Genomic DNA, 134,624 nt, shown 5'->3' on the forward strand with positions numbered 1-134,624 from the left:
AATGACATCGACCTAGAAGCAGTGGGGGCAATGCCAGAATAGCCACTAACCCAGGGCTGCAGAGCGTCAGACCAAAACCAGACCAAACCCGGGGCTTGGAGGGGATTTGGCAACTCCAGTAAGTGCACCCTCCCACACTTTTTTAAAACCAACATTTACTGAGTGCTTCTTTGTGGCTGGCCAGGGGCTACTGTGGGAGTCAACAAGGCAGGCAGGTCTTGCCCTGCACTTTAGGGAGGAGACCAAAAACCAACAAGAAAAATATTAGAAGGGATAAGCGCTAAAGAGAGAAACAGGTGCAGGAGGGGACTTTATGGGAGGTCAGGGATCAAAGAAGGCTTTCTGAGGAGGCGACGTTTATTCTGAACTTGGAATGACGTCACTCTGCCTAGGGTATCTGGTCAACAAATAGCACTTGTGGTGTTCACCCACAGGGGCGCGGGGTTCTGTTTCGGCAGATGCCCAGCTGCCCTATGCCCACTTTTTCTCCATTAGGGTCAAGAAGCATTTCTCCCAGGAAGCAGCATTAAGATACTGCGAATCCCACAGGGGCTTAGACAGTTCTGAAAGTTGGTTGAGGGGCATAACCAGTCCCTAGAGACAAATGAGCCTGGGGTCAGATATTCTAGAGGCGGATAACAGCAGTGCTCGCTTTATTGGGTCTTTGTGGGCATTAAATGAATAGATGCACTTAAAGCATCAAAGCGCCCGACACACAGTAAATGCTCAGGAAATGGTAACTACCTCGTTAAATATCAGTAAGTGTCAAAAGTCTCGCTCTGGACTCGTTAAAGGCCAGGCCTCTTTCTGCGCCTGGGTTTCTCCCCCTGTCCTCTGGCCGCAGCACTGGGTGCACTCAGGGTTAGGATCTCCCGAGCCTCTCCACACCCCTGAGGCCTCGGGGCGGTATACAGTCGAGGAATCCGAGGCCGCAGAGACGTGGGTGGTGGAGGCTTGGAACCGATGCCTCCAGGCAGCCCACTACCCGCCCCTCTGTGTCCCGCCCCCGCGATGGCCCCGCCCTCCACATAGAATGGCCCCGCCCCCTCCTAGCCCGAAGCGGGCCCGGCCTGCGAGCTCCTTTAAGGCAGCCTGCGGGAAGAGAAGAGCGTGTTTTGCCCCCTCCGACGCCGCTGAGGTAGAGGCTTCACCTTTAAGGCGGCGCGAGGACTTCTGGGAAGGCCGGCGGGATGGAGGCGGCGGGACCGGCTCACGGCTGCGGGTCCGGGTGAAGCGGGGCGGGAGCCGGAACCTGAGCAGGACCCGGGCCGGAGCCTCTGGGAGGCGTAGGTCCGCGCGGGCCGATACGGCCAGGAGAGGGGCCCCTGGGTCGGCCTAGGGGACGGTCATCATGGGCGCTGCGTGCGGGAGAACAAGGCCGGCCTGCTGGGAGGGGGCGCGGTCCTGGGTTGCCGGGGGCGGGAGCTCGGCCTTTTTAGGGGAGGGGTCCGCGGGGCGTCGCGTCGACCTATGGGGAGGGGTCATTGTGGGCGCGGCCTGGTGGGGGGGAGGATGAAGAAGCCGATTTCAAGGCTTCTCTAGGGGGAGGGTCTCCAAATGGTCGGCCTTCCCTAGAGGAGGGGCTCTGTGACTCGGCCTAGGGGAAGGGGCTGCCCGAAGGCTTGGGGCTGGATCTCCTAGAAGGGCTGGGGTCTCCCCAATGCGAGTAAGCCTCCATGATCCCCGTAGGACCGCCCTCTAGCGCTCCCCGTCCTAAGGGAGTCCCCGGGGAAGTCCCGAGGCTGCCGCCTAAGCCGGCCTGAGCGGGTGGTCTGGGCCCAATTCGAGTCCAGCCTCACCGGCCTCACCGCATTGCGTCTCCCCGGCCGCGGCGAGCTGGGCGCGCCCCCTGCAGGCCGAGCGCCGGCACGGCACGGGTTGCCGGCTTGGGGACCCAGGCACCCTGGGGACCCAGGCGTCCGGGGACCCGAGGTGTTTACCTAATCCGGGGCGGACGGCGGTGTGGCCCCAGGCCCGGCACCCGCCTGCCCGCCCCCTCGCCCTCACAGGCGGCACGCCATGGCTACGATGGTGCTTCCGCGGGAGGAGAAGCTGAGCCAGGATGAGATCGTGCTGGGCACCAAGGCCGTCATCCAAGGCCTGGAGACCCTGCGCGGGGAGCATCGTGCCCTTCTCGCTCCCTTGGTAGCTCATGAAGCTGGTGAGGCGGAGCCCGGCTCACAGGAGCGGTGTGTCCTCCTGCGTCGCTCCCTGGAAGCCATCGAGCTGGGTCTGGGGGAGGCCCAGGTAGGCTGGTCTGGGATGCTGAGGTGGGAGGTAACGGGAGGGATGGAGCCTTCCAGAGGAATCCAGGCAGAGTAGGAACAGAATCTGAGCAGGGAACCTGCGGCCTCTGGAGCCCATGGTAAGACCCCAGATCTGATGAAAAATGAATGAACTTTGGAAACCCCAGCTGAGTGCCTTGCCTCAAGAGAGCCTGATCATCCTTTAGCCCCCACACAAAACCCTGTTCCTGGCTTCTCTGATGAGTAGCAGAGACTGAATGGCATAGGAAAACAAAAAGGAAATCCTTAAGAACCGCTCCTCCCCACCCCATTCATTCTCTTATTCATTCCTTCACAGGTAAGTTATCAAGTGCCTACTATGTGCCAGACAGTCTGTTATGTGCTAGAGACACAGGTCCAACAAGAGTGTCAAGATCTCTGCCCTGGTCCACTGGGGAGAGAGTAAAAAACACACATATGTTACATGTTGTGGTAAATTGTACAAAGAGAAGAATAAGATCTTGTGATAGCTTATAGCAGGAGGTCTTATTTATTGCTCAGGCAAGAATTCTGAGGAAGTGACATTTAAACCAAGACCTGAAGGAGGGAATGAACCGGTCTCCAGAAAAGGGAGAGAAGCAAGAGGTTATATGTGCAAAGGTCCTGAGATAGGAAAGATCTTCTTGTGGTAGGAGAAATGAGAGAAGACCTAACTAGAGCTTCCTGGGGGGAGGAGAGGGACAGAAGGGGCCTTTGGAAAGGCAGGGGCCAAATCATGCTGTACCTTAGTAGTTTGGCTTGTATTCTCAGAAAAGCAGGAGGCCTTTGAAGGGTTTCAGTAGTTAAGAAACACAGTAAGCCTTAGGTTTTATTTTATTTTTTTAAAGATTTTATTTATTTATTCATGACAGACAGACACAGAGAGAGAGGCAGAGACACGGGCAAAGGGAGAAGCAGGCTCCATGAAGGGAGCCTGATGTGGGACTCGATCCTGGGTCTCCAGCATTAGGTCCTGGGCTGAAGGCGGCGCTAAACTACTGAGCCACCTGGGCTGCCCAAGCCTTAGATTTTAAAAGCTCTGTCTGGGGGCGTGTGAATGACGCAGTAGAACATGTGATTCTTGATCTCAGAGTTGTTCAAGCCCCGTGTTGGGTATAGAGATTACTTTTTGTTTTAAGTCTTAAAAAATAATAAATAAATAAGTACTCCCTTTGGCTGAGGTGTGGAGAATGAACCAGAGTCAAGGGTGGAAGGAGGTAGCAGGTGGTTAGCAAGTCACTGCTGGAATTCAAATGGGAAATGGTAGCTTGGACTACAGAGGTGGCCAGGAGGGAGGAGAGAAGGGGCCCAGTTCCAGATATGTCTGGAGGTGGGTCCAGCAGGACCTGGAGATGGAGTAGGGGGGAGAGAGGAGGGCAAAGTAACTCCCAGATGTGTGGTTTAAACAAGTGAAGGGGACAACAGAGCCTGGATGATCAGGGGTTCTGTTTTGGACCTCTACGTTGGGGCTGGGAGGATGGTGTGCAGATGGAGATATTCAGAAGGCACTGGGGTGTATAAGGAGTACACACTTTCTCCGTGGGAGAGCCTTGGCCCCTTCGAATCTTGGCTGAGATGCTGCCTGGCTCCATGAATCCTGGACAGTTGGTATCATCTTGGTTTCCTTGTCTTTAAAATAGGGATCATGCCATCTGCTGTGTATATTTCCAGGCTGTTTAGGGAATTTTTTAAAAAGCTAGTGGTTGTGAAAACACCTGTCACTTACACATTTGCTAATCAACTAGAAAGTGTAGGGTCCCAGACAGCCTGGCCCTCTGGAGGGCAATGTGCTGGTCATTCCATCCTGGGCTAGTTGGCTGCCAGGTACAGAGATAAAAACAGGGGTTCCCCTCCTAGTGTGCAGAGGCACCAACACAGATGGGCAAGAGGATGGCATGGAGGCAAAGTGCCCTTCTTTCCTAGGACTGCAGAAATGACCCCAGCTGTGAAGGATGGAGAAAAAGTAGAGGGAGTTGAGCCTATGCAAGGCTCCAAGGCAGGAAGAGCCTAAAAGCTCAGGAGAAGAGTCCTAGAGGTTGGAAAAAGGGGTAGGGGCTGAAGCTGAGGCCTCTTGGTCCCTTTTCCCTGTGATTCCCAGACCATCTGGGGCCTGGGACATGTATACCTCTCATTTCTGGGAGCTGTATAAGGCCAGAGGCCTACCTGGGCAGAAATCAGGATGGGGTCTTTTGGTGGCCCTTCAGCCATTTATCAGGGTTCTTAGGAAATTGCTAGCCCTGGGAAAGGGAGCAATGGAATAGCGGCTGTGGCAGCAGAGCTGGAGTACAACTCCCAGGAGAGACAAAAGAAGAGAATGGCTAGCTCAGGGAAAGTGCAACACCCCAACTAGCCCTCTTTGTGATAAACTCAGTGAGGTGGGAATTGGTTTTGGGTTTTTTTTTTTTTTTCTTAAGATTTTATTTATTTATTCATGAGAGACACACAGAAAGAGGCAGAGACATAGGCACAGGGAGAAGCAGGCTTCCTGCGGAGAACCCAATGCAGGACTTGATTCCAGGACCCTGGGATCACGACCTGAGCCAAAGGCAGATGCTCAACCACTGAGCCACCCAGGTGTCCTTGAATTGGGGTTTTTAATGCAGAAGACTAGCTAGAGGCCCAGGAAAGGGGATGGACTTTCTCAGAGTCCACCAGGGTCAGCCTGGGAACCCAGGGCTCCTGACTCCAGAAGAAAGGAGCCAGGGGTCCCAAACCTCCTAGATTCAGGTCTTGGGACTAGGGTCTAGTTGGGGTCTTGGGGGATAATTCCCTTGATGACAGGAAAACTTGAGGACAGGAGAACTCAGTCCTGCAGCTCTTCATAGGCACAGCCAGGCCCCAACACCCCAGGAGGCCCAGGCCAGGGGTGGACAGTGTTCTAACCCTCATCTTGGCTGGCTGGTACCATAGGTGATCCTGGCACTGTCGAGTCACCTGGGGGCTGTGGAGTCAGAAAAGCAGAAACTGCGAGCTCAGGTGCGACGCCTGGTACAGGAGAACCAGTGGCTGCGAGAGGAGCTGGCTGGAACACAGCAGAAGCTACAGCGCAGTGAGCAGGCTGTAGCCCAGCTCGAGGAGGAGAAGCAGCATTTGCTGTTCATGAGCCAGATCCGCAAGCTGGATGAGGACACATCCCCCAGCGTGAGCCCCTACCATGGCCACTGCAAGGCCATGGCGGGGTGGGGGGAGGCCTGGAAGTCGGGATGGACATGGGGAAGACTTGGCTCTGCCCAGCCACTGACACTTGGGCTACCACACCCTCCTTCCCTGATGCTCTTTCTGTCCTCCCCAGGAGGAGAAGGGGGATGTCCCCAAAGACTCTCTGGATGACCTGTTCCCCAACGAGGAGGAGCAGAGCCCAGGTGCAGAGGGGCAGCTGGTTCTGGGGGTGGGGGAAGCTGTGTCAACTCCTTGTCCTTGGGACCCAGAAGTCGCTAGAAACAGCGACTGAAAGGCTGCCATGTTCTTTCCTGCGTCATTTCTGGTCACATCCCAGTATGTTAGAGTTTAAAAGGCAGGTTTCACATGTTGCTTCTCTCTCCCTAAGCTCTGAGAAATGGGTATCACAGTTTAGAGCTTTGGAGCAGCCTCGCCTGGGTTCCAGTCCCACTCTGCCACTAGTCTTTCTGGGACCACTGTTTTCTTTGCCTCTTTGAGCCTCCTCTGAGGGTTCAAGAGGATGCACGCACAGTACTGAGTCCTAGGTCAATGCTTGCCTTGCGAGTAGTGTCGAGCACTCATATCAGAGTCTCCCTTCTGTAGATGGAAGGCTGTGTCTTGGCGGTTAGGTGGCTTGCTCTAGAACACACAGCTTGAGATATTTGGGCTGGGATTCTACCCACTCTACAGGTGGGGGAAACTGGGGCAGCATAGCTAGTGACTTGCCTAGGGCTACATGTCAGGTAGGTCAAAGGCATGGCTGGTGTGTGCCAGCCCAGCCCAGGAGGCAGTTGGCACATCTGATCTGCCCTTGGCCTTGCAGCCCCCAGCCCTGGAGGAGGGGATGTGGCTGCCCAGCATGGGGGCTATGAAATCCCAGCACGGCTCCGCACCCTGCACAACCTGGTGATTCAGTACGCCTCACAGGGCCGCTACGAGGTGGCCGTGCCACTCTGCAAGCAGGCACTTGAGGACCTGGAGAAGACCTCAGGCCATGACCACCCTGACGTCGCCACCATGCTGAACATCCTGGCTTTGGTTTATCGGTGAGGGCTTCTCTGGCCACAACCATCCATGGGAGTGCCTGTAAACTTCCTGAAGGCTCCAGCCCTGGGTCACAAACCCTCAGAGCCTGCTATAAGCTAGGACTTAGAGCTCAGCAGCTGGGCTCTATCAGGCAGTTGGGTAGCATAGAAAAGATTATGGTCAGAGAGGGCTGAGACCACAGGGTGCCTAGGCTTCTCTGAACCTGGGCTACAAATGTGAAAAAGGCTTAGTCTATTGGAAGAGAAAGTCTTGGCCATAACTAGGGATGAGGACAGTAGATAAGGACTCAAGGACACCAGGGAGGCAGCACAGTTTCTCTGGGCATCAAGTTTAAGAAAGGTCTCTGGTGAAAGATGAGTTGGCCCAGAACATGAAAGGACTGGAAAAGTTTTCTTTGGCAGAAAAACAGTATGAGCAAAGGCCCTGGGGAATAGACAACATGGTACACTGGGCATAAGGAAGTAGGGGTAAAATCCTGGGGAGTCTGCCTCAAACCCCAGAACTCAGTGCCCTGGTGAGTTATGAGTGAACTGTCCTAAGTACCCCCAAGCTCCTAGAGGGCAGGGGCTGAACAGGTCTCCCCAAACTCTGGGTCATAATCCTGTCCACTCATCAGTAAATACCACTCTGAGAGTGACCAAGGGGATCTGGGACCACTATGGGAGGGTCTCAGGCTGGAGGGCAACCCTCACCATGCTTCTGCCTATATCCAGGGACCAGAACAAGTACAAAGAGGCTGCCCACCTGCTCAATGATGCCCTGGCCATCCGTGAAAAGACACTGGGCAAGGATCATCCGGCTGTGAGTAGAGTGGGTAGGAGGTGGGAGCTGCCCCGGCCCTGAGCAAGGCCCTGGGTCATTGAGCCTCCATTCCCCCACCCCTCAGGTGGCTGCAACATTAAACAACCTGGCAGTTCTGTATGGGAAGCGGGGCAAGTACAAAGAGGCCGAGCCATTGTGCAAGCGGGCACTGGAAATCCGGGAGAAGGTAGGAGCAGGCAGGGCTGGGCAGGCCGGGTGGGCCCAGCAGCCAGGGGCCTGGGCCAGCACTGAGCCCAGCCACTGGCTCCCACTCCTATCCCAGGTCCTGGGCAAGTTTCATCCGGATGTGGCCAAGCAGCTGAGCAATCTGGCCCTGCTGTGCCAGAATCAGGGCAAAGCTGAGGAGGTGGAATACTACTACCGGAGGGCACTGGAGATCTATGCCACACGTCTTGGGCCTGATGACCCCAACGTGGCCAAGACCAAGAACAACCTGGTACTCTGGGCCAGGAGTGGGGAGAGAGAAGAGGATGTGGGAGGAAGGAAGGAAGGAAGGAAGGAAGGAAGGAAGGAAGGAAGGAAGGAAGGAAGGAAGGAAGGAAGGAAAAGGCTCTGCTCCCTGCATCCTGCTCACTCTGGCTGCCTTCCTCCAGGCCTCCTGCTACCTGAAGCAGGGTAAATACCAGGATGCAGAGACGCTGTACAAGGAAATCCTCACCCGTGCTCATGAGAAGGAGTTCGGCTCTGTCAATGGTGAGTCTGATCATCATGTGCCCCCAGCTCACACAGCACAGGCATACTCAGCCATCGGTATCCAGGGCAAATACTTGAGCTGGACGGGCCCTTGTGGGGTCTGGCTGGTCCCCAACCACTTGTGCACACATGTGAACACACTCAACTGACACAGCCTCCTGGGTCCTGCTGGTGCTATATACACCGTTTGCATAGCCCATGCCCTGGGCCCAGAGTCTTTTCCCCTTCCTCTGCTGAGCAGTTCCTTCTCACCATGAAGGCTCTCCCCCTCTGGGAAGCCACCTTCCAGCCTCCAGTGATCAGTCATTTCCTGCTCTGAAATGGGCAGGATTATGGGGCTGGGACTATGGGATTACGGGATTGTGGGGATAGCTGGGCTATCATTCAGAACTAGCATGTGTCTCAGGCTGTGGGTTTAAGGATCTGCTCCCCTCAGCCCTCAATCACAAGCCCCTCGAGCACAAGCCTGTGCCATGTCATCTCCATGTTCCAGAAGAGGGTCAATAATGTTTTGAGTCTGTTTTTTGTTCACATGTTCGTTCATTCATTCATTCATACATTCAACAAAACCCAACCCTGATCCTCCCTGGGTACTCCTGACCTCCTCCCCAGACCCTAGTCCTCCTATGTTTCAACCAGGAGAAGCCTATACAGGAGGCTGGTGACAGCCCCCTTTCTCCCCCCAGGGGACAACAAACCCATCTGGATGCATGCAGAAGAACGGGAGGAGAGCAAGGTAGCTCTATGGGCAGGGCTAGGGTGGTCTGGAGAGGGAGGGTGAGGCTAGGGATGTGTAGAGGGGAGGGACTTCTGTCACCTTCCTGACCATTCCTTCCCCCAGGACAAGCGCCGGGACAGCACCCCCTACGGGGAATATGGCAGCTGGTACAAAGCCTGTAAAGTAGACAGGTGAGGACAGCAGGGCAGGGCTGGAAGTAGAGCAGGTGGCAGGGAAACAACATCCTGGTGGGATCCAAGTCCAAGCTCTACACTCCATAATGTTCATCCCCAGAACACACACCTTTGTCAACTTGTTTTACAAGACCTGGGTCACAGGCCACCTGTCGCAAAAATGCTTTCTGCACTGGGACAGCCTGATTATCTTGCTCTTGGGCTCCCAGCTTTGAGTCCTGGTGGCAACATCCCACTCAGAGCTTGGAGGCCAGGTCCCCAACCCTAGGAACTAGAGATGATTCCAAGACAAAGACAGGAGAGTCTAGGTAGGCCTAACACAGGACTTGACACAGGAGGGGAAAAGATTCTGGTTGGCTGGAGGTTCCTCGGGGCCCAATGGGGTGGATGCTAGGATGGGCCTAGTTCCTGGGGAACACTGACTTTGAAACTACCCTGCTGTCCCGTCCACAGCCCCACAGTCAACACTACCCTGCGCAGCTTGGGAGCCCTATACCGGCGCCAGGGGAAACTAGAAGCTGCACATACCCTGGAGGACTGTGCCAGCCGCAGCCGCAAGCAGGTGGGCCAATGGGCCTGAGGGGTGCAGGCAGGCACCTGTGTGGCCCTATGTGTTCCAGTCAGGATTCATGGCTCCACCTGATGTGCCCTGCCACCCCTTCAGGGCCTGGATCCTGCAAGCCAGACCAAGGTAGTGGAACTGCTGAAAGATGGCAGCAGTGGGAGGGGAGATCGCCGTGGCAGCCGAGACATTACTGGGGGTGCTGGGGCTCGGCCTGAGTCTGACCTTGAGGAGGCAGGGCCTGCAGCTGAATGGAGCGGGGTGAGTCTCGGGGCTGGGGTGGGCCAGGAGGCTGTGTTGTCAGTGTGGCAGAGAGACAGCCTCGTCCACCCCACAGGACGGCAGTGGTTCCTTGCGGCGCAGTGGCTCCTTTGGAAAACTCCGAGATGCCCTGAGGCGTAGCAGTGAAATGCTGGTGAAGAAGTTGCAGGGTGGTGGCCCCCAGGAGCCTCCTAACCCCAGGTGAGCCTCTGCCGCTGATGGGCCCTCCACCCAGGTGAACCTCTCAAGAATCCACCCAGTAACCTACCAACCCCAGATGAGCTCCGGATCCAGGTGAACTCCCTCATCTCTCTCCAGCTCTACCCACCCACCAGATCTACTCCCCTCCCATCAGCCTCCATCTCCAGCTCCAACCAGACCCCTTCCCATGTCCTCCCTCAGCTCCCCCTGGGCAAATCCAGGCATTCCTTTCTCCTCAGGATGAAGCGGGCCAGTTCTCTGAACTTCCTCAACAAGAGTGTGGAAGAGCCAGTCCAGGTAGGGCTGGGTGGGTTTTGGAGCACTGGGCAGTGAAGCCCAGGCCCCAGGGCCCAAAGACTGCATGTCCTGTGTACTTGCCAAGCTTGTCAATCGTCTATTTAATCTAGAAACATTTAAAGCTCTGTGCCAGGCCTGGCTTTGGGGTGGACACAGGGAGACAAATGAGGGAAACCCAGTTCCTGCCTGGGGTGGACATGCAAGTGACCTGTGCCAACACAGTAACTGTGGAGGTACCAGAGCACCAGGACATGGTCAGGGGCCCCAGCTCAGGGACTCTGGCTGCTCAGGCCCCTCTGACCAGGGAAGTAGAGACTGGCAACAGCATGAAGCTGAGCCGCCCGCTCCCTCTGCCCACAGCCTGGAGGCACAGGCTTCTCTGACAGCCGCACCCTCAGCTCCAGCTCCATGGACCTCTCCCGACGAAGCTCCCTCGTGGGCTAATCCTGAAGGGGCAGCCAGTTGCCAGAGCCTCCACGCGGCACTGCCCCCATCCCCAGCCCTTCGCATGGGCCTGCTGCTTGCCCCACCTGTCTCTCCCAAGGACCCCTGTCTTTTCTGTTCAATCTCAGGGTAACCTCCTCCCTTGTCATCTCAGCCTAAGCCCTGGAGGCTGGGCCTGCCCGCTCCAGCTCCACCCCAGCTCCACCCCTTATTTATTCCATCCAGCAGGGCCCCCTCTTCTGTAGGGTCAGGGCCAGGTGAGAGGCTGGCCAGAGTCTCCAACGTAGAGACTCAGCGGCCCGCCCTCCCCAAGCCCCCGAGCCGAGAACACTAAACACCTCCCATCCCTTCAGCACTCCTGTCCTCCTGCCCCCTCCCCCCCGTCCCCGGCCGTTGCTTCTGTATATAGAGAAATAAGTTATTGGCCGCGTCCCTCCCATCAGTCCACGGTACTGCCCGGTTCTCCCCTCACCCCGCCCTTCTCTAGTGGTACCGCCCAGGCCTTAATCATCCCCATTCAGCGCGGTGGTATCTTCCAGGCTCTACATCTCTGGGGCGGCGCCTCCCCAAAGGGTTCCCTGGGCTTTCACGCGCTCCTCCTGGCCTCTGAGGGACGCGTTGAGCCCCACCATCGACCCGCGCACCCCAGGACGGAGTGCCCCCCCCTTGCCCGTCCTCTCACCGCCGGGCCCTGCCCAGCATCCCGGCCTTATGCACTGCCCCTTCCTCCAGGCCCCGCCCGGCCCAGGCACGGCCTGACCCCGCCCCGGGCACCGCCTGTCGAGCCATCCTGCCACGCCTCCCATGCCTGCAGCTTCTCGCGAGGGGCAGTGACGGCCCCTGTGGCAGGAGGGGCTGCCCCAGTTGGGGGGTGAGGCTGTCGCTCTCTATTTTCAAATGTTGCTGTAGAAATAAAGACCGTTTGAATCTGAGTCGGTCTTGTTTTGGGGCGGAGGCCGGGGGCTCCTCGCGTCTCTAGGTTGGGGGTGAGGTCGGGAGAGCCTGCGAGCGAGCGTGCGTGTGTCGCTCAGGTCCTGTCCCGCGCTGCTGGAGCCCAGATATTTGGCTCCTATCCCGGATTTGTTTGGGGGCCTCAGAGATCCAGTTTTTTCTAGCAACCTTCATCTCTGAGATTCTAGAGACCGCGGGCTTGGAATTCTGCCCCTTACCAAGTAAGCCATTTCACCTTGAGCGAGTTACTGAGACTTTTCCATCTATACAATGTGGGTGACGACACCCTCCGGGGGCACTGTCTGAATTAGAAGTGCCAGCACAAGACCCCCCAAATAAATGAACTAATGCTAACAACTCCGGGAACTGCGAGGGTAGGGATGACTACCTCAGCCAGACGTGAAGCGCGTCAACCCTAGCCCTAAATTGACCTCATCGTCGGGTAGCCATCAGGTCTCCGGGACCTGTTCTCAAGTCCAGGTACATCCATACGGAGCGAACTACAAGCCCCAGAAGACAATGCGCGACGATGATGGGGCGTGGGCTAGGAGACGCGGCCTCAGTTTACGCCTGCGCAACCGGGAGAGAGTTGGGCAAAGTAAGGAGACTACAAGTTCCAAGAAGCAATGCGGCAAGGCCCCAGTCGGGAATGTTTGCGCCTGCGTGTCGCGGGCGGGGCCTCTGGGGCGGAGCGGCCACCATCTTGAAACGGGAGGCGGAGCAGAGCTGACTGGGAGCGACCGAGCGGGCCACCGCCGCCGCCATGAACCCCGAATAGTGAGTGAGCCCCGCCCGCGCCGTCCGGCGCAGCCTCGATCCTGAGTACGGGGCTGTACGCTTACCGGGGTTGTCCGGCCTGGGTCAGGACTCAGCGGCGCCCCCACATCCGGGTCCCTCTTCCGCTGACCCCCCCCCTCACATCCGGGTCCTGCCCCTCCCCCTGGGGGCCCCAGGACCCCGGCTCGGTACCCCGAGTTCTTGCACCCGGGACCCAGACACTGCGACCCCAAGGGGCACTACTTGGAGCCCGAAGCACCGGTCCCTAACAGGCCTTATTGGTCAGGTGAACCCGCAGCCTCGGTCTCTCCAGGCCTCAGTTTCCCCACCTGCTGCTTGCACTGGCAGTCTGGGTGCTGACGAAGGTCCCGGCGTTTTGGAGCCCGTCCAGCCTCGGGCCTTTTAGGTCTGACAGTAAATCTTTCTATTTTTCCCGTTCTCCTGGAATCCGGTTCCTGGGGCTGGTCGGACGCGGCAGGCCCCGAGGCGCCGCTCCGGGTCGCTCTCCCGTGGGTCCTCCTCTCCGGGGCTACAGCTTCGCCCCTTGCCTCCGTCTAGCCGTCCTGCCGCTCCTGGAAACCAGTCCCTTCCCGCCCTCTCCTCACCTTTGCGCAGGCCCCCAGCGCCACCGTCACACCCCTTACCTTCGCCGTCACGCTGTTGATGAAGTTTAGATGAATATGGCATTTGTTTCTCCCATTCCAGTGGGATTCTCTGTACCTCAGACTCTCCTCACTTCTTGGTCACTCCCCCTGCGGATAGGTGGCCCATATCTCTGCCCCAGACTTCTCATTGACAGTTTTCCCCAAGTGTCAGTTGTCTTCTTCCTCTTCTATCACTTCCTTTTTCTCCTCCAGATCCAGGCCTCAGATTTCCTTAGGTAAGGGTGAAGCTCAGAGCTGGATTATAAGGGACACAGAAGGGAACTAACAGGCTCTCACAGAGACTTTGGGAGTCTGAACCTGGTTTCCAGTCTTAAAGTTAACAGCTGTGTAACTTAGAGCAAGTCACTTCCCTCTTCTGACCTCTGGTTTCCTCATTAGTTAGAAGGAACACCATCCATTTCATAGGGCTGATGTGAGGCATAAGTGAGATGATGCATTTGCAGTGGTTAGCACTGGACCAGGCACAGAGTAGGAACTCAGTACTTACTTTAACTGCCGTCATTGCTACTCGTTGACTACCTCTTCTTAGAGGCTTCATACCAGGCTCTTCACATAGATATTCACTTAACGAGTTCTAGGCTGGACCCTTACTACCCTCTACTGGCCCAGAGACCACGGAGCCTGTCAAGTGTCAGGGTAGGACATTCAGCTTTTTCTCCTAAGGATTGTGATCCTTGGCAAGTCGTATCCCTCTCTCTGCCTCAGCTTTCTTGTCTATAAAGTGGAAATTCAGACTCAGCCCTTTGGGCCAGCTGTAATATGGGGAGAGGTGTCAGCCTTCCCCTTCCCAGGACTTGTGAGAGGATCTTGTGAGTGCTTTAATACTCTAAATCAAGGCAAGTCTCACAGCATGAGAGAAGACCATAGTTGTAATGGCAGATGACATGGCTGGTGGGCTCCCTGCCTTCCTTCATATCTTCCCATCCTTTCTCTCTAGTGACTACCTGTTTAAGCTGCTTTTGATTGGTGATTCGGGCGTGGGCAAGTCATGCCTGCTTCTGCGGTTTGCTGTGAGTAAGGAGCCTCCCATACCATCCACCTGGGGTCCTGGCTGGTGGCAGGAGGGAGAGGGGGCAACACAGAGCACAGTACCAAGGATGAAGTTACAGAACCTCCCATAGCATCTCTGAGCAAAGACACAGGGCTGACAGGTTGGGGTGCTGAGAATGAGGGCTTAGCAGTTACAAACTTGGCTGGGGCAGGGTCCTGGAGGGAGATTTTCCAAATGGGTTTTGGGCTTGTTCACCTAGGCCATTTCATTGCTCCCTGCTTTTCCAGGATGACACATACACAGAGAGCTACATCAGCACCATTGGGGTGGACTTCAAGATCCGAACCATTGAGCTGGATGGCAAAACCATCAAACTTCAGATCGTGAGTGTCGCTCTTCCCAGTCCCTGGTGCAGAGGTAGCCACCTTGGGAAGGGAAGGGCTCTGGGCAAGTAGCTCAGAGCTGACCTGCCCTTCTTTCTTATTGTCTTATAGTGGGACACAGCTGGTCAGGAGCGGTTCCGGACCATCACTTCCAGCTACTACCGGGGGGCTCATGGCATCATTGTGGTGTACGATGTCACCGACCAGGTACTCCTGGGGTCACATCTCCAGCTTTGCCTTCTCAGCTTTGGGTCTTTGGTTCGTTTTTGTTTTGTTTTTTTTCCTTAGGATTTTATTTTTTTAAGTAATCTGCTTACCCAACATAGGGGTTGAACTCACAACCTGAGATCAAGAATCACATGCTCTACTGACTGAGCCAGCCAGGCACCCCAGGTCTCTGGTTCTTATTTCTTTTTACTCTTCCCATCCTGTCTTCTGGGTGCTGCCTGGAAGGAAGACTGTAGTTGGACTCATTTCACGAGGGAAACAGCTACAGAAGTGCATCCTCCTGAGGCCCTGCTCCCAGCCATTGGCAGAAGCAGGCCTTACGCCTCCTGGCTAAACTTGCCACCTTATTCTAGACTTTATAGGCACCTACATTTTGTAAGGGTTTAGTCAGCTAATCGGTTGCTGTGCTGGGCTTATGGCTTCCTGGGTGAAGACACTATGGAGAAGCAATAGGAGGGCTTTAGACAAAAGAGGTAAGGCAGCTCTGCATTCTGGGTGCATTGCGAGCAGACGTAGGAGCCCTGTGTTTGCTGTGGCAGCATTAGTCATGTGTCACTGGCAGCAGTGGAGGTATTAACAGGGTGAAATAGTCCCACTGTACCTTAAGGTTTATAGAACTTGTCATGGTCTTTTTTTTTTTTTTTTTTTTGGTCATGGTCTCTTAACACTCTAAAGAAGTCTGCAGTAGCTTCCCATTTTACAGATGAAGAAATGGATCAGAGTGATAAGGAGACTTGCTTGGGGCAGTGCAGCTAGTTAAGTGGCAGAGACAGAAAATCTAAGTCTGCTGATTGTACCTGCTTTGTTCTTTCTACTAAACCTTGTGGCTTTGTGGGGGCCAGGCCCTGGAGACATGGAAGTGCTTACATCAGCCCTGGGCCTGGAGGAGTTCCTGCTCTGAGGGGCATCTGGGCTCTTGGGCTCACCAGGAACTTAGGGTGCCTTCTGGACAGCAAGCTGTGGGTGGACCGTGCTCTACTCGGAGGTCACCAAGGACCTCTAGCTGCCAAGTTCTATGACCTCATTTCAGATCTTCCCCTGATTGACCTCTCATGACTTTTACCTCCATTCTCCTCCCTCTCCTTGGAAAATTTACTATATCCAGCTCTCCTACCTCTTGCTACATTAGCTTTTCTTTTCAGTGACTTTTTACTGGTTTGCTCTATACTACCACCATCTCACACACACACATACACACACACACACACACACACACACACATGCCCTGCCCTACCCCCATCTTGTGCTTCCTGACTCCCCCTGCATGGGTCTGGCCACTTTATGGTTTGGCTTCTGTCTTACATTCTGTGATTCCTGTTTAAACAGCTATCTCTGTGTTCTACCTTGCTGGCACTTTGGGAATTCTAACCTGCATGGTATCACCCAGTGAACTGTGCTGGGGTCCCTGTTTTCCAGATGAAATATGCTTAGGTAGGTGTTAGGTAACTTGCCCACGGTCTCATAGCTTGGAGAGGCAAAGCCAGTGTTTGAACCCAGGGTTCTTGGCTTCCTAACTTACCCTTCCCTGGCCCTTGCCAACCCCTCCTGAGCTTCAGATCATCATCAGAGCTCAGCATGTCCAGCCCTGGCCTCACCCACTTTCCCTAAACTGGCTTCTGCATCCCCATCTTTGTAACAGAGTTTCTGTTGGCCTAACCAGAAAACTCTTCCCTCCTCCATCCCTCTTCTCTGTTCTCCCCCCATCTTCTCTCTCAGGTCCATTCCCTTGTAACAATAGCAGTGATGAGTATGACACCTCTCTTGCTAATTAAGCACCTGTTATAAGACAGGCCTGCGTTCATTATCTCATGTGAATAACAGCCCCCCTGGGAGCTACTGTTTTATCAAAATGAGGAAGCTAAAGCTCAGAGAAGTTAAGTGACAAATCTAGGGTCACACAGTACATGGCAGAGGTGGGGCTTACCCGGAATGCTTTGACTCTAAATCCTGTGCTTTTCCTTGCTTCACTCTCTGGCTTGGTGCACATCTCTTCCCTAGATTATTCCAGCCACCTCCCAGTTGGTCACCATTCTTGCCAGTCTGATCTGGCCTCTACACTCCTGTCCAAACTGTCTTCCCAGGACACAGGTGTGCTTATGCAGCTCCCTTGAGAAAGCTTCATTGGCTCCTGGTTGTCCAGATTAGCCAGGCTAGGACCTTCCATCATCTAGTGTGCCTCTTTTCCCCCTCCTCCTGCTCGGGGCCTGTGTCCTAGCAGCCTTAAGCTTCTCCCTGCTCCCCAGAGGCAGCACCATCCTGATCCTTGACCTGGTATATGTCATCTCTTTTTGTACATTTCTCATCCCTCCACTTCCACACAAGGCCAGTTTGTCCCTTTGACGTAGGTAAGCCATAGTCTCCCCAGACAGAGATGGTCTTGGAGCTCTGGCAACTCCTGACATCTACCCTTGCAGCACTCATCACCTTGTCTTGCCATGTATGTGTGTCTTGGTCTAGTCCTCCACTGTCCCCTGAGTGCCTCAAGGCAGGACCTAAGCATTTTTCCCTTCTTTATGCACAGGGCCCAGCTTGGAGCATGGCGGGAGGTGTACATTTGAACCCAGTTGGATATCACTAACCTCTGACTCCTGAGATGGGAAAGTGTGGCTCTAGCTCAATTGTGTTCCTAAAAGTTCTGTTTTTATCTACAAGCCAAGGGTAGGAGTTAGGGAATGGCCAGCTTTTGGGAGAGCTGGTCTGAGCGAGCAGACTATTGGTGCCAGAAGCAGGACAAATGTCTCTGTTCCTAGGATACATGTCTCCCTCATAGGGCAGGGTCTTCTCTGTAAAGATCCTACACACTTACTATTGGGCTGCAAGACTTCAGACCTTACAGGGGTTTTAAGGCCACTGTGGGAGTGTTGTGATTCTTGCTAACCTGTTCCCCTCCATTTCTGTCTTCTCTCTGGCCTCTATCCTGTTGTCATTTGCTCCCCACTTGTTTTCAGCCTTTTCTGTGTCTCAGGGGGAGACTAGCTGCAGGAAGCAGAGTTGGCTGGCCCTTAGGCCTAGGCTGTTTAGCTGTTGGGGCTGTTGGCAGACAGCTGGTGCCATGCCAGGTTTGGCTTTGGGGGTCTCAGATGGAGTGGGCCAGAGAGGAGATCTAAGCCTGGAGGAGAGAGAGATCTTCCTCTGGGTCCCTGAGCTCAGGGCTCTTGTCTCTCTCGGGAGCCCAGGCAAACCCCCTTCAGAACCCCCTGTTCTCCTGGCCTTGAATAGGGGTGGGAGTTGGGAGCAAAATAACTTGTGATTCTGGCTTCTCTAGGAATCCTATGCCAACGTGAAGCAGTGGCTACAGGAGATTGACCGCTATGCCAGTGAGAACGTTAATAAACTCCTGGTAGGCAATAAGAGCGACCTTACCACCAAGAAGGTAGTGGACAACACCACAGCCAAGGTGAGTGGGGCCTGGGTCAGGCCCCCCATGGCAGGCTGGGATCTGCTGCCCTTCACCCCTCCTTTCCCACATTTCCCTCTTTTCTCTTTTTCCCTCATCAGGAGTTCGCAGATTCTCTGGGCATCCCCTTCCTGGAGACAAGTGCCAAGAATGCTACCAATGTTGAGCAGGCATTCATGACCATGGCTGCTGAGATCAAGAAGCGGATGGGGCCTGGGGCAGCCTCAGGGGGTGAGCGGCCCAACCTCAAGATCGACAGCACCCCTGTGAAGCCGGCTGGTGGTGGCTGTTGCTAGGAGGGGCACCTGGGGTGGGACAGGAGGGGGCACCCTCTCCAGATGATGCTCCTGGAGGGGACAGGAGGTGCCTCCCTCTCCTGGGGCATTTGAGTCTGTGGCTTTGGGGTGTCCTGGGCTCCCCATCTCCCTCTGGCCCATCTGCCTGCTGCCCTGAGCCCTGGTTTTGTCAAGGTCCCCAAGGGAGGACACCCAGGACCTTTGGCTGGGGTGGGGAGGTGGGCTTGCTCTGCTGCTGCCTCTAGGTAACTTTAAAAGATACCCCACCACATACCTTTCTTTGGGATGAGGGCTCCTCTTTCCCTCCCTTGCCCCCCATGTATGCTGCAGTGGGTTTCTCTCATCCTTTTCCTTCTCCACCCCACCCCTTCCCCAAGAGCTGGGAGCCTCCCTGGCCTCTATAGTCCCTGGCTGCAGTCAGCATCGGGGGCCAGGAATGGGACCAGGGGATCCAGGACCCAGGATCCAGGGCCCTGGGCTGGACCTCAGGAAGGGCATGGGGGCCATAGGGGCCCAGCAGCCCACCCTTTCCTCTCCTCCCTGCCTCTCCTCCCTGCTCCTTCCATACTCACAGCTCCAGCCGTCCAGCTGCGGTGGGGTCTGAGCACATCTAGAGCAGGTGGGCGGGCAGCCATGCTGGGCCTGTGTCTTGAGCCCAGAGGGAGCCTGCTCCTGCCACCCCCTGCCCTGCCAGAGCCAGGCCCATGTGCTGCCTGCCCACCGTGCCCCTTTGTCCCCAAGGCAGGCAGAGGCGGAAGGCCCACTGTGCCAGAGGCCGGGCATCAGCCTTAACCCTCACTCTGCCAGCACCTCTTCCCTTTCCCTGAGTCAGCACATCTGGCTTATTCTCTTCCTTCTGTTTGGAGCCTATGAGGGCAGGTCCTCATGCCCTGTCACTACTTCTCTTCTGGGGAATGTGGGTGCAAATCCAGGGTTGGGGGCCTCTCCCCTCACCCCCTCCCACCCAGGATCCTAGCCCCATGCCCTCTGGCATAGCTTCTTCCTGCAGAAAAACAAACCTTTGGTCTCTACCTGAGAAGCCATGTCCCTTGTGCTGTCTCTCGACTGTCCCACCTGTGCCCTGCCCTCCAGCTTGTATTTAAGTCCCTGGGGTGCCCCTCACTCCCAGGTTCCCCTCTGGTGTCATGTCAGGCATTTTGCAAGGAAAAGCCACTTGGGGAAAGACAAAGGACAAAAAATAAATTTCCACTGGCCCTCGGGTGAGCCGAGGGTTTTTGCAAGGAAGTTGTGGTGGTTGAGTGTGGTCTGTGGTGGGAGCTGCCTTGGGTTGGGGGAATGGAACTGGGGCCCTGGGATTGGTGGCTGTACAGGGGTCCTGGCTTGGACTGTGTGTCCTAGGGTTGCTGTTGAAAGTCCTTGACCCACTTCCTAAAGCCAAGAGTGCTGCCTTCTTTTGCTTCTGTGGTGTGTCCCCACGGGCCCAGCACGGTTTTGGCAGAAAGGGAGGCGGGTGGCCATCAGCTGCGGGTACCTGGTGAGGCTCTGTCAACACCCACACGGGCCCACATCTGTCCAGACTGTGGGCTTAGGCTGCAGACATGCACCATCAGACCAGGCCCTCATTCCCTTCAGCCCTCTCCCAGCTTTGCCCTGGGTTCAAGCCAAGTGTCTCTCTCTGCCCCCTTGGACAGTGCCAAGTTCCTCCCACTTAGGACCTCAGCCTGGCCTCCCAGGTCGGTGTGCACAATACAGTATGTTAGGGTAGGGGGGTGTGTGTGCTCTTCCGAGTGGACCGAACTCGTGTGACGCGGGGGGCGGGGGCGGGCACATGTTCAGGATGTAAGTCCATGCCTACGTGTCCCTGAGGTTGGGGCGGGGGTGGCGCTCGGCCCGGCGGTGCCAGCGAAGGGGCGCACAGAAACCCAGCCCCGCCTGAGGCGGTTCGCACGGCGGCCCCGCCCCCGGCTCCGCCCCGCCGGCTTCGCGGGCTGGAGAGCGAGGGAGCCGCGGGCGAGGGATCGCAGGATGAGCAATCGCGGCCCGGGCAGCCGGCAGCGGACGCGCCCCCCGAGCCCACCGGCCCGCGCCCCGTGCGCCCCACGGCCCCGCGGCCCCGGTCCCGGCCGCGCCGCCCGCGTCCCCCGAGGCCTGCGGGCCATGCCCGGCCGGCCCTAAACGCGAACCGGGGGGCGTCCCCTTGCGCCCGGGCCACGCGCTGGCGCCCCCCGGGCCGCCGCCCGGCACGGGGGCCATGGCGTTCACCTTCGCCGCGTTCTGCTACATGCTCACCCTGGTGCTGTGCGCCTCCCTCATCTTCTTTGTCATCTGGCACGTAAGGCCGGGCTGGGGCTGGGGCTGGGGGCGGGGTGGGGGACCGCGGGCACACAGAGCGGGAGGGGGCCGGGCAGATGGGCTCAGGGCCCCGGGGAAACTTGGAGCCTCCTCTCCGCAATCCCCCTTCGGTCAGCTTCTGCTCGCCCCCATGAACACCCTCTCCTGTCGTCGGCTTCCTTCCCGGGGCCCCTTTCCTCCGCCGCCCCCGCCTATCTGTGGATATGTCAGTTGGTCCCTGACCCCCTGCCCCTGCCCCATGCCGCCTTGGGGTGTGGGGCAGAATTCTGGGGCTCTTGCTGCTTTCTTTCCTCCTACCCACCCCCCAATCCAGTCGCCCCCGTTTGTCTGTCGGGCAGTTTGTCTGTCTGCTTGCCCCCCCTTTGTGGGTTTTTCCAGCCTGAGTGATGGAGCCAGTTGCCATGGCAACTGCATCTGTTTACAGGACCTACGGATCGCAGAGCCCATTAACCCTTTCCGTTTCGCTCACCTCCCTGACCCAGCAGCGACTGGCTCTAAGCACACCAGAGACCTAGTCCCCACCATCAGCTCACCTTGGGCTTCCCTACCCCCTCCTTCCTGGGCTTCCCACCATCAGGTTTCCTACCCACTTCCCATTCTTCCTCCTCTTCCTTCCTACTTTTTCCTTTGTCTTGTGTCCCCTTTGGTCTGTCTCTCACTCTGGCCTGGCTCCACACCTGGTCTTTCAGTGTCCATTTCCTATCCTTTATCCTAATCACCTCTCCTTAGAGAGAGTCCCTCTCTCTCATTTTCTCTGAGGTCTTCTTCTCGGTGGCCCCCTCTGCCTGGTTCCCTTCCTCTCACCAAGAACTGTATCACTTAGCTGCCAGCTCATTGTTTGGCCCTTGACACCCACCCCACACTGCCCTCCCTCAGCCTCCTCCCCCTGAGGTTCTGGCCCCCACCGGATCCCCTCTGTGAGGACTGCCCATCTCTGTTGGCCCTGGTCCATCCATTTCTGCATCCTCTACTTCTGCCTCCAGGACACACCTTCCTGATCTTCATCCCCTCTGGGTGGGGGGGGGGGGCAGGGGGGTGTTTCCTTACCCCTCTCCTGTCTCTCCCTGTAACCTGTACTTTCCTTCCTCTCGCTTCCTTCTCATTACCTCACCTGCTTATTTCCTGGTCTCCCCACTTCCTCTCTTCCTGGGACCCACTGTCTGCCCCATGATCCTCCTTGTCTTTTGACCAATCTCTCCCTTCACCATCCCCCTAGCCCCACTGCTGCCTATCTCCTTGACATCTGGGTTCCCTGGACTCTGACTGCACCCCTTCTGTGTGAGAGATGAGTCCCTACAGGCACCTTTCAGCACATTCCCCTCTCCCCATCTCCAGCCCTCTCCCTGGCTTTGCCCCCCTTCTGCCCCCATGGGTCTCTTAATTGATTTTCCTTTTCTCCTCCTTTATCTTTTTCTCTTTCTCTGCCCCCATATCTGGGGCCCTTATCCATCTTGATATCTGTGAGCCTCCTATCTCACTCCAGGGTAGTGGACAGTCCTGTGGGCTGGAGGCAGGAGAGCTGGGGTCCCGGAGATTGGAAGAAATTGAGGGTCACAGGCTGGGAACACTGAGCTAACCAGCTCCTGGGAGAAAGTTTCCTGGAATTCAAGAAGCCCCTTTCCAGGCCTCTCCCCATCCAGAGACCTTGCACAGTGCCTCTGGGGGTCCCTGTCCTTAGGAGCTACTCAGAGCTGTCCTCTAACACCGGTGTCGGTGCTTCCCAAGAACTGAGCTCTGGGCAGCTGTTGAAGAGTCAAGGATGAATAAGACTCAGGCTTTGCCCTTGTGGGGCTCCTAGGCAGGTGGGAAGGGCCCAACGAATATTTACTGAGCACCTATTATGTGTCAAGCATGGTGTTCACTCTTGTATTTAGTTGGGTGATCTTAGCAAGTCATTCATCTTGAGTATGTTTCCTTGTGGGTAAAGTGGGTTTGTTTTATATACATCAGAGTGCCCAGAGCACGGCCTCCTAAAGGGGAGTGGGGGTGGGCATAGGCATAGGACATGTGGTCCTCAATCCAAATTAGTAAGAACCAAATCTTCCAAGGTAGGACCTCAGTTCCCACCCCAGACCCTGAGCCCAGTCCCACTGGTCGCTAGGCAACCTAGTGGTGAGTGACGTCTGTCAGCTGTCATCGTGGGGGATTGTTTGTTCCAGGGGGCTGAGTCAGCGCCAGGCAGCCCGGGGGGTGGGAGGCACGACACCCGCTGCCTGCTAGTGGTGCCAGCTCTGGGGCAGACAGACGGCACCCTTCCGCTCCCTGCTGGACCCTGTTGCTGTGCCTGGCAGGCAGGTGGCTGCCCAAAGTCCATGGGGAGGGGTTGCTGCTCCAGATGGCCCTGGCTCCCTCAAGAAGCCCATGTTCTCTCCCTCTAAGCCGTCTGGGGTCTGGGAAGCTTGAAGGTGGGGGGCTCTGTGCCTTATCCTCATGCTAGTGCTGAAGAGAGGGGACCTCAGAAGGCTTTTCTTCCAGACCACCTTCCATGCCAGCTCCCACCAGCCCCCACCCAGATCTCTCTCATTATCTCTCAAACACCTGCTCCTCCCAAGAGTTCCCCATCCCAGTGAGGACACTGCTACCTATCAGATGCCCAACACACATAGGCAACTTGGGCCCCTCTGCCTCCACTCTACGGCCATTCAAGCCCATTGGAGTCTGGCTTCTAAATAGCTCTGGAATCCCTCCACACCTCTCCACTCTCACCGCCACTCTCCTCATGCAGATCACCATCAACATTGCCGCCCTCCGCCCAGTTTCCTCACTGGCCTGGCCTGCCCATGATCAAGAGGTTAAGATTTTTAACGCCAGAGTCTAAGGGGTTAGAATCCTGTCTTACCACTGACTAGCTGTGTGGTCTTGGACAAGTAACTTAGCTTGTCTTTCAGTTTCCTTATTGCAAAACGGATATGATAATACCAGTCCCTACGTCATCAGGTTATTGCAAGCATTAAATGAATTAGTAAACATAAAACCTGCTAGAATAGAATAAGCATCATGTATGCCTTGGCTGGGACTGTTACCTGATGTATACTTCCTGCTCCATCCATCATAAAACATTAGCCTGATCATCCCACTCTGCTGCCTTATAGCCCTCAGTGGCTCTGCATTACTTTTGGGTTAAAGTCCAAACATCTGGTCCAGGCTCACAGTATCTCCAGCCCATCTTTCACATTCCCTCACATTTCACATTCACCTCACACTTTAACTCTGGCCTCATGGAACCTGCAGCTTCCTGAATATTCCTTGTTCCTTAAACCTTCTGCCTTTGTACCTGCTGCTTGGACTGCCCTTCCCCCATCTGTTCACCAAACACCCACTCAGAGTCCAGCCCGAACTCTGCTCCCCATCACCTCGGATGCTGGATCAGGCCTCCCATAGCCCTGATCACCCTGGAATATAGTTCACAGTTCTCCCAAGCAAGGGAACCCTCCTAAGCAAGGGCTGTATCCCAGGCCTCTGGGATCTCAGTGGTCAACACAGGGCAGAAAGACACCATCTCTTGGGATGTTTTGGATGGAGGCATTGTGAACATGCCTTGACTTGGGCATAAGCACACTAGGATTCCGTTGCAGACTGTTGTGTGACCTTGGGCTAGGCCCCGCACCTCCCTCAACCTCAGTTTCTCAACCTTTGCAGTAAGCTCCAACTGGTCCAGTACCCCTGTAGGAATTCCTATCCCATAGAAGCTTGGGTGGGGGGCCGTAAGCTGCTGCCTCAACCTTGAAGCACACGCCCCTCCCCCAGATCATAGCCTTTGACGAGCTGCGGACCGACTTCAAGAACCCCATCGACCAGGGGAACCCAGCGCGGGCAGTAAGTGATACATGTGCTGTGCCGAGGTGTGTCCGTCCGTCTGTCTTTCCATCTGTCGCAGGCCAAGCGGAGTGGGGGACGCGGAGAAGTGGGGAATGTGGTGAGATCGGGCAGTGCCCCTTCCTGTCTGTCCCCGCCCCCAGCAAAACACCTGGCGCGGGCTCAGGGCTCGGGTTCCTCCTGGCGGGGCGGCCGTTGCCAGGCTCTGGGCCGTTGCCATGGAGACGCGGGTGAAGGTCCCTCCACGGTGACGGTTGCCATGGCGACGGCGCGGCTGCTTCCTTGCCGCAGAGACTGCTCTGGCGCCCCCTGGCGGCCACGCTCGGGTCGGCGGGGGACACAGGGAGGGCAGAGGGGCGCCTTCAATGCCCGCTCCACTGCTCCCCCATGGCGGCCTTTTCTTCCCTCTACAGCGCGAGCGTTTAAAAAACATCGAACGCATCTGCTGCCTCCTGAGGAAGGTCAGTGTCAGCGCTGGTAGCGGGAGGCTCGTGACCCAGCTCAGCCCTACTCGCTGTGACCCGGAGTAAAGCCAGTCAGCCACCGGGAGGGAGTGGGAGGCTAAAGATCCCTTGAGGGGTCACGGGGAGCACCTCCCAAATCCCAGCTCCCCTCTGTACCCTTGCCACTGGGGTCTGTCCTAGCACCAGGCAGCTGACCTCTCACCCTCCCTCCCCAGCTGGTGGTCCCAGAATACTCCATCCACGGCCTCTTCTGTCTGATGTTTCTGTGTGCAGCAGAGTGGGTGACCCTGGGCCTCAACATCCCCCTCCTCTTCTACCACCTCTGGAGGTGAGAGACTCCACATCTCCCCTCTTCTACCACTTCTGGCAGCGGGGAGTGAGATGAAAGAGCAGGGGCAGGATGGGGGTGGAGCTCTGATGTGGGCACTCAAGCCCCTCCCTCCCTCCTCCCCCCACCCCACCAGGTACTTCCATCGCCCTGCGGATGGCTCTGAGGTCATGTATGATGCGGTCTCCATCATGAATGCTGACATCCTCAACTACTGCCAGAAGGAGTCCTGGTGCAAACTCGCCTTCTACCTGCTCTCCTTCTTCTATTACCTGTACAGGTGAGGCCCTGCCCATGGCAGTCAGAAGTCAGGGAAGGGATGCTCTGGGTACCATGCCTCCAATCCCAGGAGTGGTTGGGTCCCAGGTTCTTGCCTTTTTCCCTTAAGGACTGAGGGCAACCCGGGGTATAACAGGGTGGGTGGCCGGTAGCTGGGCCTACTAAGGACTTGGCTCACTGCCTCATCTTCCCACAGTATGGTTTATACGTTGGTGAGTTTCTAAGGGGGAAGCCGGCCAGGGAGCAAGCCCAGAATGGACCGGACGCCTGTGCACCCCCAGCCCTGCCCCTCGGCCACAGAGGCCTCAGCCCTGGGGAGGGAGGGGGCACTGGTGCCCCCGGCCTCCTCTCCACCCCTCCAAACTGCTGCTGCGGGACCTCCCGCCTTCAGAGCCCCCTCCCCTTGGACTAGGGCTGGGCAGAGCTCTAAATAGGGGTAGGGGCTCCTCTGTCAGCCTGCAGGCATGGCAGTCAGTCTTGGAAGGGGCAGAACCTCCAGCCTTGTCCACTTTGGGTGGGGGGACAGACATGGACCCTGCCAAAGCGGCAGGGCTTGACCCTGGAAGTTCTGGGCCGCCCCCCCCTGCACCCTCACCCTGAGGCACCCCCTGCAGGTGGGGGGGTACCCGCACCGGGAATGAGCAGGCTCAGCAGGGGGGGCAGCCCACCCCTAGTCTGCCCTCTCCCCTCCCCCAGGCTGTCTCTCTAGACCTCTCCCTTCCCCATCCCCACTTGCCCCACCCCAGCCTGTCCTGTCTCTTGGACCTATTTTCTATGTTGCCTGGAGGAGTCCGGCACCCCTTCCCCGGCCATTTGTGACAAAATATGAATAAACTACTGCAAACACGTGGGCCCCAGTTCTGCTCCTGAAAGGCTTGAAGAGCACATGGGGGCAGAGGGTCTCTATAGGGGCAGCCCTCACCTGAATCCCCAGTCCAGCTAGGCTCAAAACACTGGCCCACGGAACCTTCTAGGGAACCCCTCAGATGGATCAAAGAGGCCTCTGAGGTCTCCTTGGCATGCTGCTCCCTTCTATCCTCACTCTCCCGGCCACGGCTAAACAGCTATTCCTGCTAAAACCCTTCCATCTGCCTTTCAAAGCAGTATCAAAGCCACACACTCCAGGAAGCCCTCGCCTGGGTCCCCTGAGCCTGGTAAACCCTGGGCAATGGAGAGCCCCCCCCGCCCCAGGCCCCAGGAACAAGGGTCAGATACAATCAAGGAAATCAAATCTTCAATGTATGGAAAAATCAGTGCCAGTGGGGGCCAGGGGTCACCGGACCAAGTGGAAGGTCAGCCAGTATATGATGAGGGGCTGGAAGGCTGCAGCTCCCAGAGTCAGATAGAGCTGGAGACGCTGCCGGGGAGCTGGGCCCCCATTGTTGTCAGGACCCAGGGCTGCTGTTCGCAAAGAGCGCACCTGGAAGAAAGGAGAGAGCTGAAGCTGGGCCAGGGAGGCTTGTCCCCAGCTCCAACCCCAGGGGGACAGGCAGGAGGCACAGTCCCAAACTCACAATGAAGTACATGAGTGAAGACGAAGTCCAGGCCAGTGCCACATAGTAGCCATCACTGCCAAACAGCAGCCCTGTGAGCACGCTGAGGATCATTCTGCAGGGGGTGGGGTGCAGATGGGAGTAAGGGGAGAGGAGGAAGAGATGGCTGGAGATCTCCTAAGGAATCGGGGCCTGAGATTGGCCCTACCATCCAGCCTTAGATCTCACCCACCACCACTGAGCCCTTTATCTCCAATCTGTCCCCAGAGTCCTAGACTCAAAAATGAATCTGGAAGGCCTAGGACTTAGCCCTAGGACCTGGATCTAAGACACCCTCCACTACTCCAGCACAAGGCCCTTGTCTCCTGTGTTCCCAGGGTGACTCTCCAAACATTCCTGACCTGAACAACAGGACACGGCTCCTGAGGAGAATGCTAAAAACAGCTGGTTCCTCTATTAGAGAAAAGCTAGGGCCCAGAAAGGTGCCCAGGGTCATAATTTAAGGCTACAGCTACACCAGCTAGAAACTCAAGGCAGCAGGCCACTCTCCCAGGCCTGCCTCTGGCCTGACCCATAGCTACTCACCCTACATATTTGTAGCCGCTATAGGCTAGCAGGTGGAAAGTGCTCAGGTCACTGCGCACGGTGGCCAGATAGACACCCAGGAGCAGGGCTAGCACCTCCATCACGATCCATACCAGTGCTGTGCTTGCACACAGGCCCAGCACCTCTGGGGAGAACCTGTGGCCATGTGGGAGAAGGGGGGTAGTATTCAGAAACCAGCCATCCTGTGGTAGGTGTGAGACTGAGGACATGGGGTGAGCATGGGACCTGCCAAAGGTCCCCTAGAGAGGTGAGGGGAGCAGTCAGGATGGGGAGCTGGTAGGAATGGGTGAGGGCATTGGTACTGACCTTTTCTGAATCCCCAGTGCCATCCCTGCCAACAGCACATAGGTGATGAAGGCCATTGCTGCCAAGAGCCAGAAAAATGCCATCAGCCTGGTTTCCTCAGAATCCCCTGGCTAGGTATTTGGGGCCATTTACACCTCTCCATACTTCCTCCCCTGCATATCCCCGCATGCGAACTTCCATAGTCAGCTCCTAATACCCTGCCTGGAATTCCTTTCTCTGCTCAGCCCTCTCTCCCGGCCTAAATGCTACCTGACTCTTCTCTCCGCACCACCAAGCCACTTCTTTCCCTGTCTCTGTGCTAGGAAACTCACCAAACTTTCCTGCTCTGGCTCAAACCGTATCACGGGCCAAGGCTATTGCTAATCCTAGACCAAACAGCAGGAGCCAACCTCCCACAACACTATAGTACTAAAATACAGGCTTGAAGACAACCCAGGCTCTCCCCAAAATCTGGCCCATGGGGATGACTTCACCTCAGCCAGTCTGGCCACTGGTGCTGGCCTTAGCTCTGGCCCACCCACCAACACAGAGGGCGCAGGTTTACCTCTGCTGTTTACACAAAAGCTCAGAGCCTGTGGGATCTGGGCTTTCACAGCAAGTGTAGCTCCTCAGCCCTGTTCTCTGCCCCTCCTTGAAGAACCAAACTGATGTGCCCACCAGAGAGCACAGGGTCTGAAGTCAGGAAACTAGCTCTACCACCTATAAACTATATGGCTTCAAAGATACTCAAATCTCTCTGAGCCTTGGCTTCAAATGGGGATAGCAATTCCTGCTTTATGAGGTGGCTCTGAGTGGAAATAGAGGAAGGAAGACAAGAAGAACCTGTGGCCCTCCCGGAGCAACTGGGCTGACTGGCTGCCCTGGCAAGCCCTCTGAGGGCTGGCAGAGCACACTTACCCCTCCTCCAGCATGTCCACCATGGGCTTCACCTCAGGACAAGCCCCAGGACAGAGGAATCAGATGCACAGTCTGCCAGCCACTGTCCAACATGGGCAGCCTGACCTCATGCCACGTAGGGGGGCAGTTATGGGAACCCAGAAGGGAGTGACCACTTCCTCAGAGAAGGGACTTGGGGGACAAGTAATAACTATGATAATGACTATTATTTACGGTGTGCTTCCTGATGAAAGCAGGTCACCTCACATCACCTCACTGAATTTCCACAACAATTCTTTGTGGTGGAGACTGTTGTTATTCCTGGTTTACTTAAGAGTAAAAGTAGCCAGCCTGAGGTCCCATTACCAGAAGTTGCAGGACCAGGTCTAAAGCCAGGGCTCCAGTTAAGAGGCAAGAAAATCTCAAAAGGGAATACCATGAGGGCACTGAGGGCACCCAGGAAGCTCCTTACTGGTCCCCTTGCTCTGTCAACCTGGTGTCTAGCAACGACCACACATGGAAAGCACCAAGAGCAGACGCTGAATAAATGCATGAGCCCCTCTCTTCTCGTTGGTGCCTTAAGGCACAAGTCGCCCCACATCCCTCAGCCCAAGTTGAAGAAAGACTCACTGGGGATATAGAGGTCAGGGGCATTGAGATCTTGCCGCGGTGGCAGAGGCACATCACGACTGTACTGCACTTCCCAGTTCTGGTGGTGGCAGCAGCAGCAGCCAGGTCAGAAGAAAAAGATAAGAAAAGAAAGAAGGCAGTTGAGGTCTGGGGGCCAAACTCTGGGACAGGACAAGGAAAGCACAGGGCCCTGCCAGCTCACCTGGTGTGTGTAGGGGAAGACCAGGAGCCCCAGCTTCTTGGCCACATAGGCTGTGTCCACAGCAAAAAAATACTTGAGTTTGTTCACAGACACAAAACGGTGCAGCTGGGAGAGGAGAGAGGAGGCTGTGGGTAAGCTGTACCCCAAACCTCAGGGTGCTCCTCTGTATGCTCCTTCCCTGAGGGCTGCTGTTGAGAATTAGGTGGGATCCCACAATGCCCCATCCCTGGACAGAAATCTTGCCACCCTTGCCCTGGGGACAGGCCACACCTCCTTGTGCACCATATCCTTCCCATGGGATGCGATGGAGCTGCCATAGGCCATAGCCACATTGGCCATTGGGTCCCCAAGCAAGTGGTTGACACTGAAGGCCACGTCGGCTCCTGGGGCTGGGTATCCTCCTGGCTGGCTGGAGTAAGCACCGCTTGTGTCATCGAAGAGGGGAGGGGGATCTGGAGCTGCCCGGGCCCTGTGCTTGGAGCCTGTGGGTTTGTAGGTACTAGAGTAGGTGACAGGAATATCAAACATGAGCCCAAACCACCACCCCATTCCTCAGGTTGGGCCAGCCCTGTATGGGTCCTGGGGTCACCAAACAATCAGTTAGTGAAACCTGGCCTGGATGAGGGGTAGGTAACCCAGAAAGAATTTTGATGAAGGATCTTTTTCCAGAGGTGCCAAATGTAGGCAAAGAAAGAGCTGAAGCAGCGCCTGGAAGTGGTTGCCCACCTGGGGGTTTCTGGGGTCCTTCTCCAGGGAAGTGATCCCTTAACAGCCTTGGGAGAGTGAGTAGAAGTTTGCTAGGTGGAGAAGATAACTGGGAGGGCATCCCGCATTAACAAGGGTGGAAAAGGCGACAGCCGAGTACCCAAAGGCCCTGGGCGGTGGTGAGGGTCCCTACCAGGGTCATGACAAGTTTAGAAAGTTCTGGAGGCAGACCCCGTTCGTGCCCGAGTATGGCATGGGAATCCCAGCTGTGCTGTCACCGCCTGATCTCAGGATTGGGCCGAGAGGGCGAAGTCCGGGACGCGTTGCGGACTCGCGCAGGGCGGAAACCCGAAAGACACCCGCCGCCCTGGGGAACGGTCACGGCTGCCCCTCTCCCTCAGGGTGAGCGGGCCGCGCCGCCGACCCTCCTCCGGCCGATCCGGCCGCGTCCCGCCCGCCCCGCTCCCCACGCACCGTGGGCTCCATAGCCCGAGTGATAAGCCATGGCCGCGATGCTGGCGCTCCCAAAGGGCCCGCTGCGCCGCCTCGTGGGTACGAATACTAATAGGGCAGCTGCTCCGCTTCCTGGGCACCGATCGGGGTTACGAAGCAGCCCGACACGTCCGCCAGCTCTTCGACCGCAGCCGCCATGTCCTCAGCGTTATCCTCCGTCGCCTACCATTGGCTCCCCGGCGGCGCTAGGTCGCCTCTCCCCTCTCTCAATTGGCTGTTGGCGCGGCCTCGCGGAATTGGATTCGGCAGTAGTCAACTTCCGGAGGGGCATAGGCGGAGCATCCCTAGGCGCTCTCGGATTGGATGGTGTGTATGCTAATTAGTGGCCAGAGCAGCCAATACCCAATAAGCCTTTGGATTAAGGTGGGGGGTGGGGTTGAGAATTATTTCCGCGCCTGCGCAGAGGGGCACTTGACGCTCGCCCTGCCACGACTACATCAGGTGGAGACCTGGCAGAGGCGGGAGTCTGGGAAAGAAGTTTAGCTCGGGGGACGTAACCCAGGAGGGAATGGGTCCGTGGTGCTCTGCCAAATCCCGCCCGTCTCCTGCCCCACCCTCTCAATGCTAGTTTTCTTCTCCCATCATCCATCCTCCCCTCGCCCCTCCTCTAGTCGTGGCACGGAGCCCGGTCAGCCAGTGAGGTGTTAGCAGGAGGCCCGCGAGGGGCAGTGACGGCGCGGCCCAGCGAGCCCCGGAAGCTGACTCCTCCTCCCCGCCTCCCGTCCCTCCTTCCCGCGCGGGTGCTGTCCGTTGTCCGGTGCTGAAATGCCCTACAGCCACTGCCGCTATCCTGCAGATTCTGGCGCCCAGCTGCTGGGAGGGTCTGGGCTCTTGAGACAGAAAGACAGACAGAGAGACACACACACACAGTACACACAAATACATTACACATATCGAAAACTCCAGAAGATCTGAAATCCCAGAGACTGGGTAGTATAGGATCCTGCACCATGCCTGACCCATCATCTCTCCCGTGGTCCAGCTGATGTGAGGGTGGAGGTATGCTGATCCACCTCCTGAAGGTGCATTTGAAACTCCTGAGTCATTGCTGGCCCTACGGTCATCTTAAAGTGAGACACTATCAGCCCCCAGGCCTCACTCCTGAGGTCGAGGGTTCCTTTCTCTCCACCTAGTTTGTGACCACTCTCACCCTCCTCAGTGATAGTCTTCAGGGGCTTCCCTTCTCACACAACTTCAGCCACCACTTTCTGGAGAGCAAAATCGGGTCCTCTGCAACCTGCCTCTAGCTACCCAATGTCCAGTTACGCTAGGTGACTTTCCTACTTTCTGAACACAGCCCACGTGGTCTGATCGTAGTGCCTTTGCTCAGAAGTCCCCTCCACCCAGGATGCCCTTCCCCCTCATATCCATTTGTCCAAAGCCTAGTTATTCTTTAAGCATTTTAGCTTGTGCTTCTCAGAGAGACAAAGGGAATAGAGGACTGACATGGCTGGGGGTTGAGGCCAGATGCTGGGTTCCAGGATACCTCTGCATACACCAGTTTGCCCTGGATATAAATTCCATTAGGACAAGGCCTGTATCATTCTCCACTCCTACCCGTGTCTTCACAGTGCCAAATACAATATTTGGGTATAGAAGATACCCAATAAAAATCTGTGTCCAATAAATAAATAATAAATAAATAGATGAAGCCTTGGTTCACTCCTTTACTCCTTCTACCATTTCAATCACCTCAGCTTTAAATGGGTATGGTTATTGAACTGAATGAATGGTCTTTGAGTTGCCCTTTGGGAGGAAAAAATAGCAAAGCAACCCAAAACACCTAGCATTGCAGCTCCCTATGTCCCACCAATGAATTGTCTACCTTGCGGGTAGGCCCAGAACTAGGGGCAAGTGTGAAGGTCTGAGGCCCCTAGGGCCAGGGAGCAGCACTGGGGCCACCGGTACCTAGGAGGGCATTATCCCATGAAGGACAGATCCCACTCCCCGGTACCTCATGATAATGCCTGTGCACCTTTATATTCCCATTTCTCAGGTGAGAAGACTGAGGCTGGGGTGGAGAGTGCAGGCCCAAGGTCATGAAGCCTAGGGCCCTGGGTGCCCTGGCCCCAACCTGCCAGCTCTTAAGTGGAGCCCAGGACCTCTGTCCAGGGAATGAGGTGTATCACACCTTTCTGGGTTATAACTGCTTTCTCCCCTACAAGCAAGGCTTCCAGGGTGGGATCTGGGTGGGCTTAGCCCTGGGCCTGCTCCTCAGAGACACGTCGCCGGGGGAATTTCCCACCTTTGAGATCCCCCTCCACCTTTTCACGGCCGGGGAAATAGGCCCCAAGAGCAAGGACTCGGCCAAGGTCGCAAGCGCAAGCGCGGCAGGAGGGAACCCAAGCTTGGGTCGGCCAGCCCGGGGGTTCTCGGGGGCGGGGGCAGCGCCCGCTGTACCAGGCGATGCCGGCGGCGCCGCGGGTGCCGCGGGGGCGGGGTCAGCGGAGGGCGGGGCGCCGGGCACCGCGGCCGCCGACGCCGCCGCCGCCGCCGCCACCGCCGCCGCCACCGCCACCGCCACCACCACCGCCGCGCTCGGGCTCGAGCTCGGCGCACTCCCTGCGCGGCCGACGAGCCGAGCGGACGCCCTCGGGGCCGCGCCGCAGCCCTCCGCGCTCCCCCCTATCATGCCCCGGGCCCGGGCCCGGGCCGCCCCAGCAGCCAGGACACGATGCCCGAGGGCGGCGGAGGCGACAGCGGGGACGTGCCTGCGTTCATCCCGGACGGCGAACCGCTGCGGGAGGAGGTACCGGCGCCGCGTGTTGGGGGGCCGGAGCGGGGGCTGGAGCGGGGCGAGGGGGACAACGGAAGGGGCAAACCCTGGACGGGGGCTGAGGTGGGAAGTCTCCAAACCCCAGCTTCCAATGACGTCATTAGGGGAGCCGACGTCTGGCGTGCCGGGGGGCTCGCGTGGGGGTCGGGGTGGGGGCGCTGGGAAGGCAGGACGGGGCGACTCCTGCCCCGGGCGCCCCTTCGTCCCTCCTCGCCCTCCTGTGACGTCAGCGCCTGGCCCCCGCGCGCCCTCATTCCGCAGCGCAGCCCCTCGGCCCCAAGGCCCCGGGGTCGGGCCCCCCGCCCCCCCAGCCCAGCGGCTCACGAGGTGCCCGGGCGGCGTCTGCAATGCAGCAGCAGTAGCCAGGGCTTGAGGAAGGCAGCGGAGGGAGGAGGGGAAAGAGGAGAGGAGGCGGCCTCTGGTACCCCTTCTCCCTTCCCCCCCGCCCCCCGCGGTGAGGCCCCGGGCGGTGGGGGCGGCCTTCCTGCTGGCTGGGACCCCCAGAGTGGCCTCTGCTCAACCCTGGCCAAGAAGAGGATCTGCAGGAATGTGGGGCCCTGTGTGGAGTGCAGGGGTGATAGGTGGTGAGAGGGTCTGTGGATGTGCTTGGATGGATGTAGTGCACTTGTGGGTGTGTGAATGCTAGTCCATGCTCCCGGCATCTGGGGTGAGCCAGTCAGGTGGTGGTCTGGTGGGTCCTTGGCTTGGGTGATGTGGTCATGCGTGAACATGTTCTGCTGTGGGTGGGTCTCTCCCCTAGAGTCTAGTGTGTGTCAGGTTGCAGTAGGGGTGGGGTTAGGGGATGTGCACTGTGGTCAGGTGAGGGTCTGATGTGTACCTGGGCTTCAGGGAATGTGCAACCCATGTATGCCTGTGTGTGTCCTGTGGTGGGTGGGTCTGTGTGGGGTGTGTGTGTGTGCGGGGTGGTGAAAGCATGCACTTGTGCACCGTGTTATGGTTATGAGGGATTGTGCCCTGGGCATTGGTGACCGTCTGGTGTCTGGGATGGGCAGGCAGCCTGCACATCTGTGTGAGGTGGGCCTGTGATAAACATGGTGGAGGATGTGGATGTGTGGCCCGCCCTGCAGGTCAGTGGTGATGACGAGTACCTGTGGTGGGTGATGGAGTGGAGGGGGGAGGTGGGGTGCCCTGGGCTGGGCTGGGGGCATTTCTTCTCCTCTTGGGTCTCTCGAGAGACTGCCCAGCAGCTGTGCTCTACCCCCTCCCTCACAGCACAGATGGGCAGTGGAGGACGACACTCCATCTGCTCCCCCCAGACTCACACCTCCCCCGTTCCCAGCTCTTCCTCTTTCTCACTTACTTAAAAGCTTCTCCCAAGTCTCTAAGTGAAGCCAAGGGACCAGAGGGAGTCTCAGGATAACAGTAATAATATTTATTCCTGGGGCCAGACTCTGCTGCAATTGCCACATGTAAGGTCTTCTTGAATCCTCACAAAAGCCTCAGTCTCCAGATGAGGAGACTGAGGTCCAGAGGGCATGAGGGACCTGGCCAAGTCATACAGTAAGTGGTGGAGCCAGCAGTGAATCCCAGACAGTGGGGTTCCAAAGCCCATGCTCTTCACCCTTAAGACCCCTGCCACCCTGGCCTCCTGTACCAACAGGTCCAGGAATTAAGGCCTGGAGAGGACAGGAATGTGGCCAAGACCACACAGAAAATGAGGGGGAGAACTGGAACCAGAGTTCAGTTTTCCCAATGGCCAGTCAGGAGGTCCTTCCTTCTCTTGGCAGAGATGTGTCTGCTTTTCCCTGGGTGCCCTTGACTGAGGGATGATGGGGCACAGTAGAGGACAGCTTGGGGGCAGACAGGCCCCAGTTTGAATCATGTAGCTCTACTGTGAGGGCTGGAGGGGTGAGGTCTGGAGCAAGATGCTCTGTCCCTTCGGGCCTCAGTTTCCTCCTCTGTAGAGTGGAAAGCAGAGCCCCAGCTCCTTCATGGGGCTTAAGCAGAGGGGCAGGAGCAGCCAATGGCCCATCCTGATGCCCACCTCTCCTCTCTCTGCCTACCCCGCAGCAGCGGCCCCTGAAACAATCCCTGGGAAGCTCTCTGTGCCGAGAGTCGCACTGGAAGTGCCTGCTCCTCACACTGCTCATCCATGCCTGCGGCGCCGTGGTGGCCTGGTGTCGCCTGGCCACAGTGCCACGGCTGGTCCTGGGGCCTGAGGCAGCCCTGGCCCGCGGGGCTGGGGGCCCCCCGCCCACCTACCCCGCCAGCCCTTGCTCAGATGGCTACCTGTACATCCCGCTGGCCTTTGTCTCCCTTCTCTACCTCCTCTACCTGGCTGAGTGCTGGCACTGCCACGTGCGCTCGTGCCAGGCGCCGCGCACTGACGCCAACACCGTGCTTGCCCTGATCCACCGGCTGCAGCAGGCGCCGCCCTGTGTCTGGTGGAAGGCCACCAGCTACCACTATGTGCGGCGCACCCGCCAGATCACCCGCTACCGCAACGGCGATGCCTACACCACCACGCAGGTCTACCACGAGAGGGCTGACAGTCGCACGGCTCGCGGCGAGTTTGACTACTCGGCCCACGGCGTTCGCGATGTCTCCAAGGAGCTTGTGGGCCTGGCTGACCACGCGGCCACGAGGCTGCGCTTCACCAAGTGCTTCAGCTTCGGCAGCGCCGAGGCCGAGGCCTCGTACCTCACCCAGCGGGCCCGCTTCTTCAGCGCCAATGAGGGCCTGGACGACTACCTGGAGGCCCGCGAGGGCATGCACCTGAAGGACGTGGACTTCCGCGAGTCTCTCATGGTCTTCGCGGACCCGCGCAGCCCGCCCTGGTATGCCCGCGCCTGGGTCTTCTGGCTTGTGTCGGCGGCCACGCTGTCCTGGCCGCTGCGTGTCGTGGCAGCCTATGGCACAGCCCACGTGCACTACCAGGTGGAGAAGCTGTTCGGTGCCGGCTCGCCCCCCCCTGGGGCGGTGCCCAGCGGGCCCCCGCTGTCCCGGGTGGCCACGGTGGACTTCACCGAGCTGGAGTGGCACATCTGCTCCAACCGGCAGCTGGTACCCAGCTACTCGGAGGCCGTGGTCATGGGTGCCGGCTCCGGTGCCTACCTCCGTGGCTGCCAGCGCTGCCGTCGCTCCCTCAGCAGCAATTCGCTGCCCCCTGCCCGGCCCGGTGGGCCCCGCCTGCCTTTCAGCCGCAGCCGCCTGTCTCTGGGAGCTGGGGGCCGGGCCACACCAGGGGTCTTCCGAAGCCTGAGCGGGGGGCCACTGGGGCGCCGCGGAGAGGACACAGAGCCCCTGGAAAGCCCACCGTGCTACGAGGACGCCCTATACTTCCCGGTGCTCATTGTCCATGGTGACAGCGGCTGCCAGGGGGACGGGCAGGGTACACTCTGAGACCCATGGGGTCCCCAGGTGGCCTCCTCCCCACCACCCCGCCATGGGCTTTGATGCCTGAGCGGCTGTTGTCCGAGATAGGAGGGAAAGCAGACCAGCACACGAGGGGTGGGGGAGGGGTAGAGTCCTTAATCAGACTGAAGCGCAGCAACCCAGGGTGATTTGGGGGGTGAATGGACACCACTGAAGTTGAGTCTGTGAACATCCCAGCATGGCTCCCCACCACCACCGTGTTCCACCCCCTGCGATGGCTGGTGATCTAGCCTAGAGACCTGTCAGGTTGGGCAAGGGGGATGTTTCCAGAAAGCCTGGGATGGGGAAGGAGTCCTGGGGACAGCTATTACATGCAGCAGAGGGCTGCTTACCTGCTCTTCCCTGCATGGCTGAGGCCACATTGGGAGCCCTCGAGCAACCCAGAAGCACAAATTGGTGGTTTGGGGCTATGCCCAGTTGGGCTGGCTTCCAAGAAATTGAAGAGCTGGCTGTGACAACACCACAGCCTGGCCCCACTACAGCCCCAAGTCCCCATCCTCCTCCCCTGACAATCCCTCCCTGCCTACCCTCTGGTCTCTGCTCAGGGCCAATCCCTGATCAGACTGTGGCACAGCCCCTGTACTGGGAGCCTAGTTCTTGGAGCACAGCCTTGTCCCCCTTGGCCCCCTGTTTTTCCCTGGTGTACCCTCCCCTCACATCCAGCTCCCCTATGACCTGGCGTTCCTTCTTAGGACCCTGCCTTGATCCCACATCTTCTGGTCTCTGCTCCTGTCCCCCCAAAGTCCACATCCACCTCTATCAGCCATGCACACTCTCCCCCCGAGGCTTTGTCCTCTCATTGCTCCCCCAGACTTCTCTGCTCTTCACCTTCCTGATGACCCACGGGGCCCAGGGCCACAGGGCATCCGAGGGACCTCGGCCTTGGCCACAGCCTCTTGGACGATGCACCTGCTCTGCCATGGAGGCCCCTGCTTCTCCCATCAGTGGGGCCCAGGCCCATGGGACACTGTTCCTCCTCCAGGGAGGAGAGAGTAGTTCCCTTCTTTCCAACTGGGGTTTCCACCACCTCTAGGGGGCCAGTGGATGAGGGAGGAGGCAGAGAAGACACAGATAAAATAAAAGATATGAAATGCAAGGTCTCACGTGCATTCCTAAGTGGTGGGTCTAAGACCATTACAAGTGCAATGGGCCACCCTGGGTTAGCGTTTCGATGCTCGGTTCTGGAAGGGGGGGCCAGGTTGGGCTCCAGTGTTCCCAGGAACAGGGTAAGCTGAGAGGGAAGCTCTTTGCCCAGCCTAGGGCCTGAGACTCAGGTTTAAGTTGCTCTGAGCAGCTCACCCCAACTGACTGGCATCTGGGTCACTTCTAAGGCATTTTCCAAGTGGTCCATCTTCCAGCCCAGTGGGGGTTTTCGTTCTACCGCTGGACATACTGAGGTCTAAGGGCCTGGTGACTGGTTCCCAGAGTGGAAGAAAATTGCTGTGGTCTGTGGCGTAAGTTCAGTTCCCTCAATGGCCACTGGTGTTCGGGGGAGTGGGCGCTGAGCATGTCGGAGGACACAGGTGGGAAATAGCCAGCCCTGAATCAGCACATGGGATCTGAAGATCAAGAACAAGGGCAAATGAAGGGCCTCACTCACTCCTGGAGGTGGCATCTTCACATGGATGGCTGTGCAGGGAGTTCACTGTGCCAGGGCACCGGGCTAGAGGGCAGATGTGGGTACAAGGCAGCCTGTGGCCCACTCCTCCAGCCCCAGCACGGAGCTGCACCCACCTGCATGAAGGCACCCTTTTCTAATCTGTGCAAAGACCGTAGAAGGACTGGTGGTGGCCCTGGAAGGGTGCTGAGAATGGGTGGGATTCACCCGGGGCAGAGACAGGGCAGGGTGTTCGGGACTGTGGGATCTGCCTGCGCAAATGCCTGGGTGCAGAACATGAAGCAAGGTGTGAGAAGGAGATGGAAGCCAAGAGCCATGAAACAGTTGGCTGAAGTCTTCACCACCAAACCCCAGAATTTGTCCGTAAGCTGGGGCAAACAGGAACCACAGGCATGGTTGAGCAGGTAAGTGACAAGTTCAGAGCCACTTGTTAGAATTTTAGGCCAAGTCCAGCTGCCTACTGGCCACGTGGGGAAAGTGGTGTTAAGAGACCAAAGCTTTCCTTGGGCATCACTGCCTCACTTCTTTGGGAGTGAAGTCAGTTCTTTGTTCAGAAGCAACTTGAAAAAAAACTCTGGTACCCAAGCATTTAAGGAAGCTGCATGGACAGTGTGTGTGTGTGTGTGTGTGTGTGTGTGTGGCGGGAGTGGGGGGGGTGGTTATTGGCTCCATCTCCAGTGGAAAAGATTTCCTTCTTCCATTTTCCTGCTCTAGCACCACAGTCACCAACTACCTGCTAGCCATGATCCACTATCCTCTCCTCCTCAACAACAGAACCCCAGTTTTACTTCAGATGGCAATGAGCCCAGTGAAAAAGTAACATTTCTAGCCTCCCTTGCATATAAATGACTGTGTGACTTAATTTTAGGATATGAGATATAAGCAGGTGTTGGAACATTTTTAAGAAATGTTCTTTGAAACAGAAATATCGGTGAAGGCTAGTTCTATCCTCTTGATTCATCCTGCATTCAGCCCAGAATGCAGATGTGATGGTTGGAACTCCAGCAGCAATGCTGGGTCAGGAGGTGACCTTGAGAATTGTACTTATGCTGAGGAAAGCAGAACAACAAAATAGAAGACTGGGCTTCTGATGACACCATAGGAGTTTCCATATCATTCTTGGGTTGCCTACTTCTAGATTCTCAATAAGAAGGAGAAATAAACTTCTAGTTTATTTAAGCTACTGGTTTTTTTCTTTCTTGTTTCTATTACTGGCAACCTATGCTAATTATCTACTATGACATAACAAATTACCCCAAAACTTAGTGGCTTAAAAACATCAATAATCATTATTATCTTCTCTCCTGGTTTCTGTGGGTCAAGAATTCCGACAGAGCAAACAGGGATGGTTTATCTCTGCTCTGGGACATCTAGGGCCTCTGCTAGAAGATTCTAAAGCCAGGGGCAGAATCATCTAAAGGCTCATTAATTCATTACTGCTCATTAGGGCAGTAGGTGCTGGGCCTAACTAGGTCTATTGACTGGGACATCCAAAGAGGGCCTCTCCATGTGGCTTGGGTTCCCTCATAACATGATGGCAGGTTCCAAGGACAAATCTATCAAGAGGGTGAGAGCTCTATTGCCCCACCTAGTCTTATGACCTAGTCTTAGAATTCACAAATACCACTTCTACCCCTTTCTATTGGTCAAGGTTATTAAGAAGATCCACTCAGTTTCTAGGGGAGGAAATATAAGACCCCACCTCTCAATGGAAGCTTGTCAACATCGCATTGTAAGATTGGCATGCAGGATAGGAAATATCCAGGGTGCCTGGGTGACTCAGTGATTGAGCGTCATGCCTCAGGGCATGATCCCAGAGTCCCAGGATCGAGTCCTACATTGGGCTCCCTGCGTGGAGCCTGCTTCTCCCTCTGCCTGTGTTTCTCCCTCTGTGTGTGTGTCTCTCATGAATAAATAAATAAAATCTTATAAAAAAAAAAAAGGATAGGTGATATTCTAGTGACCATCTTCAACCAGCCACTGAGCCAAATGCCATACCTACTGTACAGAGTGGTCTGCAAAATGAACACCAATCTTTTCATGATGCTGGTCTGAGGGAAGAAGGTGGTGATATGACAGATTTGGGCTAACTGGAGGCAGAATGATCTCAGGGCATGTATTAGGACCTTCTGACCCTTGATAGATTAAATATGGCCATGAATTCTTCATAGCTTCCCTCTCAAGAGGTAGAACCTATTTCCCCACTCTTTAAATCTGGGCTGGCTTTGTGACTTGCTTTGACCAATAGAATGTGGTGGAAGTGATGTTTGCACCTGGGGAGACTGAACCTTGAGAGGCCTTGCAACTTCTACCTTATGGTGTCTTGGAGCCCTGAGACCACCATACTGTGAAGACATCCAGCCTCGCCTCCTGATAGATAACAGGTGGTGTATAGGAGAATAAAGGTCCCCAGTCAAGAGCTAGCATCAGCTTCTGGATATGGAAGCAGGGCCATCTTGGATACAGCAGACCAAATCAAATCGCAGATGACCATAGCCACAGGGATGACCCCAGGTGGAACTAGCAGGAGAATCACCAAACTTCTCCTAGCTCAAATTGCTGACCTACAGATTGGTGAGAAATAAGAAATCCTCATTGTTTTATGACACTGTTTCGAGGTGATTTGTCGGGTGTGATGGATAGTTGATACAAGGCCCTGGACCCATTTCTACTTCATGATGGACAACCAGGTAGAGAAGAAGACCAGAAAGCCCAATGTCTTCTGGACAGCTCCCATCTCCTGGTCTCCCAGTGTCTCTTGTTCATGTGTTCAGTCTCTGTTAGAGCCAACATCGAGCCAGGAGGATTCTTAAAAGGAGAGTAATGTCTGCGGAAGGGGACAGAGCCTTGTTCCAAAATCCCAGAGGCCTCTGCCTTTACTCTCTGAAGCCTGACACAGCATGGCCAAAGCAGAGCACCTGATTTCCAGCCTGCACTCCAACTCCGCTCCTCTATGTGTTTTCCGTCTCACTAAGTTGTGCCCCCATTCACCCAGTTGCTTAAGCCAGACACTTGTATGGCAATCCCCTCCTTCTCCTTCTTCTTTGTAACTTTTTATCGTGTAAAATTTCAGACACGACAAAAGTAGAGAGATTGGTGCCAGTAGGCCCTTTGTACTCAGTGCCCAGCTCTACAGCCATCACCCACCATGACCACTCACGTCATCCACATACCCACACTTCTCCCTGCTCCAAATGGGTTATCTTGAAGAAGATCTACAAGCTGTAGCATTTCATACACAAATACCTCCCTCACCCCGCACGTGAGATTTACACTCAGGTTCCACCTGCAACAGCTCTCTAAGCAGCCCCCAGGTCCTCTCCATCCCAAACCACCCCCTTGTTTCAGGCGCCCAGGGCTCCTCCTCCAATGACCACTGCAGACTCCAACAAGCCTCCCATTTCCGCTCATCCCCTTCAGCTCATAGAGCATCATCTTCAAATGTTAATCAAATCACATGTCCACCTCATCCAGGATACACTGATGCCTCTTACTAAGCATCAAATATAACCCAGGCTCCTGCCCCAGCCAGCCCTCAGATCCCTGTGGGCTCTGGCAGATGTCCCCAGGCTCAACTGGGGCTTGATCCCCTTTCCTTACAAAGCCCCAACCACAGTGGCCTTGTGCCTGATCCTAGACCAAGCCAAGCTCCTTTCTGCTTCGAGGTCTTGGCGTCCAGTGTTCAACCTCCTGGAGCTCTTTTCCTTCCCCTAGCTCTTCCCATGTTCCCCACAACACTCAGGGCTTGCCTTGTGTCTTGATTGTCTACATCCATCCCCCACCAACCCCCCTGTTACCCTTTACCTCAGCTCCTTCTGAGTTACAATAATTTCTATTTAAGTGTGTACAAGTTTATTATTTGTTTCTTCTGTTATAACTAAAGCTATGGGAGGCAAATGGTCATAGACGCAGATCTTTGAGTTGGACAAAGCCCCAATTCTGCCGCTGTGACCTGAGTGGCCCAGGGCAAGTCACTTACCCTCTCTCTGTCTCAGTCTTCTCAGCTCAAATGGGGGATAATAATACAATTTACTGACTTCAGCCTGGACATCTGTTTTGAACTCTGGATTTGGGCATCCAGGGGCCTTCCTTGAGCAGTCCACTCAGGTGACCTTCCAAACTCTAGAGATGCAAGCCTGACTGTATCATTCATCTTTCCCAAGCCAACCAGGAGATCGATTCTATGTCCGTCCTTGTCTCAGTGAATGGCACCATCTGGGAGCCAAAACCCCTCAGCTGTCACTCCTCACCTTCATAGTCAGCCAGTTGCTGGGTCCTGTTCATGTCTTCTCTGGCAACCACCTCCCGTTTTGGCCTCTCCTCCCATCTGAGCTCTGCCTCTGCCTAGGCTCACGTCCCCAATCCCCGCTGCCAGGGCAGAGCCCTCAGTTGTCCTCCACGTGTATTCTTGCTCTCGTAGGTGGCTGCTTTTGTATCCCTGATCCCTTGTGGAGTCTCTGATGCATAGAAGGGTGGGTCTTAGTAGATATTGGATAAAAGAGTGAATGACTTATTATTGTAGTGGGCAGGGGGTTCTAGCAGCATCCACTTGACACTTCCTCTGTAACATCTCTTGTTCCCATGGGAGTGTGGGGCTTTGTGTGTGTCCAATGTGTCCCCAGTTACACACACAGGAACCAGGAAAACAACCCGAGGTGAGTATTCTGTGAGCTTATCCCACAATGGAGCAGCTACTAAGGCAGAAAATAAAAATCTGGGGTTTTTTTGGTATTATTATTTGCTTATTATTGAGAGAAACTGCCACTTAAAAATTGTCTGTCACTTTCAACCTAGCTGGAGGTGGGGGGTCTATAATCCGTAGCGTTCCCCTCCTGCTGCAACCAACAGAATTGCAGGCACAGGACCCAAGGGATGCTCCTTCCTCTAATGTGAATTTTTGGCAATCTCAAAGATGCTGAGAACGGCAGTGGCCTGGTTGAGCTGCTCCAAAGCCCCTGCTCCAGGTTCCCCAAATCCCCCAGCTTCTGCTCAGTTCCAGGTCTGACTACCAGCCCATGTTAGTGCTGTAGCTCCTAAGACCCTCCCTCCTTTTTTATTTTGCTTGTCATCAAAGATCCTTGATGGAGTGGGGATAGGAGGGAGGGCATTCGAGAACTCCTCTTCTTTGGGGGTTTAAAGTGTTTAAATTGGGGGTGCCTGGGTGGCTCAGTAGTTGAACGTCTGCCTTTGGCTCAGGTCATGATCCCGGGATCCTGGGATAGAGTCCCACATTGGGTTCCCCACAGGGAGCCTGCTTCTCTTTTTGCCTGTGTCTCTGCCTCTCTCTGTGTGTCTTTCATGAATAAATAAATAAAATCTTAAAAAAAAAAAAGTAAAGTGTTTAAATTGCCCCCAGATGGCTGGAGAAAGATCTGAATTAAGATCAGATAGCAGGAAAGAACTTCAAAGGCCCGCAAGAGAGGGGTGGCCACAGCAGCAAGGGGTGGGTGGTCTAGAAGATTCCTGAATGAAGGCCAAAGCTGGAAATGTCTCCTGATGCAGCCCCCCACCCCCCACTCCAGTGGCTGTGACAGGCAGCGCAATGTCCCCCTCTGGCCACACAGCCACATGACCGGGAATAACTGCTGTGGGATCATCCGCAGCAAAGGCACCTCCCAGTGGAGGCCCTCCCAGCTGTCTGGACTGCAGTGTAAAGTGGCAGTTTTGCTCACTCATAAACAAGGCACAAAGCAGATTTTTCTCTTCTGTTCTTCTCACCAGATGCTCCACTGCAGGACCTGCTCCCCATGGCTGGTGGGATCTCACATCAATCTAGAACTATTTACCCGGTCCCTAAGTGTGATAAACAGAATGATGGCCCCAAATGGGTCCACTCTCTAGTCCCCGGCACCTGTCAACAAGTTACCTTACCTGGAAAAGGGGACTTTGCAAATGTAATCAGAGTTAAGGATCTTGAAGTGGAGAGATTACTCTCACATATCGGGGGGAGAACCATTTCAAACAGCCCTTCGAGGACTTCTTTGATCAGCCTCTTTTCAGTGGCCACAGAGAGGGGGCCCTGGAGAAGCAGCAGTCTTCGGATTGCGCAGCTAATGGGTGGGGCAGAATGACTTTACCATTCCTTTCTCCCAAAGGTTTGTAATCCGCCCTCTGTCTAGTCTGAAGGAAGCGTGAGCCAATGGTAGGTCCAAGTTGGAGTGAACCCTCTGGAAAAAGTTGCCACCAGATACATGTGTTACAGCAAAGAAACCCACCTTCCCCTAAGCAGCCCCCAAGACAATCCATGTGTCAAGACCTGAATAGTTACTTCCTGCTGCCTGGTAGTGCACTCTCAAATTCCAGTTTTGCGTGTTCTTCACCGGCTTCCACCATCCATCCTGGTTGTGACATCGTCTCCCCAATCTGACTTTGCAGGGGACCCACAGGCCCATTTTGGTTTCCATTTCCACCCTATCATCAGCCACCACGGGGCAAACCTGGTGGTGGAGGAGAGAAAGCGGGGAGGGGAAGCGATATAGGCATCCCCAATCCTGCACCTTCCTCCCAGCTCTCCAAATGTCCTCCATCAGGATCCAGCTAACAAGATCCGTCCTCCGAATTAGGGCCTGCCACACTGCAGCAAACTCTCAGGAAGCCACAAAGTATTATAAAACTTTGAAACAGAGAAATATAAGACATCTGTCAGACAACTGGCAAACTGCTAGCTGGAGGCAGTTGACAGTTTCAACATTGAATTGCACTACGTTCCTTTTGATGATATAATATCTTCGTGAATCTGGGGTTTTGGCAGCTGCCGCGATCAAAAGCAAGTACTATTGGGAAAGTCAATGTGTGATAGGAAATGAGAGTGGCAATGTCCAGTTTGATTCCAAGTTGTGAGTAGTTGTGCAGTGCCCAACAGGCACACATATCCCACTTGCAAGTGACTCTCATTACTTAAGAATCAAAATATTCTTATATCTTTCAGGGTAGGTATATTATTCTTTCACTTGACAACTGAGGTATTAAAATACAAGTACCGGGCAGCCTGGGTGGCTCAGCAGTTTAGCGCCGCCTTCAGCCCAGGTCGTGATCCTGGAGACCCGGGATCGAGTCTCATGTCGGGCTCCCTGCATGGAGCCTGCTTCTCCCTCTGCCTGTGTCTCTGCCCCTCTCTCTCTGTGTGTGTCTCACGAATAAATAAATAAATCTTTAAAATTTTCTAATAAACATAATCATTTTTTAAAAATAAAATACAAGTACCTCTAGGGGTGCCTGCGTGGCTCAGTTGGTTAAGCATCGGACTCTTGATTTTGGCTCAATCTCAGTCCTGATCTCAGGGTCATGAGTGGGAGTTCTTGTAGGGCTCCATATTAAGCTCCTCCTCCTACTTCCTCCCTCCCTCTCCCCCTCTCTCTCTCAAATAAATAAATTAAATCTTTAAAAAAATACAAGTACTTCTCATATTTATTCAACGGAACTGTTAGGCATGATTTTGGCCCAGGGGCTCCATGAAAAACCCACTGAGGTACACAGGATATGGAGGATACCACAAACCGAGGGAGTCTGAAAACCTCTGCCACAGGGATTTGGTGGGTTTGAGACTTCAGTTTTTGCCCATTGGGCTCCCCCACCATCAGTTTCTGGACTCTGTCCTTAGGGCTCTCTGGTGCCCGCTAAAGCAGACAGCAGGTTTGTGCAGCCACCTTGAAATACCTCACTGGCTTCCAGCAGGAACCCTTGACTTTCCTCACAAGTCCCTTCTTCTCTCCGACAGATTATGGTGTCTATGGTAGGTATTATAGCATGCTCATTTTTCATACAAGGAGACAAATGTAGAGCACTTAGAGGGCCTGCCTAAAGTTCCCCAGCCCTCAAGCTGTGGAGCTGGAATCAGAGCACGGCTGTGTAGCTCACAGTGTCTGCTCTAAGCCACTCCTAGTTGTCTCCCAGGGAGAAATCCCTGAACTGGAGAAAACCATGCTAAAGCATGGCCACTGCCAGATGCCCTAAAACTGCACCTCAACCGGACCCCTTGTCTGGATCCCACAAGGTCACAGGTAAATCCTCATTTACCAGCATCATCTGCCAAAATCACAACTGACTCTTTCTGGGTGAGGAAGACTTCACACAGTCCCCACCTCCACCCCCTGCCTGGAAAGCAAAGCATTATCAGCCTGGGAGTGTACATCTCGCAGCCTCCTTGCTAAAAGTTCCCTCTACCCAGTGGGGCTTTTTCTATAGACCTACATCGCGGGAAATGCCTTCTAGAGTATATGTGCAATTTCCTTTATTCACAGAACTTTGTGTTAGATCTGTGGGAAAGACCTCCAGGACATCTATCTGCTAAAACTGTGTGAAAGACCGAACAGTCAAATATTTTATCTTATTTTTTAAAATATTTACTTATTTGAGAGAGAGAGAGAGAATGCGTGCACGAGTAGGGGGAGGGGCAGAGGGAGAGAATCTTCAAGCAGACTCCGAGAGGAGCTCAGAGCTGGCACAGGCAGGAAAGGGGGGGTGGGGGGTGTTCCCTGTGGGGCTCAATGTCATGGCTCATGAGGCTATGATCCTGAGCTGGAATTAAGAGCCCAGCTTTTCACTGACAGCCATCCAGGCACCCTGCAGTCAAATATTTTAAATCTTAGGTATTGGCGTATCCTAACAATCTGTACAATTTTAGGGTGTGGTTGTTCAGGGGTGAATGTGATTTGAATTTATCCATGTTTAGAGGGTGTCTGAAATTGAGAACCAGAAAGATCCATCGACTCTGACCCTAAATGTGGCTCTAGAGCAATTACAGGGGGGAGTTTCTGACGTATGTCCATATTCAAGTGGCCATCAAAGAAGCCCACCATTGGGCAGCCCGGGTGGCTCAGCGGTTTAGTGCCACCTTCCACCCAGGGTGTGATCCTGGAGACCCCGGGCTCCCTGCATGGAGCCTACTTCTCCCTCTGCCTGTGTCTCTGCCTCTCTCTGTGTCTCTCATGAATGAATAAATAAAATCTTTTAAAAAAAGAAAGAAGCCCACCATGACGAATTGTGGACTGACAGTGACAACTGTGGATTCAACAAAAGTTCTTTTTAAAAGGGCTATTTTGGGGGAAATCCCTGGGTGGCTCAGTGGTTTAACACCTGTCTTCCACCCAGGGTATTATCCTGAGTCTTGGGATCGAGTCCCACATCAGGCTCCCTGCATGGAGCCTGCTTCTCCCTTACCTGTCTTTGCCTCTCTCTCTGTGTGTCTTTCATGAATAAATAAAAAATTTTAAATGGCTATTTTGAAAAAATAAATAAAAGGGCTATTTTGAAGATTATGTTTCTGACTTTGGGGGAACTAAGTGGAAGGAGTCAGGTAAAATTCCTTAAATAAAAGTATATTGACTTAAAAAAAAAAAAAAAGCAAGTTCCCAGGGAGGTGGGCATTTTCTAATCAGAGACATGGCTATCATTATGGACTGGCTCTGTCATAGAAGTGAAGATCACAGAATCTATCTGGGTTCAAACCTCCACTCCCTAACTTGGTCAAATAGGGTGGATGGCTTGACGCAAGGCACCTGGGCAAGTGACTTCAGCTTCCTTATCTGCAAATCATGATAAGAGGGGCACTCACTGCGTGGGGATTTTTATGGACCTCAAGTGGGTAAAGACATGTAAAGCCCTTAGGATAAGATGAGGCGTACAATCGCCACCGCAAGCATTCACTAGTATTTTCATTATGATTTGGCACCAAACCCTACTCCCATTCATAGTGGCCGGGCACCAGAACAGGAATCTCATCTGGAAAGCATCTTATTCCTTGGGCTTTGAGCTGCTTGGGAGGTGACTCTACTAAATGCCTAATGCAGGAAGTGAAAGGTGGCCAGATGGGTGCTGGTGCCTACTGAAACTCAGTAGGTGTTGTTTCTGCCCCTCTTCAACCTTAGCCCCAGTCTGTACCAATAATGTTTGAAAAACATTACACTGAGCCCCTGGCGCTGAACTCCAGAATGTCCTGGACTCCTGGAGCCCCAGACTAGTGTGGGAGCGAGCAGGTGAACATTTTCAAATGCAGTGATGAGCACTGATATAGAGATCTACCCTGAGATCAATCCTGCTCCCAAAACTGCGACCCTCAGCTTCTGCCTGAGGGCCTCTGAGCCCAAACCCAGTCCCTCCTGCCAAATTCACACCTCTAAGGAAGGTGTCCACACTTTGGAGCACAAGTTGGGAAAGTAGGACCCAGCCCTAACAATTCAGGTGACAGCCTGTGCTTCTGCCTCTGGGAAACAGCCTTCATGGGTAAGATACAGCAAAAGTCTCACCAGCCCCTGCAAAGACTGGCAGGGCCTGCTTCAGCTCACAGAGGACCCCTGGGGTCTTCCAAATAGGACAGAGGACACATGCCAGGGATCTGCTGTCTTTCCGTGGGGGGCAAATATTTGCCGAGGTGGCCAATACCGGAATAACACAAACATTTAATAAATTTTTAAAAACATTTTATTTATTCATGAGAGGGACAGACATAGGTAGAGAAAGAAGCAGGTTCAGGCGAGAAATCCCATGTGGGACTCGATCCCAGGACCCCGGGATCGCGCCCTGGACCCAAGGCAGGCGCTCAACCGCTGAGCCACCCGGGCGTCTCTACATTTAACAAATTAAGCAAGTTATTTATTGACCTCTAATGAGCTTTGGGAGAGAAGCCAGGCTTCGCGGTGGCTGCAAGCCCGGGAGCCGACGTTAGGTGGCGCCAAAGGCCGATTCATCCACGCCTCCGCCCAGGCTCTCGACCTCCTCTCAGAGCTCCCTCCGAAGAACCTGCCATCTAGACGACCGGAAACCGCGAGGAGGGAGGGAGACAGGGTGCCAGAGCCGGGTTCAGGAGCATCCTGGTCAGGGACAAGGAGTGCGGATCCACACTAGTCTGAGCAAATTCAGAAGGCGCTGAGCGACTTTGGGAGTCCCGGGTCCCGGAATCCCGAGTAGGTGGAACCTAGAGATGGGCGCGCCCATGCATTCACAGTAGGTGGAGCCTGAGGGGAGAGGGTAGGTTGCGCTCTCAGCGTGGGCGCTCTGGGTAGGTGGGACTTAAGGGATCTCCAGGGGTGGGGCTTGTGGGCATTCGTGGTGGGGGGACCCGAGGACTCCGTAGGTGGGCCGTGACTCCAGCGAGAGGGGAAAGTGTCAGCTGCACGTGGGCGGAGCTCTTTTTCCGAGCGAGGCGGGCCTGGGCCCCGCCCCTGCGATTCGACCCGCTCAGTGGGCGGGACTTGTAACTAGGGGCGGAGCCTACAGAGGCCCTTAAGGGGAACCCGTAACCTCCTGGAAGGCGGAATTGCAGCTCTCCCGGACACAGAGGGAGTCTCTGCGGGATTCCCTGTACTCGTGAACCGGGGCTCCGCCTCCGAGGGGGGTGGAGTTTGTGTTTCTGTTCGGCGGGGCACGCAACGCGGCGTGAGAAGAAAGTGCAAACTTCGGGCGGAGTTTATACCTCCTAGAAGCGGGACGAATTGCCCGTCTGCCCTGCCAGTCTGCCCTAATTGCGAGCCGCCCTGAGGAGGCGGGGCTTGTGGCCTGGTGGGCGGGGCCACGGTTACTGCCTCGGCCGGGGCGGAGCTGATAGAGCAGAGGGGCGGGGCAGTGGGTCAGCGAGAATCTCTGAGCTGGCAGGGGGCGAGGCTTGTAGCCTTGGTGGGCGGGGCCTCCGGAGAGCTCCCGAGGGGGCACTTTGACAGCAGTGGTGGGCGTGGCTCACAGTTAGGCGGGACCAGCCTGACCGCGACGGCCGCGGGAGGCGGGCGGGGTCCGCGCCTGGAGGAGCAGGGCTCCGAGAGTCAGTAGGCGGAGCTAAGGCAGCTCCGGGTCTGGGCGGAGCCCCGGCTGGGCGCAGGCGGGGGTTCTGCCCTGGGAGGCAAGTCTGTTTAGGCCCGCACGCAGCTCCGCATCTGTTGCTCATTACAGAATGACAAAGAGCCGGCTCTGGGCCCCCTTCCCCACTCCCTTTCCCTCCCTCCGACAGCAGTGCATTTAACTCTTTCCTGCCCTTAGGACGCTCGGGATCCCCGGCCCAGCGTCACAGGAGGGAGCTCCAGTCTGTCCCATCCTGGCAGGCTTTGTCACCCCCAGGCTGCGTCCACACCTCCTTCTCAGACCTAGGCCTCTGGGCCACCCCGCGACCCTACTCTCATGCTTTGAATCTCTGCAGCAGCATCTCCGAGGTTAAAAAAACTTGGGCAGGATCTGGCGGGGCGTCTGGTTTGAGTTAGGGGAACAGGAGAGCAAGGACCGGGGGCGGTGCATAGCTTTCCCTCCACCCCCTCATCGGCCCCGGTTCGTCCCCAGTTCTGGCCCCTCCTCTACCGGTTCTCCGGTGTCCTGCCCAGGCCCAGGCCCCGGGGCCAGAGGGTGGCATAAGGCACTCGGTAGGGAAGGGGTCTCTAGGCCACCCCTCCTCTCCTGCCTGGGTGGTCATGGTGGTTCTGCTCCGTTCTAATTAGAGGCCCCTTAGAGACTGCAACTGAAAAATTACAGAGGCAATGGGAACCGAAGCCTCCGGGCCCAGGTCCCGCCTCTCCTGGTCCCCAAGGCAGTGAACCCAGGATGAAGAAGTTTGCCAGGTTCCCCCAGGCTGTGATCTTTGACGATCCCCTTTCAGGATTCATAGGACACCTCAACATTGAGCAACTTGCTCAAGCTCTGGTCTCCTAGGTCTCTCTGTCCCAGCACCACCCACACAGAGAAGGGCAAAATGTGGCCCAGGCCTGGCTCAGAATCCTGCCAAAGGAGTTGGATATGGGATATCTCTCCCAGGTTCCATGGTCTCCCCATTTTAGCCTGCTAGGCAGTGACTCCCACTTCCTTCCCAGAGCACGGAGGAAGGGCACCTTCGGAGCACCTCCAAACCAGAGGAGTGGCAGCACCTTTAAGTGCTGGGCCCCAGCTGCCAATATACAGGCAGCCTGTGGGGATAGGATGGCAAGTACCAGAGGACAGTCATAAGCTCACCCACTAGACACCCTTCACTCCCCAGAATCACCAGATCCAGAGCTTAATTTTGACTCCTAAATCCCAGTTTGGCTCCGGTTCAGCAGAAGCCCTCATTCTAGAATCCTCCCCCATATTCAGCCCCACTTTCTTGGAGTTTTGGTAAAAAGAGGAACAAATATGAAACTCCCCATGCCAAACCTCCCACTCCTGGGCTTGCTGTGTGACCTGGGGCAAAGCTCTGCCCTCTCTGGCCTCCTGTTTACTCAAGAATCTGAAGCATACCTCCCTTAAAAGGGTCTTACCTTATTTCCTTGGAGCCCAGACAAGCTGAAGGAAGATCCCCTCTTTTTTGCTGAGTCCTCCCAGACCCTCCCCTCAGACATCAATGGGGGTCAGGAGCTTTGGGTGAGGTTGGCACCCCATTTATTGGAGAAGACCCCAGCACCCACCCCCTGAGGTCCTGGGGGCCTCGGCGTCTCCTCTGTTGTGAGTGCTGGGCCGGGGAGCAGAGTTCCCAAGAGTGAAGTCTGGTAGTTGACTGAGAGAGGAGCCTGGCTAGGCCCGGGGGAGCAGGAAGCCCTCTGTCCAGCTGGGCAACCCCCATGTGTCCCTGGTGCAGCCTGGGCCATGTGTCCAACGCATGCCCCTTCCCCCCACCCCGCAGAGGAGGGGCTGCGCCCCATCACACGCTGGTTCTGCAGGTCTGCACCCCTGTGAGGCTGCCCCGGTGGGGCATTGATTCTGTTGGGCCCTTGTTCCCAGCCTGGGTGACCCAGCGATAGCAGTCGGTAACTCGCTTGTTGGGTGCGTGGGGGCCACAGCGGGTGCAGTACACGATGCCCAGTGCGAGTAGGACCACCAAGAAGACACATGTTGGCACCAGGAGTGCCACCAGCAGCCACCGGTCATCCCTCCGGCTGTGGCCTGCCATACTGGCCTCCCCCAGGGCTGTGGGGGCTGCTGAGGGCAGCCATGGGGCCACCTTGGAATCATGGGCACCCTCCCTTGGGACTTGTGAGGGTTTGGAATGGGGGTGTGTAGGACTGGTTAGTGAGGTATGGTTAGTGGGGCTCCCAGGGGGCTCTGAGGTGAGGGTAGTGTGGAGGCCTGGGGGCTGGGTGGCAGCAGGCACAGGGACTTGGTGGGCAGGGAGCTCAGGAGGTCTGGGAGTAGTGGTCAGAGGGGGCTGGACAGTTGAGGTAAGGGGAAGGTGGGTGGCCTGGCCTTTGAGGTCCAGGACATCTGGGGTTACAAGGGATTGATGGGAATTGGGAGTGGTAACCAGAGGAGTGTGGTTAGCAGGGATTTGAGGCAGATGAGTGGTGGTCTGGGTATCAGTGACCTGGGTGTCTGGAAACACAGGGGACTGATGGCCAGGGGACAATTGAGGGTGTTTGGCAGAGATAACTGGGGGCTGGTGGGCAGGGGGCCATGCTGGGTGAGTGGCAGAGATAATGGGGGGTTGGTAGGCAGAGGACAGATCCGGATGGTTGGCTGAGATCATGGGGAACTGGTGGTCAGGAGGCAAAGCTGGATGCTTGTCAGGGATCATGGGGGGCTCAGGGGCAGGGGCCAGGGGTGGGTGTGTGGCAGAGATGATAGAGGGTCGGTGGGCAGAAGGCAATGTGGGGCGTGTGGCAGAGACCACCACGGGTTGGGTGACAGAGAGCACTGAGGAGTGGTAGGGGACCCTGGGAGCACTAAGTGGGGGTGGCCAGGTGGGGTCCAGGTAGGGCATCTGATGCTCTCTGTCCTCTGGGAAACTGGGTCTATAGGCCAGGCCAAAGTCGGGCGGCTGCGTGGCCTCCATCCATGGGATCCCAGGCACCTCCGTCCAGCTACCATCAAAGGTCTCCCAGGCCTCATGTTCATCCTCTTCATCATCCCCGTCATCCAGCAACTCATCCCCAAGGTCCTGGGAAGCCCGAGCACCCATGGCCCCCACGGGGCTGCAGCTGATGCCGTCAGCCTCAAGCTCGTGGCCCTCCCTGCAGTAGCACTCAAAGCCACCGACATAGTTGACACACATCTGCTGGCACACGCCGGCGATCTGGCACTCATCTGTGTCCACGCAGCGGTGCGGCTCATCCTCGGCTGGCCGGAAACCCAGGCGACAGTGGCAGCTGTAGCCCTGTGGCCCACCAGGCTCACACTGTTGCTCACACGGGGCATGGGCACAGGGGTCCTCGCAGCTGTGCCCGTCCGCTGCCAGCCGGAAGCCCTCGGTGCAGCGACAGGAAACACGACCGTCCACCTCCTCCACACACTCGTGTTCGCAGCCCCCGTTGTCCGGGCCACAGCCGGTACCTGGGCACAAGGGCCCGGCCCGAGACCAGCCCACGCCCCCCTCAGGCTGCTTCACACAGAGCAGGGAGGCTTCTCTGCCAGCCTGGCACGGCACAGCAGCCACGGAGCCGAAGGGCAGCCACTCAAACTCGGTGGAGACCAGGTGGAAGGGCGTGGTGTAGACCGCCGGGCCCGCCTGGCCCGCCTCATCGAGCAACGCTGGGCAGGAGCCCTCGAAGCCGAACTGGCACAGGTAGCCGTCGACGGCCAGCGTGCACGAGCCCTCGAGCCAGCGATGCTCACCGCTCGCCTCAAGGGCTGCGCAGCGCTGGGCCGGGCAGGGCCCCCCCGTGGCCGGCTGGGCCCAGTTGGTGAAGGCCGTGTCCTGGTCTCCTGTGGTCCACGTGAAGCCGCGCAGCGGGCGCTGTGGTTGGCATTGCCGGGCCTGCCGCTGCAGGCCGATCCACAGCAGCCGGCTGGCGGGGCCGGGGCCCACCAGGCTGTCCACACGTTGGGCTTCCTCGGGGGTCCGCGGCGTGGCCAGGTCGCCCCCCAACTCGCGGCAGGCCCGCCAGGCTTCCAGGAAGGTGCGGCGCCGAGGGAAGAGCGCGTAGCAGCTGCCCGGGCCACAGATGGCCCGGGGCTCGGCCGCCCAGGGGGCCTGGCCCAGTGTGGGCACCGCGGCCGCCCAGGCCAGCAGCAGGCGCAGCAGCATCGCGATGCCCCCCAACTGGCCCGGGGCCGGCTCGCGGCCGCTCTTGACAGGGGGAGGGACCGGGGCCTCCAGCAGGCGGGCCGGGGGCGGGCCAGGGCTGGGCTCAGGCCTTGTAAGGAGTGGGCTGGGGCCGCTGCCAGCTCCCTGCTCCCGCTCCCCCGGGGCCGCCAGAGCAGGAAGCAGTCGGGCGGGGGGCAGAGGTGGGGGATGCTGGAGGGTAGGGGTTGGGGGAGGCGCAGCTCGCTCACTGGGAGTCAAGAAGAGGGGGAAACGCCTGTCCCGGATGCTGGAAGACCCTCAGAATATCCCGGCAGTCCGGGGCTCTTGGCAGTGGGGTGAGGTCCCCTCCCAGAGACTCGCCCGAGATCCAGTCGGGACACACCAACCTCATCACACTTGTGAACTGTCGCGGGGCCCAACTGCTCATCATATATGTAGAAACATGCTCTGTCTCATGCCCCTCACAGCACACACATGTACGTGTGCTCCTCTCCCCACTGGAGAGCACCCTCACAACACTGTCCCATCATCCCAGATTTGTACATACTCTGGCATGTTAGCCCTCTTAGCTACACATACATAGGTGGTGAGGCATCTACGTGCCCTAACACAAGACACCCCTCACGTTCACGTGCAGGTCCTGAATGGGAACCACCTTGATCACACAGGCACCAGGCATGGGCATCATCAAACCCTCGTTTATAAACTAAACTCCTGCCTCAACCTCCTCCCACCCCCAAGCTTCCTGGCTCCAGCTGGACCAAGTGTGTGGGGGGAAGGAGGAGGAGCAGGGGGCTGCCCTCCCTTCACCTCTGCTCAGCCTGGGGCCCTGGGAACCTGGGCTTAGAGGGGGAGGAGGCAGCCCCCAAACAGGAAATGCTTCTCTGGGCTCCTGCAGCAGAAGGGCAGGGTGCATGGGGGAGGGGAGGGGATGGGGGACTCGGCTGCACTCAGGGTGAGCAGGGCTGACTGGGAGGGAACTGACTGGTGAGAGGCCATGTATGGGCATGAAGCTCACAATGACACATACATGTGTATGTGACACAGGCGTCACATGTGTGGAGCCTTCCCTGCCTCCAGAGTCTGCTGCATGGGCCTGGCCAGGGTCCTCTTCCCGCCCCTCTTGGAGGCCTCTGGAGGCCTGTGCACTGAGCCCATCATCCAGGATGGTCCCTGGGGAGCTGGCTGTCAGATTAACCCGTGAACACCCACTGTACTCTTAGCAGAAGTTTGAGCCAGGGATGGGCACATGGAAGAGAGGTTCTGCCCCTCAGTGCTCTGCCACTGATGTGCTGTGTGACTGCTGGGAAGTCACTGACCCTCTCTGAGTCTCTGTTTTTCTTATCTACAAAATGGGGTAATATGTCAGGGCCTTTAGGCTCAGCAGGGCTATCGAATCACAGCATTCAGTGTTTGCAAATGTGCTTTGTCAGCTACAAAGCATGAGGCAAATGTTCCTTAATCTTCTGAGCGAATCTTCTGGGTCGGGGGTGGGGACCGGGCAGCTTTACTAATCACCTTACAGTGCCAGGGCTAGCCCTGCAGATATGGCCAGCTCCCCTGAAAACCAGGGCTTTTGAAGCACTTACTATATGCCTAGAAGGTTGTTCTTGAAAGGTCTACATCTCTGAAACGTATAGAATTATCCCCCTTCTCATGAGAGGAAAGTCAATCCTCATGAGAGGAAGGCAGGTCATCCTTCCCTTGGCTCAGGCCCAAAGCCTTGAGATCATCTTTGACTTCTCTTTCTCCCACACCCCACATCCAATCTCTCAGGAAATCCTGTTGGCTTCACCTTCGGAGTAGATCCACAATCTGACTGTTTCTCACCTTCTTTGCCACCCACCTCTGGCCTATGCCACTGGCCCCATCCATTTGGATCCTTGCAACAGCCTCTCCTCTGGTCGTTGTCTTGCCTTCTCCATCCTGCCAGAGGGATCCCTTTAAAGCCCAAGACAGATCTGGTTACTCCCCTGCTCAGAACCCTCTGGGCCCCCAACGCACTCAGAAGACAGGCCAACGTCTTGGCTGTGACTTCCAGGCTGCTGTGGTCTGCCCCCAGACTTCTTACCCCACTCCCACTCACTCCTGCTCCAACTCCTCTGGCCTTGTGGCTGTATGTGAAACTCACCAGGTCCACGTCTAGATCTTACAGGGACTGCGTTGTATGTTGTAAGATGTTCAGCAGTATCCCTGCCTTCTACCTCGATGCCAGTAGCATCCCTCCAGTTGGGACGATCAAAAATGTCTCCAGACATTGCCTAATGTTATGTCCACCTCCACCCCACCCCCGCCCCGGGGACTACATCACCCCCAGTGGAGAACTCTTGCTCTAGCAGCTTGTGAGCTCCATGAGGGCAGCGTCATTGTCTTGTTCCCTACTGTATCCCCAGAGCCTGGAAAGAGCCCTGCCCAGAGATGCTGCTCAGTAGGGTTTGTCTAATGAATGAATGAGACTCAGGTAAGTGAAGAACCTGGCCCAGGGCCATGCTGGGGGAATCTGGGATACCCACCTACTCCCCACACCTGCCCAGCCTTCCCCAGAAGTCACGTCATTTCAGAACAGGGAGATCCCTGGAAATCAGGAAACCTTTTTGCAGGTAGGGACACTGAGGCCCAGGGAATCTCAGAACTGGTCTGTGGCACGGCTGGAACTAGAGTGAAAGCTGCCTGCCTCTTGTTCCAGTTCTCTTTTTGCCATGGTGTCCCCAAGGAGCCATCAGGCAGGGTCTGAGAGTTCGGCATGGCATCAAGACTTGAGGATGGGGGAGGCGGGACAGGAAGAAGGCAGAGCCTAGACAAAGTGCTGAGGTGGGGGAGCTCCAAGATGTGTCTGGAGACTACAAAGGACTCCACTGGGTCTGGAGTGAGGGACATCTAGAGAGAAAGTAAGTGAAGAGAGAATGTCAGAAAGGGGGTAGAAGCTTGGCTTGGAAGGCAGTAAGCTACCCCTAGAAGACTGGCCTCCATCGTGGGGACCACGGGAAAGAGGTATGATGGGAGTTCCCTGTGGCTGGTGTGTGGTGGGTGGAGGGGGGACAGGAGGCCAGGGACCAGTTAGGAGGTTGTTGCAATAGTCTGGGAGAGGGGAGGGAGCTGGCTGGAGAGCCGGGCAGCAGGGCGGGCCGGGCTGGGGGAGGCAGCCTCTGGAGGCTCCTTACGGGCTGGCCAGAGCCTGATCCAAGGGTGTGGCGGGCCCAGTCATGATTCGGGCAATGGCCTGTGCTGGGGCGTCTGAGGGGAGGCTGTAAGCCGTCTGGCGAGTAGGCAGGTCAGAGCAGAGGTCAGGACTCCAGCCTCAGTTAGGGTGAGGGGTTGGGTGGCAGGCAAGAGAAGCAGGAGGAAGAGGCTCAAAGGCCAAATTCCAGATGATCTGGCTGGGCTGACGTGCAAGTAGAGGGACTGCCGGGTCAGGAGGGGGCGGGGATAGAGATTGAGTGGGGCACCTCTGACCCCAACAAAACTAAGGGTTTTGTGGGTGGAAAATGAGGCTTGGAGCCACACCTGGATGCCTGGCATTCCCCTGCTCCCATGAGTTGGGAGAGTGGAGTTGAGGCGGCCTAAGAACTTCCTACCCTAGTCAGGACAGTGACACAGTGCGCAGTGTCAGGGAGACAGAGAGGGACTGGTTGTGGTCTTACTGTTTCTGCCAGTCGCATTCGGTCTGGCTCATTTGCTTCCCCCATAGTGCAGAGAAGATGCTAACTGGTGCAGTAAATGCTTGGAGGATGGTGGGTGGATAGATAGATGGATGCCTGCATGGGTGAGTGCATGAATGCATGCATGGGTGAGAGGGTGGTGAGAGGTAGGAGAGTGGGGGGACCCGTGGGTAGGTGGACCAACGGATAAGGGGTGGATGGATGTAAGGAGTAAGTGGGTGGGTGGATAGATGGCTAAGTGTATGGGTGTGTGGATGAGAAGGTGTTTAGAGGCATTTGGATACCGGAATTCAGGCAGAAGTGCTAATTCACAGTGAGCCACGCTGCGATGGGTAGTGTGCAGAATGCGACTCTGTAGATCTGTGGGGTGCAGTCCAGTGGGGGGAGGCAGGACCGCCAAGAGGACCGCTGGCAGGGATCACATGTGATGCTTCCTCGTTACCACAATCTGTTTTCTCTGTTGGGGCCTGAGGCCACAGTGTCTTCCTAGCAGGGGTGGAGACAGCTCCGGACACCAAGCTCTCCCGGCAGTGTGGGTGAGGAGGCTGGAGTCCTCTGCTCTGATCATGGCCTTTATGGGGAGAGCTCACCTCAAAACGGGCTTGAAAACAGAAGCCCACTTCCCCAGAAGGAGCCTTGTGTTCCAGCTACTGGGACAAGCCAGACAGTGGTTTTGGATGCAATGTGTGGGCCCGTGGGGGTGGGGTGGGGGTGAAGGCGGCCTGCTGAGGGGTTGGCCCGAAGAGAGCCCCATGGAACAGCCAGGATGGGGGGGTTGAGTACGATTAGGGGGCGCCCCCTGGGCAGGCGTCCTAGAACCTTGGCACAGTTTGCTGCTGAGCCAGCACATTGCTTTGTGTGCAAATCACCTCCTTTCCTCCTTTTTCTTTTGTCCCCATCCCCCTACCTCCCTCCATTTCTAAATTCTTCCCAAACCACCCAGCCTGCAGGCTGTCAGGGAGGAAAGGCCAACTAGTGGGCAGGAGGCGCCTGGTCTTGGGTGGGAGCTGCAGGAGGGGAGGTGGGAGGGGTCCCAGGGCAGGAGTGGGAAGGGAGGGCAGTGTGGGGGGAGGGCAGTGATTCTGGCCTCCTTCTCCTCCCCACGTGCTGGGGCCGCACCCTCTGTGCTTCTGGATGGGAGAGACCGCAGGAAGGGGGGTGGTGCTGGGGACCGGAGACGGGTGGGAGAGACACTTGGGGAAGGTGGGGTCCAGGAAGAAGGGATCCAGGGCCCTCGGGGGAGTAAGGGATTCCGACAGCTGGAGGGTGCTGGGAGGTGGACGTCACCTTGGAGAGAGACTGGGTATGCTGGTGGGTGTACCTGGGTGTCGTACATGAACGCGTGCCCATGAGTGTGTATGCTCGCGTGGGGCTGGCATGGCTGAGGGTGTCCACAGCTGTGTGTGTCCCCATGGGCCCATAGCTGTGAGGGGAGACCCTGGATGGCCCAGCCTGGGCACAGCTGGAGCCCCCATCCCTCTCCTGGCAGATGCCTGACCTGAACATCTGGCCACATCTGCCCACAAGGATGGGAGTCCTGGAGCCCACCTCGGAGCTAGAAGGGCCCAGCTGTTCTGCTCGGTGTGCTCACAGCTCAGAGAGGGACAGGGCTTGCCCCAGGTCACAAGGGAGGCAGAGCAGGAGCTACGGGAGTTTGGGGTTCCCAGGAGGGGCTGGCTTCCTGGCCTTCCTCTGCTGCTCCCTGGCTGTGAGGCTTCGTGGAGAGCCTGTGAGGCTGCCCTGACCTGGCTGCAGCTGCCTCATCTGTGGGAGAGGCCTGTGTACTCCCGAGGCATCTGGGAGAAGCCTGGTACCTAGGGTGACCGACCTGCCCCAGTTTGCTGAGGACTCTGCCTGTGTCAGCACTGGAAGTCCCAGATGCTGGGAACCATCCTGGCCCCCGAGCAAACAAGGATGGTTTTGCTGTGTCACCAGGAATGTTTCTTTCTTTTTCTTTTTCTTTTTTTTTTAAGATTTTATTTATCCATGAGAGACACAGAGAGAGGCGGAGACACAGGCAGAGGGAGAAGCAGGCTCCCTGCAGGGGAGCTCGATGTGGGACCTGATGTGGGACCCGATGTGGGACCCGATGTGGGACCCGATCCCAGGTCTCCAGGATTACACCCTGGGCCGAAGGCAGGCGCTAAACCACTGAGCCACCTGGGGATCCCCATGGAATGTTTCTTTTTCCACCGTGTCCTTCCCACTGCTACCCCAGTGGCAGCATCCCGCACCTGGAACTTGCCCTCTTCTTCCTGTCCTCTCGCCGTCCCAGGGACCTCTGGAGTCTCACTGTCCTTCACACTGTTTCCGGTGCCGTTCCCTCTCTGTTCCCTCTCTGTCACAGGCATCTCCAGTGCGGCAGTCACTCTCTGGGGTCTCTCTGTCTCCTCTCCGTCCCTAGGATTATCACCTTATTGGTTTCTCCAGTCTGTCTCTCTGTTCTCTGCCCACTTCTGGATCATCCCTCTCTGCCTCTGGCGTCTGCCTCCCTGTCTCCCCATTCCTGTTCCAGTGTCTCTGGCTCCCCACCTTCCCTGGGTGGTCCAGGCCTCCCTCCTCTCTCCCAGCACGCACCCCCAGGGCTGGCTAGGGTGGGAGCCAGGTCTGGGGGCTGTGACCAGGCCGGGAAGGGGAACCCAAACAGACATGATATTTATGTTAGGACTTCAAAGTGGAGCAGAGCCTGAGGCAGGCTTGGTGGAGGCCAGTGTGGGTAGGAGAGGGGAGGAGGGTGGTAGCAAAAGCTCAGGCCCCTCACTGGTGAGGGTCTCCTTGTGGACACTTATCTCCCCCATGGGACACAGACCTAGAGTGGGGACAGAACAGGCTATTTTGGTGCAGAGTTCCAAGAAAGGCACTTCCTGTGCATGCGTGCACGCACGCGTGCGCACACAGACACACACACCCTCCTGCCTCCAGCCCCATCCTTTCTTCCTGTCACCCTGCAGGAGCAGCTGGATCCTCTGAGCATCAGCCCAGCCAGGGAGGCAGGGGGCTCAGGAGGTGGCAGGAGCAGAGAGCTCCATCTCAGCAGGAAAACAGCCCTGGCGCTGGGACAGCTGTGTGTTCTCCGCTTTCTGGCAGAGGCCTCGCCTGGCAGGGCAGTGAGGGTCTGTAACCCTGTCAGCCCCGACTGGGCCAGCCCCATCCAGCCCTTCAGGGCCTCTGGGGTCCACCCCAGCTGCCTGCTTGAGGGCCTAAGGAGCCGTGAAGGTCACCCCACCCTTGCCCCCCACCCTTGGCCTAACCCCTGCTAAAGACACCCAGCTGCTGGGGCTGGGAAGGCTTGGGGTCAGGGGCCCAGGCCCTAGTGGGGAGGGCGGGAGGGGCTGATTGTCTCACCCTGCAGCTCAGCTCTTCGTGAGTCCTAAGCTCCTCCCAGGAGCCAGACCAAGCAGACACCCCTCATGCTGGGCCATCCCTCAGGAAGCCCACTCCCATACTAGAGGCCTGCTCTGGACTCAAGATGCTTTCTAGTGTGAAGCCCACCCAGGCCCCCCAAAGCCCCAGCCCCTAGGTCATTACCCTCACCCACCCAGATCCTCCCCAGGCGCTTCCCGTGAATCACTCAGGCTGGAATCTGATGAGCTCAGGCCTCCCCGCCCAGTACTGCCGGCCTCTGCCTCCTTCCTGGCCAGTGGGCTTGCCACACCCCCCACAGGGGTCTTCTCAGCAACTCACAGCCCCCACCAGGGTCCACCATGGACTGGAATGGCTGAGTGTGGCAGGGATAGGCCAGGGCTGGAGTGAGATTAGTCAGAATAAGGGCTTGGACCTCGGGCAGCCCAGGTGGCTCAGCGGTTTAGCGCCGCCTACAGCCCAGGGTGATCCTGGAGACCCAGGATCAAGTTCCACGTCAGGCTCCCTGCATGGAGCCTGCTTCTCCCATATTATTAAATAAATAAAACCTTAAAAAAAAAAAAAAAGGGCTTGGACCTCTTCTGCATGATCAGAAGTATCAAAGTCTGCATGCGTGTGTGTGTGTGTGTGTGTGTGTGTGTGTACGTACACTTCCTATGCCCGTGCAGAGTGAGAAGGAAGCCCACTTGCCGTGTCTGAGTGGGGGACTTGGCTGTGGCAGTGGCAGTGCTACAAGGGTAGGTGTGTGTTATGGAATCCCTGTGTGGCAGTCATCACATGTCTCTGTATCAGCCTGTTCCCATGTATGTGTGTCACGGAGTCACATTCTGAACCATGGTGGCAGGGAGGGTGTTGAGGGAATGTCTCTGAGTTTGCAGATCTAAGGGTGTCTGTAGGGTGGGGCTCAGAGGAGCGGCCTATGTGTGTGTCACTGTGTCCCATCCCGCAGGCCATGAATGGCTAACAGTCTCCTGGTGTTCCTGACGTTCTGAGTGTTCCTGTTAAGGCTGGGGGTGCCTAGGTGTTCGGTACATGACCGTGGCATGCAGGGTGCCACAAATTCTGCGCACAAACATGAGTCAGGATGTTTCTGTATTCAATCGGGGAGGGGGTTGGTGAACATGGATCACAAGACCATAGCTGGGTGTTAAATGCTCTGTGTTGAAGGCAAGTGATGGTGGTGGGTGGGTGTCAATGACTACCTTTCTCCCCAGCCTCCCAGGGCCCCTCTCAGGCCACCCAGCTCTCCTTCCCAACCTCTGTTGGCAGGACTCCTTTCAGAAGACAGGCCTAGGACCCTACTGTGGGGGATGGCCCCCTGCGCCCCCGCCCCTCTCCCCCGGCCTGGCACCAGGCTGAGAGCCTGGGGGTCCCCGGCGGCCTCCTGCCTGAAGGAGGCCGGCAATGCGCCTGGGAACGGGTGTGCTCGCCCCCTGGCGGCAGCAATGGAGGATGCGCCGCCGCCTCCCCAGGAATTCGGAGGAACTGTTTAGGCTGCGTCTTCCTCAATCAATCATTACACGTACATCTACTGAGTGCCAGTTCCGGGCCAGGCATTGTTCTAGGCGCCCGAGATTTGGAGGCGAACAAGGCTGACTTGGCTCTGACCTAGTGGGGAAGACAGACCGGGAGCTGTGGTGACTCTAGGGGTGATGAGAGCAACATTTCCAAGCCAGGAAAGGACTTGGCTGCTGCTTGAGAGCGAAACTCTGCCTTCCAGCCCTGCTCTGCAGCAGTGGGTGCTGGGCAAGGTGCGGCACCTCTCGGTGACTTCCTCTTCCAAAAGGCCAAAGGTGGGAGGCAGCGTCAGGAAGGGGCAGTCCTGAATCCCAATGCACACACAGGGCATGCTGTTCTTGCCAGATCACACTCATTTCCCTCTGCCTGGGGCTGAGGGTGCTTGGTGCTTGGTCCATTAGGACGCAGGAGAGTATTGCCGAGAGGATGAGTAAACGAGTGCTTCTCTGTTGGAGGATTGCAGAATCTGAAGCTCCACAGAACTTGGCAACCCAGCTCTTTGCCCTTTACTAAACTACTTGCCCTGAGCAAGCCTGTTTCCTCATCTGTAAAATGGGGATAGGTCAGTCTTATATTGGCCTACCATTGCCTGCCCTGCTCAGAGTCCCAGCCCCTGTATGGTGACCCTTGATCTTGTTGAGTTATTCGGCCTCGGCTCCTGACCAAGCAGAATGTCTTGAGAAGATAAACTAAAAGGCTCAGTAGCAAGTAGGGCCTGGTAGTGCTCTGATGAGCCACTGTGAGGAGTGTGCTGAATTCCCAGAGCCAGAAATTGGGACTGAGCACAGCTAGGGGAGCCCTTAGGAAGGGGCTTGCAGAGGCCCCTAAGGAAGGGGCTCAGAAGCCTCTGCCAGCCCCAGTTCCCATGACATGAGCTCCACATCTGGCCCTGGGGTTCTACGTCTTCCTCTGGAACTGAACTTGAGGCATCCTGTGTTTGGCTCCCAGAACCCAGGCCTCCCTTAACCTCCCAGCTCCCCACCTCACTGCCCTTCACTCTTATTTATCAAACTCAAATCAGGGGACAACATTTATTGAGTGTCTCCGTAGTGCCCAGTGCTGTGCAAGGCACTGAGGTGTGGGCATGGGATGGGGAGGGAGGACATACAAAAGGGGAGACTCCCTATCAGCAAAAAGCGTGGAGTGGTGGGTGAATATGGGGTGGGAAGAGCTGCTGGTGGCCCAGTGAAAAATTTGGGAGCCCTGCACCCAAATCTGTATCTGGACTGTCTGAAATCCCAACATCCAGGATTTCTCTCTTCCGGTTGTCATTGTCTGTCTGACATGCGGGCTGATGTCCTTTTGTGCTCAGCACTGAGGGAGACTGGCTGGGGTCTTCCTTCCACCAGGGCCAGGTGTATAGTGATCCCCATGGAGTTAGCGTCCCCCATATCCCCGATTCCAAGGGAGCTGAGGGCCCACAGCACCGGCCTCTGCCCCGACCCCTGGTTGCCTGGTGGCTGCCAGAGTACAGAGCCTATGACCACCTAACTCTGTGGGGCCCTGGAGCCGCCCTCGCCCCTCTGAATTACCCACTCTGCCACTTCCTGGGCTACACGCACCCTCTTGTGGTCGTTACTGGCATCTTCTTTGCTCTGATTTGCTCCCAGCTCTGCCCCTCCCCCCCACTTTGGGGCTGTAGGGCATTAGGATTAATTTATTGGTGACTTAGACTAGAGGGTGTCTTTGGAACCTGACACCTGGTTTGGGTGGGGAACCCTTAATGGCTGACTGTGCAATCAATATCTCTGGAGTCACTTCCCCAAACCTCAGTGTGTAATAAACTGTGCCCAGCCTCCCGTGGAGCTCTTGTGAGGCCCAGAAGAGTCAAATAGTTTCCAAGCACCCTTCCATTTGAGAAGCCTGTCTCCCCTGTTCAAGTCCCCTGGGCTGCCAGAGTGTCTGGCAGAGTGTCCCATCTTGAGGATGGACTGGGGTCTGGGTGATCCTCCGGCTGGGATCTCAAGGATCTCCTCTAGAATCACAGACAAGTGATTGCATACAACAGACCCTTCAGTGAATGCATACAACAGACCCTCAGAGGGGGTGTTGCTAATAGCACACCCCCACCCTCTCCTTCCCTCTAGTCTGAGCTCTGCTTTGCATCAGAACCATCCATTTGACCCCTGGAGGACTTCTGGGAGAAGGCTGACAGCAACAGCACCCCCTCTTTCTAGGTGAGGACACTGGAAGACTGGCATTGCTAGTTTTCCAGGTGGGCTAAGGCCAGACTGGGCTCTGAGCCCTTGTGGGGTCCCTGAATCCTCCTGACACCCAAAAGCAGGTGAAGCCTTCTGGGGCCTTGAAGCCCCAAGCCAGGAGGGGCTGCCAGCACAGCGCCTCTGCCCCACTGCTGCCACTGCCAGAGGCTGGGCCCCTGTTGGGTTTGTCCCTTGCCGGCACTCTGGCTACTAAAGGCTGGTTGGCCTCCAGCTGGGAGGGAAGGGCAAGAGGCAAAGAGCCTTAACCCTTGGTGTGGGGTCCCTCAGATCCCCTCAGCTTTATTCCAGTGTTCCATTATAGCCAGTCCAGGCACCACTCCTGCAGGTGTGATCACAGAGATGAGTATCAGACAGAGGGTGGCACGCCCAGGAGTGGCCTGGGGTGGGGAAGCCTGAGAGGGGTGGGCCTGAGAGACATTCCCAGCAGGCTGAGTTTTACATCCCAAATGACCGGTCTGGCCCCTTCCAGCTACTCCTCTGCTGCCTCAGCCTCTGGCCCCCCTGGCTGAGCAGGGCCCTCCCTGGCCTGGCCCATACCTCCCTCGGCCTTTTCAGTAATTGTCTCAGACTCTCCTCTGCTGTCCTCAGGACTGGCTTTGACCTTGAGGGCCCCATCTCCCTGGCGCCCTCCCACCTCCTCCCTGCCCCCTGCCTCTGGCTGCCCACTGCGGACTTCTGGCGTAGCCCTAGGTGTGGCCTTCTGGGCCTCAGGCTGCTCTGCCCTGCGATAGACCAGGTAGCTGGTTGTGGGAAGCCTGTGGGCCAGGGCTCCAGGGGGCAGGCAGTGGTAGCCCTGCTCCTTGTATAGGAAGAGGCGAAATGTGTCAGGCTGGGTCACTCGGAACTTGGTGGCACAGAGCTGGCTCAGGGTGGCAATCGAGGCCCCTGGGGGCACTGCCAGGGTCTTGGAGGTACAGCCGCTGCTGGGGTCCTGATAGGCTACTCGGAGGAGGTGCTGTGTAGAAGGAAAGCAAGAGTTCGATCCTGCCTGGCATATATCTGGCTGCAAAGCCTGAGGTCCCAGGGTAGGCTCTTTGGGGCAGGGTGGGGTGGTATAAATCCAGTGGTAGAGCCAAGAGACAAAAGCTGTTTGGACAAGGTGAGTTTCAAGCTGGGCTCAGAGGAAAGGAGAGATCTGCCTTGGCTAGCGGCTGGAAGGGTGGCCCCAGCAGGTCTCTAGAGCCCAACAACCAGACTCAGAGCCTACCTAAGGCTAAGCCTGGGCCCTAAGCGCATATACTGTGTCAACTTGTTTAATCCGCACATTGACCCCAGGAGGCAAGTACTGTAACCTCATTTTATAGATGAGGAAGCCAAGGCACAAAGAGGTTACATAACTTGCCCAAGCTCCTGCAAACAGAAAGTAGCAGAGCCAGGATTTGAACCTGGCATCTGGCTATGGGGTGTGAACTCTTAACAAAGTCTAGGAAGGGTCCCTTGACTGGATGGAGAGGAGGGTAGGGGGAGCATGGGCTGGGAGCCTCACTCCATGGGAGGGAAGAGCCCTAGGCGGAGGCCAGAAGTCAGGATGTGGGGCTTGAGCTTGCCACCATGTCATACCTCAGTTTCCTCAGTCTGTAAGATGGGCATATACTAATGGTCCCAATTTGGAGTTTCTATGAAGCTGCAGGGCTGAGCCCCTAGAGTCACAGAGCACGGTGTTGGCACACAGAATGCACCCTCTCGAGAAAGGTTAGGGTTTGAGGTTTGGTCCCCATAGGGTGCCATGTCTATGACAGGGTGATATAGGACTAGCCTCTCTCTTGTTGGGTCTCACTAGGGGAAGGGGGAGACTGTGCAGGGTGATGCCAAACCCCCCCCTCTGCCCTGTGCTGGGGCTGGGCAGCTCAGCAGATGGGGTGGATGCCCAATTACCTGGAAGCTGTGGGTGGCGGGCAGGCGGCGCTGCTCCCAGAGGCTGAGGGAGCGCTGTAGCTCCTGTGAGGGGCTCAGGGGGACGGTGTGGGCCTGGTCCAGGCCACTCAGCAGGGCCAGGCTGGCTGATAGGCTGGTCAGGTAGTAACCGCCTAGGACACAAGGGGAAGAATGCAGCTCAGGCTAGGCGTAGGTGACACTTCGCCACCCCCCACCACTTAATGGGGACCGTGCAGCCCCTGAGGCAGCCTGGTCCCACACAGGCAGGTGGAGGAGCTTCCTCACCCTCTCCGGTAAGCAGGGTGGGCTCCAGCAGTTCTGACATGTACTCAGCCTCCAGCAGCAGCTCAGGAAGGTCGCACTGGGCCAGGACGAGGCTTAGCAGTGGGAGGAACTCATCTGCCCCCGCGCCCTCCCCTGTGGGGTGACAGGGGAGGAAGCTTCAGACTCCTCTGGGGCCCCAGGGTCAGAGTCCACTCCTTGTCTCAGAGAGGGACCCTTCCCTCCACCTGCTGGGCCTTGGGTGAAGTGGTCTCCATGGCAACCACAGACAGAGGCTGAGGAGAGGGTGCTCTACTCTCTGGGCCTCAGCTGTACCATCTGTGAGATGGGAGTGTTGGGCTCACTTTTCCCCCTGCTGTGCCATTCTGGAGTCTCAGTGGGAGGCTGCCTCTGCCGCAGCAGGGGGCTGGCTGGTAGTGGGAGGAGGGGGCATACCCGCCTGGGTCCTCAGGGCTGTGTAGAGCAGCTGGCAAGCCTGCAGGAGCCGCTTGACCTGGGCACTGGGTGAGTAGGCACGGAGCAGCTGCAGCAGCTTCTGGTGCACCTGCTCCATTTCTACCGGGGAGGGCAGGCTCACATGGGACCCAAAGGCTCCAGGGCCCTGGGCACGGGCCAGGCGGAGGCCTTCAGCCAGGCGGCCCAGGGAGCCATTGGCAGAAAGCCGGTGGCGCAGGCGGGAGGCCAGGATGGGCCGGAGAGGTTTGAGCACGGAGCGGTGCAGCGACTTCTCCAAGATGTGCTCTGAGGAGGAGAGGCAGGCAGGGTCAAGGGGAGTAGGGCGCAAGTGGGGGGCCAGAGTCCCCAGGAGGAGGGTGCAGCCAGAGGGGGAGAGAGATGAAAAGGAGGAGGAATCTCTGGGTGAGACGGGAGAATAGTGGGAGAGAGGTGGGGAACGCGAAGAGCTGGAATTACAGACTCTGGGGCTGAGCCCGTGGAGCCCGGGGCCAGGGTCTCACCCAGTCTCTCGGGCGGCAGCAGCTTCTCAGGGCCCAGCTCTGCACTCAGCATGGCCCGAGCCCGGCTCAGCGCCTCTCGGACATCCTGCAGCTCCCGGGGCTCAGGGCCAGCCCGCACCTGGGTCAGGAGGTCCTGCACCAGCTGGCCCACAGCCGTCTGTCGGTCCTGCATCAGAGCTGTGGCCACCCGGCCCACCTGCCGCTCAGGCGCCAGCAGGGAGCAGAAGGCTGCGCTCATGGACCGCAGCAGGGGCCTCCGGTGGCCCAGGCGGGGTGAGGTTGCTGGGCTTCCGTGAGCCCTGGGCGCCCCCTCCTCTTCCGAGCTGCTGGGGGAGCCGCAGTCTACCTCCCGGAGGGAGGGTAGGGGTGGGAGGCTGGGGCTGGCGCCCCCTGGCACACAGTACCCCACTGAGCTCTCCCTTCGCAGAAGCTGGCGAGGGGGTAACCTGTCTGTCTGGCTGGGGGCTGCACCTGGCAGAATGGGGACCGGGGGAGGTGGCACAGCGGGTGGAGACAGAGGGCTGGAGGTCTCCGTGGACACACGCACTTTGAAGCTCCTCTTGAATTTCTCCCGCTTGGTGGGGCCCAGGTCCCCTGGGAACAGGGGATTGAAGAAGCACAGGGCGGCTCCCGTACCCTGGTCCAGCTCTTGTGGGGGCCGGGGCTTCAGCCGGGGCAGCAGCTGGTCTTCAGATGGGCCCTGCTGAGCCCTGGTGTTGAGGGAGGAGCTCCAGAACTCTAGGGAAGAGACACCAATTGGGGCCTCGGGGAGGTTTGGGGAGTTGTGCCCAAATGAGGGAAAGGCACTGACTCAGGCCTTGCGTCCACGTGCCTTCCTTTCCTTCTTGGCCTCAGCTTGTCCATCTGTGCAATGGGTAGCAGAAGAGCCCTTACCAATGCCCAGATGGGAGATGGCTTCCAGTTCCTTGTGGGTGGCTGCCTGGCAGATGGCTCTGGGGAGCTGCAGTGGGAGGAGGAGGATGTCTCTGAGGCCAGAGAGAGAAACAGAAAGCCAGGGGTGAGGGATGCTCAGGGCACTGGGGGCTGACAGGACCTGCAGAGGTTGGGAGGACAGGATGTCCCAGGGACCTGGGACCAACGGACACCAGGCACCCTGCAGCCAGGCTTACCGGGTATGGCAGTAGGCGCAGATGAGCTGGACCAGGTCTGGGAACATGAGTTCTGAGCCCTCCAAGGAGACGCCTGAGGGATGGGAAGTGCGGTTGTTCTCCAGAAAACACCCCTGTGCCCGGCCCTGACTGCTTCCAGCCCCTTCCCCCCAGGCCAGTCCTGCTCACCCCCAGGGCTCTCCTGGATGTAGTGGCTAGAGACAAAGGAGGGGCCACTGGCCTCGGGCAGCCGCACGCACAGGGCCTGGCACCCGCGAGTGTTAGATTTCCGCACAAGGAACATCTGCAAGGGACAGGGGTTGGAGGCTCGGGACCTCCATGTCCAGCCTTTCCCCCCCACCCCCGCCGGCCAGTCCCAGGGTCAGGGGCCAGACTCACCCCCGGGGGCTCGGTCCTCAGCACATGCAGTGCAGCCGCCGCGTTGGCCCGCAGCTGCAGCCACACGGGCCGCGTGAGCAGCAAGCGCTCCCGCAGGCTCACGGTGCGCCCGGGCCGCTGGGGCCCAACTGTCTGCCACCCGCTGGCCCCGGGCACATCATACAGTGGGTCCTGGGCTGGCCTAAAGGGTGGGCACCAGATCTGAGCAGGGGCCCAGGGGGTGGGACCCTTGCCCAACCCTTTCCCCCCACCTCTGCCCTGGGATAGACCCTGCTCTGCCATCCCTCCCTGTCCCACGGGGCTGCCCTTCCAACTTCACTAACTTTTCTCTCTCCCGGTGCCCAGGTGTGAAGTTGGAGAGGCTGGGGGCTCCAAGAGGTCCAGCCCCTGGCTCCCTAGGGGTTTCCATGGCTGGGAGCTCCTTTGGTTTCTCCGGGTTTCTCCCAGGACTCAGGAAGAGAATCCAGCCCCCAAGGCAAGAGCGCTCACATTCCAAGCAGTGAGTAACACTTCCTGAGGGCGGTTCGCCCTGTCACGCCCCGCCAGTTAACTCTTGTGTGTCCCCTTAGCCCGGGCAGTGCCTGCTTCCTCTGTGTTCAGGCCCAGCCTCAGGGAGCAAGGGTCCTCTCCGTGCAGTGCCACTCCACGAGCCCCGGCTGTGGGGCTGCCACCTCCACACAGTGCATCCTGAAGCCTCACCAGCCTCCTCGAGGCACACGAGCAGGCAGGAAGGGGTTAAGCTGGGCCCATCTGGGTCCCACAGGCCCAAGTTTGCCCATGGGGCACCTTTAATTTTGTGGTCCACTGCTCATTTGTGTGCCCCCCCCCCCCCCCCCCCCGTCAGCCCAGTGGGAGGGCACCCCCTACTGGTCACAGATGACTCATTCTCAAGCCTAACTTGGGTTTTGGATTTTCAGGTTGCCATGGAGAAAGGATGCTGTGTCTCCTTGGAAACTAACCCCTTTGCTTAACTGAGGTTCTGGGGGTGGTTCTAACACTTGGCGCTAAATGGGAGGGGGGTGGGGGAGTTTGGTTGTGAGGTCGTCAGCACATGGTGCTGCTGCCAGCTGCCTCCTACACTCCCAGGCCCCGCCAGCCTGCCTTACCAATCTGCCAAGTGACTGGGGCAGGTGCAGACATGACCCAGGCTCCAAGCACAGAGCACACAACCCTCCCCACCCCCGACACATGATCGGCCTGTGCCACATGTTGCTTTGCTCACTCCCCCACCTCTGGGAGGTGTTCTGGGAGGGCCCCCCCTCCATACCCCAACTCAGAGTAGGTAGGCTCCTGCCAGGTAGAGAGAAGAGGTACCAGGGACTCCAGGAGAGCCCACCTGACTCAGGCACTCCCCAGGGTAGCCCTGATTCCCTCGCAAAGTAAATCAGACACACACAGGTCATGCTAGGGTCCCAGGGAAGGTTTTAATTCCAGTCCCTGAAATCTGGGAGACATCAAGAACCTCCTTGAGAAGACCTGGGGAGCCTGCCTTCTCACCTCCAACAACGGCCAGGAGAGACAGGTCCCCCAAAATATAAGTTCTGGTTCAAAGTTCCCAGGAAGTGGGACCCAGCTCACTAGCTCAGTGACTAGTCCAAGGTCAGCAGGAAGAATGTTGCTTTGGCTTAAGAGGAGCCACATCTTCTTTGTCTGGGACAGTGAGGAGAAGGCTGATCTGGGGGGGGAGGGGGGGGCTCAATGGGGACAGGGAAGATAGTCTTGTCTGGTTAAGGCAGCTCTGGGCCACACAGTGTGCAGGCCCCGAGGAGGGCAGAGGAGTCCAGACCAGTGATAGCTGGAGGGGAAGGCCATGCAGCAGCACTGGGAAGCTGGCCGGACAGACCCCGAGGGGCTTGTCAATCTGCCTTCCTACAGCAGGAAAATGCAAATCCTGGGTTTGTTGCCAGCTGCTCCAAGGGGGCCCTTGGCTCTGAAGAGCAGGGTCATGGTCCTAGAGGGACACCAGAAGGGGAAAAAGCACCGCAAGTAAGAAGCTGAACCAAGAGGGGAACACCAGTGTCTATGGGGTGCTGAGAGGAACAGCCTTGGTCTGGCCCAGGGCAGCTCTACAGCCCTCACCCCTGGGCTCACCAGGGCCACCCCACTGCTGGGGCCTAGCATTCCAGCCCTCCCTGACTAGTCCTGGTTGCAGGGAGCTTCATCCCCTAGCCCCACCCCAGCTCCGTTTCCCCAAGCCCCCAAAGTGCCCTCAAACCCAAACCATTCTAACTGGGGCCACAGAGCTGACATAACCACTGCCTCTTTCTGGGTTTCCTTCCAGGAGGCTGGGCTGGGGGAGGTGGTGGCAGGAGGCAGAACTCCTGTGGTTCTTACCATCTGCTTTTCTCTTCTGAGGGGACACAGCTGCCCTAGCCTGGGGGGGTAAGAAGAAAAGCCCCCCTTGAGAGCCCACCTCCAACTTGGCAAGCAGCCTCCTCCACATCAGCTTCTCTGGGGTGGGGGCGCTGCTGGGTCAGTGCAGCATCAAGCTGCGTGGGGAGCATAAGCCCCTTTCTGGGCAAAGCTCTGATGTGGTCTCCTGACAGATGCCAAGCCAGGCCAGGGCAGCCCAGCCGCCTTCCCTCTCACCCTCCCTCCCTCCCGTCCCATCAAAACCTGCCCTGGAAGGAGGAAGGGAATGACACAGATTAAAAGGTCCCTCCTGCAGGGAAGCCTCAGGCAAAAGGGGACTTGTGTGGGGGTGCACCTGGGTGGTTCAGTCGGTTAGGTGTCTGACTTTTGATTTCATTTCAGCTCAGGTCATGATCTCAGGGTCGTGAGATCAAGCCCCACATCAGGCTCTGTGCTCAGCACGGCACCTGCTCGGGATTCTCTCTCCCCCTGTCCCTCTGCCCTCCCACCCCTGTGCCACTTGCATGCACATGTGCACTTTCTCTCCCTCTCTCTAAAAACAAATGGGTGTGTGTGGGGGAGCTTGTGAGCTGACAGCAAAGCCAAGGAACCTGGGCAGAAAGCAGGAGGTGCTGAGGGCTGAGCAGAGCTCCCAGGCCCTCAGGAAGCCCATGTGTGGTGAGGCCACAGGGACCAAAGTTCCAAAGCTTTCAGGGATGGGGACCTGTCCCAGGGAAGCAGGTGGCACTGGCCCCACCTTTTTTTTTTTTTTTTTTTTTTAAATGATAGTCACAGAGAGAGAGAGAGAGAGAGAGAGAGGCAGAGACACAGGCAGAGGGAGAAGCAGGCTCCATGCACCGGGAGCCCGACGTGGGATTCAATCCCAGGTCTCCAGGATCGCGCCCTGGGCCAAAGGCAGGCACTAAACCGCTGCGCCACCCAGGGATCCCTGGCCCCACCTTTTTGATGGCTGTCCAGTCCTCTAGGATGTCGATCTCCTGCAGCATATACACGATGTAAGGACCTGCAATGGGGGTCAAGGAAGCAGGAAGCCCAGTGGAGGGGGCAGGTGACAGGTCTCCCGCTTGGGAGCTCAAAAACTTGGGGGAGGCAGTGTGGGGAGGCCAGGAGGCTGAGGACCATGGTTAGAGCTCAGGTTCTGCCTCCTGCCTCTTGGATCCCAGGTTCTTGGGGCAGGGCCTACGGCCTCATGAGTCCGTGAAGCGTACTGAGCCTCACCCCCTACCTCCCCTTAGTTCCTCCTCACTCCTCCCTCCAGTTTAAAGGTCAGTAGGCCAAAACCCAGGTCCCCCACTCGGGGACCTTGATCCCTCTATTCCCTGTCCCTTTAGTATCCCTTCATCTGGCCCCTTCTACACACAGACTTCACAGTCTCTTCCATCCTAGAGACGACCCTCCTTTGGTCTCCCACTCCCTTCCAGAGTGGGAGGGTCTGCTCTGTCCTCTTGGGCTCTGTACCTGATGCCTCCACACCCTCACCTCCTGTCAACCCACAAGTCCTCAAGGCCCAGACTCCTCCCTCCCTGCCTGCCCTGACTGCCATCACTGGGCGGTCAGTGTCCTGGGAGCCTGAAGGCTGCAGGAGTACCCAGGGGTGCAGGTGGAGGGCATGTGGATCCTGTTCCCGTCTGTGGTGGGCTCTGCCAGGGAGGATGAGGACTCAGCAAGCCCTGGGCTGAAGTGGCTCATGCCTAATGTGAGTCTGGGCAACTACTGTGTGGGATGTGGGTACCCCCAGTTTAGGCCACAGGGTTGCAGAGGACAGAGAAGCCATAGCTATTGGGGGGAAACCAGGAGAGGCTTCACAGAGGAGATAACAGGCACAGAGAGGCAGCAAGGCATTCCAAGAAGAAGGTGGGAAGTGAGAGAAGGTGGGGTGACGTGGTGGTGGTAGTAGGAAAATCTAGGACCTGTTGGGAATATTGTGGGAAAGCCAGAAGAACCTCAAAGGAGACTTCCCTCAGGAAGTTATGGGGAGTCACTAAATGGATACTTCTGTTTCTCTATCCAGCCCAGGAGAGACCCAGGGCCTCACAGGAAATTCCTGACAGTTGGATTTGCCTGGACATGGCCACATGATGCCAAATGACCATAAACTGCCATAAATGACTGCCTTCCATGTCCCCCCCACCCCCTCCCTTGGTTTGGAGCTAACCCTGCTGTCCTGCCCAGGTCAGGCCGCCGTGGGTGGAAGGATACCAGAAACGAGAGGTGCCTTCTTCCTCTTGCTGGGTGGCAGGGAGTCCCAGGTCTTTGCGCTGCTTCTGGCGTGCAGTTTGTCATCCCACCACTCTGTGCCCCCAGACCCAGAGTCAGGATCAAAGAGCTGGCCATCCCTGGACACCCCACCCTTGTAGCTGTGTCCATCACGTGAGCCAGACCAGCCCCTACCCCTCCTCTCCCTCCCAGGCCAGTGGAGAGCACCCTGGGCCAGGGGCTTGGAAGCTGAGGCCAAGGCTAGATGGCAGAGCCATGCAAGCCTGGAGAAGAGGTCACTGTACTTCTGTGAACCTGGTTTCTTCATCTGTTTAGTGGGCAGTGTGACAATGACAATTCTGGCCTCCCTGGGATACCATGTGAACACAGGCGCTGTGGACACGGAGGGAACTGTGGCTATTGTATGTGTGGGTGTGTCAGAATGACACCTCCTGTTCTGGAAAGAGAGCAGGGGCCAAGGAGGGCAGGGGGACCGTTCTTTCTGAGCCTCTCTGTGCACCAGGCACTGGGCTGTGTCCTTTCTGTGCCTGGTTCCATTTAGGCCTCAGAGTGACACCAAGAAGCAGGCTCTCCTACATGCTCCCTGTGCAAGCAGAGCAGCAGGTGGTGTGGGAGGGCGGGATGGGGGGTGGGTGGGAGGGGTGGGGGCATGGCTACAACAGTGCCTAGTGCAGCCTCACCAGAGCTGATGTCCAGGCTCTGGCGGTCCTCTTCCAGCCTCTGGATCCGCTCTTGCAGCTCCCCCTGTAGTGTGTCATAGAGCAGCAGCTTCTCGCTCTGGAAAGGGTGAAGGTGCTCAGCAGGGTAGCAGGGACAAGCCACCTTCCATTCACCTCCCCGAGCCCAGCCCGCAGTCACATTCACCTCCAGGTGCTGTTTGGCTCCCTGCAGCTCACATTCATACTTATTCCGGATCACGTCCAGACAGAAGCCCTTGTAGATCCCTGCAGAGGGAGGGAGATGGGAAGCCCTGCTTGGCCAGGGTCTTGTGTGTCCAAAAGGGGGAGCCAGGAGCAGAGCTGGGCAGGAATGAGGAAAGAAGGGAACAGACAGCCATGGGCTCTGGCAGAGGAAGATGCGAGGAGGCCTGGGGTCACCCCAGAGCACAGGACAGCCCACAGACCTGCCACCTGAATGCGGATCTTGAGGCTCCGCTGCAGTCCCCCCAGAGGCTCTGTGTATTCAGGTGCTCTCTCAGCCCCCACTTCCTCCAGCCGCACCCTCAGCTGACTCAGCCGTTCCCTGAACAACCTGGGAGGGAAAAGGCAGCACATGTTTGTTCATCAGACACGTGGCTAAGCGCCTGCTCCATGGCAGGTCCCATGCGTCAGGCCCTTGGCCACCCCTGCCCAGCACCAGGCCCGCTGCCTCCTCACCCCAGGGTGCCTAAAGACCCAGCCCTAGACGCCCCGCGCTCACTTCTCCTTGAGCTCCGAGAACTGTTTCTCCAGGTCCAGCATCTCATTGACGCACTCGCTGCGACGCCGCTCATAGTCCTCGTCGTCCATCTCTGGGACAAGAGGCCAGTCAGCTCTGGCTGAGGAAAAGTGGGCAGACGCTTGTGTGCACATGTTGGGGGCTCACCTGAGCTCTCTTCCTCCGATTCAGTTTGGCTGCCGCTCCGCTCCTCCTCGCTCTCTTCCTCCTCCCCATTCATCTCAGTGGCCGAATCACCCTCTGCTTCCATCTCTTCTGTGTCTTTGCTTGGAGGCTGGATGGGCATCTGGACTCTGGGAGGAGGGGAGCCATCACTTATCATCACCCTCAGTTCTGAGTGAGAAAGTGACCATGTGGGGAGTCAAACCAATCCCTGCCCAAATATCTCCCAGAAGCCTGGGAGCCACAGAAACGCTCACAATCTTGGACATTGTTGGTGATCCCAATCTGGGGAATGCTGGCCAAGGTGATGATTCCAGAAGCTGGCAAACACCAAGGATGGATTCCCCACTGCCTCTGGGACTGGGCCCGCACTCATGGCTGGGGTGTTTAAGGACCTGCACAGACTGGACTTGAAGTACTGAGCCAGCTCCTTTACCCCACCATCCTTAAGTGCGCCATGCCTTCATACTCCCCACCCCGTCCATTGATCCTTTCAGCTGGAATGCCATCCACTTCTCATCCTGAGAACTCTCTGCAATCCTCATTTTCTCGCTGTGTTCTGGATCAACGCCTATGTCCTTCTGCTTTCTCTGGAGCCTCATATTACCAGTACCCCCATCTCCACTGTTTCTCCGATCCTTCCTCTTGACAGCTTCTACCCATGAAATTTTAGATGTGTTCGGGTATTGTCTCCCATTTAGAAATAGCAGAACACAAAACCTCGCCCTATTCCACTTAACCACTCCTCATTTCCCACCTCACAGCTACCTTTCCCAAGGCTCTGGCTGTTCCTACTCTTTCACCAACCAGAGGTTCCATTCCATATCTCTATGACTGCCCTCAGCTGAAGTGAATTCTGTGGCATCAACCGATGTCCACCTTGTGTCCAATGCCAGTATTTTTTAGTGCTTATCTTTGTTGACTTCTCAGGAACAATGAACACTATTAATCATTCTTTATTTACTCATCTAAGATTTATTGAAGATCTAATATATGCCAGGTACTGTCAGATGCTATGGTCAGATGCTGGGCACGATGGAGCAGACAGACACAGTCTCTGATCTCAAGGAGTCTGTAGGTTCCTGGGAGACAGGCAATAAGCAGACCGTACTGTGGTATGAGAACGGTTAAGACTGGAGGGCATATGGGGGAGGCATCTCACTGGAACCTGGAGCTTGCTCCAACAGTGAGGGCTTGCAGAGGAAGATCCTTGCTGCAGCAATAGGGAGGACTTGCAGACAGATGAGCTGAGATGGCTGGAGAGGGAACATTCCAAGCAGAGTGAATAGCATGGGCAAAGACTCTAGAATGAGAGAAGGGGCAGGGGTGGGGGTACATGAGTCTAAGCCTCAGAGAGAAATCTGGGGTGCAGAGATCTGGTCATCGGCATATAGTGAGTGCTTCAGGCCTTGGGAGAAGGCACAACCAGCAAGGCAAAATGTGTGGAGTGAGAAGAGGTCCAAGATAGAACTCCCAGGGCCACCAAAGGGGCAGGTGATGAAAGCCCTGCAAAGGAGAAGGAAATTAGCAAGAAACAGGAAGAGAAGCACAGTCATGGGGAGAAAGAATTTCAGAAGGAAGGACGATCATAGTGCCAAATGCAGCCAAGAGATCAATTATGAGGAAGACTAAACAGTCCACCCAACAGCTAATCTCTACCTACTGAAGGCTTCGATTTCACTGTGATGTTCTTTCAACTTCTCTGGGCACGGTACTGTAGTCCTTTAGATGGATATAGACACCACTCCCTCCAGGAAGCTCTACTTGTTTACATCTCCTCTCTATTTGCCCGTTTTCATGTCTGTCTATCCAATCAGGCTGTAAGCCTTACCAGGATGGGGATGCACATGCACCTCATTCACCCAGCACAGTACTTACTTCACTTCACAACTGGTGGATATGCAAATACAAATTAAACAAAGCACACTTTTTTCAGGGCAGCTTTTACTTCTTGATTGCCCCAGGACCCTGTAGTGGTAGCAAACCCAAAGTATTCTGTTAACTTTCCTTGACACACTGGGACGCCTGGGTGGCTCAGGAGTTGAGTCTGCCTTTGGCTCTAGGCGTGGTCATGGGATCCGGGAGTCCCACATAAATTTTCCCTGCGGGGAGCCTGCTTCTCCCTCTGCCTGTGTCTCTGCATCTCTCATGAATAAATAAATAAATCTTAAAAAAAAAAAAAGCAAAAACCTTTCCTTGACACAATTTGAGTTGTGTATAATTAACTGGCTCACGGCTCGGCTTAGTCGCATTCTTCAATGATTTCACAAGTGATGTGAACCTGAGCCGAAAACCTCAGTTCTCCAGACCAACCTCATCTTTCCCATTCTTAAGCAGGAACTGAGTTCCTGCAGTTCCCAAACTTCGCAATTCCTCTTCATTGTAAAATTAGATATATTTCCTTTGTCTCCAGCTGTCTCTGATTCTACTGAGGGAGCAACATTAAATCACAACCTCCCCTCCTTACCCCAGGTGCAAAAAGAGGCTAACCAAAAGAGGATAACCATTGCTACTCTTAGCGTTCTAAAGATTGCAAGGCGTAGGGGATGGAAAAGGAAATTATAAGGCGCTGTACACACACAATTTATATTTTTAGAAAGTGAGCATTTCGGGGCGGACCTCCACGGAAGGCCGATTCTTGTCCTTGGAGGAACCCACCCAGACCCCTGCGCGGCGCGGGGCGCCAGGACCCTCCCGCTCCGTTCCATTCCCGTCTGCGCCGGCGCCGCGGGCGGGGGAGTCACTGCCTCTTCGGCGGCCAACAGCGGCCCCGCGGCGCCGCACGCGTCCGGCCGGTTAGGTCTCCGCTTCGGCCCTGATTGGCCCAGCCCCGACCGACTGGCTAGAGAGGCCGAACCAGGTGCTCTGAGGAGCGTTACGCACCGTGGGGAAGGGGCCTCCAGGTTGACTTCTGAAACTCCCAGAGAGGTGCCCGCGGCTGCCGGGCTCCCGGAAACGACGCGCTAGTCCCTCTACTCCGGGAGGCGGGGCCCGCTGCACTTCCGCATACGTCATCAGGAGGCGCCGGTCGCGAAATTCACAATTAGACAGCTAGCGGCGAAGCATGCTGGGATACCGCGGGGCCGGTCTCCATAGCAACCGGCCGACATTCGCGCAGGGTTTTGGCCGGCTGGCGGAAAAGACCCTCGTGGTTTCCTTGCTGTGCACTCGGCGCCTCTTGGGCCGCAGCAACCTCCTCCCCACCCCTGTGCCCCCCCCCCCCCCCCCCCCGGGGAAGGGAAGAAGCTGCGACCCCACCCTCTGCCCGCCAGGTTCAGGAGAGTCATGGAGCCAGCTGTAGGTGTGAACACTCATTTATTTACACATGGTCGTTGGTAGGCAAATAACCCAGTCTGTTCGACGGCACAGATTTGGCACGGAACCTGCAGACCCTTCCTTTCCCCAGAGCTCCCGAGGGTGGAGGCCTGGAAGAACCAGGAAGTTGAGTTTTCTGCCCCAAAGCTAAGAACTAAATTCAGCGCCTTTATCTGATTTCTTCCAAAAAGTCCATTTTGTTAAGTACTCAGACTTCTCAGTTCTGCCCCATTCATACTCTTTGCTCTCCGACTGCTCACCCACCCCAGATTGTTAATAATAATAACAATAATACTGTAATAATAATAATACTTCACATTTGTACGAAGCTTACAGAATGTTTTCACATATAGCATCTCATCTGAGCCTCCCAACAGTTCTGTGAGGTAGGTATTTTCACCTCCCTTTTTACAGATGGGATAACTGAGGCTCAGAGAGGAAATGGGATTTGCTCAAGGCCACACAGCTAGTTAGTGGTAAAGCTAGGACTTGATCCCAGCACCCCATATTCAAGTCCAGTGTTCGAACACCACAGCTACCACGGTAAAGTGGAGTGACATTGATTATCCCTGTCAGGCCTGAGGGACGGCCTAAGGAGGGAAAAGGCTGAGACTTCTCTGACTAGGGGAGGGAGGGCCTCAGCAGTGACGAGGGGAGTCAGGGTACTTGGCCTTCAACTCCTGTTTGAACTGGCGGTAAAGGATCTTATTGTGCTGATTTTCTGCCTCCTTTTGGGGATGGAACTTCAAAGCTTCCTTAAAGCCCTTATGAACCAGGAAACCTTCGTTCAGCACCTCGAAATCAAATCCTGCCACGTGCAGCTCACAGGCCTGTTGGAGGAGAGACAGGTCAGTGAAGTTGGATGACATTTCTAGGGCTGAGACTGGCATCCCTGAAGCCTCTCTCCAGCATCCCTACTCCTTTGGAGGCATCTACACCATCCAACCACTTCCTCAACTATGACTATCCTGCCACATTGCCTCCTTTCCATCCAGGACCACTCATAGCTCCCAGCACCCCCCACTCCTCCTCCCCCATTGCCCCTGCCCTTTCCCTTATGGGCACCTGGCTGATGCGATTGAAGCCGTACTGGCGAAAGCGCTCGTCGAAGGTGGGCACCTTGCCTCCAGCCACGTAGAATGGTTCCCAGGGGTCCTGCCAGGGCACCACGTAGGCAGGCCTCAGCAAGCTCTCTTCTGGCAGGTTGACCCAGCGGGAGTAGTTGGTGGGTGCCTGACAGGGCGTGCACAGCCCATAATAGAAGGGCCTCACCTCGCCCACTTGGTAGAGCTGCAACAGCTCATTCTTGTTCGTAGGCATGCGGCGGGCTCGGCGGATCTCAAAGGCAGGTACCACCAGTGCTGTGCCCGCCCACTGCTTGCTCTGATCCAGCATTTCCCGAAGACCCCTCCACAGCCCCTCACTGGGAACCATGTCCACGTCGATTACCAGGGCATAGTTGGCCCCCTCACGAGCCAGATTCCTCAGCAGGTTATTGGGGTAGGAGACGTTGGTGCCCAGTGCATAATTGATCCCTGGCTGGGCCACCCTGGCTAGCTTGTCAAAGACCTCCTGGCAGGACCGCAGCAAGGCAAACTCCCCAGGCTCCCGGGGATCAGGCACAGCGGCCTCGTAGCGCGAGGGGCACACAAGGTGCATGGCAACCCTGGCGCGCATATCGGGGCAGTGGCTGCTCAGCGCGTAGGTCAGCACCGTGGCTAGCTGCGCTTCCTCCTTGGTGGCCGCGAACACCGCCACGGATAGCGGGCCCTCCCAGCGCTCCAACAGGCCCGACAGGTGCAGCAGGTTGTCCACGCTGGCGTGAGTGGCCAGGATCACATCATTGGGGTCCATGGTGGTCTTCAGTAGGCCCCTGTAGACGCGGTAGTCGCCACTGGCGTCCAGGACGCCTCCAGAGGCCAGAGCGGTGCGGAGTTGCGCCTTGACCTGGTCCACGGACCGCGGGGACGGGGGAAAGAACTCGAAATACTGGTCTTGCTCCTCCTGCCCGTGGAGCCCGGACAGCAGCGACAGGTAGAGCAGCTGCAGCATCGCCACCAGCATTAGCGCGGCCAGAAGCAGCTGGTAAAAGGCGCACCGGATGGCGTAGGACATCTGCATGGCTCTCGGGGCTCCGAGCGCGCAGCAGGGACCACCGGGCCGCAGCCTTTGCCAGCCGCAGCAAGCCCGGATTTACCGCAGCCTGCCGAGCACAGCCGAAGCGAGCCGAGGCGAGCCGAGCCCCGCGCAGCTTCCCCGTCGGAGCGGGCCTTGGGGCGCGCCAGCTCGCCCCCTGCGCGTGAGGAGGAGCTACTGCATTCGCCGCCGCGCCGCGCAGCGCTTTGCAAACCCTGAAAAGTGCCCGCGGCAGCGCCTGCGGGGTTCTTAGGGATCTGCAGCCCTCCCTCCCGATCAGTGTGCGACCCGCCCCCGGACCCAGCGCGTTCTGAAACAACGGCGCGCTCCCCCCGCCTTAGGAAAGGGAAGCCGCGGCGAGCTCTGGGTGCAGCTGGGGGAAGGATGATGCGGGTTCGCGGCCGCGGCGGGCGGGATGGAACACACAAAAAAGCCCTTTCTCTTTCCGCCGTCTCTCCCTCCGCCAGGTTCTGTGAAACGCACACTGAAGCAGGGGTGCGGAGAGGCTCGGAAGGTGCGGAGGAGATGAGAGATAAGTGCATGTAGAAAGGGCTGCTCTACGTGGGACGAGGTGGCCGAGTGGTTAAGGCGATGGACTGCTAATCCATTGTGCTTTGCACGCGTGGGTTCGAATCCCATCCTCGTCGATCGTGTTTTACACGAGGTGAGGGGGTGTACTTTTCTACCTTCCTGGGAAGAGGGCCCAGGCCCCAGTGGCCCGTAAAAGATCCGAACTGGAACTCTGGCTGATGCCAAATTGGGAGCCAATCTATTATCTGCGGCAATTAGAGAAACCCCTCTGGAGGTGCCGCCTTATTCTCTAAAGTGGTGGAATTTGGTAGTAGTGCGGTGTTCAGGCCACTGACAGCAATTCTCCTAGGGGGAGACCTTCCGCCATCCCCACTCCCACCCCTACCCCCGCAACACACACACACACACACACACACACACACGTTTAAGCAGGAGGCCTAGAATACCTAAAACACCGGCCAACATATACAGAAACCCCTTAAAAAGCATTTGTGAAATAATTAATCCATGGGCTCTAGACAAGGAGAGGCTGTGGGGAAAGGCAGGTACTTTCACAGCTCAATCAATTATATATGATAACTATATGAGCTCTGTGAATCTTGGGAAGGTGCAGACCGGGAAGGGCTTCCAATTTTCAGGACAGGGCTTCCAATTCCTCCCTATAGGCAATGGGAAACTAAGGTTGGTTTTGTATTTTAAAAAGCAAGTTTAAAATTTTTCTCTTTTATTTAAGAGACGCAGCAAGAGCACAAGCAAGGGGGAGGGACAAAGGGAGAAGCTGATTCCCCACTGAGCAGGGAGCCCAAGGTGGGGCTGGATCCCAGCACCCTGGGATCATGACCTGAACCAAAAGTGGATGTTTGACCAACTGAGTCACCCAGGAGCCCCAGGAAGCCAAGGTTGATGAATTGAAGAGTAACCAGGCACCTATATTTTGCAGCCCCAGCAAATAACACCTACTGAGCACCCACTCGGTGCCAGGGGCTGTTAGGCACCCTGGATGAAGCCTTGCAGGGGACTTGACAGGTACTATCTTTGAAGATTTGCACTGGTGACCTGTGGTAGGAAAGCGGACAAAAGTATATGCAGACCTGTTTGGCACAGGTCTTGCAAACTGGAAGCTCGAGTGTCAGGTTTGGTGCTGTTAGGGTCTTTGACCTGCTCAGTGTTGAAAATTACAATTTGAATCACATTAGTTGTTGGCTTTGGTGAATCAGGAGATTTCACATAAAATCCACATTTCCAACTTTTGTTTTAAATTCTGAAAGATCTGGCAATGCCAGGCCTGCATTTCCACAGGGTGACAATTGGCCAGAACTAAGAGTAGCTCACCCTTTGCAAATAGTTTTCTCTCTGCCAAGGTCTCAACCCTGCCCCTTCACTATTCACCCTGGCCCCTGAGCATCTGAGTCTCACCTGCAGCACTCACATGATACCTCCCTCTGTCTGCCCAGGCACCTGCTCACAGTGTCTTCCACCTGCCACACACTATAATGCTAGCCACATAGCCAGCATCAGAATGTTATTTGTTGAATGAGTGAATAAGAAGCTTCTGAAGTGTCCTCAGTGGCCTTAGCTTGAGGGGAGTCTGAAAAGTAGCAACTGAATCTCACTGAGGTGGCAAGATCAGGGAAAGCTATATGGAAGGCCCAGAGAAAGGCCTACTGCCTGATATCGGGGCAGAAAGGCCTGGCTGGAGAGAGACACGGGCTGTGATAGAGTGGAGCATGAGAGATTCAAAGACCAGAGTTGATGGGATGCCTGGGTGGCTCTGCCTTTGACTCTGGATGTGATCCCGGGGTCCCAGGATCAAGTCCCACATTGGGCTTCCTGCATGGGGCCTGCTTCTCCCCTGCATATGTCTCTGCCTCTCTGTGTGTCTCTCATGAATAAATAAACAAAATCTTAAAAAAAAAAGACCAGAGTTGAAAACCATTAATAAGGGATCTGCTTTCCACATACCTTACATTCTGCATCTCTTTCATCTGGCCATTCCTGATGTACATCGTTTTATATGAAACCTGTAATCCAGCGAATAAAACAGTTCTGAGTGCTGTGATAATGCTGTCAAATTAATTGAGTCTGGTGTGTGTGTGTGTGTGTGTGTGTGTGTGTACTGCTGGAACCTCTGACTTAGAGCCAGTCAGAAGCACAGGTAACCACTGGGACGTGTTCTGGGCATCTGAAGTGGGGCTGGTCTTGTGGGACCGAGCTGTGAGATCTGATGCTGTCTTCAGGTAGATGGTGTCAGAATTGAATTGTATTGGAGGACACTCAGGCGATGTCAGAGAGTCGCTTGGTGTGTGTGAGGAAACCCACATGTCAGAATTGGCGTCAGAGGGGATCCCTGGGTGGCGCAGCGGTTTAGTGCCTGCCTATGGCCCAGGGCGCGATCCTGGAGACCCCGGATCGAATCCCATGTCGGGCTCCTGGTGCATGGAGCCTGCTTCTCCCTCTGCCTATGTCTCTGCCTCTCTCTCACTGTGTACCTATCATAAAAAAAAAAAAAAAATTGGTGTCAGAATTGTGTGTATAGAACAACTAGGGATGCCTGGGTGTCTCGGTGGTTGAGCATCTGTCTTTGGCTCAGGGTGTGATCCCGGGGTTCTGGAATTGAATTCTGCATTGGGCTCCCTGTAAGGAGCCTGCTTCTCCCTCCACCTGTGTCTCTGCCTCTCTCTGTCTTTCATGAATAAATAAATAAAATATTTAAAAAAAGGAAATACAACTGAATTTTGTGTGTTGATCTTGAATCCTCCAATTTTGCTGAATTTGCTTATTATCTCTAAGCGTGTGTGTGTGTTCTTTTTTTCTGTGAATGTATGTATGATATCATCTGTGAATATGGATGGTTTTACTTCTTTCTTTCCAATTTGGATACCTTTTATTTTTCTTTCTTGCAAAAGTGCTGTAGTTAGGACTTCCAGTACAAAGTTGAGCAGATGAAATGGTAAAAGTGGGCCCTTTCCTGATCTTAGGAAGAGGCTTTCAGTCTTTTATCATCGAATATGACATTAGTTGTGGATTTTTCATAAATGTGCATCATCAGCTTGAGGAAGTTCCCATATATTCCTTGTTTGTTGAGTGTTTTTTTTTTTTAAGATTTTATTTATTTATTCGTGAGAGACACAGAGAGAGGCAGAGACACAGGCAGAGGGAGAAGCAGGCTCCATGCAGGGAGCCCGATGTGGGACTCGATCCCAGGTCTCCAGGATCACGCCCTGGACTGAAGGCGGCGCTTAAGCCGCTGAGCCACCGGGGCTGCCCTGTTGAGTGTTTTTATCTTGAAATGGTGTTGGGTTTTGTCAGACGTTTTTTCCACATCATGTGGAAAAAGAGATGACCATGTGGTTTTACCCCTTCATTCTATTCATGTGGCATATTCCATTAATTGTTTTTTGTATGTTAAACTACCTTGTATTCTGTAGTAGATCCTGTTTGGTCATGGTATACAATCCCTTTGGAGCTGCTTGGTTCCATTTTGTTGAAATTTTTACATCTATATTCATAAGAAATATTGTTTATTACATTTTCTTGTGATGTCTTTATCTGGCTTTGGCCTCAGGTTGATCTCACAGAATGAATTAGGAAGTGTTCCCTGCTCTTGTATTTTTTGGAAGAGTTTGAGAGGATTGGTGCTCATTCTTTAAATGATTGGTAAAACTAGCCTGTGAAATTACCCAGTCCTGGGATTTTCCTTTTTGGGACGTTTCTGATTATTGATTCAATCTTGTTATTTGTTACAAGTATATTCAGGCCTCCTATTTCTTCTTGAATCAGTTTTGGTAGTTTGTGTTTCTAGGATTTGTTAATTTCATCTAGGTTTCTCATTTGTTGGTGTACCACTGCTCATAGTATTCTCTTATAATACTCTATTTCTGTATAATCAGTAATAATGGCTTCACCTTCATTTCTAACCTTAATCATTTTAAGGTCCTCTCTCTCTTTTTCTTAGTCAGTCTAGTCAGAAATTTGTCAGTTTTGTTGATTGTTTCAAATAACCAACTTTTAGTTTCACTGATTTTCTGTTGTTTTTCCATCCTCCACGGTGTTTCACTCCACCTTAATATTTATCATTAACTTCCTTCTGCTAACTATGGGCTTAATTTGCTCTTCTTTTTCCTAATTATTAAAGGTGTAAAGTTAGGTTAGTGATTTGAGATCCTTCTTGTCCCCCCCCCCCCTTTTAAAGTAATCTCTACCCAGTGGGGCTCAAACTCAGGACCTTGAGATCAAGAGCCACAGGCTCCACCGACTGAGCCAGCCAGGATCCCCCCTTCTTCCTCTTAATGTAGGCATTTACACCTATAGATTTCCTCTCAGCACTGCTCTGGCTGCATCCCATAAATTTCAGCGTGTTGTGTTTTCATTTTCTTTTATCTCAGAGCATTTTCCAATTTCTCTTTCAATTTCTTTTTTTTTTTTTTTGAGGGAGGATTTTAAAGGTAGTTCCTTTATTTATTTTTATAGCAGTCATTGCAAATTACTCATAGAACTTAGTATACATTGTATAGATTTTTTTTAAGTGTTGAGGTAAAAAAATAAAGTATTGAGGTATTGTTGACATACAATGTTATACTAGTTTCAGGTGGACAACATCCTGATTCCACAGTAATTCCAGTCACCTGTCACCACACAATGTTATAACAATATTATTCACTACATTCCCTATGCTGTACTTTTCATCTCCATGACTTGTTTTATTTATTAAAAAGATTTTATTTATTTATTCATGAGAGACACAGAGGCAGAAGAAGTAAGCTCCCCACAGGGAGCCTGATGTGGGACTCAATCCCAGGACCCTGGGATCACAACATGATCCAAAGGCAGTCATTTCAACCACTGAGCCACCCAAGAGCCTTGACTGATTTCTTTTAAAATTGGAAGTTTGTACCTCTTCATCTTCTTTGCCTATTTATTTTCTTTCTTTTAAGATTTTATTTACTTATTTGAGAGAGAAAGTGCATGAGAGAGAGAAAGAGCACAAGTTGGGGGAGGGCAGACTCCTCACTGAGCAGGGAGCCCAATGCAGGGCTCGATCCCAAGACCCCAGGATCATAACCTAAGCCAAAGGCAGATGCTTAACCAACTAAGCCACCCAGGCACTCCCCATTCCCTTCTCCTCTTGCATCCACCAGTTTGTTCTCTATATTTATGGGTCTGTTTCTGCTTTTTGCTTGTTTTATTGTTCAGATTCCACATAGGAGTGAAATCATATGATCTTTGTCTTTCTCTGACTTATTTCACTTAGCATAATACGCTCTAAGTTTTTTCTGTGTTGTTGCAAATGGTAAGATCTCATTCTTTTTTATGGCTGAGTAATATTCCAGCATGTGTATATGTGTGCGTATGTATCTTTTTATTTTTTTAAAGATTTTATTTATCTGAGAGAGACAGAGATGGTGAGAGAGAGCACGAGCGGGGAGGAGAGGGAGAAGCAGGCCCCCTGCCCTGAGGAGAGAGCTCGACAAGGGGCTTGACAAGGGGCTCGCCCTGGGATCATGACCTGTGTCTAAGACAGACACTTAACCAACTAAGCCACCCAGGTGCCCCACATCTTTTTTATCCATTCATCCATCAATGGATACTTGGGCTGCTTCCTTATCTTTGGACTCTTTTTTAACCCATTAATTCAGAATGCATTGTTTAATTGGTACTTATTTGTGAAGTGTCTACTTTTTGTTACAGATTTCTACTTTCATTCCATAGTGATTGGAAAAGAAACTCTGCAGGATTTCAGTCTTTTAAAATGTATTGTAGTTTTGTTTGGTGGCCTAATTTCTGATCTCTCCTAGGAGGTGTTCCTTGTGCAGTAGAGAAAGAGGTACATTCTGCTGTTTGTAGGTGAGTGTTCATGTGTGTCTGCTTGGTCCAACTGGTGTATGATGCACCAGCTCCTCTGTGTCCTTGTCAATCTTCTGTCTGGTTGTTCTGTCCTTCATTGAAAGTAGGGTATTGATGTGTCCAACCATTCTTGTAGAAATGTGTAATTCCTCCTTCAGATTTGTCCATTTTTGCTTCATATCTTTTTTTAGGATTTTGTTGTTAGGTGTGCATGTTTATAATTATTACACCCTTTAATGGATATATAACAGCCTCCTTCATCTCTTAAATAATTCTTGACTTGAAGTCTATTTGGTCTGATATTAGTATATTCACCCCAACTGTCTTTTGTTTACTATTGGCATGGAATACCATGCTCATTCTTGCCCATTCTTTCATTTTATTTTTATTTTTTATTTTTAAAAAAGATTTTGTTTATTTATTCATGAGACACACACACACACAGAGAGAGAGAGAGAGAGAGAGAGAGAGAGGCAGACACACAGGCAGAGGGAAAAACAGGCTCCATGCAGGGAGCCCAACGTGGGACTCGATCTCAGGTCTCCAGGATCAGGCCCTGGGCCAAAGGCGGCACTAAACTGCTGAGCCACCTGGGCTGCCCTCATTTTATTTCATTAATTCATGAGAGACAGAGAGAGAGAGAGAGAGAGAGAGAGAGAGAGAGAGAGAGGCAGGGACACAGTCAGGAGAAGCAGGCTCCATGCAAGGAACCCGACGTGGGACTCGATCCCAGGACTCCAGGATCATGCCCTGGGCCAAAGGCAGGTGCCAAACTGCTGAGCCACCCAAGGATCCACCCATTCTTTCATTTTCAACCTATTTGTGTTTTTTGCTCTAAAGGGAGTTTCTGGTAGATAGCATACAGTTGCATCATTTTTAATCCATCTGACAACCTTTGCCTTTTATTTTATTTTTTTTTATGATTTTATTTATTTATTCATGAGAGAGAGAGAGAGAGAGGCAGACACACAGGCAGAGGGAGAAGCAGGCTTCATACAGGGAGCCCGACATGGTCTCCAGGATCCCAGGTCTCCAGGACCAGGCCCTGGGCTGAAGGCGGCGCCAAATTACTGAGCCATCCGGGGGGCTGCCAAACCTCTGCCTTTTAATTGGAAAGTTGAATCAATCCACAAACCAGGAGGCCTCCTCTTCATGGGAGGGTGAGAAATTCAAGGCCAAACATTGGCCTTCAAATATCTGTGTCTCTCCACCAGGCCTATCTCAGTTCTTGCCACATAGAGCCCTCTACAGGTGTTTGCTGATGGCCCCTGGGAACTTCCGAGGGAACTGGGGCCTTCCGGCAGAGCTGCATCAGGCTGGGGAGGAGGCAGTGGCCAGGGGACTGGGTATCAGGAGAGGAGTGAGCAGGTGCATCCTTCTGCCCCAGTATTTGTTTCTGTCATTGAAAGCTGACTATATACTGATTTAATGGGGGAGGCAGGGGGCTGGGTCTACTGGGAAGGAGGTTGGGAAGATGGAATTCCAGGTTGTGATATCATAAGGATGTCTGAGGGGTAAGTGTCCTCTTTTGGGGCCCATCCTCCACTGCTCAGCCCAACGTGGGCTTGCTCCAGATTACTGTGGACCAGCCCCCGTGGGTTCCCTGGCACTTTTGCCTGGCCAGTAGGATGGCTCTGGCAGGTCTAAGGAGCTTTGGGTTCAACAAACAATCTGTGAAGGTGAGGAAGGAGAAGGGACCCAGGAAGCATGGGGTCCTGTCCTCACCATTCCCGGTCAAAGGGAATGGCCAGGCCTCATGGTCTACACAAGATACCTCTAGGACTACAATCACTGTTTAGTAGATGCCAGTCTGTACTCCAGCCCCGACCTCTCCCTAGGACTCCACACATGGGCAAGTCTCAATCTCCAGTGCTCGTAAATGAACGGGCCTAGCTTTGAACCCATAATGCTGGACCAGCTCACATGCACTTAACCACTAGTTAAACGGCCTTTGAAGAGGTCACCGACCTCTTCTCTCCTGAATCTCTCCTCCTCTGTCTAACCTGCTATCTACTCTTCATCACTAAAGCCTTCATCACTTGTCCCCAACCCACTGTTCCAGCCTCATCCTCTCACCACTCCCTCTCTCACATCCTAGGCGCTCCACACCCCTCCCCCACCCAGCCCAGGGAACTAGTTTTTGTTCTCTTGAGGCCCAGCTGGGGGGGGAACCTCCCCTGATATGCTACCCTGACTTCCCAGAGGGATCTGCGACATCCTTTTTTGGAATCTTACATTCCATACTTCTGCAGGGCCCTCACAAACCCCATCCCATGTTACTTTCTACTTCCCATGGCCTTGGGACAGGGACCTGTCTCCTTTGCTTCAGGCTCATCAGACCAGCCATTGTCTGGTACAGTGAATAATGGTGAAAGGAATGAGTCCTCACTTGGGGTCTGCCCTGTGGCTTTATTTCAGCTACCAAGGTTGTACCTTACCTCTGAGCCAGGACCCTATGCTTACTTGGTGCCTGGTAATGTAATAGCTGCTCGGTGAATGTTCATGGAAGGCAGGAGGGGATGTGGGCAGAAAGGCCAGTGCTTCTAATGCAAAAAACAAAACAACAACAACAACAAAACAACCCTTTGCTTTTCTCTGGGCTGCACAGGGTGTGTGGTGAAGCAGGACTTTTTCTCCATCTCTCCAGAAAATTTGCTGTTTCCTTGAGGCTCCATTTTTGAGAAGGGGGAGGAGGGGGCCGGCCTGGGGAGGCAGAGGACACCAGTGGAAGAGCAATAGTTGTTCATGCAGCCAGGTGCTCTGTCCAGGAGCACAGGTCACCCTGTGGTCAAGAGGGCCCAGCATAGTGATGCCCACGAATCTCTGCCCTTCTTAGAACCTCAGTTGTCTCATCTGTCAAATGGGTAGTCATCCTTACCCCACCCAGGTCATCAAAGCCGTTGGAGCTGACAGCACTTTGGAAATAAAGACTCAGTGAATTGATTATACAAATGAAGAAGGTTATTATTAGACCCAGGAGCAGGGTTGGAAGGAAAAATATCCAAAATGTGGAATAAGTGCTTAGGATTCCTGCCTTGAGCCTCTTGAGGAAAAGAGAAGCAGGTAGTGGGCAGGAAGAACAGCACCTACAGGGAGGAGGGAGGTGGGAGCTGGGTCCTGGCTCTGCCACAGACCAGTTACTTCCCCCTGAGACTCAGTTTCCTCACCTGTATAAAGGGAGAGCACAATCCCTGCCTGGCTCCCCCCAAGGGTCTCAATGCAACTTTAGTGAAAGAGTGGGGACGGAAGAGCTTTGCAAACTGTAAAGTGCAAAACACGCAAGTAGGCTAACTGCAGCTCCGGGACCTAGGCCCAGCCGGGCTCTGGGGAGTGCAGACAAGTAAGCGTTGGCAATGAAACACTGTTTGAGGCCCACAGGGTCCTGTGAGTACCCTCAGATCCCTAATGCCTGTTCCTTCTTGCTCCCCTCAGCTTCCCCGGCATCCTCTGCCCTGGGGTCTGAGAAAGTGGATTGTGGGGTTATGGAGGCCGGGGGAGAAGAGGAGCCACACCAACCACACCCTTGGCAAGACCCCACTGGTGGCCTCCGATCCCCACAGACGAGCAAGTGCATTTCTTGAGATTGACGAATGTACTCTTGAGGTGAGGAAGGGTCATGGCCCTTGGCCCTCTCTTCCCTGATCAGCGCCCTTGGGATGAGGTCTTGTGTGCCTCTAGGTAGTCTGTCTGTGTCAGCTCCATTCCTGGGTGAGGGTTAGAATGATGCTGGTGAATCTTCCTCGTAGCCCCCAGATGGATACCAGTCCAGGAAGGAGAGTGGCACCCACTTCCTCCTGGCACCCCCAGACCATGGGGCCCCAGCCCAGCAGAGGCTTAAGCCTGGCTCGCCATCCCCACTGTGGTGGGTCTCAGGTTCAAAGGGGCAGCGAGAAGAGAGCTGTGGGTGAGCCCTGGACAGAGCACTTCAGAGCAGCGCCTTGAAGAGGAAGGAGAAAGCAGCTCCACAGGAGAGCCCCAGGGCCAAGAAGAAGGTCATGAGGGTGCCAGCCACCTCCCTCTCATGTGGCAGCACTTGCCTAGAACACACAGGAGTAGGAGCTCTTAGGAAAGACCAGGCCAAACCTGGACCCCGCCCCAGTGCCCTCTGCCCCTCTTGTAACAGGATGCTTGTATCCTCGTCTGGGCTGCCCCAACCTCTGAGTTACCATAATTCGGCCCTCTCCCAATTTCATTTTCCTGATCTATAAAATAAGGCTACTGCCAAGGACACCTCTCAGGCCTCACAGGCCCAGTAGAATGGGATTCTAGATTCCACTGCCTTCCCCCGCAACAAAATGTCCCCAGCCTGGTCCTCCCTGTCACCTCTTCTGTCTCTGGATTCTCAACTCCATTGTCCCTGGAGTAAATAGCCCATGAACCCCCACTTTCGATCAAGACCTTAGCTACCCCCCAAAACAACCACCACCACCACCACCACCACCACCACCACCACCACCACAACAACAACAACAAAAGACCTTAGCTACCCTTCAACTGAGGATTCTGGGTGTAGCTGGGCCCTAAGGAATGATAGCTCAACCCATCGATTTCACAGCTGGGGAAACACACCCAGAGAGGAGGCCCTAGAAGCAGTGCCTGGACTACTTCGTTGGCAGGAACTCCCCCCAGCTCCTGCCCTGGGGCCAGCTCAGGTTAGAGCCTGATCTGACAGTGACGCCTAGAGACAGCTAGTGCTGGGCTGGCCAGAAGCAGAAGGGTCCCCCTCTTATAGGCTGTCCACCTCAAAGAGCAAGCCCACCTCCCCACTCCCAGGCCCTCCCTCTTGACCCCCAGACCTGGGCGCCAGGCACATGGTAAGGGACATCAGGTAGCCGTTGGAAACAGCGAAAAGCAGCATGAAAGTGATGAAGTAGGCATCCTGTGGGAAGAGGATGGGCAGCCGGGACCTCTCGGGCACGTGGCACAGCATGAAGAGCGGCACGAACAGGACACGCAGGCAGACAAGCAGCGGCAGTAGCCGGCTGTCCTCATCTGGCTATGGCAGACACCCGGGTGAGGGCAGTCCCTGGGAGCCCTGGGAGCCCACCCCAGATAGACTCTGTCACTTCCCCTGACTTCCTACTCTACATGAGCCAGTGAGGGCCCAGGGCTTGCTTAGGCCTCCAGTGAGGGGCTGGGAAGGCCCTTCAGCAATCAAGGACTGGTCTGGGGCTAGCCTCTGCCCCTTCTCATCTCCAGCTTAGGCTCTCTCCATGGCTGAACTGGAAGAGACCTTAGATAGCATCTCTGGTTTTCAAGCAGGGTTCCTCCAAGTACCCCTGGGGGTTCCACAGACCCCTTTGGGGCAGATGGTGTTGCTGAATGGAGTTGGAAGCTGAGGATCCAGGGCCCCATGCCAGCCTGGATCAGAGCAGCTCCTCTTTGATCTACTTTGTTATATCTCCTTGGAAGATTTAATTTAAAGAAGCAGCACCCATGAGTAAAATCAAACACTAGGAATCTTGTCCAACCTCTCACATGTTATAGAAATCTCCATGCAACAGTCTAGGCTGAGTACCGAGGCCCGGGTCCTGGGCTGGAAGCTGGGGACGTAGGTCATGACTTCTGCTTTCAAGGAGCTCACAGTCCAAGCCCTGGCTTGTATACCTCCAGGGCCAGGTGCTCACTATCACTAGGCCAGCTGTTATATTGCCAGACCTAAAATGGTCAGACTTTTGGGAAATCACTTTTCTGTGCTCTTTCACATCCTCTGATCCCCAACTTCTTCCTGAAATCATCAGATACTCCCAGCCCAGAGGTATGCTCACCCACAGGAAGTAGGAGGTCAGGCTCCGTCCCACCCAGTCCATGATGTTGAAGAGAAGGAAGCAGCAGATGGGGTTGAAGAACCGACCTGGGAGAGAAACAGGGCTCATCCTGGTCCCTCCTTCCGTCTCCTTCTTCCCTCTTCCTCCCTCCTCCCTCCCTTTCCCTTGCCCTCTTCTGCTTCCCAGCACTCACTCCACTTCCCAGGACTGGTGGAGCTGGTCACCATGGCCGTGATTGCAGGAAACACGGACAGAGTGACTGTGAAGACCAGCACGAGGCACAGCGCCGTCAGCCAGATCTGGGAGCCAGAGGCAGGGATGTAAGCAGGTGGGGCAGACTCTGGCCCAACACACAGCCCCAGCCCCCAAGTGCTTGCTGGGGGTGGGCAGGACACCCGGAGCCTGGCCTAGCTGTGTTCCTAACCCACTATGACCCTGGCACCTTGAAGTGGACCAGGTGAGCACTAAGGCTCCATTCCATTCTAAGGGTCTTCAGAGAGGGCTGGAGAGAGGCAGCTCTCTCTTCCCCAGGAGTGGTGGTTGGGGATCATATACAAGTCAAACCTTTTGGAAGACAATGAAAACTGAAGGTTTTTCTGGCTTCTGGGGCTCCTGTGGCTCCAGCTCTGGGTCCTTCTCAGCATCAAGATCCAGAGTCAGGGCTACCTTCTGGGGGCTGTTGGGAATACCATTCTTCTCATCTGGGGTGGAGAGGGGAGGACAGGGTCATGCCTGTGACAGCCAGGCTCCATGGAGGGCGATTCCCAGCAGTTAAAACAAATGACTTTCCACCAGCCCAGGACGTAGGCAAAGAGAATTAACCATGTAAATATGCTAAGCTACTACTTATGAAGCACATATATGTGCCAGGCAGAGATAAGCACCTTACATGGATTTTTTAAATAAAAAAAATCTTTATTCATAAGAGACACAGAGAGAGAGGCAGAGACATAGGAAGGGGGAGAAGAAGCAGGTTCCATGCAGGAAGACCGATGTAGCGCTTGATCCTGGGCCTCCAACATCATGCCCTGAGCCAAAGGCAGGTGCTCAACCGCTGAGACACCCAGGCATCCCAGCACCTTATATGGATTATGTCATTGCTACTGCTTTCCAAATAAAGAAACAGGCTCAGAGAGGTTAAGGGACTTGCCTAAGGTCATCCAGCTTGGATGTTGCAAGGCCAGGATTCAAACAAATGCATTTGGATTGGGAACTAGCAAATTGGAGCTCTACTGTCTCCCCATTTTATGGAATGGAAAACTGAAGCCCTAGGCCAGCAAGAGTAACTTTACTTCCACTGAATTCCCTTCCTGACCTCTGTGTCTGCTCACACAAGGGGTGAGGACTCTAGACGGGGAGGTACCACAGAGGGAAAATGCTTTCCTGTAGAGGTAGCTTTAGCCTCCCCTGGGTCTTCCACCTCCCCAGCAGGGGCCCAAGCTCACCAGACTGGAGGAGCTCAGCTTTGGTCTCCAGCTCCTGACCTTGTGCCTGCGATGGTTTCTTGGCTAGGTAGTAGCGGGCAAACTCCTGCAGAAGGAAAGTGTTGGCCCTGCCTGGCTTGGCTGAGGTGTCTGGATCCCTCTCCACCCTGTCGTCTCAGAGGCTGGAGTCCCCAGTAGCTGACTCCTTTGGGGATCAGGTCTCCTCCCCCTCCCCTGGCCTCTCTCAGGGCCTCAGACTCAGAGCTGTATCTGAGATGCTCTGCAGTGGGGCCTTGAGCCCAATACCAGGCTCACCAGGTGGGGCAGGCTCAGGTAACACACGATGGACACGAAGATGCCCACGCAGGGTGTGATGAAGTACCCCAGGGCGGAGGTCTGGGCATCCACGCCACCTGTGCAGAAACTTTAGCTGCAGAGTGGAGGGGGTGCTGGTCCGACTGGCTCCCTGTGGGGGGGGGGCTAATGACTCTTGTCCCACTTCCCATCATGTACTTCTCAGATTTCACTTCCTGGCCTCTGCCGCTATGCTCTCTGACAAACTCAGGAACCTCTGGAGGACCCTAGCCCAGGCATTTGTTTCTCTCACTCTTCCCTACTTGTCATTTTGTTGAGCACTTCTCATTTTTGTTACCATCTCAGGACAGAGCTATAAGAGGCATTTCAGTGGGGAACCTGACACAGGTGAAGTGCCCTGTCCAGTCCCCCTGGCTGGGAAGCAGTACAACTAGGATTCTAACCCAGTTTATCTGAATCTTAAACTAGTCCCCTGCTTTCCTGAAACCCAGGCTGCTGCCAGATACCAGTGTCAGCCTTGGGAATCCTGCCCCTGGGCCCAAGTTAATCCAATCCTCACCTGATCATCCTCTCACTGTAGAACCCAAGAGCCCCACTCCTTACTCCCAAGCCCAACCCCCAGCTCCCCATCATCTCTACCCAGAACCCAAGGCATATCACTCCTAGAACACTTTCTGCTCCCCAGTATCCCAGAGGCCACTCTACCCCTCCAGCCATGCAAGTCCACTCACTGGCCATGGACATGAGCATGGCAAGAGCAGCGAAGATCCCAGCCAGGCCCTGGCCACTGAGGAAGAGGGTACTGTAGGTGGAAGGCATGGTGCCCAGCTGCCCAAAGAGACTGCCCTGCAGAACTGCACAGAAGGCTGTGGAGGGAGAAGAGTGGGGGATGCCGCTCAACTAGGCAGGCCTTAGAGGCTCCCTTGAGGAGGTGTTGGCAGGGTGCATGGGAAACTCAACTAGGTTGGGCAGGCATGAGACTCTGGGCACCCTAGTGTAACACCCCCCACCCCATTCTTTCTTCTCAGGTATAGCCATAGGTTTGGGGGGCTAGGGGTCAGGAGGCCTGATCTTAGGTCACTGTGGGTTTGGGACAAGTGACTTTTCTCCTCAGTTTCTCATCAGGGATGGGAGTGCTGCTGCTGCTGTGGTCTTTCCTTCTTGAATATGTTGGGCCCTTCCAGTTACAGAGAAGAGACTGGGCTGAAGCCCTGGGTGGACTGAGTGGGGAGGGGGAGGGGCAGCAGTGCTCACAGTTGATGAACCAGACAGAGGCCATGGTGATGGAGAAGAAAGGCCCAGGGCTCATATCCACCTTGACCAACGCCGCCGTCAGGGCAAAGAGCAGCAGGATGACCAGCAGGCTGCCCAGAATCCGCACCATCTCAGGGATGCTGCTCACAAGTAGGAGCAGAGTGGGCATCGGCTGGGCCCCGGCCAGGCAGGGGGAGGTAGGCAAGAGATTGAGCCCAGGGTTGGACACTGGGAGTTGTGGGGGGACATGCAGGAAGATTGGAGGAAGGATGGGAGGTCTTTCCTGGGCCCAGATGGAGCTTCCTTAGCAAAGGGGGATGGAGGGACCACAGAGGGCTGGTGGAGGGACCACAGGGTAAAGGGACCACAGAGGGATGGCCTGCGGGGAGCCCGAGGGCCAGGGTCTCTCACCACTGGTACAGTAAGGAGTTGAGGAGTGTGAAGAGCAGCAGAGGCAGCTGGGACAGTAGTGTCACCCAGTTGTTGAAGTTGAAGGTATCTGCGAGGCCTGTGTGGTTGGTGTCCAGGGCCCCGGTGGTGGTATTGGCCCCTGCCAGCCGCCCCTGAAAGTACTGCCAGGATGCCAGGGGAGGGGGTATGGGGTCACCCTCCAACCTACCCTGAGGAACCCCATAGCCTTTCCTCTCTGTCTCCTCCCATGCTTGGGATTGCTCAGTTAAAGTCTGCAGGAACTGTCTCTCCGTCCTGGTACTGATCCCAGTACCTGGCACAGTCAGAGCTCAATGAATGTTCCCTGAATTGAACAGCTGACGTCTGGGACAGAGCCCAAGCCCTAAGAACCCCCAACTTGGGCCTTGCTCCATCTTTCGATCACCCTTCTTCTGCAGTGCCCTGGTTCCAGTCTCTACCTCTACTCCTGCAGCAGCTTCCAGATTCCTGAGGATTTATTGAGTGCCTAACTGTAAGCCAGGCCCTGGCCCAGGTGCTAATTAACTGCATTCTCTCTGGAACACACGTTTGGTAAGCCCCTGCTTAACTTCCTTCTCCCTCCTGCCCATAGTTCCCTGTTGCCTGCAGGGTAAAGTCCCAAGATTTTGGAACAGCACTGAGGGCCCCTCAGAACCTCCCTTTTGTGTTGCATCTCCTGCTCCATCCCGGTAAGCTCTAGGTACCCCAGGCTCTGGTCCTGTCTCTGAACAGGCTGGTGTTCCCATGCCTTTGCACGGCAGTCCTCTCCACCTGGAATGCCTTTCCCCTTTCCTCCCAGTCCCCCCTAGCTCCCAAACACCAGTGCTTTACCTATCCTTCTCCCAAGTTACAAATCACCTCTTCTATAAAGCAGAAGGAACTGCTCCCTCCCCTGGGGACCTAGGAGGACTTTGCTCCAAGCCTGGGGTGGCAGGTTCCTTCTTAAATTATTAATAGCTCTTTGGCACCCAGCTCCCTCTCAAGACCAGGGTCTGATTCATATTTGGGTCTCTAGGGTCCAGCAGAGAGCCAGACACTAAAGAGGTATCTGGAAGGTTGGAGCATTGAATATATATGGATAATCAGTCCTAGAGAGAACACAAACCCCATATTTCTGCCTTCCCTTGAGGGAGTATCTCCATGAGGATGGAGGCTTCCTCTGTTATGTTTCCTCCTGTAGCCCCAGTGCCAAGAACAGGGCCTGGCTCACAGTAGATGCACCTTATTAACTGTTTCTTGGTTGAATGAATGCAACTCATGCTATTTCAGTGAAAACCAAACCATAATCCACTTTTGGAGTGGATTAGGCCAGGAATGACTAGCCAGGGAATAATGACAAACAGGGGCGGTGGGTGGGTAGCTCTTCACTAGTTCCACAGGCTCGCCCCTGAGCTGGTGGCCTTGCCCCTGTAGGATCCGGGCATCCCTGAAAGCTTGGCCTTTCCTATCTGCAAGAGGGGCACTTCCCCTCTCTGAGGCTCAGGGCTTCAGTGGACAAACGCGCAGACAAATTGGCATAATGAGGAGTCAACGGCGGCGTGGTGGGGAAGCGAAGCGCCTGGACTTCTCTGGTCCAAGGCAATGGTGTTTGTGGCCATGAGGCTGGCACTCTAGCCGCGAGTCTCACCGGGATGGCCGTAATGAAGAAGTTCCAGGGAAGGAGAGTGCCCAGGCCCAGGATAAAGAAGCTGATCCCGACCAGGTGGTAGCTGTGGGGATCAGTCAGAAGGTCACCCTGAGGACGCAACGCCCCCGCCGCGCCCTCCCCCATCCCGCCTCCCAGGGCCACCCCTCCGCAGAGCGGACTACAAACCCCGTCACTCCCGTTCAGGTAGCAGACGGAGGCGGCTGATGGGAATTGTAGTTCCATCCAGCCTGCTTTGAGCCTACGAGCGCCCGAAGGCAGCGGGTCTGCGCTGCCCACCGCCACCCGGATCCCCGTCCGCACCCCACTCGGTCCCCAACCCCCCAACTCGCCTGTCCTGTGGGGCGTCTCCTCGCGCCATGGCCGCCCAGCGGGATGCGCCCGGGTGAAAGAGCGGTGGGGTGCTGCACCTGCACCTACGCCGGGACCCGAGAGCCAGAGGACCGGGGAGGTGGACGGGGAAGGGGGGTCGGGTCTCCCTGAAAGGGGCGGGGGTGGGGGGGGGCGGGAGCCAGGGAGGAAGGCCGGGACAGATTTCCAAGGGTGTCAGGCTCCACGGGCTCGGACCTTGCTCCGCCCCCGGGGCGGGGACAGAGGGTCGCACCACCCCTCCCCACCTCCTCCTGGCGCGGACTCTAGACTCCCGCGCTGGACTCCGCTCGACCTCGCGGTCCTAGGACCCACGACTCCCCGCGGGGTCCCGTGCGGCTTAGAGGCGGCTGACCCGGGAAGATCCCTTGCGGCCTCCCCGCCCCGCGGGCGCCGGTCCCGGATCTGCCGGCAGGGTCGGGGGAGGCGGGCGGGGGGGTGGTACCCCGCCCCTCCCCCGCCCAGAGCTGGCGAGCTGACCTGGTGCGGCTTCTTCCCCCTCCGCCAGCTCGCAGGTGCAGCGCTCGGTGACGCGGGGACCCTCGGAGGAGCAGACTCGCCCAGGGGGTAACCCGAGCGTCGGTCGCCAGCAGTCCTGGCGGGCTGCGCGGAGCTGGGTGCCTCGGGAGGCCGAGGAGAGGGCCAGGTGCGGGTGCTGTCGGAGCCCTCAGGCAGGTCTGGCAGACAGACGGACAGACTGGCTCTTCTCGTCCAAGTGCTTACCAGGGGAAGCGCCGGGCCTTTGGGGACTCACTGTAGAGGCGTGGGCCCAGTTGGGGCGTCCAGGCGGGCTTCCCGGTGACAGTGAGGCTGAGCTGCGTTCGGAGCAGCAAGAGGTTAAGCAAAGGCTCCGGAGGAAAGTGTGACCCGGAGGTACTCTCCCACTGCTGCTGCTAAACAAACAAACAAACAAACAAACAAACAAACAAACCACCTTGGGAGGGCCCCAGGTCCCATCACATCAAACCTGTTAAGATGTACCCACGTCCCACATTTTCTTTTTCCTGTGAAAAACTTTGAAGACATTATAGACCATTGCAATTTTGAAATTGACTTGCTGTCACTCATGTAATTTACAAGTGGGTTTGTTTGCTCGGCAGTCATCGTGCATATAGGGGATGTTGGAGAAGTGAGAGGCATTAAATCGCAAATTTTCATAAGCAATGTAATATTATGACCACTTCCAGATTACATGTGTGTGTGTTTCTTAAGTCGACTGAGTCTATGGGGCAAAGACTACTTGTCTGTCTCAGTGTTGTATTATTGCAAACATCTAGCTCCTGCCTGATTCATTTCAGGTGCTTGATAAATGCTGGGTAAATAAATGGATTGTAATGATATACACCGATTTGAGGTAGTAAAGAGACAGCATTAAGGTACGCTGAAAGAGAAAGTTATTCTTTTTTTCCAATTTGCTTTCAAGCCTTCAATATGTCAAGGAGAAAGTCTCAATGGTCCTAACATGTTTCTAACATCTGTTGGTCTCTCTTCCCTTTTCTCTAACAAAGAGATGGCTTCAGGGCTTCTGCAGACTTTATCTAAATAGAGATTAATAACGTTTATGTTCCTTATCTATTTTTATTGTTGCTTTATTTATTTCATTTTTAAAAAGATTTTATTTATTTATGAGAGACACAAAGTCAGGCTCCATGCAGGGATCCTGATGCAGGACTCAATCCTGGGATTCCAGGATCACCCCCTGAGCCCAAGGCAGACGCCCAACCACTGAGCCACCCAAGCATCCCTATTGTTGCTTTATTTATAGGGCTATTGATGCTAGCTTTGTATTTATGATAAAGATATGCACTTTTCTTTGAAAAACAACATTATGTATAATAAATAAATGTTTATAAATTTATTAGAATTAAATAAAAGTTAAATATTACTAAATTAAAATACAAGTTTGTTAAAATAACGAAAGGTTAAATTTTTATGATTTTTTATTTTATTTTTTATATTTATTTAATTTTAAAATAAATTTATTTATTGTACACCTGAAAGTAATGTAACATTGTATGTCAGCCATATATTAATTTAAAAAGTATAAAAGAAAAGATAAATTTGTTTATAATTTAATGTAAATTCAAAAATAATTTATGAAAGATGAGTCATTTAATGAAAATTAAGTAGGGGCACCTGGCTAGCTCATTGGTGTAGCATGCGACTGTTGATCTGAGGCTTGTGAGTTTGAGCCCCACGTTTGGGTGTTGAGATTACTTAAAAATAAAATCTTCAAAAAAACAATAAGGAAAATTAAGTAAAAAGGATTGCAGGTAGTGCACAGCTATGACGCAAGTTTCAAAGGAATGCCAAGAAGAACACAGGCTGGGGGACACTGCATTTGTTCAGGTGGTAAGTGAAGAAGATGAAGGTGTTTCAGGGAGAGAACAACCTGGACCAAATCTAGGGACGTGAGAATACTGCCACATTCTGAGACATACAAACAGATCCCTTTGGCAGGCCTGAGGGGAACAGGGGGCTGAGCCTCTGGAACCACTGGACCGCTGGTTAGGACGGGAGGAAAGAGTCTGGATTTTATTTTATTTTTTAAATTTATGATAATCACACAGAGAGAGAGAGAGAGGCAGAGACATAGGCAGAGGGAGAAGCAGGATCCATGCACCGGGAGCCCGACGTGGGATTCGATCCCGGGTCTCCAGGATCGCGCCCTGGGCCAAAGGCAGGCGCCAAACTGCTGCGCCACCCAAGGATCCCAGAGTCTGGATTTTAATATAAAGGAGAGGTTCTCAACTCTCAAGACTCAGTCACAAATATACTAAATGTCTTGTCATTATCCTACTGTGAATTAATATATAATAAAACCTACCGCTATACCAAAAAAGTCAATATGGTGTTCTAATTGTCCTACAGAGGATAGGTAAAAATATTTAGTGATAAAATAGTGTGTGTTTGAATATGTAAATGCCCAGGCACATTGGAGCAGTTGGATGGGAGCCCCTCTTTATAAAACTACCGTGAGTCTAATGGTTGCCAGTGTGCACACAATATAGGCGGGTGGTGAGCCGGCCACTCAAAGACCGCCAGTTTGCTATTGGTGATGTGACTTTCTGAAATGGTGACCAAGTCTTGGCAAAGTTCCAAACAAAACCAAGTGCAGCTGTCTCTACCTAGACAGTGGCTGTGTCATCGAAAGATGCTGTGCATTCTCAAACCTTACAAATAATACAGTGTGTCCATACGTAAAATGGGGTTGGGGTCCAGGCTCAGAAAATTATCAATTTGGTTTTCAAAATAAAGAATAGATTTTATTTTTAGTACTGTTTTAGATTTATAGAATACTTGAGTAAATAGTACATGGAGTTCCATAGGCTCACCCTCCCAACCCCATCACTCAGTTGCCCTTATTATTAACATCTTGCTTTAGTGTGGTATGTTTGTTACAACTGATGAACCATGGATGCCTGGGTGGCTCAGTGGTTGAGAGTCTGCCTTTGTTTCAGGGCGTGGTCCTGGAGTCCTGGGATCGAGTCCCATATCGGGCTTCCCTAGAGGAGCCTGCTTCTCCCTCTGCCCATGTCTCTGCCACTTTCTCTGTGTCTCTCATGAATAAAAGTAAAATCTTCAACAACAAAAAACAAATGATGAACCAATGTCAATATATTATTATTAAGTATAGCCCAAAGTTTACATTAAGATTGACTCTGTAGAGCAGCCCGGGTGGCTCAGCAGTTTAGCGCTGCCTTCAGCCCAGGGTGTGATCCTGGAGACCCCGGATCAAGTTCCACGTCTGGCCGCCTGCATGAGCCTGCTTCTCCCTCTGCCTGTGTCTCTGCCTCTCTCTCTCTCTCCGTGTCTCTCATGAATAAATAAATAAAGTCTTAAAAAAAAAAAGATTTTGACAGATGCATGTCATGTATTCACCATTAACGGTGTTACACAGAAGAGTTTCACTGCCCTAAATGTCCCTCATACTTCACCTATTCATCTCTCCATCCCCTGAATCCCTGGCAACTATTGATCTTTTTTTTTTTCTATTGATCTTTTTAATGTTAAAATAATTTTGCCTTTTCTGATGTCATGTAGTAGGAATCTGACAGACTGTAACCTTTTAAGACTGGATTCTTTCACTCAGCAATATGCATTTAAGGGTTCTCCATGTCTTTTTGTGGCTCGATAGCTCACCTTTTTAAAAAAAGTGTTGAATAGTATTCCATTATGTGGATTATTACAATTTTAAAAATATTTTATTTATTTATGAGAGAGAGGCAGAGACATAGGCAGAGGGAGAAGCAGGCTCCATGCAGGGAGCCTGATGTGGGACTCTATCCCACGACCCTAGGATCACGCCCTAGGCCGAAGGCAGATGCTAAACCACTGAGCCATCCAGGAATCCCCAAGTTTCTTTACTCACTTACCTGTTGCAGGGCATCTTGATTGCTTCCAGTTTTGGGTGATCATGAATAAAGCTGCTGTAAACATTCATGTGCAGGTTTTTGTATGGACATACGTTTCCAACTCAATTGGGTAAGTACCCAGGAGTATAATTCGTGTATTGTGTGGTAAAACTATATTTATTTTTTTTTAAGTAACTCTCGCAAACTTTCAAATGCCCACACTATTTTGCCTTCTTACCAGCAATGAATGAGCTTTTCCATTGTTCCACATCCTCATCAGCATTTGGTATTGTCAGTATTTTAGATTTGGGTCATTCCAATACGTATGTGGTGGTATCCTGTTGTTTTTCTCTAATGACATATTATGATGAACATCTTTTCACATGCTTATTTTCCATTTGTGGATTTTCTTTGGCTAGGTGTCTGTTCAGATCTTTTACCCACTTATGAAATGTATTGTTTTCTTATTGCTGAGTCTTGCAGGACACCTGGGTTGCTCAGTCCATTAAGCATTGGACTCTTGATTTCCAATCAGGTCATGATCTTAGGGTCGTAAGATTGAACCCTGACTCTGTCTACTTGTCCTCCTCCCTCTGCTTCCCTCCCCGCCACCCTCCACCCCACTTGTGCATGCTCTCTTGCTCTCTCTTTCTCAAGTAAGTAAGTAAATAAATAAATACAATCTTTTTTTTTTTTTAGATTTTATTTATTTATCCATGACAGACACAGAGAGATGCAGAGAGAGAGGCAGAGACACAAGCAGAGGGAGAAGCAGGCTCCATGCAGGGAGCCCAACGTGGGACTACATACCGGTCTCCAGGATCATGCCCTGAGCTGAAGGCAGCGCTAAGCCACTGAGCCACCCGAACTGCCCTAAATACAATCTTTTAAAAAAAGTTTCTAAGATCATTTGTTTTAAATACAGATTTTTTTTTTTGCAAATATTTCTCCCCAATCTGTGGCTTGTCTTTTCATTCTCTCAACAAATCCCTTCACAGATCAGAAGGTTTTAATTTTAATGAAGTCCATCTTACCATTTTTTTCTCTTTCATGGATTATTCTTTTGGTGTTTTATCTAAATGCTTATCACCAAACCCAAGTTCACCTAGATTTTTTTCCTATATAATCTTCTAAAAGTCTTATTGCTTGTGTTTTACATTTTGGTCTAAGATTTCCTTGGAGTTAATTTTTGTGAAAGTTTTTTTTAAATCTATATGAATGCCCAGGGAGTCAGTTTAAAGGCTGTTCAGGATGCAGGACAAGTTTTCCTGATGTGGGACTGTCCTGTGCATTTGGGGATAACTATTATCCCTGGCCTTAGCCACTAATCGCAATTACTGTCTATTCCTCCCATAATTGTGATTACCAAGACAAAATTCTCCAGTACCCTAGGAGGCAATACTGTCCTTCTAAGGATCAATCCCCTTTCCATCCCCCAACAGATAGGGGAGGGGGATATTCAAACAGCATGTTGAAAAGTCACTGCAGTTGCTGTGAGTTTTACCACAGCATTTTGGATGTGTCCATCCAAAAATGACTTTTGGGGATCCCTGGGTGGCGCAGCGGTTTGGCGCCTGCCTTTGGCCCAGGGTGCGATCCTGGAGACCCGGGATCGAATCCCACGTCAGGCTCCTGGTGCATGGAGCCTGCTTCTCCCTCTGCCTGTGTCTCTGCCTCTCTCTCTCTCTGTGACTATCATAAATAAATAAAAAATTTAAAAAAAAAAAACAAAAAACAAAAATGACTTTTGTTTAGCTTGCTAAACAAAAGTTGCATTCATGCAAACTTTTTAAAAATTCAACACGTTTTGAGATTTATTCATGATGGCTATTGTTCATTCACTATTCACAGATGTGTAATATTCCACTGCCACATGGAGTTTATCTTGTTAGATAAATGTTGCAGGCATTTGGTTTGCTTCCAATTATGTTCTAGTCTAAGCAATGCTGCTCTGGGTGTATTGTGCCCACTGCAAATATCCTCTGGGCATCTGTGCAGGAGTTTCTATGGATAAGGCTTCTCAACCTCAGCCCTATAGACATTGGATGGGATAATTATTTGTTGTGAGGGCTTCGGTTTGCAGCAGCATCTTAGACCATACCCACTAGACACCAGGAGCACCTTCCCCTAGTTGTAATGATATCTCCACACATTGCCAAACGTCTGCTGGGAGCAAAATTGCCCCTAGTTGAGAAGGTCTGTTCTGGGTCACTTGTCTTCAGCTCTGTCAGATCCAACACCCTCTTTTTATAAGGTATTTTGTAACACCACTTTGAAGATCCTAAAAGAGATTCACAAGTAACATAACCCACCTACACAACTTAAAAAGCAATGATCATGCCTTAAGTGTGATGCAAAGGAAAAGTAAGATGAATAATTAAGAGAAGAGGCAAAATAACCTTAACTGAATCTAAATATCATCCAAAATAAATTACAGACTACTCGAGACAATGAGATGCTATGATTGTTTTGTAAATGATCTGAGTTTGATTTATGAGTTTAGTGTCGAAATACTTTCTGATGTAATGATATGGAATTGGGACAGTAATGAACGTGTCAGAAGATATATCTTCTATTTTGAATCTCCCTTCATGTTAAGGCAAAGAGTGAGTCTCTAGTACTTAAGAACTTGAAGACCATAATGTATTTTAATAGGCAAAGAAGAATATAGGGTGAGTTGGAAAGAACAAACAGTAATATAAGAGGCTGAGGAGTTGGTTAGGCATATTTCCGTGACAAGTATCTGAGTAAGATTTTTTTTAAAAAGATTTTGTTTATTTATGAGAGACACACACAGAGAGGGAGAGACATAGGCACAGGGAGAAGCAGGCTCCCTGTGGGAGCTCAATACAGGACTTGATTCCAGGGCCCTGGCATCATGACCTGAGCTAAAGGCAAATGCGCAACCGCTGAGCCACCCAGGTGCCCAATGTTTAATATTTCCTTGATTAAATTAAGTGATTTCCCAATAATTCCAAAGAGTGAAGAAAATATTTTTAAAGGACTTCCTTTAGGGCAGACTGGGTGGCTCAGTGGTTTAGTGCTGCCTTCGACCCAGGGCGTGGTCCTGGGGGCTTGGGATCGAGTCCCATGTCGGGTTCCCTGCAGGGAGCCTGCTTCTCCCTCTGCCTGTGTCTCTGCCTCTCTCTCTCTGTCTCTCATGGATGGATAAATAAAATCTTAAAAAAAATTTTCCTTTAGAAAACCATTTTACTTCTAAGGCTGAGACAAAATGTTTAGACTTGTCTTCAGTGTGACTGCAAAGTTTAGGAAATAATCTATCCTTTATTTTACTAGTAAGTTGACCTATATGAGAATGCCAATAACTGATAGTTATCCACAAGAATATCCATTTTACATAATTCAGGCTAATAATATGGGAAAGCGCTAATTGATTTGTAGAATCTTTCATGAAGATTCTTGGTGACTAAGTGTTGATAAACAAAGCAATGGATTGCTGGGTCAGCTGCAACTACCTTTTTCTTAGGTTGGTCATATAATCTTATTGGCTCCCAACTCATGTAAAGATAAGACTTGTTAGGAATTCTCATGGGACTTTTTTTTCTTTTTGGTAAGTAAGCTCCACACTCAGGGTGGGGCTTGAACTCACAACCCTGAGAGCAGGCATCACATATTCCACTGACAAGCCAGGCAGGTGTCCTGTTATGCGACCTCTTTTTTAAGAATGACTGTAGGGGCACCTGGGTGGCCCAGGTAGTTAAGTGTCTGTCTTCGGCTCAGGTATGATCTCAGGGTCCTGGGAGACCCACCAACTGAGACCCACCAACATCAGGCTGCCTGCTCAGTGAGGAGTCTACTTCTCCCTCTCCCTCTGCCCTCCCCACACTTCTGCTCTCTTACTCTCTCAAATAAATAAAATCTTTTAAAAATAAAAAATGATTGAAATTGAGTAAAACACATTGAATTTATAAAAACCTATGCATCCATGGTGATAACCAAAAAGAAATAAAAACAAAACAAAACCCTATCATCTTTGCCACTACTGGAAGTGGCTGATATATCATGTCAGCTCTCAACTCTGAATGTTGGTGATTAAAAGGAAAAAATTCAGCATGTATGGGAAATGTAGGGTTGATATGTCATGACGCCTAGTTTTTACTTTATATATATATTTATTTATATAAAATTATTTATTATATGTTTAGGCTATATTATTTTTTCATATAGATGAAAAATTTTGGCAAAATATTAACCGTTGTTGCACCTAAGTTGTGGATGTGTGGGTGGTCACTGTGCTATTCTATCTTTTTGTAGATTTGAAGCTTTTTTTTTAAAGATTTTATTTATTTATTCATGAGAGAGAGAGAGAGGCAGAGACACAGGCAGAGGGAGAAACAGGCTCCCCACAAGGAGCCCGATGCAGGACTTGATCCCAGGACCCCAGGGATCACGACCTGAGCCAAAGGCAGATGCTCAACCGCAGAGCCACTCAGGCTTCTCTGAAGCTTTTTTATAACAAAAACAATTTTAAGTTAGAATTTCTCTTACATTTCTTACTAGTTTAACCATTTATCAAAAAGATGTTTTCAGATTTTCCCTACATTTTACTTGTGCTATATCAGGAACTGTTCCTCTGGATCCTATTACTGGACTCCTTAAACCTTTCTTTCTTTCTTTCTTTTTTAAATAACTGCATAGTGGTTCACTATATAGCTAAACCATAACATTTTAAAGTAATTCCCTTATTGGTGGATAAAAATTTTTAAAAATTGCATAAAAATTGGATAGTCATCCAATTGGATCCTATCACAGGATCCAATCTAACTGATTTTCAGTGGGGTTTTAGCACTATAAGGCAAATCATTCAACCTTGCCCTACAAGGCTGAATGGGACTAGATCTCAGGGCCTCAGGATCACAACCTGAGCCTAAGGCAAGATGCTCAACCACTGATATACCTAGGTGCTCCTACTTCAGCCTGTTCTTAATGCTCATTAGTAGAGTCTTAAAGTCTTGTTTATAAATATTATGCACATTTTAAAAGATTTTATTTATTTATTTGAGAAAGGGAGAAAGCTCAAGTAGGGACACAAGAAAGGGGCAGAGGGAGAGGGAGAAGCAGACTCCCTGATGAGTAGAGAGAACCATGTGGGGCTCAACCCCAGGACTTTGAGACCATGACCTGCACCGAAGGTAGATGCTCAACCCAGGGACCTCATATATTTCTCGTTAAATTAATGCCCAGGTATTTTCTCTTTTACTGCCTGAGTATCCAAAGTGACTTAAGAAGAACAAACCAGGGGTGCCTGGGTGGCGCAGTTGGTTAAGTGGCTGACTTTTGGTTTTGGCTCAGGTTGTGATCTCAGGGTGGTGAGACTGAGCCCTGTATCGAGCCCCACATGGGTCTACATGGTCAGCATGGACTCTGCTTGGGATTCTCTCTCCCTCTTCCTCTACCCCTCCCACTCATGTTCTCTCTCTCTCTCTCAAATAAATAAATAAACCTAAAAAAGAAAAGAAAAGACCCAAAAACAAAAAACCTTTTTTTATTTCAAGATAGTTTACAAGGAGTTCCTATATACCCTTAACCCAATGTTATCAGCTTATATTACCACCATGCACTTGTCAAAACTAACAGACAATAACATGCATTATTATTATTTTTAAAAAGACTTTATTTATTTGAGAGAGCACATGCAAGCAGGGAGGGTAGGGACAGAGGGAGAGGAAGAAGCAGACTCCCCGCTCAGTGGGGAGCCCAAAGTGGGCTCCAGTCCCAGGACCCTGAGATCATGACCTGAGCTGAAGGCAGATGCTTAACCAACTGAGCCTCCCAGGTGCCCCTAACATGCATTATTATTAACCAGATTCCTCAGCCTCCTCTGGCCTGTACCTTTTTCTCAGTCTTTTCCTTGTTTCCTTGTGACTTCGACACTTTAGAGAAGTACTGGTAAGGAAATCTATAGAATATTCACCGACTTGGGTTTTTCTGTTTTTACTATGACTAGACTGGTAATGGGGCAAAATACCCAACAGTGACATGCCTTCTACCAAGAGTACCTGATATCAACATGATTATTACTGGCGATGTTAACTTTAATCACTTGTCACATTGTAAGTTTACCCATTGTGAAGCTACTATTTTCCCTTTCTGTACTGTATCCTCTGGAAGCCAGTTGCCACATCTGCCCAACTACCTCCTGGAGCAGGGAGGACTACCTCCTGGAGCGGGGAAGACTACCTCCTGGAGCAGGGAGGAGCTACATATACTTTCTGGAATTCTCTCGTAAGGAAGTTTTTACTCTTCTCTCCCATTTATTTATGTCACTGTGGACTCATATATGTATAATTTACACTTTAAGCTATAATCTGGTACTACATTATTTACTTTGTTGCTCAGATTGCTCCAACATTGGACCCTGGAAGTTCTTTCAAGTTGGTTCTGGTGTCTCTTGGACATGCCTGCATCCTTTTGTTGTTTCAAGTCCTGCCTTGCTGTCTGCTACTACAAAATGCTCCAAGTTTATCTTGAGTTTTCCCCGCCCTACCCCTGAACCAGCCTTTCCCCCAAGGATCCCTGCTGCTTTTATTGGAGAATGGTATTTAGAAACAAAAATCTGGGCACTGGAAGTCAAAGTGACTTTTTAAAGATGAAAATGAGGGTGGGAATGCCTGGGTGGCTCAGTCAGTTAAGTGGCTGACTCTTGGTTAGGGCTCAGGTCACAATCTCAGTCCCTGGGATCCAGCCCCCCATAGGACTCTGTGCTCAGTGGGGAGTCTGCTTGAGATTTGCCCTCTCCCTCTGCCCCTCCCCTCACACATGCACACTCTCTCTTCTCTCTCTAAAATAAATAAATCTTAAAACAAATTTAAAAAATAAAAATGAGGGCAGCCTGGGTGGCTCAGCGGTTTAGCGCTGCCTTCAACCCAGGGTGTGATCCTGGAGACCCGAGATCGAGTCCCACATCGGGCTCCCTGCATGGAGCCTGCTTCTCCCTCTGCCTGTGTCTCTGCCTCTCTCTCTCTCTCTCTCTCTCTCTCTCTCTCTGTCTCTGTCTCTCATGAATAAATAAATAAAATATTTTTAAAAATTAAAAAAATGAAAATTAGAGGTGCCTGGGTGGCTCAGTCAGGCAGCCAACTCTTGGTTTTGGCTCAGATCATGATCTCAGGATCGCAACACTGAGCTCTGAATTAGGCTCCCTGCTAAGTGAGGGAGTCTGCTTGTCCCTCTTTCTCACCCTTTGCCCCTCCCCCGCTCTCATGCATGTTTTCTCTTCTTTATCTCTCAAATAAATAAATAACTTCTTTTCTAAAAAAGAAAGAAAGAAAGAAAGAAAATTGGATTATATCAGCTTCCTGCATACACTTTTGGATGGATTACCACTGTTCTCAGAGTCACAGCTGAGTCTATGAAAGGCCTGTAAGATCCAGCCTGAGTGGGCTTCTGACACCCTCTTAGCCCCAGATGGCTCCACTTCCCTCAGCTCACCATCTATCTACACTGCCACTTTTGCTTCCCACGATACTCCAAATTTTCTATTCTCAAAGCCAATATGAATGTTTTATCTTTTGAGTAATTCCGACTCATCCTGAAATACTCCTTCCTGAAAGGGATCCTGGCTATTCACCTCCTGCCCAATTTCCACATCTAATTAGGCTTTCTGTTGTAGGACCCAGTGTTTTCTCCTCTGTGGCAGACTTCCTGCTATCCACAAAAGTCCTTTGTCTTCTTTGGTAGAAATAACCTTCTAGCAGGGCATGTGACACCATCTACACTTCACTTCCCAGACTCCCTTGGAGTTGGGTTTAGCTATGTGCTAAATTTCTCTAGTAGAATTTGACTGGAGTGACACATGCCACTTTCTGGACTGGCCCATAGAAACATCCATGTGTGCCTTCATGCCTTTTCCATCTTGTGGCTGGAATGGCCACAACCAGAGGTTCATGGAAACTTTGTGCAGAAGATGGCAGCTCTGATGTCAGCTCAATGCTTGAATCATGATGTCAGGCCCATTGCTTGGGCAGAGCTCCAAGAGAGAGAATCAAACACTTATGAGGCCCCTTGGCTTCAGTCACTTAGCCTATCCAATTTCAAACACCTCCCAATTCAGTTCAGATGCTTTTGGGAATGGATGGCAGTAAAAGGCTGGAGAAATGAAGGCAGAGCTTCTGGTATAAATGGAAGATCAGGCTAGTGCTGAATGTTTTCCACTACAACCCTTAGAAATGTGGAACAAAATATCTGATCCCACAAATGCAGCATGAGGCCGAGCTTGTAAGGAGGAAAGGGAAATTGGAATCCTCAAATACTAGAAGCACAGATGAATCTAGTGCCAGAGAAGCAGCCTGTGAGCTGAGAGGTTGGCAGCTGTGGGCAGTTGGGAAGGATTAGAGGCTTAGCATTGTCTTTGTTGCTAAGATTTTGTTTTATAGATTTAAATATAGTGTATGTTGAGGACTTACGATATATCAGCTCCGATTCTAAGCTCTTTACAAGAGTCCACTCATTCAATCATCACAGCCTTATGGGAGAGTTGTTGTTAATGCTCCCATTTTACCAATGAAAAAGTTGAAGCACAGAGACATTGTCAATTATCTGGTCTCACAATTATAAAGAGGGCAGAGCCAGGACTAGGAACTGGGCAGTATTGCTTCTTAGTCCCTGCTCTCAAGAGCACATGCACTATAATATGCCAGTGCGATAAGGAGAAAGATGAACAAAAACTTAGTTTAGGACTCAGTTTTACTTTGGGAGTGATGATTTCGGCATGGCATCCATCAGAGTCCATGCATCACGTGGCGCCTAGAATCTAGGGAGGATGCATTGAGCCAGGAAACAGACCTCTTTTCCCACTGCTTTCCAGGCTGTCTGCAGCCCTCCCAGACAAGCTTCTTTAAGGTCTTGGGGCAAGGAGTCAAATTCTTTTTTATTCTCTCTGCTCTTTCCTTCTGAAGAACCAGGTGCTATGATATTGACTAATACAAGGGTCTGCCTAAGGAGACAGTGCTGCAATCCTCCATGTCCCGAGGATCCCAGGAAGCCCTTCCATTAATCAGCAGGGTGGTGGCTGTCAGTAGGTGAGCAGCTATCTGAACTGCTGTTAGCAAGTTGTCCAGGTCTCCCCTTCTGTAGCTGTAGTTATGACCTAAGCGGAGAGGGATAGAAACCAGGAACATTATATTTTTTGCATCTTAGGGGTCCTCCAGACCTGAGTCACTCCCGTGTATTGACACAAATGTGTTCTCTCTTAAGCGTAGGAAGGAACTCTTTCAGATAATTATAGATGGATCAAAGGTGGTGAGAAAGTGTCAACCGTTCTAATAGGTCCTATCTGCAGGGACCTAAAGAGGCCATCTCAACCTTGTCTGGGATTTCCACAAGAGGGCAATCTAACACTTGCTTACAGCTTCTCCAAAGGCAAAAACCTGGTTTTTAACTTCCGTTAAGACCAAAGGGGGGGGGGGGGGGGGGCGGGGGGGGGGAATCCCTGGGTGGCGCAGCGGTTTGGCGCCTGCCTTTGGCCCTGGGCGCGATCCTGGAGACTCGGGATCGAATCCCACATCGGGCTCCCGGTGCATGGAGCCTGCTTCTCCCTCTGCCTATGTCTCTGCCTCTCTCTCTCTCTCTCTCTCTGTGACTATCATAAATAAATAAAAAAATTAAGACCAAAGGGGGGAAGGGGGGAAGGGGGGGAGGGGGACGACGACACTGACCAAAAGAGGAGGAGCACCTGGGTGGCTCACTCAGTTGCGCATCTGCCTTTGGCTGAGGTCATGATCCCAGGTTTCTGGGATGGAGACCCACGTAGGCACCCTGCTCAGTGGGGAGCCTGCTTCTCCCTCTCCCTCTGCTACTCCCCCTGCTTATGTTCACTTTGTCAAATAAATAAATAAATAAAATCTTTTTAAAAAGTGATCCCTGGGTGCATCAGCGGTTTAGCGCCTGCCTTCAGCCTAAGGCGTGATCCTGGAGTCCCGGGATTGAGTCCTGGGATCGAGTCCCACATTGGACTGCCTGCATGGAGCCTGCTTCTCCCTCAGCCTGTGTCTCTGCCTGTGTGCCTGTGTGTGTGTGTGTGTGTGTGTGTGTGTGTGATGAATAAATACATGTTTAAAAAATCTAAAAACATAAAAAAAATAAAATCTTAAAAAAAGACAAAAGATAAAACCTCAGACTTTGAGATGGGATGAGTTTGAAATGGGAACTTTGCACGAAGATAAGACCCTTGAAGGCTGCAATCACTTTATCAGGAAGATCAACAAGCTTCCCACTGGTCCAGGCAGGAAACTAGAAAGCTTATCTTAGCTGTGGACCCAGCTGGGGAAAAAAATGTTTTTTCATCTTCAGGCAGGTATGGAGCTTGAATTAGCCCATTAGGTGCTAAACTCAAGCCGAGAAATTAGAAAGAAACACTAATCTCAGGCTGTTTCTGTGTCTTGGATGCCCAGCAAGGAGCAAGGGCAGCAAGGGCAGCAAGGAGACCACTTTGGTGGCACATAAGTCCTTCTTAAGATAATCAGAGTCAAATGAAGAAACAATTTCCCATAAGCAAGGATAAGGAGATGCATAATTGAAAGCATTACTTACCTCAGGAGCTAACTCATATTTATGGATAGGAAGAGTTATTCTTATCACAAAGACACCCATTCTCAACAATTTAATATACTACTTCAATGTTATTCTAGTTAAAATCTTAAGGGTTATTTCATAGCATTTGAAAATCGATTTTGGGGGCACCTGGGTGGCTCAGTGGTTGAGCATCTGCCTTCGGCTCTGGTCCTGATCAGGGTCCTGGGACTGAGTCCTGCATCAGGCTCCCTGCAGGGAGCCTGCTTCTCCCTCTACCTATGTCTCTGCCTCTCTCTCTTTCTCTGTGTCTCTCATGAATAAATAAATAAAATCTTAAAAAAAAAAGAAAACTGATTTTGAAAAACAACCCTGATTTTAGAAATTAATCACAAAGAGAAAAAAATGAGGGAGAATAACTAATAACAGTTTGAAAAAGATCCAGGAAGTCAGACGTGCCCTAAAAAAATATCAAAAGATATTGTAACATTATTGTATCAGTTAGAGTCCAGTCAGGAGACATGACCCATATAGTAATTTGAATAGGGGGAATTTAATATAAAGAATTATTTCCAGGGCACTTGGGTGGCTCAGTTGGTTAAGCGTCTGCCTTCGGCTCAGGTCATGATCCAGGAGTCCCAGGATCAAGCCCTACTTTGGGCTCCCTGTTCAACAGGGAGTTTGCTTCTCCCTCTGTCCCCTACCCCACTCATGGTGTTGCCTCTCTCACTCACTTTCTGTCTCTCAAATAAATGAATAAAATCTTTAAAAATATTTTCAGGGGATTGGAATAATGGGGGATTTACTAGTAAGAGTTACAGAGAACTCTAAAGAACAAAGGGATAGTGGATATAGGGAGTAGTTTCCACCTACAGGGCTGAGATAGAGTGCCCAAGGTAGAGCACACCCACACCCCGAGGCTGGGGGCCAGACCTGGCTGGAGAGGTCAATGAGAAATCACTGAAGTGCCTTTCTGGCAACACTGCAAAGCTGTCGGAAGATGTGCCAGGGGCAGATGCTGGCTTGCTGGGTGCTGCTGGCCACTGCCTGCTCAGGAACTGGGAGCTTGAAAAACTGATCTCAGCAGGAGCTGGTCACTGGAAAAACTGTTCTGCATGAGGCAGATGCTCAAGAAAGCTGTGCCCAGAGGAACCTATTATGGGAAAACTGCCTCCCCAAGAGCTGAGCATTAGATGGGCAGAAGACATGAATAGACATTTTTCCAAAGAAAACATCCAGATGGCTGACAGACACAGGAAAAGATGTTCAACATCATTCATCATCAGGGAAATGCAAATCAAAACCACAATGAGATACTACCTCACATCTGTCAGAATGTAAAATCAAAAACTCAAGAAACAACAAGTGTTGGTGAGGATATGAAGAAAAAAGAAACTTTGTGCAAACTGGTGCAGCCACTATGGAAGACAGTTTGGAGGTTCCTCAAGAAATTAAAAATAGAATTACCCTATGACTCAGGAATGGCACTACTGGGTATTTATTCAAAGAATATGAAAACACTAATTTGAAGGGACATATGCACCCCTATGTTTATTGCAGCATTATTTACAATAGCCAAACTATGGAAGCAGCCCAAATGTCCATTGAGATGAAATAGATAAAAAAAAAAAAAAAGATGTGGAATATACACATAATGGAATATTCACAATGGAATATTTTATATATATAAAAGAATGAAATCTTGTCATTTGCAATAACATCATTGGACCTAGGGGCACCTGGGTGGCTCAGTTGGTTAAGCATCTGCCTTCAGCGTAGGTCATGATCCCAGGGTGCTGGGATCAAGCCCCACATTGGGCTCCCTGCTCATTGGGGAGTCTGCTTCTCTCTCTCCCCCCGCCCTTCCACCCTGCTCGTGTTTTCTCTCTCGCTCACGCTCTCTCAATATAAATAAATAAAATCTTTTTTAAAAACTTGATGGATCTAGAGAGTATAATGCTAAGCAAAATAAGCCCGAGAGAGACAAATACCATATAATTTCATTCATATATGGAATTTAAGAGATAAAACAAATTTAACAAAGGAAAAAAAGAGTCAAACCAAAAAAAACAGTTTGTTATCCATAGAGAACAAACTTGTGGTTGCCAGAGGGGAGATGGGAGGGATGGGTGAAATAGGTGAAAGAGATTAAGAGTATACTTTTCTTGATGAGCACTAATATATGGAACTGTTGAATCACTATATTGCACACCTAAAATTCATATAATGCTATATGTTAACTACACTGGAAATTTATCTATCTATCTATCATCTATCTATTTATTTATTCATTTATGAGTAAGCTGCTTTTTAGTTTTACAACTCTAGGTTTCAAAGATGGTAGAAGAAATAAAGTTACATTTTTAAGTGCAGCTCTCTCAATGCAAAATGATTTGGTATTTGGTGACTTAAAATCTGTTGAAATGGGAAGCCTGGGTGGCTTGGTGGTTGAGTGCCTGCTTTGGCTCAGGTCATGATCCCGGAGTCCTGGGATCGAGTTCCACATTGGGCTCCCTGCATGGAGCCTGCTTCTCCCTCTGCCTGTGTCTCTGCCTCTCTCTGTGTGTCTCTCATGAATAAATAAATAAAATATTTTTTAAAAAGAGAGAATAATTATTTTAAATTTTTCTGTTGAAATGACACTGGTCTATTTTGCCTTTGGAGACAAAACTGCAGGAATTTGTGAAGGACACCAAAGATACAGTAAGCAAATAATGGATGATTGGCTGGACCTGCTTACCAGTGAAGATCATGCCAAGATTATTTTTCACCTGAAGCAGATGAGAAATATCCCACAGTCCTTCAGGTAAAGTCAAGGTTGGTGATTCACTGGGAGCTGTTAGCATCTCTGTTCTGGATCAAAGACATCATATATGTCTTTCTTGCTTTTTCCATAGTCAGTTAATTAGGAAGAGTGAAGAAGAAGCTGCACCGTGATGATGACCATTTGAAATTAGATTTAAAAACACACAACTGGGACCCCTGGGTGGCTCAGCGGTTGGGCATCTGCCTTTGGCTCAGGGCGTGATCCAAATTGAGGGATCGGGTCCCACATTGGGCTCTCTGCATAGGGCCTGTTTCTCCCTCTGCCTGTGTCTCTGCCTCTCTCTGTGTCTCTCATGAATAAATAAATAAAATCTTTTTAAAAAAATTGGGATCCCTGGGTGGCGCAACGGTTTGGCGCCTGTCTTTGGCCCAGGGCGCGATCCCGGAGACCCGGGATCGAATCCCACATAGGGCTCCCGGTGCGTGGAGCCTGCTTCTCCCTATGCCTGTGTCTCTGCCTCTCTCTCTCTCTCTCTCTCTGTGACTACCATAAATAAATAAAATAAATAAAAAAAATAATGACACGCAACTAAATTCTTACTACATCTTTAGGAAACACAGTCATAGTGAGGAAGTCCCTGACTTGTCTTACAACTTCAATTGTCTTTTTAACAAATTTGAAAGACATCAGCACCACTGGAAAGCCTTCTCATTTTAGTCTTGGGGAACAATAAGATATAATTCTTTTGTCTCCATAACCTGCATCCTCTGAGTTACCCTCTGTACACGCAAAGTCTATGTTGTGATACAAAGATTTTCATTTTATTGTCTTTGGAATAAGAGAATGCAGCTATGGGAAAATGGTAATGTTATTGCCATAATATGTCAACAGCATACTGTATACAGCATTTTTGTATATAGACTAATGAATTGTGGAAGTAATATGTGAATGGGCAGCTAACCCAGATTTCTTGAATGAATGAATAACAATGAATGCAAGGGTGACTTTCACTTTCTATGCCATGAACTTTTGCTCGTTTGGTACAGTTTATTCTCCTGTGTCATTTCTGTAATTAAAAATAAATGAAAATTGGGGTGCCTGGGTGGCTCAGTCAGTTAAGCATCTGATTCTTGATTTATAAGTAAATAAATAAACAATGAATAAATAAATAAATAAAATCATGGGGACCTGGCTGGCTCGGCTGGAAAAACGTGACACTTGATCTTAGGGTCCTGAGTTTGAGCCACAGACTGAGTGTAGGGATTACCAAAAAAAAAAAAAAAAAAAAAAAAGAAAGAACTTTAAAAAAGTAATAAAAATAAAGAACATTTTCCTTTTTATTTTTTTTTTATTTTTATTTTTTTAAAAGATTTTATTTATTCATGAGAGACACACTGAGAGAGAGAGGACACACACACACACGCACACACACACACACACAGAGGCAGAGACACAGGCATAAGGAGAAGCAGTCTCCATGCAGGGAGCCTGATGCAGGACCCTATCCCCAGTCTTCAGAATTAGGCCCCAGGCTGAAGGCAACGCTAAACCACTGAGCCACCAGGGCTGCCCTGGACAATTTAGGGTTTTCCTGCTTGTATATATCACAAGTTTTTTTCCCCCCAATGAATGCCAATGGGAATCTTATCCATGAAAATTATTACCTTTAGGCTGAGGCTTTGTTCTATCCTTTCATGCAATTCCTCCCCTCCCTCCTCCAGGATATGCATGCTTTTTCAACCTATGAATTTTTATATATAAATAAAGAACGATCCTTATTTCAGAAAGTGCAATGCTGTATCTTTTAATATTTTTCCTACTGCATTTGTTTCTAATCTTTTCATGGGGAATGCCAATTATCTTACGTTAGATTTCATTTATGAATCTTCTATTACCTTCTCATAATCATTTTACACTCTTGTTTCTTCCTATTATGTTTTGGTTCCGAAATAGGCAATTTAATTCAAGCCAATGAATCACTGGGAAAGATGTGTAGGGTAGCCTGCCTGTCAGGCTCCTGAGATGGAAGCAGATGGTGCACTCAACCTGGGAAAACAAAGGTGTAGGTATAGAGAAACAAGGGTCAGACTAGTAGCAGCAGAGGACCATCACACATCAACCTGAGCCTAGAGAGGGAGGTTGCATGGAGAGAAGTGCCTGACAGGGGCTTCAGGTTTTTTTGTTTTGTTTTGGGTTTTGTTTGTTTTGTTTTGTTTTGTTTTGTTTTGTTTTGTTTTGTTTTTGAGAGACAGAGAGACAGAGAGAGAACATGAGCAGGGGGAGGGGCACAGGGAGAGGGAGAAGCAGACTCCCTGTTGAGCAAAAAGAACGATGCAGGGCTCAATTCCAGGATCTTGGGATCATGACCTGAGCCAAAGGCAGATGCTTATCCAAATGAGCCACCCAGGCGTCCCAGGGTTTTAGTCTTTGATGAAGAAATGCCACCAGCCCACAGTCACTCAGCAGAGATGGAGCTAGGAAATTTTAAAACCTCAACTTCACTCTCCTCCATCCTTCTATTTCCTTGCCAATGATTCCTGTTGGCCACATAACCTGGCAACAAATGGGTAAAGGTACCCATTGATGCCATCTTAGACATCATCCTCCCTGCCACTTGAAGCAAGCTCAAGAAGATGTCAAGTGGGTCTGGAAGTGCAAATGGAAAATATCCAGTACCAGAGATTTTTTGTTGGGGGGGAGGGAGTTCCCTCTCTTCTAAGAAAAAGATCCAGGACTAGAAGGACCTGTTCTCTCTTTCTCCTCTGGATGTTGTTATATCTGAATATACTGCTTGGAACCACTAAAGTCAATTTCTTCCTTTCAAAGGATGTATCACATACTGAATCTGACAGAACAGAGAAATGGGTTGATCCTGGGTCCTTGGTGATATCCTTGGAACTCTAAGTCAACTGCCCTTCCTCTGATTTCCTTGTTTGTGAGTTAATACATTTCATTATTTTAGGCCACTTTGGGTATGTTTTATTTCACTTGCAGCTTATCGCAGGATAAATGGATGATGGTGAGTTGCCTGGAGTGACATTCTAGCTAATGAATAGTTAATGAATAGAATAGTTCCATGGATTCAAATTTTTCTCTTTATGGAATGGTGTCTGTGAAGCCTAATAAATTCAGAACCTGTTTAAAATATACTGGTAAATGTTAATGCTAGCAATGTAATATAGAACAATAGTCCTATTATAAATCAAAGTTTAAGCAGGCATAATTCACTGTCACCATAATTGGCTGTCATGGGGAAACTTATGGTGTCTGTGGAAGGTAATTGCATTCATGTCCCCAATTGTTGGCCTCTCTATAACTTTGTAGTCTCCTTTCACTCTGACTCTGGCTTGAACTTATGACTGGCTTGGCCAAATATAATGTGGAGAAAGTGGCACAGTGCCACTTTCTGAAATTGACTTGCCCTACCTTCACATGTTCTATGCCTTGGCCTCAAAGGACTTTGTATGCCACCTCTCTCTAGGAACCCTGCCATCTCCATGTGGGCAAGCCCAGGCTAGGCTGCTGGAGGATGAGAGACAGTGTATAGGAGAGCCCAATGGTCCCACTTGAAATTATGCTAGACCAGTCTATAGCCAGCTGATCCCAAAATATGTGAAACATCCTATACAAGATCAATAGAGTTGCCTACCTAACTTAAATCTGACCACAAAGTGTTAACTAAATACATCTAAAATAAGAAGAACTGCCCAGATGATCGATAGACTTGAGTGAATAATACAATTTGCAGTGTTTTAAGTTATTGTGTTTTGAGGTTGTCATAAAGCAATAGCTAACTGATACAGAACCTCAAGAATTAACAAATCTGAATGGATACCATGTCACAAAGATGGGCCTCACTACCGTGGGATAATGTGGAAAATTTATCTTCAACCAGTAGCCTATGTTTACCACATGGATATGCTTGGTTTATAAGAATTTACTAGATATGGTTCCAATTGAAAATGCTCATGAAATGGTTCTTGGCTCTTCCTGGTAGAAGTCAGAGCTGAACAGTTATGGAAAACCAACTGAGAGGGCACATCCCACACCCCCTGGTATGATACTAAAACCTTGGGCATGGGGCACACCCCTGAGAGCCACCTGGGGGCAGATATGGGGCAGATAAGAAATTACACATGGATGGTTATAATTCAATGGTGGAATGGGAAGTACATAAGGAATTTACCAACTGGTTCCAAATTGTCTCAACCTTATAGACTTCCTGGAGTTACTGGCTGTTCCAGAGGACATTCATGTCAGGAGGCATAATGGGTCTATGTGGGCAACTGTAAATGTACTCTGAGAGATAAACATTGGGGTCAAAAAGAGGGAATACCTCAATACCCTCCAGCATTTCCTACTGGAGGAAATGGTAGAAAAACATTTAGGAGAAGCTATCTGTGGACACATCTGGGTAAATCTAGGTTAAGGTAGTTTCTGCATGGCTTTCTCCAGCCCTTTCAGGATTGCCATAATGACAGCAAATTCTGTTAACAAGCTCATGGGTAATAACACAGCCATCCAGGATGAAGGAAAGATGTTGACTGAGTTGGTGCCCCTTGAATGGGGACAGAAAAGCCATTAATGGGCCCTGGAAGTCCAGGATCCAGCAAGTCACCAAAATGGGGACAACATGCCCATTGCTGATGGTTCACTATAAATTCCTGAAAGATCTAAACCACACTGGCAGTATTGCCTTTGGACTGAAGATTTACGGAAGTGTGACTACCAGCCCCTTGGATTCCCTTTAATAGTTTACACTTAAACCCTTGGCATCCCCAAGTGAGCTAGCTAAGAATAACCAGGAAGGCAGCAGCAGTGGAGGCACAGGTTTTAAAAGTGGTTCAAAGTCCACTTAAGTAAACAATATAATAAGTGGATTAAATAAGTAAAAAAAAACTCCACTTAAAACAAAGCAACTATATAATAAAATAAAATCCCATGGTCAAAGCTTTGCAACAAAACTAGATAACAAGGTATATCCGTGAGCTCCAAAACACAAAGTAAGAACAAACTAACAACAGCCCCCAGAGCCTGGCAGGGAGTCAGCATCTCTGCAGGAAAAACAAGAAGGCAATAGACCTGAGAACAGTTATTCACTGGAAAATAGGGCAAGTCAATTTCAGAGCAGCAAGCTGAAACCAGGAAGCGTTTTCTCAGCCCAATACTAGATAAGTACAAATGGTCCTGCATAAGTAGGAAGACTTAGAAGATGACACTAAAATTCAGTGCACAGTTTACATTTTTAAAAAAGATTTTATTTATGTATTTATTCATGAGAGACACACACAGAGAGAGAGGCAGAGACACAGGCAGAGGGAGAAGCGGGCTCCGTGCAGGGAGCTGGAATCCAGATCATGCCCTGAGCCAAAGGCAGACACTCAACTGCTGAGCCACCCAGGTATCTCACAGTTTACATTTTTAAATGTATGTGGATCAGATAAACAGCATCTAGCTTCTAAGAACTCTTAAAATTCTGGGAGGTGAGGGAATGTCCCTGCTCTTCTCCTGTCCGTGAGCATTTGCTAATGGAGGAGTAGCCCTGGATGAATTGTCTTCTCAGTCTGTTACTAAGGGGCAAAGTCTCAAAGGGGTGTGCTGGATTCCCTGTTATCTGCCTAAAAATCCCTAGGTTAGGGGCCTAGAGACCTGGACTCTATCCATAGCTGCTGAAACTTGGGGCAAAAAATTTCACTTCTCTGGGTGTTAGTCTCCTTATCTGTAAAATGAGAATTATTTTAATAAGTATTGTCTTGCTTATCACAAGAGACTCTGGGGTGGATCGATAGAGACCATGGATTTGGAAGTGAGGGGGTCACAGTTGCTTTTCACAGTCATAAGTTCAGGTGGCAGTTCTGCCCCTTACACTTGTGGGATCTTAGGCAGGTGGAGTCTTCTCTCAGTCTGTTATTTTCACCTGCCATCATCATCATCTGAATTGCAGAGTTGATGTGAGAATCAAATGAAACGCTTAGCAGTTTAGACACATCGAGAGCAGTCACTAAACGTTACCTACTAATGTTTCAATGATGCCTTGTTAATTAGAGTCCTTTTCGAGAAGACTGTTGAGATCTTTTAGGCTCTTCCCACTAGCAAACACCAGAGGACGACATAGACGGCGGGACCCCGGTCACAAGCACGCCTGACGCAGCGCCACCACTGGCCACGCGGTGGCGCTAAGCCACAATGATGTTTGATTTTTCCGCAGTTTGGGGAGCAGAGAGACCTGATGAATGGGAGGGGAAATGGGGGGCAAAAGGGGAACCCTGAGGCCTGAGAAGCCCTAGATCAAAGGATCGAGGGTCTCTGGACCACGTAGCTTCCGGATTTTCGGGACACAAAAGGATCTTTTGGTAATTAATGGGTTTTGGAGTCTTTTTGAATATGAGGGCGCCCCCTTCCTCCTAGCGCCGGGTCTGCATCTCCTTCCCCAAGGGTAGCCTGGTGCTGAAAGAGCGAGCGTTTGCGCGCTCGTCGTCTCCTAGCTCTAGCTCATTCATCTGCGGCCGCGGTACGCCGTTGCCATGGAGACGTGATGCAGGCGGGGGTGGGGGGGAGGGAGGCCCCGGGTGACGTCTGCGCTGGTAGCAGTTTGTCTCCCGCGGCCTCCCAATTCTTGCCTATTTTGGAAGAGAGCCGCAGCCCTTGTGCTGATGCGTGCGGGCTGGCGCCTTTTAAAGGCAACCGGCGGAGTGGCGGCTCCGCTAGAGGCCGGGAGCTGCCCCCGCCCCCAGCCGCGAGCCCTGCGCGGGTCCTGGGCCCGGGAAGCCCCTCGCGCCATATACCCCACCCCCATTCTAGCGCCCTCCACTCACTTTAGGGAAATTTCAACCATGGAGAAAGGAGGTCCTGGCCTTGCCCCTCGTGCCACTCTTCCTTCGTCCAACAGGGGAGAGAGACTCTTCTTCCATAGGAGCCTTGGAAGGACACAAGATGCCAGGCCTAGCGTGTTTGGGGATCCTCTCTGGACAAGGCCACAGTGAAAACACCAGGTGAGAACTTCACTACCCCGGGGTCCCTGGAGACCCACGCCCCCTCCAGCTTCCTGCCTTAGCCTTTTTCTCCTTGGGCTCAGCCTGGGGTCGTTTTAGGATCTTAGCTGGAAGGCTCCTGACCAGTTTCCCCAGCCTACTCATTAAACTGAAAAGGAAACTGAGGCCCAGGGAAGACTAGTGACTTGACCAGGGTCACATGGCATGTTCCTGGAGAGCGACGAGCCAGAGCCCACTGATGGAGACTTCTATTCTAGCCAGAGTCAATCCTGTGTTACTTAACCCTGAGAATAGCTGGCACCGTGTGCTAGCCTCTGGCCCTTGCCCTGTACCAGCAGCAGCGCCAGACAGCTCCTCTTCCAGCATGGCATCAACTGCTTCTTCTTCCCCAGGATAGTCTAGACGTAGGTGGGCTTTCTTGATTGTTGACCACTCCAGACAAGCTTCGGGATCCCATGGATTGATTCTATGGCCAACCAATCAGATTGCTACTTGGCAAACGTCTGCTTCCATTGAAGGCTTTCTACAGCTCACCAGCTCTCTGGAACTTTCTGGGGCAAACCTTTTCCAGACAGTTTACAAGCCCCAGTTAGTTTCTGGATGGATGTATGGCCTGTAGGCTCTGGCCAGGCTCCCCAGAGCCATGTGGATCCAGCTCTTTGGACTCCCCTGTCCAATCTCGATGATGCCTGCACTGTTCTTGTAGCACCCACAATGGTGTTTGACCAAAACTCACTGAAGACAGCTGGGAAGTACTCTATATGCCCAAGGTACTGTGCAGATCCCAGATATCTCTGGGCCCCTACTCTGGACCAGGGCTGAGGACCCAGAGGTGGACCTGACCCAGCCTGGCTGTGAGCACCAAGTCTGGCAAAGGAGAGAGGTTCCTGCTCTGGAGCAGTTAGCCCTGAAATCCTGAACAGCTCTTCCAAGGGGTATCCATTGCCAGAGCCAAGCCTTTAATGCACAGAAGGGGAAACTGAGACATCCTTCTGAGAGACACTATTTGCCAAGGTCACACAGCAAGTCAGTTCCCAGAACTAGTTCCCAGAACACGTTCCCAGAACATGGCCTCTTGCCCTGGGCTCTTTCCCTGCATCTTGATCCCAGCAGCCAGCCTTTGAGAGGCACACAGAGATTACTACACTGTGAGCCAGGCACCTGGTTCAAAGTCCACATCTATTAAATAACAGCCGTGTTGCTTGGACCACTCCATTCTCTGTACTAGGCCTCAATCACCCAAGACGGATGACTAAGGGGCCCCCACTCCAACTGTGAGTCTGGGATTCTCTGAAATGTGGTATTTTTCCAGGCTGTGGCATCCCTCTATGGCAGTCTGTAGGACACTTCTGGGGTGTTTTCCTCCCACCAGCCTGGAGCTAAGGAGCATTATAAGGAGACAGTGGTTGCTTCAGCCATGAGCTATGCAGACCACCCTGAGGATGACCTGGGGGTCTGTTTTACACACCTTGGAGCCTATTGGATTCCTCCAATGGTAAGTCCCTGGTGCACTTGGCACAGACCTATGAGAATAGCCTCTGATAGATTGAATTAGAAGAAGGAAAACCACAGGGTCAGTACCAGTACTTGCTTCCACTCATGTCCATGCAGGCCATGTCTCCAAGGCCCAAGGTGGCCCTGCTCATCCAGGGCTAAGAACTTGGTCATCTAGGAGACTTCAGGCCCACCCAGACCCTACACTAGGCACATGGGCTCTTCCCACCTAAAACTGGGTCTCAGGGGAGCAGCATTCAACCTCCAAGCCTGAGAGGCACTGGCCAGCTGGGCCCTGGGCCCAAATATGCTCAAAATGCCAAAGATGGGAGGTCCCTTCCAGGCCAAGTGGTCCAATCCACTGTCACTGCAAGTTTGCGAACAGGGAAACTGAGCCCAGAGAGGGGAAGGAGCTTGCATAACACCCAAGTACGCTGGTGGTAGGCTACAACCAGAATCTGTCTCCTGTCCAGGACTCTCCCCTGCATCAAACACAACCAGCTGAAATCTAGGCTGAGTCCACCTCCAATTCTCCAGAACCTTGACAATCCTTGACAGAAGGCTCTTCCAGCTCATCCCTTGTCTATGCTAGGTGATTCAAGAGCTTTCTCTTCAGCTGAATGGTCCTTTAATCTAAAGCTTCCTGGTGTTCCCTCCCCATTTGCTCAAAGTTCATATTTTCCTGCCTCTGGAATCTGCTCCATCAACAGGCCATAATTGCCACTACTCCCTGCCATGATTCAACCAGCTCTCTTCAGGTCAAGTATTTCCAGGGATGGGAGACCATCATTCCCCCTGCTCTTGGGAGTCTCTTCTTGCTTGCTCCTTTGGCTTTCCTTCTGTCACTGGCCAGTCCCAGGCCTCATGCTTTCCCATGATCACCCCAGCTTTGAGCCCCATTGGTCTCTCCTGAGATCCTGTGGACCATTCCTTGCAGACTTCCTCTCTGCTGAGCCCAGGGCCAGTGGGAATAATAAAAGCCCACATGTCACAGGGTTGCCATGAGGTTTGAGTGAGGTAATGCACACATTAGGCATACAAAGTGTAGGGAAGTGCTGCATCCATGAACTCTCATGTTGCAAGGTGTGTTCAGGTGACAACAAGGAGATCCTTGAAGCTAGTGCCTATGGTGGCTGAGACACCTAGGGGCAAAGAAAAAGGGGCCCAGGAGGAATTTTGGATGATTGGTACTAATAGAAACCAGAAGTGTTTTAAGTTGAGGAAGAACTTAGTTAGATTGGCTTCTAGAAAAATGGCAAGGGGAGCTCAGTCACTGAGCACTGAAAGGGTTCATTGGATCCCCATCCCTGGACTTGCTGAGTACTGTGGAAGCCAGTGGTACCCAGGGAGGGATAATCCTGGGACCCAGGCCAGAGTTCCCAGGATAATTTTGTGTCATCCCTCAACCTTCCAAGGCCCCCACCTGTCATCTTTGTCTTTTTCTTTGGAACTACTATAGCCCCTAACCCGGCCCAGCCCTTTTGGTGCTCTGAGATCAGGTTGGGCCAAGCCTACAAAAAGTGGGTGCCCAGGCTCTGTTTCTACAGTGACGGAGACAGAGCCCATGCTATCTCCCCAAGCAGCACATGCCATTTCTTCAGAGCCTTCTTCAATATTCTATTTTTCATAAAGGTGAAAAAATGATAACTAACATTCCTTCATTCAACATTGATTGCACTCCTTTTATGTGTCAGGCATCGTTCAAAGTGCTTTAATGTCTTAACTCATTTAAATTTTGAATCAATCCTTTGGTGTAGGAGCTATTATTCTCCTCACATCTCTATTTAACAGATGGGTAAACTGAGTCATGAGAAGTTAAGTCACTTGCCCAATATGAAGGAACTGAGACTCTACATGGGCATCTCACCCCAGAGCCCCTTGCTGGACCCCCAACCTCTCCTGCCACTCTGAGCCTCAGGATCCCTCCCACTCACCTGCTTTTCCACAAAGGACTTACTGGCTCTTTCCCCACAGACCCCTCGCAGTCCTGCCCGTAGCATAGGAGCCAAGCCGCCTGGTCAAGGTGAAGGCTCAGTTGCCCTTAGCAAGGCTTCTTCAGCTTTACTCCCACACCTGTTAACACAACCTCAAGCTGTGATGGCTTCTTTTGTGGCTACCTGTCCCTGTCTGGGATCTCATTTATGATTGCATTCCTCTGTCTATCCCCCCACCCCGCCCACAGCACAGCACAGTTTGACCAGCCAGTCACTAGACATCCAGCAACTCAGCTCAATAACACCTCCTCAGGGAGACCATCCTGATCTCCCTGGGCTCAGTCAGTCCTCATATGGCTTCTCCCCACACATCTGGCCTGTCTTCTTCCCAGCAGTCTTTCATGGCTGTGACTTCAATGGCTTCATGGAGTTCTCACTTTCCCACCAGACTAGATGCTCCATGAAGTTAAGAACAGGCCTGTGTTTCCAAACAGTGCATCTCCAGTGCCTAGCACAGAGCCTGGCACAAAGTCAGCACTCAGATGTGTGTGCATGAATGAAATACATACCCGAGGCCCTGCTCTGCGCTGGGTCTTAGGCTAGACGCTGAGAATATGGAGACCAAACAGAGATGCTGGTGGAGAGACAGAGAGGTAAACAAGCGATGATAATACAAGATGAGAAAAGCACTGATGAGGAAATGGGGGAGACTGTGAGGACACTGAGAAAGGGCCCCGGACTGAATGAGAGAACCAGCAGAGCAAGGAGGAACTCACCAGTCTGTGTGGAGGAGTGAAGGTGGTGGAGAAGACTCTGAAACTGGGCTGAACTAACAGATGAACAGTGGTGGGTCTGTCTCCTCCATACGTCCAGCTCCTTGAGGGCAAGGCCAGTGTCCTGAACTTCTGTCTACCCCTTGGGTCTTACAGGAATGTTGAGTCTCTGCTCTGCATTCACAGAGCATTTTAGGTGATGATTTTTTCCCCCTCCTTGGAACATGGCTGGTCTGACATGCTCTTCATTGTACTACTTATGTCCCCTTTGCTCAGCCCTGCCTCCAGGTCCTTGCCTAGAGCAGTTTCATCTTTTCCCACCTGGATACACTCTCCATTCCCACCCACTGCATGGTTCCATGTCCCTCACCTTCTTGGCTCAGCCCACTCACCCGGCTCTGACCGTCTCAATGTGTGGGTGCCAGCATGTACCCTCTTCACATGAGATTTGTTGATTTCATAACCATAAATAGATAAAATGTTCTGAATATCTCCCTGTGCAAGTAGATTGGGGGAGTGATCACATAATGAAAAGGCCTTGAGAGAAAGAAAACAGGCTGCTAGGATGCAGATGAAGACAAGACAGCCATTGCTCAGACCAGCTCTACATAAGGATTATGCTTTCACTCCACAGACTGATAAACCCTAGACCTGGGACTGGGGAGATACTTGGGAATCTGTTTGACAACTTTGGTGTGGTTTCAGACCCATGAATTCAAAAGAACAGTCTGATAAAAAATGGAAAGAAGTAGGAGCACCTGAGTGGCTCAGTGGTTGAGTGTCTGCCTTTGTCTCAAGTCGTGATCCCAAGGTCCTGGGATCAAGTCCTGCATCAGTTTCCTTGCAGGGAGCCTGCTTCTCCCTCTGCCTATGTCTTCTGCCTCTCTCTGTGTGTCTCTCATGAATAGATAAAATCGTTTTAAAAATGGGAAGAAGTGGAAATCAGGAAACCTGTTTTCTAATTCTGGAATTATCTCATTCTAGCTGTGTGACCCTGGGCAAGTTACTAAACTTCTCTGAGATGCTGGATAGAAATTCTTCTCGTTGCTTAGATTGAAGACTCTAGGAGGCCTCAGACCCCATAAGACCGTAATTTTTTTCTCTCCAGGACTTTCTGCCCTCCTGAATATACCTTAATCACCAACTATGGGACACCCCCCAACCTTCCCAAATTGTAGTCCTGAGACTGGGGTTAGGATAAAGATGGAATGGAGTATCCTGACTCCTTATTGCCAACTCCAACTCTTGTTGCCATGGCAACAGGATGTGGAACATCTCTCCTGCATGGAGAGGCTCCATAGGGGCTAGAAGCTAGTAAGGAGCCTAGCCCATGGGGATTCCCAATCTCTCCTCCCTTAAGGAGTGTTGAGATAATACTGCTTTCTGGCATTTGAAAGAGTAAGGGAGATAAAATGACAGCTTGGTATGCCCTGGGCCCAGAGAGCTTCTGGCTGAGAAAGAGAGAGACACGTGGAGATATTCCTAGTGTGAACTCATCCTACTCTAAAAGATGGAAAACTTTCTCTGCAAAGGGTCAGTTTGTAAGTATTTTAGGGTTTTCAAGCCATATTGTCTCTGTTGTGACTGCTCAACCCTACCATTGTAAGGTGAAAACAGCCATAGACAATACATAAACAAATGGAGGTAGCTGTGTGCCGGTAAAACTTTATTTATGAAAACATTCAGTGGGCCAGATTTGGCATGCTGGCCAAGAGTCTGCAGTACCTGGCAGTACCCTATGGTGCAAGAGAAAGATATGGGGAGCAGGAACTAAGCTTAAGGCCCAGAATCACCAATGACTTGCTTTGTGACTTTGGGTAAATCATTGTCTATCTCTGATCCTCAGTTTCACCATCTGCCAAATGACTATAACAATAACAGGCAGATTTGCCATGAGAATCAATCTAGCAGGTCAAAGCAAATCTTGAGTCTTTCCATCTCTCTGTTCCATCATTTCAAGTAGAGCTAAGTCCCCTCCCAAGGCCATACCTTCCCTGCTAAGGGTGGCAGCAGTCCACTGGAAGGAAGAGGTGTCTCTCTCTAGAATCAGATTCTTAGCCTGGCTTTCCAACTTCCAGCCTCAAGTGACCCCATTTCTGTAGCAAGCCAAGCACAGGAGGAAATGAGGAATCCCTTCTTTTCCACCATCCAGTCATTTGGCAGGAGGCTACAGTTCACTTGAGAAAGTGATGTGGCTGCAGTGGCTGGTTGCCAGGCTTTAGAGAAGGACTTTGAAACTCAAAGTTAGGAAAGGTGAGCTTCAGTGCTCTCCAGATCATTTACTTATGGCCCCAGCTTCCCTGGGGTGCATGTCAATTAGCCATAGCTATAATCTGGTGGTAACTCACAGCGCCATCAATTGCATTAGTGGATCTTTCTTTAGCCGTCTCATCTACCTGTCTGGCCTGACCACCACTGAGATCTTGCATCCTTAAGCATTGTCATCTGCTCTGAAGACCCATAAAGTGATTCTCTTCCTCCTACTCCCTCCTTTTCTTCCCCTTCTTTCCCTTCCTCTCTCTTTCTCTTTCTCATCATAAACACATTTGTCCGGGGCAAGACAGGATACACTTCAACACCCTTCTGTCAAGAAAGATCCTTGCCCCAAGTATCTAGAAAAGCAGCTCCAACCAGGAGTCTCCCTGCTTTTTTAAAGAAGCAGACCCCCCACCCCAGTCACCTTCCATCTCCCTCTCAGGAGGCCATCATCCCCAAAATCTCTGGAAAAGATACACATTCTTTTTGAGAGTGGTTGAGCGGTGATGTCTCTTTAGGTCCCCAATAAAGCTATGCAAGACAGAGGCAGGGGATCTCACGGCCTGTTCTTGCTATAAAAAGACCTTTTTCGGAAAAAAAATAATAAAGAAAGAAATCAGCCAATCCGTCCTCAATGCCATCACCTCTTCTTGGTGATTTTTCGGGGAAGGAGTGGGCGGGTTGCCATGGCAACAGATGCAAAGAGCTTGTCTCAGTAAAGAAGGGACCTTGATATTTTTTTCTCTCTCATTCTCTCTCTCAGTTGTGTGTGTATGTGTGTGTGTGCGCGCTGCGCATGCTTGTGCCCACACCAGGAAATTTTTTTAGAACTAAAGAAAGCCCTTCTCTTCCCTCAGCTCCCCAAATATGGAGCGATGGAAAACCACTTACTCCTGCAGGCCAGGGAGGATTCAAGATAATTCAAGAGAAAAGAGAGAGGTCATATGGGGCTCCCTTCCTCCATCTTTTTACTAGAGATTGCATGCAACACAGACTTTCACAAATGGTGAAAGGGTCAAGGGTTGGAAGGAAAGGAAGATCCTGATGGAGAGAGGTAAAGGATAGGTTGTGCAAGAGTCCAGAGAGTGATATCAGAGAGGGTAACAGAAGGTGCATTGAGGCTGGAGATGCATGCAAATTCATATTCTCCATTGGGTGCTGAAAACAAAAGACACAGAGCAAAATCACACATAAACACAAACACATACATGGACAGGGAGGCACACAGAAAGTTGCAAACATAAACATATACACAAACATAGAACTACCCACAACACAGGAAGTGGTAGACATTTTTTACAAAGACAGACATAGGTGCAGGCATAGGCAAATGCATAGATATGCAGAGATACAGACATACAGCTACAAAGACACACGCAAACAGACACAGAAATACAAATACAGTCACAGTCAAATGGACAGACAGACATATGCATGTCCTCAGTCTGGCTCCCTCCTTTCAATGGCCCAAGCATCCCTAAACAGCCGTGCATTGCTGAGAATACTGCAGGCTCACCCAGTGGATTTAGCTGGGTGGCTTCTGTTCCCCCATTCCTTCTACACATTCACCCCCAAAGCCCCTTATTTTTTAAAGCCCCTCATTTTTAAAAGTGGATTCCACACCCAGTATGGGGCCCAATGTGGGGCTCAAACTCATGATGCTGAGATCAAGACCTGAGCTGAGATCAAGAGTTAGATGCTCAATTGACTGAGCCACCCAGGCACCCCAGCCAAAGCCCCTCTTTCAATTCACTTCTTGCCCATTTTCCCATAGCCAATGGGCTCTGATACCTCCCCCATCTCAAGCTTCCAATTCTTAGCTTGTTCTGTTCTGCTGCTGCTGCCTGCCGATTCGGTGGGAGGGAGAGTGGGGTGACTCAGCCAGGCCAAGATGACTCACACTGCCAGTATTTTTAGCAGCGGCCAGGAGCTCTCTAGCGTGCCAGCCGCCCCCCTCCTCCTGCTTGCTATTTTGGAACCGTCACTGATGATATAAATAGCTCCTCTCCCACGGCCTGAAGCTGCTGCCAAGCTATTTTTGGTTCTGCACAGTTAAATATAGCTTCACGGAGGTGGGAGGCAAGGGGAGTGGGAGCTGGCCTAGGGAGAGGAGACATTGGGACATACAGAGCTTCTCAACTTGAATCAGAGTGGGCGAACTAGGATGAGCCCTTCTCTTCCCCTCCCTGTCCCTTTCTAGACCCTTCTTTCCTTCCAGAGGGCCTCCCCCCCCCACCCATTCTTCTGGAAAAATGCAAGTGTTCTTCTCTTGAGCTAGTTCTTCTCTCATGCTTATTTTACTCCTCCAGCTCAGAAACCTTGGGCCCCTAAGACACCCTCTCATATTCATCCTCAGAGGAGAAGTGGACAGCTAACTGGGGCCTCACTCTCAGGCCTGTGTGAAGCTCTACTTTAGTGTCTAGGCAGACCATGGCCAAATTACTTTCAGTGTGACTTTTCAGAACCATGGACAGTGGTCAGCGCCCCATTCTTTCACAAGCGGCTCTGTTCAGCGAGGCTGGAGATTGGCTGGACATGATGAACAGATGGTTCTTATCATAGGAAGGAATACTAAGGTTGTCTTCCAGCCAAGGCTAAGGCATCAGTGGGTGAAGAAAACAGGAACGCTGCCCTGGATTTTCATACAAGAATGAGGTCCAAAGATCAAGGGGTTGTCCAAACAGAAGCTTGGGGGGGGGGGGTGTTACATCAGGGGTCAGATAGAGATGAAAGTGGAACAGAGACATACTTCCTGGAGGAATGATTCTCTGTAATCGAGATAAATAGGGTTAGAGATAGTGGCAGACATACACACCTTTTCCCTCATCTCAGTTGTGCCACTGAACACAGGATGGTTGATGGAGATAGCCCCAACCTCTGCCAAAATGGCTCAAGAGGTCAGCATGGATGCCCAGACATCCTCTTCTAAGACACACTTCTCTTCATCTGTCTTCTGCTCCCATTCTGCCTCTCTTGCACCATATTTTCCCATGGGGATTAGTAGTTCCTTGACCCCAGATTTTGCTTCTTGGGGTCAATTTATCCTCACCATTCCTATGTGACTTTGTATGATCAGGTCAATCCCTCTTCTCTAACTTTTAAGTGGTCTCAATTTCAGCCTCTTAGTGATTTCACATAGATCCTTACTCTACCAAATAAGATTTCACATAAAAATGTCCCCTAGACCACTTCCTTCTCCTTTTTTTTTTTTAAATTTTTTTTTAATTTTTATTTATTTATGATAGTCACAGAGAGATAGAGAGAGAGGCAGAGACACAGGCAGAGGGAGAAGCAGGCTCCATGCACCGGGAGCCCGACGTGGGATTCGATCCCGGGTCTCCAGGATCGCGCCCTGGGCCAAAGGCAGGCGCCAAACCGCTGCGTCACCCAGGGATCCCCACTTCCTTCTCCTTTTATGGGATTCTAGGGCAAAGAAAGGCGCCCCTCAGCCCCTGTAGAGAGTAGTCATCTGTACTGAAAAGAGAAAAAAGAGAGAAGGGGAAGGGGCAGAGGCGATATGATGTGGAGACAAAACTGATGAAGAAAGGAAGAAAGTCTCAAGAGAGCAGAAGGGGGTCATTTTGGGGGAGGGGGTGGCGGGGAGGGGGCGCACAAAGCTGAGGATAGATCACAAGCAGACAGTGAGATTCAGAAACTAGTTGGACCGAGGGAGGAGGATGTGGAGAAATGAAGGTTGAGAGACAGAACAAGAAATCCTAGCATTGAAGATGGGGAGGGGGTTGGAGGGGGATATGGAGGACAGCCTGACGGAGTTACGGCGTCTCTGGCAGGTGCGGGGATCTCGAAGGGTCCAGCCGGCCCCCTCATTTCTTTGCTGCCTCCCCATCTTCCCTGCCAGAGACGGGGGGGGGGAGCCCTCCAGAGCGTTGCGGAGGCAGGCAGGCCCCGCCCGCCGCCGCCGCGGCAGCCGCCGGAGGATTCCTGTCCTAATATGGAGCTGGGATTCCCCCGGCCCCGCCCCCGCCCCCGGCCCGCCGGGAGACCGAGGCTTGCAGTTGGGCGGAGGGAACTGCTCGCTTTGGGGGCTGGCAACGGGATGGGGGAAGGGATACTTAGGTGCAGACCCAGATCCTCATGGTGCCCTGGGACCCTGCCTCAGTTTCCCCTGTTAGTGGCTGCAGTTAATTAATTGACAGGGAACTGAAAATCATTGCAGACTACAGCGTTGGTGTTGGTGTTCCTATTTCTGGCTGTGGGAAAATAGAACCAAGGCCAAATTCAGCTGGTCCCTCTCCTTCGGGACCCCCTTTTCACCTCACTCTAGAGACTTAGACTTCCATGTAATGCCCCCGGCTAAATGCCAAGAACGGGGTTTCCAAAGG

At 53.0% G+C, this 134,624-nt stretch overlaps 10 protein-coding genes and 2 non-coding genes across 32 annotated transcripts; 6 read left to right on the top strand and 6 right to left on the bottom strand.

Annotated features, from left to right (window-relative positions):
* The first annotated feature begins 939 nt into the window (after positions 1-939).
* On the top strand, positions 940-11,594 carry KLC2 (kinesin light chain 2). 7 transcript variants are annotated; one of them, XM_072758442.1, is made up of 16 exons: positions 940-1,138; positions 2,010-2,247; positions 5,175-5,405; positions 5,557-5,626; positions 6,247-6,469; positions 7,184-7,271; positions 7,357-7,458; positions 7,555-7,728; positions 7,886-7,985; positions 8,672-8,721; positions 8,827-8,894; positions 9,351-9,459; positions 9,562-9,720; positions 9,797-9,921; positions 10,161-10,218; positions 10,579-11,594. In XM_072758442.1, the coding sequence occupies exons 2-16, from the start codon at positions 2,020-2,022 to the stop codon at positions 10,660-10,662; spliced, it is 1,869 nt and encodes a 622-aa protein (XP_072614543.1). In that variant the 5' UTR covers positions 940-1,138; positions 2,010-2,019; the 3' UTR covers positions 10,663-11,594. The 7 variants fall into 7 exon arrangements, 6 of the variants coding, with proteins under 6 accessions (XP_072614543.1, XP_025860169.1, XP_025860166.1 ...); XM_026004384.2 differs by having other exon boundaries at positions 1,020-1,138; positions 1,973-2,247; XM_026004381.2 differs by having other exon boundaries at positions 1,057-1,290.
* A 565-nt stretch (positions 11,595-12,159) lies between these two features.
* On the top strand, positions 12,160-19,595 carry RAB1B (RAB1B, member RAS oncogene family). The gene is made up of 6 exons (XM_026004386.2): positions 12,160-12,390; positions 13,993-14,065; positions 14,334-14,429; positions 14,541-14,636; positions 17,923-18,054; positions 18,156-19,595. Exons 1-6 carry the CDS (start codon positions 12,377-12,379, stop codon positions 18,348-18,350), a joined length of 606 nt encoding a protein of 201 aa, XP_025860171.1. The 5' UTR covers positions 12,160-12,376; the 3' UTR covers positions 18,351-19,595.
* Positions 19,596-20,358: 763 nt separating this feature from the next.
* On the top strand, positions 20,359-26,396 carry CNIH2 (cornichon family AMPA receptor auxiliary protein 2). 2 transcript variants are annotated; one of them, XM_026004378.2, is made up of 6 exons: positions 20,359-20,643; positions 24,411-24,479; positions 24,893-24,940; positions 25,159-25,271; positions 25,408-25,551; positions 25,747-26,396. In XM_026004378.2, exons 1-6 carry the CDS (start codon positions 20,563-20,565, stop codon positions 25,772-25,774), a joined length of 483 nt encoding a protein of 160 aa, XP_025860163.1. In that variant the 5' UTR covers positions 20,359-20,562; the 3' UTR covers positions 25,775-26,396. The 2 variants fall into 2 exon arrangements, with proteins under 2 accessions (XP_025860163.1, XP_025860164.1); XM_026004379.2 differs by lacking the exon at positions 24,411-24,479 and having other exon boundaries at positions 20,431-20,643.
* Positions 26,397-26,767: 371 nt separating this feature from the next.
* On the bottom strand, positions 26,768-31,342 carry YIF1A (Yip1 interacting factor homolog A, membrane trafficking protein). Of its 2 annotated transcripts, none has more exons than XM_026004377.2 (8): positions 30,843-31,342; positions 29,934-30,145; positions 29,664-29,768; positions 29,462-29,540; positions 27,956-28,013; positions 27,629-27,784; positions 27,065-27,158; positions 26,768-26,970 (listed from the first exon to the last, which is right to left on the bottom strand). In XM_026004377.2, the coding sequence occupies exons 1-8, from the start codon at positions 30,871-30,873 to the stop codon at positions 26,824-26,826; spliced, it is 882 nt and encodes a 293-aa protein (XP_025860162.1). In that variant the 5' UTR covers positions 30,874-31,342; the 3' UTR covers positions 26,768-26,823. The 2 variants fall into 2 exon arrangements, with proteins under 2 accessions (XP_025860162.1, XP_025860161.1); XM_026004376.2 differs by having other exon boundaries at positions 26,768-26,994.
* A 2,013-nt stretch (positions 31,343-33,355) lies between these two features.
* On the top strand, positions 33,356-38,149 carry TMEM151A (transmembrane protein 151A). The gene is made up of 2 exons (XM_026004374.2): positions 33,356-33,630; positions 35,689-38,149. Exons 1-2 carry the CDS (start codon positions 33,556-33,558, stop codon positions 37,018-37,020), a joined length of 1,407 nt encoding a protein of 468 aa, XP_025860159.1. The 5' UTR covers positions 33,356-33,555; the 3' UTR covers positions 37,021-38,149.
* Positions 38,150-46,818: 8,669 nt separating this feature from the next.
* LOC112924396 (small nucleolar RNA SNORA18) lies at positions 46,819-46,952 on the top strand. The gene has a single exon (XR_003235876.1). It is a non-coding gene; the product is annotated as a small nucleolar RNA SNORA18 (small nucleolar RNA).
* A 5,025-nt stretch (positions 46,953-51,977) lies between these two features.
* CD248 (CD248 molecule) lies at positions 51,978-54,660 on the bottom strand. The gene has a single exon (XM_026004373.2). The coding sequence runs from the start codon at positions 54,576-54,578 to the stop codon at positions 52,260-52,262; it is 2,319 nt and encodes a 772-aa protein (XP_025860158.1). The 5' UTR covers positions 54,579-54,660; the 3' UTR covers positions 51,978-52,259.
* A 9,475-nt stretch (positions 54,661-64,135) lies between these two features.
* RIN1 (Ras and Rab interactor 1) lies at positions 64,136-70,766 on the bottom strand. 2 transcript variants are annotated; one of them, XM_026004370.2, is made up of 10 exons: positions 70,285-70,766; positions 69,962-70,142; positions 69,752-69,866; positions 69,584-69,656; positions 69,348-69,439; positions 68,454-69,191; positions 67,933-68,238; positions 67,501-67,632; positions 67,216-67,367; positions 64,136-66,295 (listed from the first exon to the last, which is right to left on the bottom strand). In XM_026004370.2, the coding sequence occupies exons 1-10, from the start codon at positions 70,368-70,370 to the stop codon at positions 65,810-65,812; spliced, it is 2,361 nt and encodes a 786-aa protein (XP_025860155.1). In that variant the 5' UTR covers positions 70,371-70,766; the 3' UTR covers positions 64,136-65,809. The 2 variants fall into 2 exon arrangements, with proteins under 2 accessions (XP_025860155.1, XP_025860157.1); XM_026004372.2 differs by lacking the exon at positions 64,136-66,295 and adding an exon at positions 66,624-66,980.
* A 600-nt stretch (positions 70,767-71,366) lies between these two features.
* Positions 71,367-79,160, bottom strand: BRMS1 (BRMS1 transcriptional repressor and anoikis regulator). 5 transcript variants are annotated; one of them, XM_072758450.1, is made up of 10 exons: positions 79,034-79,160; positions 76,136-76,281; positions 75,971-76,061; positions 75,675-75,802; positions 75,416-75,495; positions 75,232-75,328; positions 74,534-74,626; positions 73,273-73,337; positions 72,296-72,335; positions 71,367-71,912 (listed from the first exon to the last, which is right to left on the bottom strand). In XM_072758450.1, the coding sequence occupies exons 2-10, from the start codon at positions 76,272-76,274 to the stop codon at positions 71,905-71,907; spliced, it is 741 nt and encodes a 246-aa protein (XP_072614551.1). In that variant the 5' UTR covers positions 76,275-76,281; positions 79,034-79,160; the 3' UTR covers positions 71,367-71,904. The 5 variants fall into 5 exon arrangements, with proteins under 5 accessions (XP_072614551.1, XP_025860154.1, XP_072614552.1 ...); XM_026004369.2 differs by having other exon boundaries at positions 76,136-76,321; positions 79,034-79,148; XM_072758451.1 differs by having other exon boundaries at positions 76,136-77,656; positions 79,034-79,137.
* A 288-nt stretch (positions 79,161-79,448) lies between these two features.
* B4GAT1 (beta-1,4-glucuronyltransferase 1) lies at positions 79,449-84,043 on the bottom strand. Its single transcript, XM_026004366.2, has 2 exons — positions 80,531-84,043; positions 79,449-80,295 (listed from the first exon to the last, which is right to left on the bottom strand). The coding sequence occupies exons 1-2, from the start codon at positions 81,584-81,586 to the stop codon at positions 80,104-80,106; spliced, it is 1,248 nt and encodes a 415-aa protein (XP_025860151.1). The 5' UTR covers positions 81,587-84,043; the 3' UTR covers positions 79,449-80,103.
* Positions 82,167-82,248, top strand: TRNAS-GCU (transfer RNA serine (anticodon GCU)). The gene has a single exon. It is a non-coding gene; the product is annotated as a tRNA-Ser (tRNA).
* Positions 84,044-88,849: 4,806 nt separating the features above from the next.
* On the bottom strand, positions 88,850-99,587 carry SLC29A2 (solute carrier family 29 member 2). 8 transcript variants are annotated; one of them, XM_026004362.2, is made up of 12 exons: positions 99,144-99,587; positions 98,794-98,875; positions 97,149-97,300; positions 96,738-96,877; positions 96,215-96,349; positions 95,484-95,581; positions 95,190-95,274; positions 94,309-94,445; positions 93,938-94,043; positions 93,745-93,830; positions 92,773-92,972; positions 88,850-92,013 (listed from the first exon to the last, which is right to left on the bottom strand). In XM_026004362.2, the coding sequence occupies exons 1-12, from the start codon at positions 99,170-99,172 to the stop codon at positions 91,902-91,904; spliced, it is 1,362 nt and encodes a 453-aa protein (XP_025860147.1). In that variant the 5' UTR covers positions 99,173-99,587; the 3' UTR covers positions 88,850-91,901. The 8 variants fall into 8 exon arrangements, with proteins under 8 accessions (XP_025860147.1, XP_072614546.1, XP_072614548.1 ...); XM_072758445.1 differs by having other exon boundaries at positions 92,773-92,855; positions 99,144-99,586; XM_072758447.1 differs by having other exon boundaries at positions 92,773-92,968; positions 99,144-99,586.
* Between the last annotated feature and the right edge of the window lie 35,037 nt (positions 99,588-134,624).

Source organism: Vulpes vulpes, chromosome 5, assembly GCF_048418805.1.
Source record: "Vulpes vulpes isolate BD-2025 chromosome 5, VulVul3, whole genome shotgun sequence".
Classification (NCBI taxonomy): domain Eukaryota; kingdom Metazoa; phylum Chordata; class Mammalia; order Carnivora; family Canidae; genus Vulpes; species Vulpes vulpes.

What these genes read in the sequence shown, in the direction of transcription:
- KLC2 (XM_072758442.1), top strand. Translation starts at nt 2,020, where the DNA reads ATGGCTACGATGGTGCTTCCGCGGGAGGAGAAGCTGAGCCAGGATGAG. An exon ending in AAAGCCTGTAAAGTAGACAG is followed by an intron (nt 8,895 to 9,350) that starts GTGAGGACAGCA and finishes TCCCGTCCACAG; the next exon opens with CCCCACAGTCAACACTACCC. An exon ending in CTGCAGCTGAATGGAGCGGG is followed by an intron (nt 9,721 to 9,796) that starts GTGAGTCTCGGG and finishes TCCACCCCACAG; the next exon opens with GACGGCAGTGGTTCCTTGCG.
- RAB1B (XM_026004386.2), top strand. An exon ending in AAACCATCAAACTTCAGATC is followed by an intron (nt 14,430 to 14,540) that starts GTGAGTGTCGCT and finishes ATTGTCTTATAG; the next exon opens with TGGGACACAGCTGGTCAGGA. An exon ending in TGGACAACACCACAGCCAAG is followed by an intron (nt 18,055 to 18,155) that starts GTGAGTGGGGCC and finishes TTCCCTCATCAG; the next exon opens with GAGTTCGCAGATTCTCTGGG.
- CNIH2 (XM_026004378.2), top strand. Translation starts at nt 20,563, where the DNA reads ATGGCGTTCACCTTCGCCGCGTTCTGCTACATGCTCACCCTGGTGCTG. An exon ending in AGGGGAACCCAGCGCGGGCA is followed by an intron (nt 24,480 to 24,892) that starts GTAAGTGATACA and finishes TTCCCTCTACAG; the next exon opens with CGCGAGCGTTTAAAAAACAT. An exon ending in TTCTTCTATTACCTGTACAG is followed by an intron (nt 25,552 to 25,746) that starts GTGAGGCCCTGC and finishes ATCTTCCCACAG; the next exon opens with TATGGTTTATACGTTGGTGA.
- YIF1A (XM_026004376.2), bottom strand. Translation starts at nt 30,873, where the DNA reads ATGGCTTATCACTCGGGCTATGGAGCCCACG. An exon ending in CTCGGGCTATGGAGCCCACG is followed by an intron (nt 30,146 to 30,842) that starts GTGCGTGGGGAG and finishes ACAAACCCACAG; the next exon opens with GCTCCAAGCACAGGGCCCGG. An exon ending in AGCGGCTACAAATATGTAGG is followed by an intron (nt 27,159 to 27,628) that starts GTGAGTAGCTAT and finishes CACCCCCTGCAG; the next exon opens with AATGATCCTCAGCGTGCTCA.
- TMEM151A (XM_026004374.2), top strand. Translation starts at nt 33,556, where the DNA reads ATGCCCGAGGGCGGCGGAGGCGACAGCGGGGACGTGCCTGCGTTCATC. An exon ending in GCGAACCGCTGCGGGAGGAG is followed by an intron (nt 33,631 to 35,688) that starts GTACCGGCGCCG and finishes CCTACCCCGCAG; the next exon opens with CAGCGGCCCCTGAAACAATC.
- CD248 (XM_026004373.2), bottom strand. Translation starts at nt 54,578, where the DNA reads ATGCTGCTGCGCCTGCTGCTGGCCTGGGCGGCCGCGGTGCCCACACTG.
- RIN1 (XM_026004370.2), bottom strand. Translation starts at nt 70,370, where the DNA reads ATGGAAACCCCTAGGGAGCCAGGGGCTGGACCTCTTGGAGCCCCCAGC. An exon ending in CACCCTGCTTACCGGAGAGG is followed by an intron (nt 67,368 to 67,500) that starts GTGAGGAAGCTC and finishes CTTGTGTCCTAG; the next exon opens with GCGGTTACTACCTGACCAGC. An exon ending in CCGCCACCCACAGCTTCCAG is followed by an intron (nt 66,296 to 67,215) that starts GTAATTGGGCAT and finishes CCTTCTACACAG; the next exon opens with CACCTCCTCCGAGTAGCCTA.
- BRMS1 (XM_026004369.2), bottom strand. Translation starts at nt 76,310, where the DNA reads ATGATAAGTGATGGCTCCCCTCCTCCCAGAGTCCAGATGCCCATCCAG. An exon ending in GAGCCAAACAGCACCTGGAG is followed by an intron (nt 75,329 to 75,415) that starts GTGAATGTGACT and finishes CACCCTTTCCAG; the next exon opens with AGCGAGAAGCTGCTGCTCTA. An exon ending in ACTGGACAGCCATCAAAAAG is followed by an intron (nt 72,336 to 73,272) that starts GTGGGGCCAGGG and finishes TTACCCCCCCAG; the next exon opens with GCTAGGGCAGCTGTGTCCCC.
- B4GAT1 (XM_026004366.2), bottom strand. Translation starts at nt 81,586, where the DNA reads ATGCAGATGTCCTACGCCATCCGGTGCGCCTTTTACCAGCTGCTTCTG. An exon ending in GCTTCAATCGCATCAGCCAG is followed by an intron (nt 80,296 to 80,530) that starts GTGCCCATAAGG and finishes CTCCTCCAACAG; the next exon opens with GCCTGTGAGCTGCACGTGGC.
- SLC29A2 (XM_026004361.2), bottom strand. Translation starts at nt 99,172, where the DNA reads ATGGCGCGAGGAGACGCCCCACAGGACAG. An exon ending in AACTCCTTACTGTACCAGTG is followed by an intron (nt 96,878 to 97,148) that starts GTGAGAGACCCT and finishes ACTTGTGAGCAG; the next exon opens with CATCCCTGAGATGGTGCGGA. An exon ending in CACCAGTCCTGGGAAGTGGA is followed by an intron (nt 93,831 to 93,937) that starts GTGAGTGCTGGG and finishes TTTCTCTCCCAG; the next exon opens with GTCGGTTCTTCAACCCCATC.